This window comes from Salmo salar, chromosome ssa12 (genome assembly GCF_905237065.1).
Source record: "Salmo salar chromosome ssa12, Ssal_v3.1, whole genome shotgun sequence".
In the NCBI taxonomy this organism is placed as follows: Eukaryota; Metazoa; Chordata; class Actinopteri; order Salmoniformes; family Salmonidae; genus Salmo; species Salmo salar.
Genome location: NC_059453.1, coordinates 3,042,876 through 3,187,054, shown reverse-complemented (window position 1 = coordinate 3,187,054; position 144,179 = coordinate 3,042,876). Strand labels below are relative to the sequence as shown.

The following is a 144,179-nucleotide window of genomic DNA, read 5'->3' as shown; positions in this document are numbered from 1 at the left end:
GTAGATTTATTATAATGGAGTTGATAGTGACAACCATCCCAATCCCCCAGTAGATGTATTATAATGGAGTTGATAGTGACAACCATCCCCATCCACCAGTAGATTTATTATAATGGAGTTGATAGTGACAACCATCCCCATCCACCAGTAGATTTATTATAATGGAGTTGATAGTGACAACCATCCACCAGTAGATTTATTATAATGGAGTTGATAGTGACAAACATCCCCATCCACCAGTAGATTTATTATAATGGAGTTGATAGTGACAACCATCCACCAGTAGATTTATTATAATGGAGTTGATAGTGACAACAATCCACCAGTAGATTTATTATAATGGAGTTGATAGTGACAAACATCCCCATCCACCAGTAGATTTATTATAATGGAGTTGATAGTGACAACCATCCCCATCCACCAGTAGATTTATTATAATGGAGTTGATAGTGACAAACATCCACCAGTAGATTTATTATAATGGAGTAGATAGTGACAACCATCCACCAGTAGATTTATTATAATGGAGTTGATAGTGACAAACATCCCCATCCACCAGTAGATTTATTATAATGGTGTTGATAGTGACAACCCCATCCACCAGTAGATTTATTATAATGGAGTTGATAGTGACAACCATCCACCAGTAGATTTATTATAATGGAGTTGATAGTGACAAACATCCCCATCCACCAGTAGATTTATTATAATGGAGTTGATAGTGACAACCATCCACCAGTAGATTTATTATAATGGAGTTGATAGTGACAACCATCCACCAGTAGATTTATTATAATGGAGTTGATAGTGACAAACATCCCCATCCACCAGTAGATTTATTATAATGGAGTTGATAGTGACAACCATCCCCATCCACCAGTAGATTTATTATAATGGAGTTGATAGTGACAACCATCCCCATCCACCAGTAGATTTATTATAATGGAGTTGATAGTGACAACCATCCCCATCCACCAGTAGATTTATTATAATGGAGTTGATAGTGACAACCATCCCCATCCACCAGTAGATTTATTATAATGGAGTTGATAGTGACAACCATCCACCAGTAGATTTATTATAATGGAGTTGATAGTGACAACCATCCACCAGTAGATTTATTATAATGGAGTTGATAGTGACAAACATCCCCATCCACCAGTAGATTTATTATAATGGAGTTGATAGTGACAAACATCCACCAGTAGATTTATTATAATGGAGTTGATAGTGACAACCATCCACCAGTAGATTTATTATAATGGAGTTGATAGTGACAAACATCCCCATCCACCAGTAGATTTATTATAATGGAGTTGATAGTGACAACCATCCCCATCCACCAGTAGATTTATTATAATGGAGTTGATAGTGACAACCATCCACCAGTAGATTTATTATAATGGAGTTGATAGTGACAAACATCCCCATCCACCAGTAGATTTATTATAATGGAGTTGATAGTGACAACATCCCCATCCACCAGTAGATTTATTATAATGGAGTTGATAGTGACAACCATCCACCAGTAGATTTATTATAATGGAGTTGATAGTGACAAACATCCCCATCCACCAGTAGATTTATTATAATGGAGTTGATAGTGACAACCATCCACCAGTAGATTTATTATAATGGAGTTGATAGTGACAACCATCCACCAGTAGATTTATTATAATGGAGTTGATAGTGACAAACATCCCCATCCACCAGTAGATTTATTATAATGGAGTTGATAGTGACAACCATCCCCATCCACCAGTAGATTTATTATAATGGAGTTGATAGTGACAACCATCCACCAGTAGATTTATTATAATGGAGTTGATAGTGACAACCATCCCCATCCACCAGTAGATTTATTATAATGGAGTTGATAGTGACAACCCCATCCACCAGTAGATTTATTATAATGGAGTTGAAAGAGACAACCATCCACCAGTAGATGTATTATAATGGAGTTGATAGTGACAACCATCCACCAGTAGATTTATTATAATGGAGTTGATAGTGACAAACATCCCCATCCACCAGTAGATTTATTATAATGGAGTTGATAGTGACAACCATCCCCATCCACCAGTAGATTTATTATAATGGAGTTGATAGTGACAACCATCCCCATCCACCAGTAGATTTATTATAATGGAGTTGATAGTGACAACCATCCACCAGTAGATTTATTATAATGGAGTTGATAGTGACAACCATCCCCATCCACCAGTAGATTTATTATAATGGAGTTGATAGTGACAACCATCCCCATCCACCAGTAGATTTATTATAATGGAGTTGATAGTGACAAACCATCCACCAGTAGATTTATTATAATGGAGTTGATAGTGACAACCATCCACCAGTAGATTTATTATAATGGAGTTGATAGTGACAAACATCCCCATCCACCAGTAGATTTATTATAATGGAGTTGATAGTGACAAACATCCCCATCCACCAGTAGATTTATTATAATGGTGTTGATAGTGACAACCATCCCCATCCACCAGTAGATTTATTATAATGGATGATAGTGACAACATCCATCCACCAGTAGATTTATTATAATGGAGTTGATAGTGACAACCATCCCCATCCACCAGTAGATTTATTATAATGGAGTTGATAGTGACAACCATCCCCATCCACCAGTAGATTTATTATAATGGAGTTGATAGTGACAACCATCCCCATCCACCAGTAGATTTATTATAATGGAGTTGATAGTGACAACCATCCACCAGTAGATTTATTATAATGGAGTTGATAGTGACAAACATCCCCATCCACCAGTAGATTTATTATAATGGAGTTGATAGTGACAACCATCCCCATCCACCAGTAGATTTATTATAATGGAGTTGATAGTGACAACCATCCACCAGTAGATTTATTATAATGGAGTTGATAGTGACAAACATCCCCATCCACCAGTAGATTTATTATAATGGAGTTGATAGTGACAAACATCCCCATCCACCAGTAGATTTATTATAATGGAGTTGATAGTGACAACCATCCCCATCCACCAGTAGATTTATTATAATGGAGTTGATAGTGACAACCATCCCCATCCACCAGTAGATTTATTATAATGGAGTTGATAGTGACAACCATCCACCAGTAGATTTATTATAATGGAGTTGATAGTGACAAACATCCCCATCCACCAGTAGATTTATTATAATGGAGTTGATAGTGACAAATCCATCCACCAGTAGATTTATTATAATGGAGTTGATAGTGACAACCATCCACCAGTAGATTTATTATAATGGAGTTGATAGTGACAAACATCCCCATCCACCAGTAGATTTATTATAATGGAGTTGATAGTGACAACCATCCCCATCCACCAGTAGATTTATTATAATGGAGTTGATAGTGACAACCATCCCCATCCACCAGTAGATTTATTATAATGGAGTTGATAGTGACAACCATCCCCATCCACCAGTAGATTTATTATAATGGAGTTGATAGTGACAACCATCCACCAGTAGATTTATTATAATGGAGTTGATAGTGACAACCATCCACCAGTAGATTTATTATAATGGAGTTGATAGTGACAACCATCCACCAGTAGATTTATTATAATGGAGTTGATAGTGACAAACATCCCCATCCACCAGTAGATTTATTATAATGGAGTTGATAGTGACAACCATCCCCATCCACCAGTAGATTTATTATAATGGAGTTGATAGTGACAACCATCCACCAGTAGATTTATTATAATGGAGTTGATAGTGACAAACATCCCCATCCACCAGTAGATTTATTATAATGGAGTTGATAGTGACAACCATCCACCAGTAGATTTATTATAATGGAGTTGATAGTGACAACCCATCCACCAGTAGATTTATTATAATGGAGTTGATAGTGACAAACATCCCCATCCACCAGTAGATTTATTATAATGGAGTTGATAGTGACAACCATCCCCATCCACCAGTAGATTTATTATAATGGAGTTGATAGTGACAACCATCCCCATCCACCAGTAGATTTATTATAATGGAGTTGATAGTGACAACCATCCCCATCCACCAGTAGATTTATTATAATGGAGTTGATAGTGACAACCATCCACCAGTAGATTTATTATAATGGAGTTGATAGTGACAACCATCCACCAGTAGATTTATTATAATGGAGTTGATAGTGACAACCATCCACCAGTAGATTTATTATAATGGAGTTGATAGTGACAAACATCCCCATCCACCAGTAGATTTATTATAATGGAGTTGATAGTGACAACCATCCCCATCCACCAGTAGATTTATTATAATGGAGTTGATAGTGACAACCATCCACCAGTAGATTTATTATAATGGAGTTGATAGTGACAACCATCCACCAGTAGATTTATTATAATGGAGTTGATAGTGACAACCATCCACCAGTAGATTTATTATAATGGAGTTGATAGTGACAACCATCCACCAGTAGATTTATTATAATGGAGTTGATAGTGACAAACATCCCCATCCACCAGTAGATTTATTATAATGGAGTTGATAGTGACAACCATCCCCATCCACCAGTAGATTTATTATAATGGAGTTGATAGTGACAACCATCCACCAGTAGATTTATTATAATGGAGTTGATAGTGACAACCATCCACCAGTAGATTTATTATAATGGAGTTGATAGTGACAAACATCCCCATCCACCAGTAGATTTATTATAATGGAGTTGATAGTGACAACCATCCCCATCCACCAGTAGATTTATTATAATGGAGTTGATAGTGACAACCATCCACCAGTAGATTTATTATAATGGAGTTGATAGTGACAACCATCCACCAGTAGATTTATTATAATGGAGTTGATAGTGACAAACATCCCCATCCACCAGTAGATTTATTATAATGGAGTTGATAGTGACAAACATCCCCATCCACCAGTAGATTTATTATAATGGAGTTGATAGTGACAACCATCCCCATCCACCAGTAGATTTATTATAATGGAGTTGATAGTGACAAACATCCCCATCCACCAGTAGATTTATTATAATGGAGTTGATAGTGACAACCATCCCCATCCACCAGTAGATTTATTATAATGGAGTTGATAGTGACAACCATCCCCATCCACCAGTAGATTTATTATAATGGAGTTGATAGTGACAACCCATCCACCAGTAGATTTATTATAATGGAGTTGATAGTGACAACCATCCACCAGTAGATTTATTATAATGGAGTTGATAGTGACAAACATCCCCATCCACCAGTAGATTTATTATAATGGAGTTGATAGTGACAACCATCCCCATCCACCAGTAGATTTATTATAATGGAGTTGATAGTGACAACCATCCACCAGTAGATTTATTATAATGGAGTTGATAGTGACAACCATCCCCATCCACCAGTAGATTTATTATAATGGAGTTGATAGTGACAACCATCCACCAGTAGATTTATTATAATGGAGTTGAAAGAGACAACCATCCACCAGTAGATTTATTATAATGGAGTTGATAGTGACAACCATCCACCAGTAGATTTATTATAATGGAGTTGATAGTGACAAACATCCCCATCCACCAGTAGATTTATTATAATGGAGTTGATAGTGACAACCATCCCCATCCACCAGTAGATTTATTATAATGGAGTTGATAGTGACAACCATCCCCATCCACCAGTAGATTTATTATAATGGAGTTGATAGTGACAAACCCATCCACCAGTAGATTTATTATAATGGAGTTGATAGTGACAACCATCCCCATCCACCAGTAGATTTATTATAATGGAGTTGATAGTGACAACCATCCCCATCCACCAGTAGATTTATTATAATGGAGTTGATAGTGACAAACCATCCACCAGTAGATTTATTATAATGGAGTTGATAGTGACAACCATCCACCAGTAGATTTATTATAATGGAGTTGATAGTGACAAACATCCCCATCCACCAGTAGATTTATTATAATGGAGTTGATAGTGACAAACATCCCCATCCACCAGTAGATTTATTATAATGGAGTTGATAGTGACAACCATCCCCATCCACCAGTAGATTTATTATAATGGAGTTGATAGTGACAACCCCATCCACCAGTAGATTTATTATAATGGAGTTGATAGTGACAACCATCCCCATCCACCAGTAGATTTATTATAATGGAGTTGATAGTGACAACCATCCCCATCCACCAGTAGATTTATTATAATGGAGTTGATAGTGACAACACATCCACCAGTAGATTTATTATAATGGAGTTGATAGTGACAACCATCCACCAGTAGATTTATTATAATGGAGTTGATAGTGACAAACATCCCCATCCACCAGTAGATTTATTATAATGGAGTTGATAGTGACAACCATCCCCATCCACCAGTAGATTTATTATAATGGAGTTGATAGTGACAACCATCCACCAGTAGATTTATTATAATGGAGTTGATAGTGACAAACATCCCCATCCACCAGTAGATTTATTATAATGGAGTTGATAGTGACAACCATCCCCATCCACCAGTAGATTTATTATAATGGAGTTGATAGTGACAACCATCCCCATCCACCAGTAGATTTATTATAATGGAGTTGATAGTGACAACCATCCACCAGTAGATTTATTATAATGGAGTTGATAGTGACAACCATCCCCATCCACCAGTAGATTTATTATAATGGAGTTGATAGTGACAACCATCCACCAGTAGATTTATTATAATGGAGTTGAAAGAGACAACCATCCACCAGTAGATGTATTATAATGGAGTTGATAGTGACAACCATCCACCAGTAGATTTATTATAATGGAGTTGATAGTGACAAACATCCCCATCCACCAGTAGATTTATTATAATGGAGTTGATAGTGACAACCATCCCCATCCACCAGTAGATTTATTATAATGGAGTTGATAGTGACAACCATCCCCATCCACCAGTAGATTTATTATAATGGAGTTGATAGTGACAACCATCCACCAGTAGATTTATTATAATGGAGTTGATAGTGACAAACATCCCCATCCACCAGTAGATTTATTATAATGGAGTTGATAGTGACAACCATCCCCATCCACCAGTAGATTTATTATAATGGAGTTGATAGTGACAACCATCCACCAGTAGATTTATTATAATGGAGTTGATAGTGACAACCATCCACCAGTAGATTTATTATAATGGAGTTGATAGTGACAAACATCCCCATCCACCAGTAGATTTATTATAATGGAGTTGATAGTGACAAACATCCCCATCCACCAGTAGATTTATTATAATGGAGTTGATAGTGACAACCATCCCCATCCACCAGTAGATTTATTATAATGGAGTTGATAGTGACAAACATCCACCAGTAGATTTATTATAATGGAGTTGATAGTGACAACCATCCACCAGTAGATTTATTATAATGGAGTTGATAGTGACAAACATCCCCATCCACCAGTAGATTTATTATAATGGAGTTGATAGTGACAAACATCCCCATCCACCAGTAGATTTATTATAATGGAGTTGATAGTGACAACATCCCCATCCACCAGTAGATTTATTATAATGGAGTTGATAGTGACAACCATCCACCAGTAGATTTATTATAATGGAGTTGATAGTGACAAACATCCCCATCCACCAGTAGATTTATTATAATGGAGTTGATAGTGACAACCATCCCCATCCACCAGTAGATTTATTATAATGGAGTTGATAGTGACAACCATCCACCAGTAGATTTATTATAATGGAGTTGATAGTGACAAACATCCCCATCCACCAGTAGATTTATTATAATGGAGTTGATAGTGACAACCATCCCCATCCACCAGTAGATTTATTATAATGGAGTTGATAGTGACAACCATCCACCAGTAGATTTATTATAATGGGGTTGATAGTGACAACCATCCACCAGTAGATTTATTATAATAGAGTTGATATTGACAAACATCCCCATCCACCAGTAGATTTATTATAATGGAGTTGATAGTGACAACCATCCCCATCCACCAGTAGATTTATTATAATGGAGTTGATAGTGACAATCATCCCCATCCACCAGTAGATTTATTATAATGGAGTTGATAGTGACAACCATCCCCATCCACCAGTAGATTTATTATAATGGAGTTGATAGTGACAACCCATCCACCAGTAGATTTATTATAATGGAGTTGATAGTGACAACCATCCCCATCCACCAGTAGATTTATTATAATGGAGTTGATAGTGACAACCATCCACCAGTAGATTTATTATAATGGAGTTGATAGAGACAACCATCCACCAGTAGATTTATTATAATGGAGTTGATAGTGACAACCATCCACCAGTAGATTTATTATAATGGAGTTGATAGTGACAAACATCCCCATCCACCAGTAGATTTATTATAATGGAGTTGATAGTGACAACCATCCCCATCCACCAGTAGATTTATTATAATGGAGTTGATAGTGACAACCATCCCCATCCCCCAGTAGATGTATTATAATGGAGTTGATAGTGACAACCATCCACCAGTAGATTTATTATAATGGAGTTGATAGTGACAACCATCCCCATCCACCAGTAGATTTATTATAATGGAGTTGATAGTGACAACCATCCCCATCCACCAGTAGATTTATTATAATGGAGTTGATAGTGACAACACATCCACCAGTAGATTTATTATAATGGAGTTGATAGTGACAACCATCCACCAGTAGATTTATTATAATGGAGTTGATAGTGACAAACATCCCCATCCACCAGTAGATTTATTATAATGGAGTTGATAGTGACAAACATCCCCATCCACCAGTAGATTTATTATAATGGAGTTGATAGTGACAACCATCCCCATCCACCAGTAGATTTATTATAATGGAGTTGATAGTGACAACCATCCACCAGTAGATTTATTATAATGGAGTTGATAGTGACAACCATCCCCATCCACCAGTAGATTTATTATAATGGAGTTGATAGTGACAACCATCCCCATCCACCAGTAGATTTATTATAATGGAGTTGATAGTGACAACCATCCACCAGTAGATTTATTATAATGGAGTTGATAGTGACAACCATCCACCAGTAGATTTATTATAATGGAGTTGATAGTGACAAACATCCCCATCCACCAGTAGATTTATTATAATGGAGTTGATAGTGACAACCATCCCCATCCACCAGTAGATTTATTATAATGGAGTTGATAGTGACAAACATCCCCATCCACCAGTAGATTTATTATAATGGAGTTGATAGTGACAAACATCCCCATCCACCAGTAGATTTATTATAATGGAGTTGATAGTGACAACCATCCACCAGTAGATTTATTATAATGGAGTTGATAGTGACAAACATCCCCATCCACCAGTAGATTTATTATAATGGAGTTGATAGTGACAACCCCATCCACCAGTAGATTTATTATAATGGAGTTGATAGAGACAACCATCCACCAGTAGATGTATTATAATGGAGTTGATAGTGACAACCATCCACCAGTAGATTTATTATAATGGAGTTGATAGTGACAAACATCCCCATCCACCAGTAGATGTATTATAATGGAGTTGATAGTGACAAACATCCCCATCCACCAGTATATTTATTATAATGGAGTTGATAGTGACAACCATCCCCATCCACCAGTAGATTTATTATAATGGAGTTGATAGTGACAACCATCCACCAGTAGATTTATTATAATGGAGTTGATAGTGACAAACATCCCCATCCACCAGTAGATTTATTATAATGGAGTTGATAGTGACAACCATCCCCATCCACCAGTAGATTTATTATAATGGAGTTGATAGTGACAACCATCCACCAGTAGATTTATTATAATGGAGTTGATAGTGACAACCATCCACCAGTAGATTTATTATAATGGAGTTGATAGTGACAAACATCCCCATCCACCAGTAGATTTATTATAATGGAGTTGATAGTGACAAACATCCCCATCCACCAGTAGATTTATTATAATGGAGTTGATAGTGACAACCATCCCCATCCACCAGTAGATTTATTATAATGGAGTTGATAGTGACAACCATCCACCAGTAGATTTATTATAATGGAGTTGATAGTGACAACCATCCCCATCCACCAGTAGATTTATTATAATGGAGTTGATAGTGACAACCATCCCCATCCACCAGTAGATTTATTATAATGGAGTTGATAGTGACAAACATCCACCAGTAGATTTATTATAATGGAGTAGATAGTGACAACCCATCCACCAGTAGATTTATTATAATGGAGTTGATAGTGACAAACATCCCCATCCACCAGTAGATTTATTATAATGGAGTTGATAGTGACAACCATCCCCATCCACCAGTAGATTTATTATAATGGAGTTGATAGTGACAACCATCCACCAGTAGATTTATTATAATGGAGTTGATAGTGACAAACATCCCCATCCACCAGTATATTTATTATAATGGAGTTGATAGTGACAACCATCCCCATCCCCCAGTAGATGTATTATAATGGAGTTGATAGTGACAACCATCCCCATCCACCAGTAGATTTATTATAATGGAGTTGATAGTGACAACCATCCACCAGTAGATTTATTATAATGGAGTTGATAGTGACAACCATCCCCATCCACCAGTAGATTTATTATAATGGAGTTGATAGTGACAACCATCCACCAGTAGATTTATTATAATGGAGTTGATAGTGACAACCATCCACCAGTAGATTTATTATAATGGAGTTGATAGTGACAACCATCCACCAGTAGATTTATTATAATGGAGTTGATAGTGACAAACATCCCCATCCACCAGTAGATTTATTATAATGGAGTTGATAGTGACAAACATCCCCATCCACCAGTAGATTTATTATAATGGAGTTGATAGTGACAACCATCCCCATCCACCAGTAGATTTATTATAATGGAGTTGATAGTGACAACCATCCACCAGTAGATTTATTATAATGGAGTTGATAGTGACAAACATCCCCATCCACCAGTAGATTTATTATAATGGAGTTGATAGTGACAACCATCCCCATCCACCAGTAGATTTATTATAATGGAGTTGATAGTGACAACCATCCACCAGTAGATTTATTATAATGGAGTTGATAGTGACAACCATCCACCAGTAGATTTATTATAATGGAGTTGATAGTGACAAACATCCCCATCCACCAGTAGATTTATTATAATGGAGTTGATAGTGACAAACATCCCCATCCACCAGTAGATTTATTATAATGGAGTTGATAGTGACAACCATCCCCATCCACCAGTAGATTTATTATAATGGAGTTGATAGTGACAAACATCCACCAGTAGATTTATTATAATGGAGTTGATAGTGACAACCATCCACCAGTAGATTTATTATAATGGAGTTGATAGTGACAAACATCCCCATCCACCAGTAGATTTATTATAATGGAGTTGATAGTGACAAACATCCCCATCCACCAGTAGATTTATTATAATGGAGTTGATAGTGACAACCATCCCCATCCACCAGTAGATTTATTATAATGGAGTTGATAGTGACAACCATCCACCAGTAGATTTATTATAATGGAGTTGATAGTGACAAACATCCCCATCCACCAGTAGATTTATTATAATGGAGTTGATAGTGACAACCATCCCCATCCACCAGTAGATTTATTATAATGGAGTTGATAGTGACAAACCATCCACCAGTAGATTTATTATAATGGAGTTGATAGTGACAAACATCCCCATCCACCAGTAGATTTATTATAATGGAGTTGATAGTGACAACCATCCCCATCCACCAGTAGATTTATTATAATGGAGTTGATAGTGACAACCATCCACCAGTAGATTTATTATAATGGAGTTGATAGTGACAACCATCCACCAGTAGATTTATTATAATGGAGTTGATAGTGACAAACATCCCCATCCACCAGTAGATTTATTATAATGGAGTTGATAGTGACAACCATCCCCATCCACCAGTAGATTTATTATAATGGAGTTGATAGTGACAACCATCCCCATCCACCAGTAGATTTATTATAATGGAGTTGATAGTGACAACCATCCCCATCCACCAGTAGATTTATTATAATGGAGTTGATAGTGACAACCATCCACCAGTAGATTTATTATAATGGAGTTGATAGTGACAACCATCCCCATCCACCAGTAGATTTATTATAATGGAGTTGATAGTGACAACCATCCACCAGTAGATTTATTATAATGGAGTTGATAGAGACAACCATCCACCAGTAGATTTATTATAATGGAGTTGATAGTGACAACCATCCACCAGTAGATTTATTATAATGGAGTTGATAGTGACAAACATCCCCATCCACCAGTAGATGTATTATAATGGAGTTGATAGTGACAACCATCCCCATCCACCAGTAGATTTATTATAATGGAGTTGATAGTGACAACCATCCCCATCCACCAGTAGATTTATTATAATGGAGTTGATAGTGACAACCATCCACCAGTAGATTTATTATAATGGAGTTGATAGTGACAAACATCCCCATCCACCAGTAGATTTATTATAATGGAGTTGATAGTGACAACCATCCCCATCCACCAGTAGATTTATTATAATGGAGTTGATAGTGACAAACCATCCACCAGTAGATTTATTATAATGGAGTTGATAGTGACAACCATCCACCAGTAGATTTATTATAATGGAGTTGATAGTGACAAACATCCCCATCCACCAGTAGATTTATTATAATGGAGTTGATAGTGACAAACATCCCCATCCACCAGTAGATTTATTATAATGGAGTTGATAGTGACAACCATCCCCATCCACCAGTAGATTTATTATAATGGAGTTGATAGTGACAACCATCCACCAGTAGATTTATTATAATGGAGTTGATAGTGACAAACATCCCCATCCACCAGTAGATTTATTATAATGGAGTTGATAGTGACAACCATCCCCATCCACCAGTAGATTTATTATAATGGAGTTGATAGTGACAACCATCCACCAGTAGATTTATTATAATGGAGTTGATAGTGACAACCATCCCCATCCACCAGTAGATTTATTATAATGGAGTTGATAGTGACAAACATCCCCATCCACCAGTAGATTTATTATAATGGAGTTGATAGTGACAACCACCCCATCCACCAGTAGATTTATTATAATGGAGTTGATAGTGACAACCATCCACCAGTAGATTTATTATAATGGAGTTGATAGTGACAAACATCCCCATCCACCAGTAGATTTATTATAATGGAGTTGATAGTGACAAACATCCCCATCCACCAGTAGATTTATTATAATGGAGTTGATAGTGACAAACATCCCCATCCACCAGTAGATTTATTATAATGGAGTTGATAGTGACAACCCATCCACCAGTAGATTTATTATAATGGAGTTGATAGTGACAAACATCCCCATCCACCAGTAGATTTATTATAATGGAGTTGATAGTGACAACCATCCACCAGTAGATTTATTATAATGGAGTTGATAGTGACAAACATCCCCATCCACCAGTAGATTTATTATAATGGAGTTGATAGTGACAACCATCCCCATCCACCAGTAGATTTATTATAATGGAGTTGATAGTGACAACCATCCACCAGTAGATTTATTATAATGGAGTTGATAGTGACAACCATCCACCAGTAGATTTATTATAATGGAGTTGATAGTGACAAACATCCCCATCCACCAGTAGATTTATTATAATGGAGTTGATAGTGACAAACATCCCCATCCACCAGTAGATTTATTATAATGGAGTTGATAGTGACAACCATCCACCAGTAGATTTATTATAATGGAGTTGATAGTGACAAACATCCCCATCCACCAGTAGATTTATTATAATGGAGTTGATAGTGACAACCATCCCCATCCACCAGTAGATTTATTATAATGGAGTTGATAGTGACAACCATCCCCATCCACCAGTAGATTTATTATAATGGAGTTGATAGTGACAACCATCCCCATCCACCAGTAGATTTATTATAATGGAGTTGATAGTGACAACCATCCACCAGTAGATTTATTATAATGGAGTTGATAGTGACAACCCATCCACCAGTAGATTTATTATAATGGAGTTGATAGTGACAACCCCCATCCACCAGTAGATTTATTATAATGGAGTTGATAGTGACAAACATCCCCATCCACCAGTAGATTTATTATAATGGAGTTGATAGTGACAACCATCCCCATCCACCAGTAGATTTATTATAATGGAGTTGATAGTGACAACACCCCATCCACCAGTAGATTTATTATAATGGAGTTGATAGTGACAAACATCCCCATCCACCAGTAGATTTATTATAATGGAGTTGATAGTGACAACCATCCCCATCCACCAGTAGATTTATTATAATGGAGTTGATAGTGACAACCATCCCCATCCACCAGTAGATTTATTATAATGGAGTTGATAGTGACAACCCCATCCACCAGTAGATTTATTATAATGGAGTTGATAGTGACAACCATCCCCATCCACCAGTAGATTTATTATAATGGAGTTGATAGTGACAACCATCCACCAGTAGATTTATTATAATGGAGTTGATAGTGACAAACATCCACCAGTAGATTTATTATAATGGAGTTGATAGTGACAAACATCCCCATCCACCAGTAGATTTATTATAATGGAGTTGATAGTGACAACCATCCCCATCCACCAGTAGATTTATTATAATGGAGTTGATAGTGACAACCATCCACCAGTAGATTTATTATAATGGAGTAGATAGTGACAACCATCCACCAGTAGATTTATTATAATAGAGTTGATATTGACAAACATCCCCATCCACCAGTAGATTTATTATAATGGAGTTGATAGTGACAAACATCCCCATCCACCAGTAGATTTATTATAATGGAGTTGATAGTGACAACCATCCCCATCCACCAGTAGATTTATTATAATGGAGTTGATAGTGACAACCCATCCACCAGTAGATTTATTATAATGGAGTTGATAGTGACAAACATCCCCATCCACCAGTAGATTTATTATAATGGAGTTGATAGTGACAACCATCCACCAGTAGATTTATTATAATGGAGTTGATAGTGACAACACCCCATCCACCAGTAGATTTATTATAATGGAGTTGATAGTGACAACCATCCCCATCCACCAGTAGATTTATTATAATGGAGTTGATAGTGACAACATCCCCATCCACCAGTAGATTTATTATAATGGAGTTGATAGTGACAACACCCATCCACCAGTAGATTTATTATAATGGAGTTGATAGTGACAACACCCATCCACCAGTAGATTTATTATAATGGAGTTGATAGTGACAAACATCCCCATCCACCAGTAGATTTATTATAATGGAGTTGATAGTGACAACCATCCCCATCCACCAGTAGATTTATTATAATGGAGTTGATAGTGACAAACATCCCCATCCACCAGTAGATTTATTATAATGGAGTTGATAGTGACAACCATCCCCATCCACCAGTAGATTTATTATAATGGAGTTGATAGTGACAACCATCCACCAGTAGATTTATTATAATGGAGTTGATAGTGACAACCATCCACCAGTAGATTTATTATAATGGGGTTGATAGTGACAACCATCCACCAGTTGATTTATTATAATGGAGTTGATAGTGACAAACATCCCCATCCACCAGTATATTTATTATAATGGAGTTGATAGTGACAACCATCCCCATCCACCTGTAGATTTATTATAATGGAGTTGATAGTGACAACCATCCACCAGTAGATTTATTATAATGGAGTTGATAGTGACAAACATTCACCAGTAGATTTATTATAATGGAGTTGATAGTGACAACCATCCCAATCCCCCAGTAGATGTATTATAATGGAGTTGATAGTGACAACCATCCCCATCCACCAGTAGATTTATTATAATGGAGTTGATAGTGACAAACATCCACCAGTAGATTTATTATAATGGAGTTGATAGTGACAACCATCCACCAGTAGATTTATTATAATGGAGTTGATAGTGACAAACATCCCCATCCACCAGTAGATTTATTATAATGGAGTTGATAGTGACAAACATCCCCATCCACCAGTAGATTTATTATAATGGAGTTGATAGTGACAACCATCCCCATCCACCAGTAGATGTATTATAATGGAGTTGATAGTGACAAACACCCCATCCACCAGTAGATTTATTATAATGGAGTTGATAGTGACAAACATCCCCATCCACCAGTAGATTTATTATAATGGAGTTGATAGTGACAACCATCCCCATCCACCAGTAGATTTATTATAATGGAGTTGATAGTGACAACCATCCACCAGTAGATTTATTATAATGGAGTTGATAGTGACAAACATCCCCATCCACCAGTAGATTTATTATAATGGAGTTGATAGTGACAACCATCCACCAGTAGATTTATTATAATGGAGTTGATAGTGACAACCATCCACCAGTAGATTTATTATAATGGAGTTGATAGTGACAAACATCCCCATCCACCAGTAGATTTATTATAATGGAGTTGATAGTGACAACCATCCCCATCCACCAGTAGATTTATTATAATGGAGTTGATAGTGACAACCATCCACCAGTAGATTTATTATAATGGAGTTGATAGTGACAACCATCCACCAGTAGATTTATTATAATGGAGTTGATAGTGACAAACATCCCCATCCACCAGTAGATTTATTATAATGGAGTTGATAGTGACAACCATCCCCATCCACCAGTAGATTTATTATAATGGAGTTGATAGTGACAACCATCCACCAGTAGATTTATTATAATGGAGTTGATAGTGACAAACATCCCCATCCACCAGTAGATTTATTATAATGGAGTTGATAGTGACAAACCATCCACCAGTAGATTTATTATAATGGAGTTGATAGTGACAACCATCCACCAGTAGATTTATTATAATGGAGTTGATAGTGACAAACATCCCCATCCACCAGTAGATTTATTATAATGGAGTTGATAGTGACAACCATCCCCATCCACCAGTAGATTTATTATAATGGAGTTGATAGTGACAACCATCCCCATCCACCAGTAGATTTATTATAATGGAGTTGATAGTGACAACCATCCCCATCCACCAGTAGATTTATTATAATGGAGTTGATAGTGACAACCATCCACCAGTAGATTTATTATAATGGAGTTGATAGTGACAACCATCCACCAGTAGATTTATTATAATGGAGTTGATAGTGACAACCATCCACCAGTAGATTTATTATAATGGAGTTGATAGTGACAAACATCCCCATCCACCAGTAGATTTATTATAATGGAGTTGATAGTGACAAACATCCCCATCCACCAGTAGATTTATTATAATGGAGTTGATAGTGACAACCATCCCCATCCACCAGTAGATTTATTATAATGGAGTTGATAGTGACAACCATCCCCATCCACCAGTAGATTTATTATAATGGAGTTGATAGTGACAACCATCCCCATCCACCAGTAGATTTATTATAATGGAGTTGATAGTGACAACCATCCACCAGTAGATTTATTATAATGGAGTTGATAGTGACAACCATCCACCAGTAGATTTATTATAATGGAGTTGATAGTGACAACCATCCACCAGTAGATTTATTATAATGGAGTTGATAGTGACAAACATCCCCATCCACCAGTAGATTTATTATAATGGAGTTGATAGTGACAACCATCCCCATCCACCAGTAGATTTATTATAATGGAGTTGATAGTGACAACCATCCACCAGTAGATTTATTATAATGGGGTTGATAGTGACAAACATCCACCAGTAGATTTATTATAATGGTGTTGATAGTGACAACCATCCCCATCCACCAGTAGATTTATTATAATGGAGTTGATAGTGACAACCATCCCCATCCACCAGTAGATTTATTATAATGGAGTTGATAGTGACAAACATCCACCAGTAGATTTATTATAATGGAGTAGATAGTGACAACCATCCACCAGTAGATTTATTATAATAGAGTTGATATTGACAAACATCCCCATCCACCAGTAGATTTATTATAATGGAGTTGATAGTGACAACCATCCCCATCCACCAGTAGATTTATTATAATGGAGTTGATAGTGACAACCATCCACCAGTAGATGTATTATAATGGAGTTGATAGTGACAAACATCCCCATCCACCAGTAGATTTATTATAATGGAGTTGATAGTGACAACCATCCCCATCCACCAGTAGATTTATTATAATGGAGTTGATAGTGACAACCATCCCCATCCACCAGTAGATTTATTATAATGGAGTTGATAGTGACAAACATCCCCATCCACCAGTAGATTTATTATAATGGAGTTGATAGTGACAACCATCCCCATCCACCAGTAGATTTATTATAATGGAGTTGATAGTGACAACCATCCACCAGTAGATTTATTATAATGGAGTTGATAGTGACAACATCCCCATCCACCAGTAGATTTATTATAATGGAGTTGATAGTGACAACCATCCCCATCCACCAGTAGATTTATTATAATGGAGTTGATAGTGACAACCATCCCCCAGTAGATGTATTATAATGGAGTTGATAGTGACAAACATCCCCATCCACCAGTAGATTTATTATAATGGAGTTGATAGTGACAAACATCCCCATCCACCAGTAGATTTATTATAATGGAGTTGATAGTGACAACCATCCCCATCCACCAGTAGATGTATTATAATGGAGTTGATAGTGACAACCATCCCCATCCACCAGTAGATTTATTATAATGGAGTTGATAGTGACAACCATCCCCATCCACCAGTAGATTTATTATAATGGAGTTGATAGTGACAACCATCCACCAGTAGATTTATTATAATGGAGTTGATAGTGACAACCATCCACCAGTAGATTTATTATAATGGAGTTGATAGTGACAAACATCCCCATCCACCAGTAGATTTATTATAATGGAGTTGATAGTGACAAACATCCCCATCCACCAGTAGATTTATTATAATGGAGTTGATAGTGACAACCATCCACCAGTAGATTTATTATAATGGAGTTGATAGTGACAAACATCCCCATCCACCAGTAGATTTATTATAATGGAGTTGATAGTGACAAACATCCCCATCCACCAGTAGATTTATTATAATGGAGTTGATAGTGACAACCATCCCCATCCACCAGTAGATTTATTATAATGGAGTTGATAGTGACAACCATCCCCATCCACCAGTAGATTTATTATAATGGAGTTGATAGTGACAACCATCCCCATCCACCAGTAGATTTATTATAATGGAGTTGATAGTGACAACCATCCACCAGTAGATTTATTATAATGGAGTTGATAGTGACAACCATCCACCAGTAGATTTATTATAATGGAGTTGATAGTGACAAACATCCCCATCCACCAGTAGATTTATTATAATGGAGTTGATAGTGACAACCATCCCCATCCACCAGTAGATTTATTATAATGGAGTTGATAGTGACAACCATCCACCAGTAGATTTATTATAATGGAGTTGATAGTGACAAACATCCCCATCCACCAGTAGATTTATTATAATGGAGTTGATAGTGACAACCATCCCCATCCACCAGTAGATTTATTATAATGGAGTTGATAGTGACAACCATCCCCATCCACCAGTAGATTTATTATAATGGAGTTGATAGTGACAACCATCCACCAGTAGATTTATTATAATGGAGTTGATAGTGACAAACATCCCCATCCACCAGTAGATTTATTATAATGGAGTTGATAGTGACAACCATCCACCAGTAGATTTATTATAATGGAGTTGATAGTGACAAACACCCATCCACCAGTAGATTTATTATAATGGAGTTGATAGTGACAACCACCCCATCCACCAGTAGATTTATTATAATGGAGTTGATAGTGACAACCATCCCCATCCACCAGTAGATTTATTATAATGGAGTTGATAGTGACAAACCCCATCCACCAGTAGATTTATTATAATGGAGTTGATAGTGACAACCATCCACCAGTAGATTTATTATAATGGAGTTGATAGTGACAAACATCCCCATCCACCAGTAGATTTATTATAATGGAGTTGATAGTGACAACCATCCCCATCCACCAGTAGATTTATTATAATGGAGTTGATAGTGACAACCATCCCCATCCACCAGTAGATTTATTATAATGGAGTTGATAGTGACAACCATCCACCAGTAGATTTATTATAATGGAGTTGATAGTGACAACCATCCCCATCCACCAGTAGATTTATTATAATGGAGTTGATAGTGACAACCATCCACCAGTAGATTTATTATAATGGAGTTGATAGTGACAACAATCCACCAGTAGATTTATTATAATGGAGTTGATAGTGACAACCATCCCCATCCACCAGTAGATTTATTATAATGGAGTTGATAGTGACAACCCATCCACCAGTAGATTTATTATAATGGAGTTGATAGTGACAAACATCCACCAGTAGATTTATTATAATGGAGTTGATAGTGACAAACCATCCACCAGTAGATTTATTATAATGGAGTTGATAGTGACAAACATCCCCATCCACCAGTAGATTTATTATAATGGAGTTGATAGTGACAACCATCCCCATCCACCAGTAGATTTATTATAATGGAGTTGATAGTGACAACCATCCCCATCCACCAGTAGATTTATTATAATGGAGTTGATAGTGACAACCATCCCCATCCACCAGTAGATTTATTATAATGGAGTTGATAGTGACAACCATCCACCAGTAGATTTATTATAATGGAGTTGATAGTGACAACCATCCACCAGTAGATTTATTATAATGGAGTTGATAGTGACAAACCCATCCACCAGTAGATTTATTATAATGGAGTTGATAGTGACAAACATCCCCATCCACCAGTAGATTTATTATAATGGAGTTGATAGTGACAACCATCCCCATCCACCAGTAGATTTATTATAATGGGGTTGATAGTGACAACCATCCCATCCACCAGTAGATTTATTATAATGGAGTTGATAGTGACAAACCATCCACCAGTAGATTTATTATAATGGAGTTGATAGTGACAACCATCCCCATCCACCAGTAGATTTATTATAATGGAGTTGATAGTGACAACCATCCCCATCCACCAGTAGATTTATTATAATGGAGTTGATAGTGACAAACATCCACCAGTAGATTTATTATAATGGAGTAGATAGTGACAACCATCCACCAGTAGATTTATTATAATGGAGTTGATAGTGACAAACATCCCCATCCACCAGTAGATTTATTATAATGGAGTTGATAGTGACAACCATCCCCATCCACCAGTAGATTTATTATAATGGAGTTGATAGTGACAACCATCCCCCAGTAGATGTATTATAATGGAGTTGATAGTGACAAACATCCCCATCCACCAGTAGATTTATTATAATGGAGTTGATAGTGACAACCATCCCCATCCACCAGTAGATTTATTATAATGGAGTTGATAGTGACAACCATCCCCATCCCCCAGTAGATGTATTATAATGGAGTTGATAGTGACAACCATCCACCAGTAGATTTATTATAATGGAGTTGATAGTGACAACCATCCCCATCCACCAGTAGATTTATTATAATGGAGTTGATAGTGACAACCATCCACCAGTAGATTTATTATAATGGAGTTGATAGTGACAACCATCCACCAGTAGATTTATTATAATGGAGTTGATAGTGACAAACATCCCCATCCACCAGTAGATTTATTATAATGGAGTTGATAGTGACAAACATCCCCATCCACCAGTAGATTTATTATAATGGAGTTGATAGTGACAACCATCCACCAGTAGATTTATTATAATGGAGTTGATAGTGACAACCATCCACCAGTAGATTTATTATAATGGAGTTGATAGTGACAAACATCCCCATCCACCAGTAGATTTATTATAATGGAGTTGATAGTGACAAACATCCCCATCCACCAGTAGATTTATTATAATGGAGTTGATAGTGACAACCATCCCCATCCACCAGTAGATTTATTATAATGGAGTTGATAGTGACAACCATCCACCAGTAGATTTATTATAATGGAGTTGATAGTGACAAACATCCCCATCCACCAGTAGATTTATTATAATGGAGTTGATAGTGACAAACACCCATCCACCAGTAGATTTATTATAATGGAGTTGATAGTGACAACCCCATCCACCAGTAGATTTATTATAATGGAGTTGATAGTGACAAACATCCCCATCCACCAGTAGATTTATTATAATGGAGTTGATAGTGACAAACATCCCATCCACCAGTAGATTTATTATAATGGAGTTGATAGTGACAAACATCCCCATCCACCAGTAGATTTATTATAATGGAGTTGATAGTGACAAACATCCCCATCCACCAGTAGATTTATTATAATGGAGTTGATAGTGACAACCATCCCCATCCACCAGTAGATTTATTATAATGGAGTTGATAGTGACAACCATCCACCAGTAGATTTATTATAATGGAGTTGATAGTGACAACCATCCCCATCCACCAGTAGATTTATTATAATGGAGTTGATAGTGACAACCATCCACCAGTAGATTTATTATAATGGAGTTGATAGTGACAACCATCCACCAGTAGATTTATTATAATGGAGTTGATAGTGACAAACATCCCCATCCACCAGTAGATTTATTATAATGGAGTTGATAGTGACAACCATCCCCATCCACCAGTAGATTTATTATAATGGAGTTGATAGTGACAACCATCCACCAGTAGATGTATTATAATGGAGTTGATAGTGACAAACATCCCCATCCACCAGTAGATTTATTATAATGGAGTTGATAGTGACAACCATCCCCATCCACCAGTAGATTTATTATAATGGAGTTGATAGTGACAACCATCCCCATCCACCAGTAGATTTATTATAATGGAGTTGATAGTGACAACCACCCATCCACCAGTAGATTTATTATAATGGAGTTGATAGTGACAACCATCCACCAGTAGATTTATTATAATGGAGTTGATAGTGACAACCATCCACCAGTAGATTTATTATAATGGAGTTGATAGTGACAACCCCATCCACCAGTAGATTTATTATAATGGAGTTGATAGTGACAAACATCCCCATCCACCAGTAGATTTATTATAATGGAGTTGATAGTGACAACCATCCCCATCCACCAGTAGATTTATTATAATGGAGTTGATAGTGACAACCATCCCCATCCCCCAGTAGATGTATTATAATGGAGTTGATAGTGACAAACATCCCCATCCACCAGTAGATTTATTATAATGGAGTTGATAGTGACAACCATCCCCATCCACCAGTAGATTTATTATAATGGAGTTGATAGTGACAACCATCCCCATCCACCAGTAGATTTATTATAATGGAGTTGATAGTGACAACCATCCACCAGTAGATTTATTATAATGGAGTTGATAGTGACAACCATCCCCATCCACCAGTAGATTTATTATAATGGAGTTGATAGTGACAACCATCCACCAGTAGATTTATTATAATGGAGTTGATAGTGACAACCATCCACCAGTAGATTTATTATAATGGAGTTGATAGTGACAAACATCCCCATCCACCAGTAGATTTATTATAATGGAGTTGATAGTGACAACCATCCCCATCCACCAGTAGATTTATTATAATGGAGTTGATAGTGACAACCATCCACCAGTAGATTTATTATAATGGAGTTGATAGTGACAACCATCCACCAGTAGATTTATTATAATGGAGTTGATAGTGACAAACATCCCCATCCACCAGTAGATTTATTATAATGGAGTTGATAGTGACAAACATCCCCATCCACCAGTAGATTTATTATAATGGAGTTGATAGTGACAACCATCCCCATCCACCAGTAGATTTATTATAATGGAGTTGATAGTGACAAACCCATCCACCAGTAGATTTATTATAATGGAGTTGATAGTGACAAACATCCCCATCCACCAGTAGATTTATTATAATGGAGTTGATAGTGACAACCATCCACCAGTAGATTTATTATAATGGAGTTGATAGTGACAACCATCCACCAGTAGATTTATTATAATGGAGTTGATAGTGACAACACCCATCCACCAGTAGATTTATTATAATGGAGTTGATAGTGACAAACCATCCACCAGTAGATTTATTATAATGGAGTTGATAGTGACAAACCCCATCCACCAGTAGATTTATTATAATGGAGTTGATAGTGACAACACCATCCACCAGTAGATTTATTATAATGGAGTTGATAGTGACAAACATCCCCATCCACCAGTAGATTTATTATAATGGAGTTGATAGTGACAACCATCCCCATCCACCAGTAGATTTAGTATAATGGAGTTGATAGTGACAACAATCCCCATCCACCAGTTGATTTATTATAATGGAGTTGATAGTGACAACCATCCCCATCCACCAGTAGATTTATTATAATGGAGTTGATAGTGACAACCATCCACCAGTAGATTTATTATAATGGAGTTGATAGTGACAAACTCCATCCACCAGTAGATTTAGTATAATGGAGTTGATAGTGACAACCATCCCCATCCACCAGTTGATTTATTATAATGGAGTTGATAGTGACAAACATCCCCATCCACCAGTATATTTATTATAATGGAGTTGATAGTGACAACCATCCCCATCCACCAGTAGATTTATTATAATGGAGTTGATAGTGACAAATCCCCATCCACCAGTAGATTTATTATAATGGAGTTGATAGTGACAAATCCCCATCCACCAGTATATTTATTATAATGGAGTTGATAGTGACAACCATCCCCATCCACCAGTAGATTTATTATAATGGGGTTGATAGTGACAACCATCCCATCCACCAGTAGATTTATTATAATGGAGTTGATAGTGACAACCATCCACCAGTAGATTTATTATAATGGAGTTGATAGTGACAACAATCCACCAGTAGATTTATTATAATGGAGTTGATAGTGACAAACATCCCCATCCACCAGTAGATTTATTATAATGGAGTTGATAGTGACAACCATCCCCATCCACCAGTAGATTTATTATAATGGAGTTGATAGTGACAACCATCCCCCCAGTAGATGTATTATAATGGAGTTGATAGTGACAACATCCCCATCCACCAGTAGATTTATTATAATGGAGTTGATAGTGACAACCATCCCCATCCACCAGTAGATTTATTATAATGGAGTTGATAGTGACAACCATCCCCATCCACCAGTAGATTTATTATAATGGAGTTGATAGTGACAACCATCCATCCACCAGTAGATTTATTATAATGGAGTTGATAGTGACAACATCCCCATCCACCAGTAGATTTATTATAATGGAGTTGATAGTGACAACCATCCACCAGTAGATTTATTATAATGGGGTTGATAGTGACAAACATCCACCAGTAGATTTATTATAATGGAGTTGATAGTGACAACCATCCCCATCCACCAGTAGATTTATTATAATGGAGTTGATAGTGACAACCATCCCCATCCACCAGTAGATTTATTATAATGGAGTTGATAGTGACAACCATCCACCAGTAGATTTATTATAATGGAGTTGATAGTGACAACCATCCACCAGTAGATTTATTATAATGGAGTTGATAGTGACAAACATCCCCATCCACCAGTAGATTTATTATAATGGAGTTGATAGTGACAAACATCCCCATCCACCAGTAGATTTATTATAATGGAGTTGATAGTGACAACCATCCCCATCCACCAGTAGATTTATTATAATGGAGTTGATAGTGACAACCATCCCCATCCACCAGTAGATTTATTATAATGGAGTTGATAGTGACAACCATCCACCAGTAGATTTATTATAATGGAGTTGATAGTGACAACCATCCACCAGTAGATTTATTATAATGGAGTTGATAGTGACAAACCCCCATCCACCAGTAGATTTATTATAATGGAGTTGATAGTGACAAACATCCCCATCCACCAGTAGATTTATTATAATGGAGTTGATAGTGACAACCATCCACCAGTAGATTTATTATAATGGAGTTGATAGTGACAAACATCCCCATCCACCAGTAGATTTATTATAATGGAGTTGATAGTGACAACCATCCCCATCCACCAGTAGATTTATTATAATGGAGTTGATAGTGACAACCATCCCCATCCACCAGTAGATTTATTATAATGGAGTTGATAGTGACAACCATCCCCATCCACCAGTAGATTTATTATAATGGAGTTGATAGTGACAACCATCCCCATCCACCAGTAGATTTATTATAATGGAGTTGATAGTGACAACCATCCACCAGTAGATTTATTATAATGGAGTTGATAGTGACAACCACCCCATCCACCAGTAGATTTATTATAATGGAGTTGATAGTGACAAACATCCCCATCCACCAGTAGATTTATTATAATGGAGTTGATAGTGACAAACATCCCCATCCACCAGTAGATTTATTATAATGGAGTTGATAGTGACAACCATCCACCAGTAGATTTATTATAATGGAGTTGATAGTGACAACCATCCACCAGTAGATTTATTATAATGGAGTTGATAGTGACAAACATCCCCATCCACCAGTAGATTTATTATAATGGAGTTGATAGTGACAAACATCCCCATCCACCAGTAGATTTATTATAATGGAGTTGATAGTGACAACATCCCCATCCACCAGTAGATTTATTATAATGGAGTTGATAGTGACAACCATCCCCATCCACCAGTAGATTTATTATAATGGAGTTGATAGTGACAAACCCATCCACCAGTAGATTTATTATAATGGAGTTGATAGTGACAACATCCCCATCCACCAGTAGATTTATTATAATGGAGTTGATAGTGACAACCATCCACCAGTAGATTTATTATAATGGAGTTGATAGTGACAAACATCCCCATCCACCAGTAGATTTATTATAATGGAGTTGATAGTGACAACCATCCCCATCCACCAGTAGATTTATTATAATGGAGTTGATAGTGACAACCATCCACCAGTAGATTTATTATAATGGAGTTGATAGTGACAACCATCCACCAGTAGATTTATTATAATGGAGTTGATAGTGACAAACATCCCCATCCACCAGTAGATTTATTATAATGGAGTTGATAGTGACAACCATCCCCATCCACCAGTAGATTTATTATAATGGAGTTGATAGTGACAACCATCCACCAGTAGATTTATTATAATGGAGTTGATAGTGACAACCATCCACCAGTAGATTTATTATAATGGAGTTGATAGTGACAAACATCCCCATCCACCAGTAGATTTATTATAATGGAGTTGATAGTGACAACCATCCCCATCCACCAGTAGATTTATTATAATGGAGTTGATAGTGACAACCATCCACCAGTAGATTTATTATAATGGAGTTGATAGTGACAAACATCCCCATCCACCAGTAGATTTATTATAATGGAGTTGATAGTGACAACCATCCCCATCCACCAGTAGATTTATTATAATGGAGTTGATAGTGACAACCATCCCCATCCCCCAGTAGATGTATTATAATGGAGTTGATAGTAACAACCAACCACCAGTAGATTTATTATAATGGAGTTGATAGTGACAACCATCCCCATCCACCAGTAGATTTTTTATAATGGAGTTGATAGTGACAACCATCCACCAGTAGATTTATTATAATGGAGTTGATAGTGACAACCATCCACCAGTAGATTTATTATAATGGAGTTGATAGTGACAAACATCCCCATCCACCAGTAGATTTATTATAATGGAGTTGATAGTGACAACCATCCCCATCCACCAGTAGATTTATTATAATGGAGTTGATAGTGACAAACATCCACCAGTAGATTTATTATAATGGAGTTGATAGTGACAAACATCCCCATCCACCAGTAGATTTATTATAATGGAGTTGATAGTGACAACCATCCCCATCCACCAGTAGATTTATTATAATGGAGTTGATAGTGACAACACCCCATCCACCAGTAGATTTATTATAATGGAGTTGATAGTGACAACCCCATCCACCAGTAGATTTATTATAATGGAGTTGATAGTGACAAACATCCCCATCCACCAGTAGATTTATTATAATGGAGTTGATAGTGACAACCATCCCCATCCCAGTAGATTTATTATAATGGAGTTGATAGTGACAAACATCCCCATCCACCAGTAGATTTATTATAATGGAGTTGATAGTGACAACCATCCCCATCCACCAGTAGATTTATTATAATGGAGTTGATAGTGACAAACATCCCCATCCACCAGTAGATTTATTATAATGGAGTTGATAGTGACAACCATCCCCATCCACCAGTAGATTTATTATAATGGAGTTGATAGTGACAACCATCCCCATCCACCAGTAGATTTATTATAATGGAGTTGATAGTGACAAATCCCCATCCACCAGTAGATTTATTATAATGGGGTTGATAGTGACAACACCCCATCCACCAGTAGATTTATTATAATGGAGTTGATAGTGACAAACATCCCCATCCACCAGTAGATTTATTATAATGGAGTTGATAGTGACAACCATCCCCATCCACCAGTAGATTTATTATAATGGAGTTGATAGTGACAAATCCCCATCCACCAGTAGATTTATTATAATGGAGTTGATAGTGACAACCATCCACCAGTAGATTTATTATAATGGAGTTGATAGTGACAAACATCCCCATCCACCAGTAGATTTATTATAATGGAGTTGATAGTGACAACCATCCCCATCCACCAGTAGATTTATTATAATGGAGTTGATAGTGACAACCATCCACCAGTAGATTTATTATAATGGAGTTGATAGTGACAAACATCCCCATCCACCAGTAGATTTATTATAATGGAGTTGATAGTGACAACCATCCCCATCCACCAGTAGATTTATTATAATGGAGTTGATAGTGACAACCATCCACCAGTAGATTTATTATAATGGAGTTGATAGTGACAACCATCCCCATCCACCAGTAGATTTATTATAATGGAGTTGATAGTGACAACCCATCCACCAGTAGATTTATTATAATGGAGTTGATAGTGACAACCATCCACCAGTAGATTTATTATAATGGAGTTGATAGTGACAACCATCCACCAGTAGATTTATTATAATGGAGTTGATAGTGACAAACATCCCCATCCACCAGTAGATTTATTATAATGGAGTTGATAGTGACAAACATCCCCATCCACCAGTAGATTTATTATAATGGAGTTGATAGTGACAAACATCCCCATCCACCAGTAGATTTATTATAATGGAGTTGATAGTGACAACCATCCCCATCCACCAGTAGATTTATTATAATGGAGTTGATAGTGACAACATCCCCATCCACCAGTAGATTTATTATAATGGAGTTGATAGTGACAAACATCCCCATCCACCAGTAGATTTATTATAATGGAGTTGATAGTGACAACCATCCCCATCCACCAGTAGATTTATTATAATGGAGTTGATAGTGACAACCATCCCCATCCACCAGTAGATTTATTATAATGGAGTTGATAGTGACAACATCCCCATCCACCAGTAGATGTATTATAATGGAGTTGATAGTGACAACCATCCCCATCCACCAGTAGATTTATTATAATGGAGTTGATAGTGACAACCATCCACCAGTAGATTTATTATAATGGAGTTGATAGTGACAACCATCCACCAGTAGATTTATTATAATGGAGTTGATAGTGACAAACCATCCACCAGTAGATTTATTATAATGGAGTTGATAGTGACAAACATCCCCATCCACCAGTAGATTTATTATAATGGAGTTGATAGTGACAACCATCCACCAGTAGATGTATTATAATGGAGTTGATAGTGACAACCCCATCCACCAGTAGATTTATTATAATGGAGTTGATAGTGACAAACATCCCCATCCACCAGTAGATTTATTATAATGGAGTTGATAGTGACAACCATCCCCATCCACCAGTAGATTTATTATAATGGAGTTGATAGTGACAATCCCATCCACCAGTAGATGTATTATAATGGAGTTGATAGTGACAAACATCCCCATCCACCAGTAGATTTATTATAATGGAGTTGATAGTGACAACCATCCACCAGTAGATTTATTATAATGGAGTTGATAGTGACAACCATCCACCAGTAGATTTATTATAATGGAGTTGATAGTGACAAACATCCCCATCCACCAGTAGATTTATTATAATGGAGTTGATAGTGACAACCATCCCCATCCACCAGTAGATTTATTATAATGGAGTTGATAGTGACAACCATCCACCAGTAGATTTATTATAATGGAGTTGATAGTGACAACCATCCACCAGTAGATTTATTATAATGGAGTTGATAGTGACAAACATCCCCATCCACCAGTAGATTTATTATAATGGAGTTGATAGTGACAACCATCCCCATCCACCAGTAGATGTATTATAATGGAGTTGATAGTGACAACCATCCACCAGTAGATTTATTATAATGGAGTTGATAGTGACAAACACCCCATCCACCAGTAGATTTATTATAATGGAGTTGATAGTGACAACCATCCCCATCCACCAGTAGATTTATTATAATGGAGTTGATAGTGACAACCATCCACCAGTAGATTTATTATAATGGAGTTGATAGTGACAACCATCCCCATCCACCAGTAGATTTATTATAATGGAGTTGATAGTGACAACCATCCACCAGTAGATTTATTATAATGGAGTTGATAGTGACAACCATCCACCAGTAGATTTATTATAATGGAGTTGATAGTGACAAAATCCATCCACCAGTAGATTTATTATAATGGAGTTGATAGTGACAACCATCCCCATCCACCAGTAGATTTATTATAATGGAGTTGATAGTGACAACCATCCCCATCCACCAGTAGATTTATTATAATGGAGTTGATAGTGACAACCATCCCCATCCACCAGTAGATTTATTATAATGGAGTTGATAGTGACAAACATCCCCATCCACCAGTAGATTTATTATAATGGAGTTGATAGTGACAACCATCCCCATCCACCAGTAGATTTATTATAATGGAGTTGATAGTGACAACCATCCCCATCCACCAGTAGATGTATTATAATGGAGTTGATAGTGACAACCCCATCCACCAGTAGATTTATTATAATGGAGTTGATAGTGACAAACATCCCCATCCACCAGTAGATTTATTATAATGGAGTTGATAGTGACAAACCCCATCCACCAGTAGATTTATTATAATGGAGTTGATAGTGACAACCCATCCACCAGTAGATTTATTATAATGGAGTTGATAGTGACAACCATCCACCAGTAGATTTATTATAATGGAGTTGATAGTGACAAACATCCCCATCCACCAGTAGATTTATTATAATGGAGTTGATAGTGACAACCATCCCCATCCACCAGTAGATTTATTATAATGGAGTTGATAGTGACAAACCCATCCACCAGTAGATTTATTATAATGGAGTTGATAGTGACAACCATCCACCAGTAGATTTATTATAATGGAGTTGATAGTGACAAATCCCATCCACCAGTAGATTTATTATAATGGAGTTGATAGTGACAAACATCCCCATCCACCAGTAGATTTATTATAATGGAGTTGATAGTGACAACATCCCCATCCACCAGTAGATGTATTATAATGGAGTTGATAGTGACAACCATCCCCATCCACCAGTAGATTTATTATAATGGAGTTGATAGTGACAACCATCCACCAGTAGATTTATTATAATGGAGTTGTTAGTGACAAATCCCCATCCACCAGTAGATTTATTATAATGGAGTTGATAGTGACAACCATCCCCATCCACCAGTAGATTTATTATAATGGAGTTGATAGTGACAACCATCCCCATCCACCAGTAGATTTATTATAATGGAGTTGATAGTGACAACCATCCACCAGTAGATTTATTATAATGGAGTTGATAGTGACAACCATCCACCAGTAGATTTATTATAATGGAGTTGATAGTGACAAACATCCCCATCCACCAGTAGATTTATTATAATGGAGTTGATAGTGACAACCATCCCCATCCACCAGTAGATTTATTATAATGGAGTTGATAGTGACAACCATCCACCAGTAGATGTATTATAATGGAGTTGATAGTGACAAACATCCCCATCCACCAGTAGATTTATTATAATGGAGTTGATAGTGACAACCATCCCCATCCACCAGTAGATTTATTATAATGGAGTTGATAGTGACAACCATCCACCAGTAGATTTATTATAATGGAGTTGATAGTGACAAACATCCCCATCCACCAGTAGATTTATTATAATGGAGTTGATAGTGACAACCATCCACCAGTAGATTTATTATAATGGAGTTGATAGTGACAACCATCCACCAGTAGATTTATTATAATGGAGTTGATAGTGACAAAACCCCATCCACCAGTAGATTTATTATAATGGAGTTGATAGTGACAAACATCCCCATCCACCAGTAGATTTATTATAATGGAGTTGATAGTGACAACCATCCACCAGTAGATTTATTATAATGGAGTTGATAGTGACAAACCCATCCACCAGTAGATTTATTATAATGGAGTTGATAGTGACAACCATCCCCATCCACCAGTAGATTTATTATAATGGAGTTGATAGTGACAACCACCCCATCCACCAGTAGATTTATTATAATGGAGTTGATAGTGACAACATCCCCATCCACCAGTAGATTTATTATAATGGAGTTGATAGTGACAACCATCCCCATCCACCAGTAGATTTATTATAATGGAGTAGATAGTGACAACCATCCACCAGTAGATTTATTATAATAGAGTTGATAGTGACAAACATCCCCATCCACCAGTAGATTTATTATAATGGAGTTGATAGTGACAACCATCCCCATCCACCAGTAGATTTATTATAATGGAGTTGATAGTGACAACCATCCCCATCCCCCAGTAGATGTATTATAATGGAGTTGATAGTGACAACCATCCACCAGTAGATTTATTATAATGAAGTTGATAGTGACAAACACCCCATCCACCAGTAGATTTATTATAATGGAGTTGATAGTGACAACCATCCCCATCCACCAGTAGATTTATTATAATGGAGTTGATAGTGACAACCATCCACCAGTAGATTTATTATAATGGAGTTGATAGTGACAACCATCCACCAGTAGATTTATTATAATGGAGTTGATAGTGACAAACATCCCCATCCACCAGTAGATTTATTATAATGGAGTTGATAGTGACAACCATCCCCATCCACCAGTAGATTTATTATAATGGAGTTGATAGTGACAAACCCCATCCACCAGTAGATGTATTATAATGGAGTTGATAGTGACAAACATCCCATCCACCAGTAGATTTATTATAATGGAGTTGATAGTGACAAACCCCATCCACCAGTAGATTTATTATAATGGAGTTGATAGTGACAACCATCCACCAGTAGATGTATTATAATGGAGTTGATAGTGACAACATCCCCATCCACCAGTAGATTTATTATAATGGAGTTGATAGTGACAACCATCCACCAGTAGATTTATTATAATGGAGTTGATAGTGACAAACATCCCCATCCACCAGTAGATTTATTATAATGGAGTTGATAGTGACAACCATCCACCAGTAGATTTATTATAATGGAGTTGATAGTGACAACCATCCACCAGTAGATGTATTATAATGGAGTTGATAGTGACAACCATCCACCAGTAGATTTATTATAATGGAGTTGATAGTGACAAACATCCCCATCCACCAGTAGATGTATTATAATGGAGTTGATAGTGACAACCATCCCCATCCACCAGTAGATTTATTATAATGGAGTTGATAGTGACAACCATCCACCCCAGTAGATGTATTATAATGGAGTTGATAGTGACAACCATCCACCAGTAGATTTATTATAATGGAGTTGATAGTGACAAACATCCCCATCCACCAGTAGATTTATTATAATGGAGTTGATAGTGACAACCATCCCCATCCACCAGTAGATTTATTATAATGGAGTTGATAGTGACAACCATCCACCAGTAGATTTATTATAATGGAGTTGATAGTGACAACCATCTCCACCAGTAGATTTATTATAATGGAGTAGATAGTGACAACCATCCACCAGTAGATTTATTATAATGGAGTTGATAGTGACAAACATCCATCCACCAGTAGATTTATTATAATGGAGTTGATAGTGACAAACCATCCACCAGTAGATTTATTATAATGGAGTTGATATTGACAAACATCCCCATCCACCAGTAGATTTATTATAATGGAGTTGATAGTGACAACCATCCCCATCCACCAGTAGATTTATTATAATGGAGTTGATAGTGACAACCATCCCCATCCACCAGTAGATTTATTATAATGGAGTTGATAGTGACAACCATCCACCAGTAGATTTATTATAATGGGGTTGATAGTGACAACCATCCACCAGTAGATTTATTATAATGGGGTTGATAGTGACAACCATCCACCAGTAGATTTATTATAATGTGGTTGATAGTGACAACCATCCACCAGTAGATTTATTATAATGGAGTTGATAGTGACAACCATCCACCAGTAGATTTATTATAATGGAGTTGATAGTGACAACCATCCCCATCCACCAGTAGATTTATTATAATGGAGTTGATAGTGACAACCATCCCCCAGTAGATGTATTATAATGGAGTTGATTGTGACAAACATCCCCATCCACCAGTATATTTATTATAATGGAGTTGATAGTGACAACCATCCCCATCCACCAGTAGATTTATTATAATGGGGTTGATAGTGACAACCATCCCCATCCCCCAGTAGATGTATTATAATGGAGTTGATAGTGACAACCATCCACCATTAGATTTATTATAATGGAGTTGATAGTGACAACCATCCCCATCCACCAGTAGATTTATTATAATGGAGTTGATAGTGACAACCATCCACCAGTAGATGTATTATAATGGAGTTGATAGTGACAACCATCCACCAGTAGATGTATTATAATAGGGTTGATAGTGACAACCATCCACCAGTAGATTTATTATAATGGAGTTGATAGTGACAAACATCCCCATCCACCAGTAGATGTATTATAATGGAGTTGATAGTGACAACCATCCCCATCCACCAGTAGATGTATTATAATGGAGTTGATAGTGACAACCATCCCCATCCACCAGTAGATGTATTATAATGGAGTTGATAGTGACAACCATCCCCATCCACCAGTAGATGTATTATAATGGAGTTGATAGTGACAACCATCCCCATCCACCAGTAGATTTATTATAATGGAGTTGATAGTGACAACCATCCACCAGTAGATTTATTATAATGGAGTTGATAGTGACAACCATCCACCAGTAGATTTATTATAATGGAGTTGATAGTGACAACCATCCACCAGTAGATTTATTATAATGGAGTTGATAGTGACAACCCCATCCACCAGTAGATTTATTATAATGGAGTTGATAGTGACAACCATCCACCAGTAGATTTATTATAATGGGGTTGATAGTGACAACCATCCACCAGTTGATTTATTATAATGGAGTTGATAGTGACAAACATCCCCATCCACCAGTATATTTATTATAATGGAGTTGATAGTGACAACCATCCCCATCCACCTGTAGATTTATTATAATGGAGTTGATAGTGACAACCATCCACCAGTAGATTTATTATAATGGAGTTGATAGTGACAAACATCCACCAGTAGATTTATTATAATGGAGTTGATAGTGACAACCATCCCCATCCACCAGTAGATTTATTATAATGGAGTTGATAGTGACAACCATCCCCATCCACCAGTAGATTTATTATAATGGAGTTGATAGTGACAACCATCCCCATCCACCAGTAGATTTATTATAATGGAGTTGATAGTGACAACCATCCACCAGTAGATTTATTATAATGGAGTTGATAGTGACAACCATCCACCAGTAGATTTATTATAATGGAGTTGATAGTGACAAACATCCACCAGTAGATTTATTATAATGGAGTTGATAGTGACAACCATCCCCATCCACCAGTAGATTTATTATAATGGAGTTGATAGTGACAAACATCCCCATCCACCAGTAGATTTATTATAATGGAGTTGATAGTGACAACCATCCCCATCCACCAGTAGATTTATTATAATGGAGTTGATAGTGACAACCATCCACCAGTAGATTTATTATAATGGAGTTGATAGTGACAACCATCCACCAGTAGATTTATTATAATGGAGTTGATAGTGACAACCATCCACGAGTTGATTTATTATAATGGAGTTGATAGTGACAAACATCCCCATCCACCAGTAGATTTATTATAATGGAGTTGATAGTGACAACCATCCCCATCCACCAGTAGATTTATTATAATGGAGTTTATAGTGACAACCATCCACCAGTAGATGTATTATAATGGAGTTGATAGTGACAACCATCGCCCTAAATGTTATAGTTGCCATTCTAAATGTTACAGCTTCTAGGATCTCCAACACTTGATATTTATTGTCTGATTTGATCATGTGACATTAGAGCTTAATGGGGAAACAAGTTGAACCATCTATCCAGCAACATCAACAGTTATCACAAAGAGATCATTCCACACTCTGTGTTCTACTACCCAGGTCTGGTGTTGGAGATCATTCTACACTCTGTGTTCTACTACCCAGGTCTGGTGTTGGAGATCATTCCACACTCTATGGATCTCCTGCATGTATTTTCTGATGTTTAATCAGGTATCTTGAATCAGAGTATCTTTTTTCACACTGATCACAGCCATAAGGTTTCTCTCCTGTGTGTGTTCTCTGGTGTGATATCAAGTTGCCTGATGTAGTAAAACCTTTCCCACATACAGCACAGCCATAAGGTTTCTCTCCTGTGTGGATTCGCTTGTGGCGTATTAAAGTCCCAATAAAAGTGAAACTCTTCCCACAGTCGGAGCAGTGGTGAGGCCTCTCTCGAGTGTGTGTTAGCTTGTGTATAGTCAGGCTTCCTGACTGAGTGAATTTCTTCCCACATTGATCACAGCTATAAGGTTTCTCTCCAGTGTGAGTTCTCTGGTGTGAAGCCAGAGTACCGATTTGAGTGAATTTCTTCCCACACTGATCACAGACATACGGCTTGGCACGCGTGTGCGTTCTCTGGTGTGATTTTAAATGTTCTGACCTAACAAAACATTTGCCACAGTCAGAGCAGAGGAAAGGTCTTTCTCCAGTGTGGATACGCCGGTGTACAGTCAGAGATGCTGACGTAACACAATAATTCCCACACACGTCACAGTTATAAGGCTTCTCTCCTGAACATTTTCTCTGGTGTTGTTTTAGACTGCTCGATGAAACAAATCTCTTCCCACGGTTGGAGCAGTGGTATGGCTCTCTGGAATGCGTGTGGTTGTGTGTTCTCTGGTGTAAAATCAGTTCACTCGAGGTGGTGAAGGTCATTCCACATGCATCACAGCAATAGATTCTCTCTCCAGTGTGAATTCCTTGCTGATATTGTAATGACTGTGATGTTGAAAAACTCTTCCCACAGTCAGAAAAGAGGTGAGGTTTATTTCCTGTGTTTACTCGCTGGTGTATTTTAAGTTCCGATAAAGATTTGCAAAGTTTCCCACAATCAGAGCAGCAGTGAGATTTCTTTCCTGTGGGTCTCTGCTGGTGTTTCTGGAGGTTTCCTGATGTGGAGAGACTCTTCTCTGCCTCGTCAGCATCACGATGTTGTTGAGGCTCTCCGGAGGATCCAAGATAGTCACGTCTCTCTCCTGTGTGAACGACAAAGTCAGACAGTCGCTGTAATTTGTCATTGTCATGAATGTTTAAAACGCTTTTAACAAAAATGTCTTCTAACATTAATAAGAAGGTGAAGTGAACAACAGTCGTTTTTTTTGTCTTCATTTTTCATGCATTAGTAATGTCGATGATTTTATTCTTACAATAAAGTTATTATTATTATATAGAGGGAGAGAGGGGACTGTATTATTATTATATAGAGGGAGAGAGGGGACTGTATTATTATTATATAGAGGGAGAGAGGGGACTGTATTATTATTATATAGAGGGAGAGAGGGGACTGTATTATTATTATTATATAGAGGGAGAGAGGGGACTGTATTATTATTATATAGAGGGAGAGAGGGGACTGTATTATTATTATTATATAGAGGGAGAGAGGGGACTGTATTATTATTATATAGAGGGAGAGAGGGGACTGTATTATTATTATTATATAGAGGGAGAGAGGGGACTGTATTATTATTATATAGAGGGAGAGAGGGGACTGTATTATTATTATATAGAGGGAGAGAGGGGACTGTATTATTATTATTATATAGAGGGAGAGAGGGGACTGTATTATTATTATATAGAGGGAGAGAGGGGACTGTATTATTATTATTATTATATAGAGGGAGAGAGGGGACTGTATTATTATTATTATATAGAGGGAGAGAGGGGACTGTATTATTATATAGAGGGAGAGAGGGGACTGTATTATTATTATATAGAGGGAGAGAGGGGACTGTATTATTATTATATAGAGGGAGAGAGGGGACTGTATTATTATTATACAGAGGGAGAGAGGGGACTGTATTATTATATAGAGGGAGAGATGGGACTGTATTATTATATAGAGGGAGAGAGGGGACTGTATTATTATATAGAGGGGACTGTATTATAATACAACAGACAGAAACACTGTAAATACGAATCAATAAATCATCACATAATTAAAGGGCCAATCCAGGATTGGGACAAAAAAAAAAAATTTTGAAATGAATACTATACAGTGCATTCGGAAAAGTATTCAGACTTTTCCCACCTTTTGTTACGTTACAGCCTTTTTTCTAAAATGGATTAAATTGGAATTTTACCACAGGTGGACTCCAATCAAGTTGTAGAAACATCAAGGATGATCAATGGAAACAGGATGCACCTGAGCTCAATTTCAAGTCTCATAGCAAAGGGACTGAATACTTACGTAAATAAATGTAAATAAGGTATGTTTTCTTTCTGAAAACCTGGTTTTGCTTTGTCATTATGGGGTATTGTGACGTCATTATGGGGTATTTAGTGTAGATTGATGATTTATCAATTTTAGAATAAGGCTGAAACGTAACTAAACGTTGGATCAGAATACTTTCCGAATGCCAATGTATATACTGTAGGTCTGTCTATTAAACCTCTAGGCGCTAGGGGGCAGTATTTTCACGGCCGGATGAAAAACTTACCCAATTTAAACAGGTTACTACTCCGGCCCAGAAAATAGAATATGCATATTATTAGTAGATTTGGATAGAAAACACTCTGAAGTTTCTAAAACTGTTTGAATGGTGTCTCTAAATATAACAGAACTCATATGGCAGGCAAAAACCTGAGAAAAAATACAAGCAGGAAATGAAAATTTTGTGGCTGTACTATTTTCAAGTCATTGGTAATAAATTACACAGTGACAAAGGATTCATTTTGCACTTCCTATGTCTTCCACTAGATGTCAACAATCTTTATAAAGTCGTTTGAAGCGTCTATGATGAACAGAGACCGAATGAGAATGAAGGGAAGTTGACGTCCCTGGGAGGTCGTCACTTCATTATTGCGCGCACATGCGCGTTCATGTGAGGCGAGACATTTTTCAAAACTTGTTTCAAGACACAGGAGAGGTCGGGTTGAAATATTACTGATGTTTCACGTTAAAAATGTACCAAAAGATTGATGGTAAACAACGTTTGACATGTTTGAACGAACGTAAATAGATTTTTTTTTTTACTTTTCGTCATGACTTTTCCCTCCCATTTTGAGTAGCCCACCGAATGCGCTAACAACACGGAACAGCATGGAGTTATTTGGACATAAATTATGAACTTTGTCGAAAGAAACAACATTTGTTGTGGACCTGGGATTCCTGAAAGTGCCTTCTGATGAAGATTATTAAAAGTAAGGAAATATTGCTAATGTTATTCATGGTTTTAGATGATTCCAACATAGCGGCTAGCTGTATAGCCTAGTGTATTTTTCTGACCAGAGTACTCAGATTATTGCAAAGTATGCTTTCCCAGTAAAGTTATTTTGAAATCTGTCAATTCTTTGAATAACAGTTTAATACTTTAACCACGTTTTATAATGAGTATTTTTTTTGTAAATTCACTGGCAGTTTTGGGGGAGACACATTTTCTCAAAGACACACGCCGATGTAGAATGCTGTTTTTGGATATAAATATGAACTTGATAGAACAAAAATGCATGTATTGTCTAACATAATGTCCTAGGAGTGTCATCTGATGAAGATTGTCAAAGGTTAGTGCATAATTTTAGCTGTTTTTCTGCTTTTGGTGACGCCTGTCCTTGAATTGAAAATGGATGTGTGTACTTTTTTGGCTATGTACTCTCCTAACATAATCTAACTTTATGCTTTCGCCGTAAAGCCTCTTTGAAAATCGGACAATGTGGTTCTATTAAGGAGATGTTTATCTTTTAAATGGTGTAAAATAGTTGATTGTTTGAGAAATTGAAATTATTAGATTTTTGATGTTTTGAATTTCCCGCCTTGCTAGCAATCCCGTCAGTGGGATTAGGTTACCCTCGATCCCCAACAGGTTATTAATAAAAGGGACCAATGAGAGACACTGGGATCAACATTTCAGTCTGTCTATTAATAAAGGGACTAATGAGAGACACTGGGATCTACATTTCAGTCCGTCTATTAACCAAGGGACCAATGAGAGACACTGGGATCTACATTTCAGTCCGTCTATTAATAATAAAGGGACCAATGAGAGACACTGGGATCAACGTTTCAGTCTGTCTATTAATAAAGGGACCAATGAGAGACACTGGGATCAACGTTTCAGTCTGTCTATTAATAAAGGGACCAATGAGTTTGAAACCAAAAACTATTTTATGCAGTTAGGAACAAGATGAAGGAAAAAGGAAAACTGCACACCGCTCTTGATAGTATCACTGATCTTTAATAAGCTTTACGTATCGGCCTCACGGACTCATCAGAGCTTTACGTATCGGCCTCACGGCCTTCGTCAGAGCTTTACCTATCGGCCTCACGGCCTTCGTCGGAGCTTTACGTATCGGCCTCACGGCCTTCGTCAGAGCTTTACCTATCGGCCTCACGGCCTTCATCAAAGATCGGCTATGAAAAAGCCAACTGACACTCTTGTGTTACTGACTTGTTGCACCCTCGACAACTACTATGATTATTATAATTTGACAAATCTGGTGATTTATGAACATTTGAACATCTAGGCCATGTGCTGTTATAATCTCCACCCGGCACAGCCAGAAGAGGACTGGCCACCCCTCATAGCCTGGTTCCTCTCTAGGTTTCTTCCTAGGTTTTGGCCTTTGTAGGGAGTTTTTCCTAGCCACCGTGCTTCTACACCTGCATTGCTTGCTGTTTGGGGTTTTAGGCTGGGTTTCTGTACAGCACTTTGAGATATCAGCTGATGTAAGAAGGGCTATATAAATAAATTAGATTTGATTTAAATAAGACATATTACAGAACTTACTTTGATGTGTCAAATCTCCCTCTTCCTCCTCTTCTCCTCCTCCTCCTCTTCCTCTTGTAGTTCCACTCAGCCTCAGTGTTTTCCTGCAGTCCACCAGCCTCACAGACACCCTCTTCAGACCCAGCAGTAAGGTGATACCAGAAAAGGTACGACCCGGGGACTCTGAGAGGGTGGAGGGGGGCATGCTAGCGTTGTCCTGGTAACCATAAAGAGGGAAACACAGACACATATCACTACGGATTCTATCATTCACTGTCCTTAAGAACTTTACAGAAACCCGGCCTAGAGAGACCACGCTGTATGCTAGACCAGACACTCACTGTTGTTCTTAAGAACCGCTGTACCAACTAGACCAGGCCAAGCTGTACCAATTAGACCAGACCGAGCTGGACCAATTAGACCAGACCGAGCTGGACAAATTAGACCAGACCGAGCTGTACCAACTAGACCAGACCGAGCTGTACCAACTAGACCAGACCGAGCTGGACCATCTAGACCAGACCGAGCTGTACCAACTAGACCAGACCCGAGCTGTACCAACTAGACCAGACCGAGCTGTACCAACTAGACCAGACCGAGCTGTACCAACTAGACTAGACCGAGCTGGACCATCTAGACCAGACCGAGCTGTACCAACTAGACCAGACCGAGCGGTACCAACTAGACCAGACCGAGCTGTACCAACTAGACCAGACCGAGCTGTACCAACTAGACCAGACCGAGCTGTACCAACTAGACCCGAGCTGGACCAACTAGACCAGACCGAGCTGTACATACTAGACCAGACCGAGCTGTACCAACTACACCAGGCCGAGCTGGAACAACTAGACCAAGCTGTAGCAACTAGACCAGACCGAGCTGTACCAACTAGAACAGCCCGAGCTGTACCAACTAGACCAGACCGAGCTGTAGCAACTAGACCAGACCGAGCTGCACCAACTAGACCAGACCGAGCTGTACCAACTAGACCAGACCGAGCTGTAGCAACCAGACCAGACCGAGCTGTACCAACTAGACCAGCCCGAGCTGTACCAACTAGACCAGCCCGAGCTGTACCAACTAGACCAGACCGAGCTGCACCAACTAGACCAGACCGAGCTGTAGCAACTAGACCAGACCGAGCTGTACCAACTAGACCAGACCGAGCTGTACCAACTAGACCAGACCGAGCTGAACCAACTAGACCAGACCCGAGCTGGACCAACTAGACCCAGACCGAGCTGAACCAACTAGACCAGAACCGAGCAACTAGACCAGACCGAGCTGTACCAACTAGACCACACCGAGCTGTACCAACTAGACCAGACCGAGCTGTACCAACTAGACCAGACCGAGCTGTAGCAACTAGACCAGACCCGAGCTGGACCAACTAGACCCAGACCGAGCTGAACCAACTAGACCAGACCCGAGCAACTAGACCAGACCGAGCTGTACCAACTAGACCAGACCGAGCTGTACCAACTAGACCAGACCGAGCTGTACCAACTAGACCAGACCGAGCTGTACCAACTAGACCAGACCAAGCTGTAGCAACTAGACCAGACCGAGCTGAACCAACTAGACCGAGCTGTAGCAACTAGACCAGACCGAGCTGAACCAACTAGACCAGACCGAGCTGTACCAACTAGACCAGACCGAGCTGTACCAACTAGACCAGACCCGAGCTGTACCAACTAGACCAGACCGAGCTGTACCAACTAGACCAGACCGAGCTGTAGCAACTAGACCAGACCGAGCTGGACCAACTAGACCAGCCCGAGCTGAACCAACTAGACCGAGCTGTAGCAACTAGACCAGACCGAGCTGCACCAACTAGACCAGCCCGAGCTGGACCAACTAGACCAGACCGAGCTGTAGCAACTAGACCAGACCGAGCTGTACCAACTAGACCAGACAGAGCTGTAGCAACTAGACCAGACAGAGCTGTAGCAACTAGACCAGACCGAGCTGTAGCAACTAGACCAGACCGAGCTGTAGCAACTAGACCAGACCGAGCTGTACCAACTAGACCAGACCGAGCTGTACCAACTAGACCAAGCTGTAGCAACTAGACCAGACCGAGCTGTACCAACTAGACCAGACCGAGCTGTAGCAACTAGACCAGACCGAGCTGTACCAACTAGACCAGACCGAGCTGTAGCAACTAGACCGAGCTGTACCAACTAGACCAGACCGAGCTGTAGCAACTAGACCAGACCGAGCTGTAGCAACTAGACCAGACCGAGCTGTAGCAACTAGACCAGACCGAGCTGTAGCAACTAGACCAGACCGAGCTGCACCAACTAGACCAGACCGAGCTGTACCAACTAGACCAGACCGAGCTGTAGCAACCAGACCAGACCGAGCTGTAGCAACTAGACCAGACCGAGCTGTAGCAACTAGACCAGACCGAGCTGGACCAACTAGACCAGACCGAGCTGTACCAACTAGACCAGCCCGAGCTGTACCAACTAGACCAGCCCGAGCTGTACCAACTAGACCAGCCCGAGCTGTAGCAACTAGACCAGACCGAGCTGTAGCAACTAGACCAGACCGAGCTGTAGCAACTAGACCAGACCGAGCTGTAGCGACTAGACCAGACCGAGCTGTAGCAACTAGACCAGACCAAGCTGTACCAAGTAGACCCAGACCGAGCTGAACCAACTAGACTAGACCCGAGCAACTAGACCAGACCGAGCTGTACCAACTAGACCAGACCGAGCTGTACCAACTAGACCAGACCGAGCTGTACCAACTAGACCAGACCGAGCTGTAGCAACTAGACCAGACCCGAGCTGGACCAACTAGACCCAGACCGAGCTGAACCAACTAGACCAGACCCGAGCAACTAGACCAGACCGAGCTGTACCAACTAGACCAGACCGAGCTGTACCAACTAGACCAGACCGACCTGTAGCAACTAGACCAGACCGAGCTGTAGCAACGAGACCAGAACGAGCTGAACCAACTAGACCGAGCTGTAGCAACTAGACCAGACCAAGCTGAACCAACTAGACCAGACCGAGCTGTACCAACTAGACCAGACCGAGGTGTACCAACTAGACCAGACCGAGCTGTAGCAACTAGACCAGACCGAGCTGAACCAACTAGACCAGACCGAGCTGTACCAACTAGACCAGACCGAGCTGTACCAACTAGACCAGACAGAGCTGTACCAACTAGACCAGACCGAGCTGTACCAACTAGACCAGACCGAGCTGTACCAACTAGACCAGACCGAGCTGTAGCAACTAGACCAGACCGAGCTGGACCAACTAGACCAGCCCGAGCTGAACCAACTAGACCGAGCTGTAGCAACTAGACCAGACTGAGCTGCACCAACTAGACCAGCCCGAGCTGTAGCAACTAGACCAGACCGAGCTGTACTAACTAGACCAGACAGAGCTGTACCAACTAGACCAGACAGAGCTGTACCAACTAGACCAGACCGAGCTGTAGCAACTAGACCAGACCGTGCTGTAGCAACTAGACCAGACCGAGCTGTACCAACTAGACCAGACCGAGCTGTACCAACTAGACCAAGCTGTAGCAACTAGACCAGACCGAGCTGTACCAACTAGACCAGACCGAGCTGTACCAACTAGACCAGACCGAGCTGTAGCAACTAGACCGACCTGTACCAACTAGACCAGACCGAGCTGTAGCAACTAGACCAGACCGAGCTGTAGCAACTAGACCAGACCGAGCTGAACCAACTAGACCAGACCGAGCTGTACCAACTAGACCAGACCGAGCTGTAGCAACTAGACCAGACCGAGCTGAAGCAACTAGACCAGACCGAGCTGTAGCAACTAGACCAGACCGAGCTGTACCAACTAGACCAGACCGAGCTGTTGCAACTAGACCAGACCGAGCTGTAGCAACTAGACCAGACCGAGCTGAACCAACTAGACCAGACCGAGCTGTACCAACTAGACCAGACCGAGCTGTAGCAACTAGACCAGACCGAGCTGCACCAACTAGACCAGACCGAGCTGCAGCAACTAGACCAGACCGAGCTGTACCAACTAGACCAGACCGAGCTGCACCAACTAGACCAGACCGAGCTGTAGCAACTAGACCAGACCGAGCTGTACCAACTAGACCAGACCGAGCTGGACCAACTAGACCAGACCGAGCTGCACCAACTAGACCAGAACGAGCTGTACCAACTAGACCGAGCTGGACCAACTAGACCAAGCTGTAGCAACTAGACCGAGCTGTAGCAGCTAGACCAGACCGAGCTGTAGCAAATAGACCAGACCGAGCTGTACCAACTAGACCAGACCGAGCTGAACCAACTAGACCAAGCTGTAGCTACTAGACCAGACCGAGCTGGACCAACTAGACCCAGACCGAGCTGAACCAACTAGACCAGAACCGAGCAACTAGACCAGACCGAGCTGTACCAACTAGAACACACCGAGCTGTACCAACTAGACCAGACCGAGCTGTACCAACTAGACCAGACCGAGCTGTAGCAACTAGACCAGACCCGAGCTGGACCAACTAGACCCAGACCGAGCTGAACCAACTAGACCAGACCCGAGCAACTAGACCAGACCGAGCTGTACCAACTAGACCAGACCGAGCTGTACCAACTAGACCAGACCGAGCTGTACCAACTAGACCAGACCGAGCTGTACCAACTAGACCAGACCAAGCTGTAGCAACTAGACCAGACCGAGCTGAACCAACTAGACCGAGCTGTAGCAACTAGACCAGACCGAGCTGAACCAACTAGACCAGACCGAGCTGTACCAACTAGACCAGACCGAGCTGTACCAACTAGACCAGACCCGAGCTGTACCAACTAGACCAGACCGAGCTGTACCAACTAGACCAGACCGAGCTGTAGCAACTAGACCAGACCGAGCTGGACCAACTAGACCAGCCCGAGCTGAACCAACTAGACCGAGCTGTAGCAACTAGACCAGACCGAGCTGCACCAACTAGACCAGCCCGAGCTGTACCAACTAGACCAGACCGAGCTGTACCAACTAGACCAGACCGAGCTGTACCAACTAGACCAGACCGAGCTGTACCAACTAGACCAAGCTGTAGCAACTAGACCAGACCGAGCTGTACCAACTAGACCAGACCAAGCTGTAGCAACTAGACCAGACCGAGCTGTACCAACTAGACCAGACCGAGCTGTAGCAACTAGACCGAGCTGTACCAACTAGACCAGACCGAGCTGTAGCAACTAGACCAGACCGAGCTGTAGCAACTAGACCAGACCGAGCTGTAGCAACTAGACCAGACCGAGCTGTAGCAACTAGACCAGACCGAGCTGCACCAACTAGACCAGACCGAGCTGTACCAACTAGACCAGACCGAGCTGTAGCAACCAGGCCAGACCGAGCTGTAGCAACTAGACCAGACCGAGCTGTAGCAACTAGACCAGACCGAGCTGTAGCAACTAGACCAGACCGAGCTGTACCAACTAGACCAGCCCGAGCTGTACCAACTAGACCAGCCCGAGCTGTACCAACTAGACCAGCCCGAGCTGTAGCAACTAGACCAGACCGAGCTGTAGCAACTAGACCAGACCGAGCTGTAGCAACTAGACCAGACCGAGCTGTAGCGACTAGACCAGACCGAGCTGTAGCAACTAGACCAGACCGAGCTGTACCAAGTAGACCCAGACCGAGCTGAACCAACTAGACTAGACCCGAGCAACTAGACCAGAACGAGCTGTACCAACTAGACCAGACCGAGCTGTACCAACTAGACCAGACCGAGCTGTACCAACTAGACCAGACCGAGCTGTAGCAACTAGACCAGACCCGAGCTGGACCAACTAGACCCAGACCGAGCTGAACCAACTAGACCAGACCCGAGCAACTAGACCAGACCGAGCTGTACCAACTAGACCAGACCGAGCTGTACCAACTAGACCAGACCGAGCTGTACCAACTAGACCAGACCGAGCTGTAGCAACTAGACCAGACCGAGCTGTAGCAACGAGACCAGAACGAGCTGAACCAACTAGACCGAGCTGTAGCAACTAGACCAGACCGAGCTGAACCAACTAGACCAGACCGAGCTGTACCAACTAGACCAGACCGAGCTGTACCAACTAGACCAGACCGAGCTGTAGCAACTAGACCGACCTGTACCAACTAGACCAGACCGAGCTGTACCAACTAGACCAGACCGAGCTGTAGCAACTAGACCAGACCGAGCTGTAGCAACTAGACCAGACCGAGCTGTAGCAACTAGACCAGACCGAGCTGAACCAACTAGACCAGACCGAGCTGTACCAACTAGACCAGACCGAGCTGTAGCAACTAGACCAGACCGAGCTGTAGCAACTAGACCAGACCGAGCTGTAGCAACTAGACCAGACCGAGCTGTTGCAACTAGACCAGACCGAGCTGTAGCAACTAGACCAGACCGAGCTGAACCAACTAGACCAGACCGAGCTGTACCAACTAGACCAGACCGAGCTGTAGCAACTAGACCAGACCGAGCTGCACCAACTAGACCAGACCGAGCTGCAGCAACTAGACCAGACCGAGCTGTACCAACTAGACCAGACCGAGCTGCACCAACTAGACCAGACCGAGCTGTAGCAACTAGACCAGACCGAGCTGTACCAACTAGACCAGACCGAGCTGGACCAACTAGACCAGACCGAGCTGCACCAACTAGACCAGAACGAGCTGTACCAACTAGACCGAGCTGGACCAACTAGACCAAGCTGTAGCAACTAGACCGAGCTGTAGCAGCTAGACCAGACCGAGCTGTAGCAACTAGACCAGACCGAGCTGTACCAACTAGACCAGACCGAGCTGAACCAACTAGACCAAGCTGTAGCTACTAGACCAGACCGAGCTGTACCAACTAGACCAGACCGAGCTGTACCAACTAGACCAGACCGAGCTGTACCAACTAGACCAAGCTGTAGCTACTAGACCAGACCGAGCTGTACCAACTAGACCAGACCGAGCTGTAGCAACGAGACCAGACCGAGCTGTAGCAACTAGACCAGACCCGAGCTGGACCAACTAGACCCAGACCGAGCTGAACCAACTAGACCAGACCCGAGCTGTAGCAACTAGACCAGACCGAGGTGTAGCAACTAGACCAGAGCGAGCTGTACCAACTAGACCAGACCGAGCTGTACCAACTAGACCAGACCGAGCTGAACCAACTAGACCAGGCCGAGCTGGACCAACTAGACCAAGCTGTAGCAACTAGACCAGACCGAGCTGTACCAACTAGACCAGACCGAGCTGGACCAACTAGACCAGCCCGAGCTGAACCAACTAGACCGAGCTGTAGCAACTAGACCAGACCGAGCTGCACCAACTAGACCAGCCCGAGCTGTAGCAACTAGACCAGACCGAGCTGTACCAACTAGACCAGACAGAGCTGTACCAACTAGACCAGACCGAGCTGTAGCAACTAGACCAGACCAAGCTGTAGCAACTAGACCAGACCGAGCTGTACCAACTAGACCAGACCGAGCTGTACCAACTAGACCAGACCGAGCTGTACCAACTAGACCAAGCTGTAGCAACTAGACCAGACCGAGCTGTAGCAACTAGACCAGACCGAGCTGTAGCAACTAGACCAGACCGAGCTGTACCAACTAGACCAGACCGAGCTGTAGCAACTAGACCGAGCTGTACCAACTAGACCAGACCGAGCTGTAGCAACTAGACCAGACCGAGCTGTAGCAACTAGACCAGACCGAGCTGCACCAACTAGACCAGACAGAGCTGTACCAACTAGACCAGGCGCGAGCTGGACCAACTAGACCAAGCTGTAGCAACTACACCAGACCGAGCTGTACCAACTAGACCAGACCGAGCTGCACCAACTAGACCAGACCGAGCTGTACCAACTAGACCAGACCGAGCTGTAGCAACCAGACCAGACCGAGCTGTACCAACTAGACCAGACCGAGCTGTAGCAACTAGACCAGACCGAGCTGGACCAACTAGACCAGACCGAGCTGTACCAACTAGACCAGCCCGAGCTGTACCAACTAGACCAGACCGAGCTGCACCAACTAGACCAGACCGAGCTGTAGCAACTAGACCAGACCGAGCTGTAGCTACTAGACCAGACCGAGCTGTAGCAAGTAGACCAGACCGAGCTGTAGCAACTAGACCAGACCGAGCTGTAGCAACTAGACCAGACCGAGCTGTACCAAGTAGACCAGACCGAGCTGTACCAACTAGACCAGACCGAGCTGAACCAACTAGACCAGACCCGAGCAACTAGACCAGACCGAGCTGTACCAACTAGACCAGACCGAGCTGTACCAACTAGACCAGACCGAGCTGTACCAACTAGACCAGACCGAGCTGTAGCAACTAGACCAGACCCGAGCTGGACCAACTAGACCCAGACCGAGCTGAACCAACTAGACCAGACCCGAGCAACTAGACCAGACCGAGCTGTACCAACTAGACCAGACCGAGCTGTACCAACTAGACCAGACCGAGCTGTACCAACTAGACCAGACCGACCTGTAGCAAATAGACCAGACCGAGCTGTAGCAACGAGACCAGACTGAGCTGAACCAACTAGACCGAGCTGTAGCAACTAGACCAGACCGAGCTGTACCAACTAGACCAGACCGAGCTGTACCAACTAGACCAGACCGAGCTGTACCAACTAGACCAGACCAAGCTGTAGCAACTAGACCAGACCGAGCTGGACCAACTAGACCAGCCCGAGCTGAACCAACTAGACCGAGCTGTAGCAACTAGACCAGACCGAGCTGCACCAACTAGCCCAGCCCGAGCTGTAGCAACTAGACCAGACCGAGCTGTACCAACTAGACCAGACAGAGCTGTACCAACGAGACCAGACCGAGCTGTAGCAACTAGACCAGACCGAGCTGTACCAACTAGACCAGACCGAGCTGTACCAACTAGACCAAGCTGTAGCAACTAGACCAGACCGAGCTGGACCAACTAGACCAGACCGAGCTGTAGCAACTAGACCAGACCGAGCTGTACCAACTAGACCAGACCGAGCTGTAGCAACTAGACCGACCTGTACCAACTAGACCAGACCGAGCTGTAGCAACTAGACCAGACCGAGCTGTAGCAACTAGACCAGACCGAGCTGTACCAACTAGACCAGACCGAGCTGTAGCAACTAGACCAGACCGAGCTGTAGCAACTAGACCAGACCGAGCTGTACCAACTAGACCAGACCGAGCTGTACCAACTAGACCAGCCCGAGCTGTAGCAACTAGACCAGACCGAGCTGGACCAACTAGACCAGCCCGAGCTGTACCAACTAGACCAGCCCGAGCTGTACCAACTAGACCAGACCGAGCTGCACCAACTAGACCAGACCGAGCTGTAGCAACTAGACCAGACCGAGCTGCAGCAACTAGACCAGACCGAGCTGTAGCAACTAGACCAGACCGAGCTGGACCAACTAGACCCAGACCGAGCTGAACCAACTAGACCAGACCCGAGCAACTAGACCAGACCGAGCTGTACCAACTAGACCAGACCGAGCTGTACCAACTAGACCAGACCGAGCTGTACCAACTAGACCAGACCGAGCTGTAGCAACTAGACCAGACCCGAGCTGGACCAACTAGACCCAGACCGAGCTGAACCAACTAGACCAGACCCGAGCAACTAGACCAGACCGAGCTGTACCAACTAGACCAGACCGAGCTGTACCAACTAGACCAGACCGAGCTGTACCAACTAGACCAGACCGACCTGTAGCAACTAGACCAGACCGAGCTGTAGCAACGAGACCAGACCGAGCTGAACCAACTAGACCGAGCTGTAGCAACTAGACCAGACCGAGCTGAACCAACTAGACCAGACCGAGCTGTACCAACTAGACCAGACCGAGCTGTACCAACTAGACCAGACCGAGCTGTACCAACTAGACCAGACCGAGCTGTACCAACTAGACCAGACCGAGCTGTAGCAACTAGACCAGACCGAGCTGGACCAACTAGACCAGCCCGAGCTGAACCAACTAGACCGAGCTGCACCAACTAGACCAGCCCGAGCTGTAGCAACTAGACCAGACCGAGCTGTACCAACTAGACCAGACAGAGCTGTACCAACTAGACCAGACCGAGCTGTAGCAACTAGACCAGACCGAGCTGTAGCAACTAGACCAGACCGAGCTGTACCAACTAGACCAGACCGAGCTGTACCAACTAGACCAGACCGAGCTGTACCAACTAGACCAAGCTGTAGCAACTAGACCAGATCGAGCTGTACCAACTAGACCGAGATGTAGCAACTAGACCAGACCGAGCTGTACCAACTAGACCAGACCGAGATGTAGCAACTAGACCAGACCGAGCTGTACCAACTAGACCAGACCGAGCTGTAGCAACTAGACCGACCTGTACCAACTAGACCAGACCGAGCTGTACCAACTAGACCAGACCGAGCTGTAGCAACTAGACCAGACCGAGCTGTAGCAACTAGACCAGACCGAGCTGAACCAACTAGACCAGACCGAGCTGAACCAACTAGACCAGACCGAGCTGTACCAACTAGACCAGACCGAGCTGTACCAACTAGACCAGCCCGAGCTGTAGCAACTAGACCAGACCGAGCTGCACCAACTAGACCAGCCCGAGCTGTAGCAACTAGACCAGACCGAGCTGTACCAACTAGACCAGACCGAGCTGTAGCAGCTAGACCAGACCGAGCTGTAGCAACTAGACCAGACCGAGCTGAACCAACTAGACCAGACCGAGCTGTACCAACTAGACCAGACCGAGCTGTACCAACTAGACCAGACCGAGCTGCACCAACTAGACCAGACCGAGCTGTACCAACTAGACCAGACCGAGCTGTACCAACTAGACCAGACCGAGCTGTACCAACTAGACCAAGCTGTAGCAACTAGACCAGACCGAGCTGTACCAACTAGACCAGACCGAGCTGTAGCAACTAGACCAGACCGAGCTGTACCAACTAGACCAGACCGAGCTGTAGCAACTAGACCGAGCTGTACCAACTAGACCAGACCGAGCTGTAGCAACTAGACCAGACCGAGCTGTAGCAACTAGACCAGACCGAGCTGTAGCAACTAGACCAGACCGAGCTGTAGCAACTAGACCAGACCGAGCTGCACCAACTAGACCAGACCGAGCTGTACCAACTAGACCAGACCGAGCTGTAGCAACCAGGCCAGACCGAGCTGCAGCAACTAGACCAGACCGAGCTGTAGCAACTAGACCAGACCGAGCTGGACCAACTAGACCAGACCGAGCTGTACCAACTAGACCAGCCCGAGCTGTACCAACTAGACCAGCCCGAGCTGTACCAACTAGACCAGCCCGAGCTGTAGCAACTAGACCAGACCGAGCTGTAGCAACTAGACCAGACCGAGCTGTAGCAACTAGACCAGACCGAGCTGTAGCGACTAGACCAGACCGAGCTGTAGCAACTAGACCAGACCGAGCTGTACCAAGTAGACCCAGACCGAGCTGAACCAACTAGACTAGACCCGAGCAACTAGACCAGAACGAGCTCTACCAACTAGACCAGACCGAGCTGTACCAACTAGACCAGACCGAGCTGTACCAACTAGACCAGACCGAGCTGTAGCAACTAGACCAGACCCGAGCTGGACCAACTAGACCCAGACCGAGCTGAACCAACTAGACCAGACCCGAGCAACTAGACCAGACCGAGCTGTACCAACTAGACCAGACCGAGCTGTACCAACTAGACCAGACCGAGCTGTACCAACTAGACCAGACCGACCTGTAGCAACTAGACCAGACCGAGCTGTAGCAACGAGACCAGAACGAGCTGAACCAACTAGACCGAGCTGTAGCAACTAGACCAGACCGAGCTGAACCAACTAGACCAGACCGAGCTGTACCAACTAGACCAGACCGAGCTGTACCAACTAGACCAGACCGAGCTGTAGCAACTAGACCGACCTGTACCAACTAGACCAGACCGAGCTGTACCAACTAGACCAGACCGAGCTGTAGCAACTAGACCAGACCGAGCTGTAGCAACTAGACCAGACCGAGCTGTAGCAACTAGACCAGACCGAGCTGAACCAACTAGACCAGACCGAGCTGTACCAACTAGACCAGACCGAGCTGTAGCAACTAGACCAGACCGAGCTGTAGCAACTAGACCAGACCGAGCTGTACCAACTAGACCAGACCGAGCTGTACCAACTAGACCAGACCGAGCTGTAGCAACTAGACCAGACCGAGCTGTAGCAACGAGACCAGAACGAGCTGAACCAACTAGACCGAGCTGTAGCAACTAGACCAGACCGAGCTGAACCAACTAGACCAGACCGAGCTGTACCAACTAGACCAGACCGAGCTGTACCAACTAGACCAGACCGAGCTGTACCAACTAGACCAGACCGAGCTGTAGCAACTAGACCGACCTGTACCAACTAGACCAGACCGAGCTGTACCAACTAGACCAGACCGAGCTGTAGCAACTAGACCAGACCGAGCTGTAGCAACTAGACCAGACCGAGCTGTAGCAACTAGACCAGACCGAGCTGAACCAACTAGACCAGACCGAGCTGTACCAACTAGACCAGACCGAGCTGTAGCAACTAGACCAGACCGAGCTGTAGCAACTAGACCAGACCGAGCTGTAGCAACTAGACCAGACCGAGCTGTTGCAACTAGACCAGACCGAGCTGTAGCAACTAGACCAGACCGAGCTGAACCAACTAGACCAGACCGAGCTGTACCAACTAGACCAGACCGAGCTGTAGCAACTAGACCAGACCGAGCTGCACCAACTAGACCAGACCGAGCTGCAGCAACTAGACCAGACCGAGCTGTACCAACTAGACCAGACCGAGCTGCACCAACTAGACCAGACCGAGCTGTAGCAACTAGACCAGACCGAGCTGTACCAACTAGACCAGACCGAGCTGGACCAACTAGACCAGACCGAGCTGCACCAACTAGACCAGAACGAGCTGTACCAACTAGACCGAGCTGGACCAACTAGACCAAGCTGTAGCAACTAGACCGAGCTGTAGCAGCTAGACCAGACCGAGCTGTAGCAACTAGACCAGACCGAGCTGTACCAACTAGACCAGACCGAGCTGAACCAACTAGACCAAGCTGTAGCTACTAGACCAGACCGAGCTGTACCAACTAGACCAGACCGAGCTGTACCAACTAGACCAGACCGAGCTGTACCAACTAGACCAAGCTGTAGCTACTAGACCAGACCGAGCTGTACCAACTAGACCAGACCGAGCTGTAGCAACGAGACCAGACCGAGCTGTAGCAACTAGACCAGACCCGAGCTGGACCAACTAGACCCAGACCGAGCTGAACCAACTAGACCAGACCCGAGCTGTAGCAACTAGACCAGACCGAGGTGTAGCAACTAGACCAGAGCGAGCTATACCAACTAGACCAGACCGAGCTGTACCAACTAGACCAGACCGAGCTGAACCAACTAGACCAGGCCGAGCTGGACCAACTAGACCAAGCTGTAGCAACTAGACCAGACCGAACTGTACCAACTAGACCAGACCGAGCTGGACCAACTAGACCAGCCCGAGCTGAACCAACTAGACCTAGCTGTAGCAACTAGACCAGACCGAGCTGCACCAACTAGACCAGCCCGAGCTGTAGCAACTAGACCAGACCGAGCTGTACCAACTAGACCAGACAGAGCTGTACCAACTAGACCAGACCGAGCTGTAGCAACTAGACCAGACCAAGCTGTAGCAACTAGACCAGACCGAGCTGTACCAACTAGACCAGACCGAGCTGTACCAACTAGACCAGACCGAGCTGTACCAACTAGACCAAGCTGTAGCAACTAGACCAGACCGAGCTGTAGCAACTAGACCAGACCGAGCTGTAGCAACTAGACCAGACCGAGCTGTACCAACTAGACCAGACCGAGCTGTAGCAACTAGACCGAGCTGTACCAACTAGACCAGACCGAGCTGTAGCAACTAGACCAGACCGAGCTGTAGCAACTAGACCAGACCGAGCTGCACCAACTAGACCAGACAGAGCTGTACCAACTAGACCAGGCGCGAGCTGGACCAACTAGACCAAGCTGTAGCAACTACACCAGACCGAGCTGTACCAACTAGACCAGACCGAGCTGCACCAACTAGACCAGACCGAGCTGTACCAACTAGACCAGACCGAGCTGTAGCAACCAGACCAGACCGAGCTGTACCAACTAGACCAGACCGAGCTGTAGCAACTAGACCAGACCGAGCTGGACCAACTAGACCAGACCGAGCTGTACCAACTAGACCAGCCCGAGCTGTACCAACTAGACCAGACCGAGCTGCACCAACTAGACCAGACCGAGCTGTAGCAACTAGACCAGACCGAGCTGTAGCTACTAGACCAGACCGAGCTGTAGCAACTAGACCAGACCGAGCTGTACCAACTAGACCAGACCGAGCTGTACCAACTAGACCAGCCCGAGCTGTAGCAACTAGACCAGACCGAGCTGGACCAACTAGACCAGCCCGAGCTGTACCAACTAGACCAGCCCGAGCTGTACCAACTAGACCAGACCGAGCTGCACCAACTAGACCAGACCGAGCTGTAGCAACTAGACCAGACCGAGCTGTAGCAACTAGACCAGACCGAGCTGTAGCAACTAGACCAGACCGAGCTGGACCAACTAGACCCAGACCGAGCTGAACCAACTAGACCAGACCCGAGCAACTAGACCAGACCGAGCTGTACCAACTAGACCAGACCGAGCTGTACCAACTAGACCAGACCGAGCTGTACCAACTAGACCAGACCGAGCTGTAGCAACTAGACCAGACCCGAGCTGGACCAACTAGACCCAGACCGAGCTGAACCAACTAGACCAGACCCGAGCAACTAGACCAGACCGAGCTGTACCAACTAGACCAGACCGAGCTGTACCAACTAGACCAGACCGAGCTGTACCAACTAGACCAGACCGACCTGTAGCAACTAGACCAGACCGAGCTGTAGCAACGAGACCAGACCGAGCTGAACCAACTAGACCGAGCTGTAGCAACTAGACCAGACCGAGCTGAACCAACTAGACCAGACCGAGCTGTACCAACTAGACCAGACCGAGCTGTACCAACTAGACCAGACCGAGCTGTACCAACTAGACCAGACCGAGCTGTAGCAACTAGACCAGACCGAGCTGTAGCAACTAGACCAGACCGAGCTGGACCAACTAGACCAGCCCGAGCTGAACCAACTAGACCGAGCTGCACCAACTAGACCAGCCCGAGCTGTAGCAACTAGACCAGACCGAGCTGTACCAACTAGACCAGACAGAGCTGTACCAACTAGACCAGACCGAGCTGTAGCAACTAGACCAGACCGAGCTGTAGCAACTAGACCAGACCGAGCTGTACCAACTAGACCAGACCGAGCTGTACCAACTAGACCAGACCGAGCTGTACCAACTAGACCAAGCTGCAGCAACTAGACCAGATCGAGCTGTACCAACTAGACCGAGATGTAGCAACTAGACCAGACCGAGCTGTACCAACTAGACCAGACCGAGATGTAGCAACTAGACCAGACCGAGCTGTACCAACTAGACCAGACCGAGCTGTAGCAACTAGACCGACCTGTACCAACTAGACCAGACCGAGCTGTACCAACTAGACCAGACCGAGCTGTAGCAACTAGACCAGACCGAGCTGTAGCAACTAGACCAGACCGAGCTGAACCAACTAGACCAGACCGAGCTGAACCAACTAGACCAGACCGAGCTGTACCAACTAGACCAGACCGAGCTGTACCAACTAGACCAGCCCGAGCTGTAGCAACTAGACCAGACCGAGCTGCACCAACTAGACCAGCCCGAGCTGTAGCAACTAGACCAGACCGAGCTGTACCAACTAGACCAGACCGAGCTGTAGCAGCTAGACCAGACCGAGCTGTAGCAACTAGACCAGACCGAGCTGAACCAACTAGACCAGACCGAGCTGTACCAACTAGACCAGACCGAGCTGTACCAACTAGACCAGACCGAGCTGCACCAACTAGACCAGACCGAGCTGTACCAACTAGACCAGACCGAGCTGTACCAACTAGACCAGACCGAGCTGTACCAACTAGACCAAGCTGTAGCAACTAGACCAGACCGAGCTGTACCAACTAGACCAGACCGAGCTGTAGCAACTAGACCAGACCGAGCTGTACCAACTAGACCAGACCGAGCTGTAGCAACTAGACCGAGCTGTACCAACTAGACCAGACCGAGCTGTAGCAACTAGACCAGACCGAGCTGTAGCAACTAGACCAGACCGAGCTGTAGCAACTAGACCAGACCGAGCTGTAGCAACTAGACCAGACCGAGCTGCACCAACTAGACCAGACCGAGCTGTACCAACTAGACCAGACCGAGCTGTAGCAACCAGGCCAGACCGAGCTGTAGCAACTAGACCAGACCGAGCTGTAGCAACTAGACCAGACCGAGCTGGACCAACTAGACCAGACCGAGCTGTACCAACTAGACCAGCCCGAGCTGTACCAACTAGACCAGCCCGAGCTGTACCAACTAGACCAGCCCGAGCTGTAGCAACTAGACCAGACCGAGCTGTAGCAACTAGACCAGACCGAGCTGTAGCAACTAGACCAGACCGAGCTGTAGCGACTAGACCAGACCGAGCTGTAGCAACTAGACCAGACCGAGCTGTACCAAGTAGACCCAGACCGAGCTGAACCAACTAGACTAGACCCGAGCAACTAGACCAGAACGAGCTGTACCAACTAGACCAGACCGAGCTGTACCAACTAGACCAGACCGAGCTGTACCAACTAGACCAGACCGAGCTGTAGCAACTAGACCAGACCCGAGCTGGACCAACTAGACCCAGACCGAGCTGAACCAACTAGACCAGACCCGAGCAACTAGACCAGACCGAGCTGTACCAACTAGACCAGACCGAGCTGTACCAACTAGACCAGACCGAGCTGTACCAACTAGACCAGACCGACCTGTAGCAACTAGACCAGACCGAGCTGTAGCAACGAGACCAGAACGAGCTGAACCAACTAGACCGAGCTGTAGCAACTAGACCAGACCGAGCTGAACCAACTAGACCAGACCGAGCTGTACCAACTAGACCAGACCGAGCTGTACCAACTAGACCAGACCGAGCTGTAGCAACTAGACCGACCTGTACCAACTAGACCAGACCGAGCTGTACCAACTAGACCAGACCGAGCTGTAGCAACTAGACCAGACCGAGCTGTAGCAACTAGACCAGACCGAGCTGTAGCAACTAGACCAGACCGAGCTGAACCAACTAGACCAGACCGAGCTGTACCAACTAGACCAGACCGAGCTGTAGCAACTAGACCAGACCGAGCTGTAGCAACTAGACCAGACCGAGCTGTACCAACTAGACCAGACCGAGCTGTACCAACTAGACCAGACCGAGCTGTAGCAACTAGACCAGACCGAGCTGTAGCAACGAGACCAGAACGAGCTGAACCAACTAGACCGAGCTGTAGCAACTAGACCAGACCGAGCTGAACCAACTAGACCAGACCGAGCTGTACCAACTAGACCAGACCGAGCTGTACCAACTAGACCAGACCGAGCTGTAGCAACTAGACCGACCTGTACCAACTAGACCAGACCGAGCTGTAGCAACTAGACCAGACCGAGCTGTAGCAACTAGACCAGACCGAGCTGTAGCAACTAGACCAGACCGAGCTGTAGCAACTAGACCAGACCGAGCTGAACCAACTAGACCAGACCGAGCTGTACCAACTAGACCAGACCGAGCTGTAGCAACTAGACCAGACCGAGCTGTAGCAACTAGACCAGACCGAGCTGTAGCAACTAGACCAGAACGAGCTGTTGCAACTAGACCAGACCGAGCTGTAGCAACTAGACCAGACCGAGCTGAACCAACTAGACCAGACCGAGCTGTACCAACTAGACCAGACCGAGCTGTAGCAACTAGACCAGACCGAGCTGCACCAACTAGACCAGACCGAGCTGCAGCAACTAGACCAGACCGAGCTGTACCAACTAGACCAGACCGAGCTGCACCAACTAGACCAGACCGAGCTGTAGCAACTAGACCAGACCGAGCTGTACCAACTAGACCAGACCGAGCTGGACCAACTAGACCAGACCGAGCTGCACCAACTAGACCAGAACGAGCTGTACCAACTAGACCGAGCTGGACCAACTAGACCAAGCTGTAGCAACTAGACCGAGCTGTAGCAGCTAGACCAGACCGAGCTGTAGCAACTAGACCAGACCGAGCTGTACCAACTAGACCAGACCGAGCTGAACCAACTAGACCAAGCTGTAGCTACTAGACCAGACCGAGCTGTACCAACTAGACCAGACCGAGCTGTACCAACTAGACCAGACCGAGCTGTACCAACTAGACCAAGCTGTAGCAACTAGACCAGACCGAGCTGTACCAACTAGACCAGACCGAGCTGTAGCAACGAGACCAGACCGAGCTGTAGCAACTAGACCAGACCCGAGCTGGACCAACTAGACCCAGACCGAGCTGAACCAACTAGACCAGACCCGAGCTGTAGCAACTAGACCAGACCGAGGTGTAGCAACTAGACCAGAGCGAGCTATACCAACTAGACCAGACCGAGCTGTACCAACTAGACCAGACCGAGCTGAACCAACTAGACCAGGCCGAGCTGGACCAACTAGACCAAGCTGTAGCAACTAGACCAGACCGAACTGTACCAACTAGACCAGACCGAGCTGGACCAACTAGACCAGCCCGAGCTGAACCAACTAGACCGAGCTGTAGCAACTAGACCAGACCGAGCTGCACCAACTAGACCAGCCCGAGCTGTAGCAACTAGACCAGACCGAGCTGTACCAACTAGACCAGACAGAGCTGTACCAACTAGACCAGACCGAGCTGTAGCAACTAGACCAGACCAAGCTGTAGCAACTAGACCAGACCGAGCTGTACCAACTAGACCAGACCGAGCTGTACCAACTAGACCAGACCGAGCTGTACCAACTAGACCAAGCTGTAGCAACTAGACCAGACCGAGCTGTAGCAACTAGACCAGACCGAGCTGTAGCAACTAGACCAGACCGAGCTGTACCAACTAGACCAGACCGAGCTGTAGCAACTAGACCGAGCTGTACCAACTAGACCAGACCGAGCTGTAGCAACTAGACCAGACCGAGCTGTAGCAACTAGACCAGACCGAGCTGCACCAACTAGACCAGACAGAGCTGTACCAACTAGACCAGGCGCGAGCTGGACCAACTAGACCAAGCTGTAGCAACTACACCAGACCGAGCTGTACCAACTAGACCAGACCGAGCTGCACCAACTAGACCAGACCGAGCTGTACCAACTAGACCAGACCGAGCTGTAGCAACCAGACCAGACCGAGCTGTACCAACTAGACCAGACCGAGCTGTAGCAACTAGACCAGACCGAGCTGGACCAACTAGACCAGACCGAGCTGTACCAACTAGACCAGCCCGAGCTGTACCAACTAGACCAGACCGAGCTGCACCAACTAGACCAGACCGAGCTGTAGCAACTAGACCAGACCGAGCTGTAGCTACTAGACCAGACCGAGCTGTAGCAAGTAGACCAGACCGAGCTGTAGCAACTAGACCAGACCGAGCTGTAGCAACTAGACCAGACCGAGCTGTACCAAGTAGACCAGACCGAGCTGTACCAACTAGACCAGACCGAGCTGAACCAACTAGACCAGACCCGAGCAACTAGACCAGACCGAGCTGTACCAACTAGACCAGACCGAGCTGTACCAACTAGACCAGACCGAGCTGTACCAACTAGACCAGACCGAGCTGTAGCAACTAGACCAGACCCGAGCTGGACCAACTAGACCCAGACCGAGCTGAACCAACTAGACCAGACCCGAGCAACTAGACCAGACCGAGCTGTACCAACTAGACCAGACCGAGCTGTACCAACTAGACCAGACCGAGCTGTACCAACTAGACCAGACCGACCTGTAGCAAATAGACCAGACCGAGCTGTAGCAACGAGACCAGACTGAGCTGAACCAACTAGACCGAGCTGTAGCAACTAGACCAGACCGAGCTGTACCAACTAGACCAGACCGAGCTGTACCAACTAGACCAGACCGAGCTGTACCAACTAGACCAGACCAAGCTGTAGCAACTAGACCAGACCGAGCTGGACCAACTAGACCAGCCCGAGCTGAACCAACTAGACCGAGCTGTAGCAACTAGACCAGACCGAGCTGCACCAACTAGCCCAGCCCGAGCTGTAGCAACTAGACCAGACCGAGCTGTACCAACTAGACCAGACAGAGCTGTACCAACGAGACCAGACCGAGCTGTAGCAACTAGACCAGACCGAGCTGTACCAACTAGACCAGACCGAGCTGTACCAACTAGACCAAGCTGTAGCAACTAGACCAGACCGAGCTGGACCAACTAGACCAGACAGAGAATTAGCAACTAGACCAGACCGAGCTGTACCAACTAGACCAGACCGAGCTGTAGCAACTAGACCGACCTGTACCAACTAGACCAGACCGAGCTGTAGCAACTAGACCAGACCGAGCTGTAGCAACTAGACCAGACCGAGCTGTACCAACTAGACCAGACCGAGCTGTAGCAACTAGACCAGACCGAGCTGTAGCAACTAGACCAGACCGAGCTGTACCAACTAGACCAGACCGAGCTGTACCAACTAGACCAGCCCGAGCTGTAGCAACTAGACCAGACCGAGCTGGACCAACTAGACCAGCCCGAGCTGTACCAACTAGACCAGCCCGAGCTGTACCAACTAGACCAGACCGAGCTGCACCAACTAGACCAGACCGAGCTGTAGCAACTAGACCAGACCGAGCTGTAGCAACTAGACCAGACCGAGCTGTAGCAACTAGACCAGACCGAGCTGGACCAACTAGACCCAGACCGAGCTGAACCAACTAGACCAGACCCGAGCAACTAGACCAGACCGAGCTGTACCAACTAGACCAGACCGAGCTGTACCAACTAGACCAGACCGAGCTGTACCAACTAGACCAGACCGAGCTGTAGCAACTAGACCAGACCCGAGCTGGACCAACTAGACCCAGACCGAGCTGAACCAACTAGACCAGACCCGAGCAACTAGACCAGACCGAGCTGTACCAACTAGACCAGACCGAGCTGTACCAACTAGACCAGACCGAGCTGTACCAACTAGACCAGACCGACCTGTAGCAACTAGACCAGACCGAGCTGTAGCAACGAGACCAGACCGAGCTGAACCAACTAGACCGAGCTGTAGCAACTAGACCAGACCGAGCTGAACCAACTAGACCAGACCGAGCTGTACCAACTAGACCAGACCGAGCTGTACCAACTAGACCAGACCGAGCTGTACCAACTAGACCAGACCGAGCTGTACCAACTAGACCAGACCGAGCTGTAGCAACTAGACCAGACCGAGCTGGACCAACTAGACCAGCCCGAGCTGAACCAACTAGACCGAGCTGCACCAACTAGACCAGCCCGAGCTGTAGCAACTAGACCAGACCGAGCTGTACCAACTAGACCAGACAGAGCTGTACCAACTAGACCAGACCGAGCTGTAGCAACTAGACCAGACCGAGCTGTAGCAACTAGACCAGACCGAGCTGTACCAACTAGACCAGACCGAGCTGTACCAACTAGACCAGACCGAGCTGTACCAACTAGACCAAGCTGTAGCAACTAGACCAGATCGAGCTGTACCAACTAGACCGAGATGTAGCAACTAGACCAGACCGAGCTGTACCAACTAGACCAGACCGAGATGTAGCAACTAGACCAGACCGAGCTGTACCAACTAGACCAGACCGAGCTGTAGCAACTAGACCGACCTGTACCAACTAGACCAGACCGAGCTGTACCAACTAGACCAGACCGAGCTGTAGCAACTAGACCAGACCGAGCTGTAGCAACTAGACCAGACCGAGCTGAACCAACTAGACCAGACCGAGCTGAACCAACTAGACCAGACCGAGCTGTACCAACTAGACCAGACCGAGCTGTACCAACTAGACCAGCCCGAGCTGTAGCAACTAGACCAGACCGAGCTGCACCAACTAGACCAGCCCGAGCTGTAGCAACTAGACCAGACCGAGCTGTACCAACTAGACCAGACCGAGCTGTAGCAGCTAGACCAGACCGAGCTGTAGCAACTAGACCAGACCGAGCTGAACCAACTAGACCAGACCGAGCTGTACCAACTAGACCAGACCGAGCTGTACCAACTAGACCAGACCGAGCTGCACCAACTAGACCAGACCGAGCTGCACCAACTAGACCAGACCGAGCTGCAGCAACTAGACCAGACCGAGCTGTACCAACTAGACCAGACCGAGCTGCACCAACTAGACCAGACCGAGCTGTAGCAACTAGACCAGACCGAGCTGAACCAACTAGACCAGACCGAGCTGAACCAACTAGACCAGACCGAGCTGTAGCAACTAGACCAGACCGAGCTGTAGCAACTAGACCAGACCAAGCTGTAGCTACTAGACCAGACCGAGCTGTACCAACTAGACCAGACCGAGCTGTACCAACTAGACCAAGCTGTAGCTACTAGACCAGACCGAGCTGTACCAACTAGACCAGACCGAGCTGTAGCAACGAGACCAGACCGAGCTGTAGCAACTAGACCAGACCCGAGCTGGACCAACTAGACCCAGACCAAGCTGAACCAACTAGACCAGACCCGAGCTGTACCAACCAGACACGAGCTGGACCAACTAGACCAGACCCGAGCTGGACCAACTAGACCAGACCGAGCTGTACCAACTAGACCAGACCGAGCTGCACCAACTAGACCAGACCGAGCTGGACCAACTAGACCAAGCTGTACCAACTAGACCAGACCGAGCTGGACCAACTAGATCAGACCCGAGCTGTAGCAACTAGACCAGACCGAGCTGTACCAACTAGACCAGACCGAGCAGTAGCAACTAGACCAAGCTGTGACAACAAGACCAGACCCGAGCTGTAGCAACTAGACCAGACCGAGCTGTACCAACTAGACCAGACCGAGCTGCACCAACTAGACCAGACCGAGCTGAACCAACTAGACCAGACCGAGCTGTAGCAACTAGACCAGACCGAGCTGTACCAACTAGACCAGACCGAGCTGAACCAACTAGACCAGACCGAGCTGTACCAACTAGACCAGACCGAGCTGTACCAACTAGACCAGACCGAGCTGTAGCAACTAGACCAGACCGAGCTGGACCAACTAGACCAGACCGAGCTGGACCAACTAGACCAGACCGAGCTGCACCAACTAGACCAAGCTGTACCAACTAGACCAGACCCGAGCTGGACCAACTAGACCAGACCCGAGCTGGACCAACTAGACCAGACTGAGCTGGACCAACTAGACCAGACCGAGCTGGACCAACTAGACCAGACCGAGCTGGACCAACTAGATCAGACCCGAGCTGTAGCAACTAGACCAGACCAACTGTAGCAACTAGACCAGACCGAGCTGTAGCAACTAGACCAAGCTGTACCAACTAGACCAGACCCGAGCTGGACCAACTAGACCAGACCGAGTTGGACCAACTAGACCAGACCGAGCTGCACCAACTAGACCAGACCGAGCTGTACCAACTAGACCAGACCGAGCTGTACCAACTAGACCAGACCGAGCTGTACCAACTAGACCAGACTGAGCTGTACCAACTAGACCACACCCGAGCTGGACCAACTAGACCAGACCCGAGCTGGACCAACTAGACCAGACCCGAGCTGGACCAACTAGACCAGACTGAGGTGCACCAACTAGACCAGACCGAGCTGTACCAACTAGACCAAGCTGGACCAACTAGACCAAGCTGTAGCAACTAGACCAGACCGAGCTGTAGCAACTAGAACGAGCTGGACCAACTAGACCAAGCTGTAGCAACTAGACCAGACCGAGCTGTACCAACTAGACCAAGCTGTACCAACTAGACCAGACCGAGCTGTAGCAACTAGACCAGACCGAGCTGTACCAACTAGACCAGACCGAGCTGTACCAACTAGACCAGACCGAGCTGTACCAACTAGACCAGACCGAGCTGTACCAACTAGACCAGACCGAGCTGTACCAACTAGACCAGACCGAGCTGGACCAACTAGACCAGACCGAGCTGTAGCAACTAGACCAGACCGAGCTGTACCAACCAGACCGAGCTGTACCAACTAGACCAGACCCGAGCTGTAGCAAGTAGACCAGACCGAGCTGTAGCAACCAGACCAGACCGAGCTGTAGCAACCAGACCAGACCGAGCTGTAGCAACTAGACCAGACCGAGCTGAACCAACTAGACCAGACCGAGCTGTACCAACTAGACCAGCCCGAGCTGTACCAACGAGACCGAGCTGTAGCAACGAGACCAGACCGAGCTGTACCAACTAGACCAGACCGAGCTGTACCAACTAGACCAGACCGAGCTGTACCAACTAGACCAGACCGAGCTGTACCAACTAGACCAGACCGAGCTGTACCAACTAGACCAGACCGAGCTGTAGCAACCAGACCAGACCGAGCTGTAGCAACCAGACCAGACCGAGCTGTAGCAACTAGACCAGACCGAGCTGAACCAAACTAGACCAGACCGAGCTGTACCAACTAGACCAGCCCGAGCTGTACCAACGAGACCGAGCTGTAGCAACGAGACCAGACCGAGCTGTACCAACTAGACCAGACCGAGCTGTACCAACTAGACCAGACCGAGCTGTACCAACTAGACCAGACCGAGCTGTACCAACTAGACCAGACCAAGCTGTAGCAACCAGACCAGACCGAGCTGTACCAACTAGACCAGACCGAGCTGAACCAACTAGACCAGACCGAGCTGTACCAACTAGACCAGACCGAGCTGGACCAACTAGACCAGACCGAGCTGTACCAACTAGACCAGACCCGAGCTGAACCAACTAGACCAGACCCGAGCTGTACCAACCAGACACGAGCTGGACCAACTAGACCAGACCCGAGCTGGACCAACTAGACCAGACCCGAGCTGGACCAACTAGACCAGACCGAGCTGGACCAACTAGACCAGACCGAGCTGCACCAACTAGACCAGACCGAGCTGTAGCAACTAGACCAGACCGAGCTGTAGCAACTAGACCAGACCGAGCTGTACCAACTAGACCAGACCGAGCTGCACCAACTAGACCAGACCGAGCTGGACCAACTAGACCAAGCTGTACCAACTAGACCAGACCGAGCTGTACAAACTAGACCAGACCGAGCTGTACCAACTAGACCAGACCCGAGCTGTAGCAACTAGACCAGACCGAGCTGTACCAACTAGAACAGACCGAGCTGTACCAACTAGACCAGACCGAGCTGTACCAACTAGACCAGACCCGAGCTGTAGCAACTAGACCAGACCGAGCTGTACCAACTAGACCAGACCGAGCTGCACCAACTAGACCAGACCGAGCTGTACCAACTAGACCAGACCGAGCTGTACCAACTAGACCAGACCGAGCTGGACCAACTAGATCAGACCAGAGCTGGACCAACTAGACCAGACCGAGCTGTACCAACTAGACCAGACCAAGCTGTACCAACTAGACCAGACCGAGCTGCACCAACCAGACCAAGCTGTACCAACTAGACCAGACCCGAGCTGGACCAACTAGACCAGACTGAGCCTGACCAACTAGACCAGACCGAGGTGTACCAACTAGACCAGACCGAGCTGGACCAACTAGATCAGACCCGAGCTGTAGCAACTAGACCAGATCGAGCTGTACCAACTAGACCAGACCGAGCTGTAGCAACTAGACCAAGCTGTACCAACTAGACCAGACCCGAGCTGGACCAACTAGACCAGACCCGAGCTGGACCAACTAGACCAGACCGAGCTGGACCAACTAGACCAGACCGAGCTGCACCAACTAGACCAGACCGAGCTGCACCAACTAGACCAAGCTGTACCAACTAGACCAGACCCGAGCTGGACCAACTAGACCAGACCTGAGCTGGACCAACTAGACCAGACCCGAGCTGGACCAACTAGACCAGACCCGAGCTGGACCAACTAGACCAGACCGAGCTGGACCAACTAGACCAGACCGAGCTGTACCAACTAGACCAGACCGAGCTGGACCAACTAGACCAGACCGAGCTGGACCAACTAGACCAGACCGAGCTGTACCAACTAGACCAGACCGAGCTGTACCAACTAGACCAGACCGAGCTGTAGCAACTAGACCAGACCGAGCTGTACCAACTAGACCAGACCGAGCTGCAGCAACTAGACCAGACCGAGCTGCACCAACTAGACAAGACCGAGCTGCACCAACTAGACCAGACCCGAGCTGCACCAACTAGACCAGAACGAGCTGTACCAACTAGACCAAGCTGTACCAACTAGACCGAGCTGTAGCAACTAGACCAGACCCGAGCTGTAGCAACTAGACCGAGCTGGACCAACTAGACCAAGGTGTAGCAACTAGACCAGACCGAGCTGTACCAACTAGACCAAGCTGTACCAACTAGACCAGACCCGAGCTGTAGCAACTAGACCAGACCGAGCTGTACCAACTAGACCAGACCGAGCTGTACCAACTAGACCGAGCTGTACCAACTAGACCAGACCGAGCTGTAGCAACTAGACCAGACCGAGCTGTACCAACTAGACCAGACCGAGCTGCACCAACTAGACCAGACCGAGCTGCACCAACTAGACCAGACCGAGCTGCACCAACTAGACCAAGCTGTAGCAACTAGACCAGACCCGAGCTGGACCAACTAGACCAGACCGAGCTGCACCAACTAGACCAGACCGAGCTGTACCAACTAGACCAGACCGAGCTGTACCAACTAGACCAGACCGAGCTGTACCAACTAGACCAGACCGAGCTGTACCAACTAGACCAGACCGAGCTGCACCAACTAGACCAGACCGAGCTGCACCAACTAGACCAAGCTGTACCAACTAGACCAGACCGAGCTGGACCAACTAGATCAGACCCGAGCTGTAGCAACTAGACCAGACCGAGCTGTACCAACTAGACCAGACCGAGCAGTAGCAACTAGACCAAGCTGTGACAACAAGACCAGACCCGAGCTGTAGCAACTAGACCAGACCGAGCTGTACCAACTAGACCAGACCGAGCTGCACCAACTAGACCAGACCGAGCTGAACCAACTAGACCAGACCGAGCTGTAGCAACTAGACCAGACAGAGCTGTACCAACTAGACCAGACCGAGCTGAACCAACTAGACCAGACCGAGCTGTACCAACTAGACCAGACCGAGCTGTACCAACTAGACCAGACCGAGCTGTAGCAACTAGACCAGACCGAGCTGGACCAACTAGACCAGACCGAGCTGGACCAACTAGACCAGACCGAGCTGCACCAACTAGACCAAGCTGTACCAACTAGACCAGACCCGAGCTGGACCAACTAGACCAGACCCGAGCTGGACCAACTAGACCAGACTGAGCTGGACCAACTAGACCAGACCGAGCTGGACCAACTAGATCAGACCCGAGCTGTAGCAACTAGACCAGACCAACTGTAGCAACTAGACCAGACCGAGCTGTAGCAACTAGACCAAGCTGTACCAACTAGACCAGACCCGAGCTGGACCAACTAGACCAGACCGAGTTGGACCAACTAGACCAGACCGAGCTGCACCAACTAGACCAGACCGAGCTGTACCAACTAGACCAGACCGAGCTGTACCAACTAGACCAGACCGAGCTGTACCAACTAGACCAGACTGAGCTGTACCAACTAGACCACACCCGAGCTGGACCAACTAGACCAGACCCGAGCTGGACCAACTAGACCAGACCCGAGCTGGACCAACTAGACCAGACTGAGGTGCACCAACTAGACCAGACCGAGCTTTACCAACTAGACCAAGCTGTACCAACTAGACCAAGCTGTAGCAACTAGACCAGACCCGAGCTGTAGCAACTAGAACGAGCTGGACCAACTAGACCAAGCTGTAGCAACTAGACCAGACCGAGCTGTACCAACTAGACCAAGCTGTACCAACTAGACCAGACCGAGCTGTAGCAACTAGACCAGACCGAGCTGTACCAACTAGACCAGACCGAGCTGTACCAACTAGACCAGACCGAGCTGTACCAACTAGACCAGACCGAGCTGTACCAACTAGACCAGACCGAGCTGTACCAACTAGACCAGACCGAGCTGGACCAACTAGACCAGACCGAGCTGTAGCAACTAGACCAGACCGAGCTGTACCAACCAGACCGAGCTGTACCAACTAGACCAGACCCGAGCTGTAGCAAGTAGACCAGACCGAGCTGTAGCAACCAGACCAGACCGAGCTGTAGCAACCAGACCAGACCGAGCTGTAGCAACTAGACCAGACCGAGCTGAACCAACTAGACCAGACCGAGCTGTACCAACTAGACCAGCCCGAGCTGTACCAACGAGACCGAGCTGTAGCAACGAGACCAGACCGAGCTGTACCAACTAGACCAGACCGAGCTGTACCAACTAGACCAGACCGAGCTGTACCAACTAGACCAGACCGAGCTGTACCAACTAGACCAGACCGAGCTGTACCAACTAGACCAGACCGAGCTGTAGCAACCAGACCAGACCGAGCTGTAGCAACCAGACCAGACCGAGCTGTAGCAACTAGACCAGACCGAGCTGAACCAAACTAGACCAGACCGAGCTGTACCAACTAGACCAGCCCGAGCTGTACCAACGAGACCGAGCTGTAGCAACGAGACCAGACCGAGCTGTACCAACTAGACCAGACCGAGCTGTACCAACTAGACCAGACCGAGCTGTACCAACTAGACCAGACCGAGCTGTACCAACTAGACCAGACCAAGCTGTAGCAACCAGACCAGACCGAGCTGTACCAACTAGACCAGACCGAGCTGAACCAACTAGACCAGACCGAGCTGTACCAACTAGACCAGACCGAGCTGGACCAACTAGACCAGACCGAGCTGTACCAACTAGACCAGACCCGAGCTGAACCAACTAGACCAGACCCGAGCTGTACCAACCAGACACGAGCTGGACCAACTAGACCAGACCCGAGCTGGACCAACTAGACCAGACCCGAGCTGGACCAACTAGACCAGACCGAGCTGGACCAACTAGACCAGACCGAGCTGCACCAACTAGACCAGACCGAGCTGTAGCAACTAGACCAGACCGAGCTGTAGCAACTAGACCAGACCGAGCTGTACCAACTAGACCAGACCGAGCTGCACCAACTAGACCAGACCGAGCTGGACCAACTAGACCAAGCTGTACCAACTAGACCAGACCGAGCTGTACAAACTAGACCAGACCGAGCTGGACCAACTAGATCAGACCAGAGCTGTACCAACTAGACCAGACCGAGCTGAACCAACTAGACCAGACCGAGCTGGACCAACTAGACCAGACCGAGCTGTACCAACTAGACCAGACCCGAGCTGTAGCAACTAGACCAGACCGAGCTGTACCAACTAGACCAGACCGAGCTGCACCAACTAGACCAGACCGAGCTGTACCAACTAGACCAGACCGAGCTGTACCAACTAGACCAGACCGAGCTGGACCAACTAGACCAGACCGAGCTGAACCAACTAGACCAGACCGAGCTGTACCAACTAGACCAGACCAAGCTGTACCAACTAGACCAGACCGAGCTGCACCAACCAGACCAAGCTGTACCAACTAGACCAGACCCGAGCTGGACCAACTAGACCAGACTGAGCCTGACCAACTAGACCAGACCGAGGTGTACCAACTAGACCAGACCGAGCTGGACCAACTAGATCAGACCCGAGCTGTAGCAACTAGACCAGATCGAGCTGTACCAACTAGACCAGACCGAGCTGTAGCAACTAGACCAAGCTGTACCAACTAGACCAGACCCGAGCTGGACCAACTAGACCAGACCGAGCTGGACCAACTAGACCAGACCGAGCTGGACCAACTAGACCAGACCGAGCTGCACCAACTAGACCAGACCGAGCTGCACCAACTAGACCAAGCTGTACCAACTAGACCAGACCCGAGCTGGACCAACTAGACCAGACCTGAGCTGGACCAACTAGACCAGACCCGAGCTGGACCAACTAGACCAGACCCGAGCTGGACCAACTAGACCAGACCGAGCTGGACCAACTAGACCAGACCGAGCTGTACCAACTAGACCAGACCGAGCTGGACCAACTAGACCAGACCGAGCTGGACCAACTAGACCAGACCGAGCTGTACCAACTAGACCAGACCGAGCTGTAGCAACTAGACCAGACCGAGCTGTAGCAACTAGACCAGACCGAGCTGTACCAACTAGACCAGACCGAGCTGCAGCAACTAGACCAGACCGAGCTGCACCAACTAGACCGAGCTGTAGCAACTAGACCAGACCCGAGCTGCACCAACTAGACCAGAACGAGCTGTACCAACTAGACCAAGCTGTACCAACTAGACCGAGCTGTAGCAACTAGACCAGACCCGAGCTGTAGCAACTAGACCGAGCTGGACCAACTAGACCAAGGTGTAGCAACTAGACCAGACCGAGCTGTACCAACTAGACCAAGCTGTACCAACTAGACCAGACCCGAGCTGTAGCAACTAGACCAGACCGAGCTGTACCAACTAGACCAGACCGAGCTGTACCAACTAGACCGAGCTGTACCAACTAGACCAGACCGAGCTGTAGCAACTAGACCAGACCGAGCTGTACCAACTAGACCAGACCGAGCTGCACCAACTAGACCAGACCGAGCTGCACCAACTAGACCAGACCGAGCTGCACCAACTAGACCAAGCTGTAGCAACTAGACCAGACCCGAGCTGGACCAACTAGACCAGACCGAGCTGCACCAACTAGACCAGACCGAGCTGTACCAACTAGACCAGACCGAGCTGTACCAACTAGACCAGACCGAGCTGTACCAACTAGACCAGACCGAGCTGTACCAACTAGACCAGACCGAGCTGCACCAACTAGACCAGACCGAGCTGCACCAACTAGACCAAGCTGTACCAACTAGACCAGAACCGAGCTGGACCAACTAGACCAGAACCGAGCTGTACCAACTAGACCAGCCCAAGCTGTACCAACGAGACCATCCCGAGCTGTACCAACTAGACCAGACCGAGCTGTACCAACTAGACCAGACCGAGCTGTACCAACTAGACCAGACCGAGCTGTACCAACTAGACCAGACCGAGCTGCACCAACTAGACCAGACTTAGCTATACCAACTAGACCAGACCGAGCAGTAGCAACTAGACCAGACCGAGCTGAACCAACTAGACCGAGCTGTAGCAGCTAGACCAGACCGAGCTGTACCAACTAGACCGAGCTGTACCAACTAGACCAGACCGAGCTGTACCAACTAGACCAGACCCGAGCTGTACCAACTAGACCAGACCCGAGCTGTACCAACTAGAACAGACCGAGCTGTACCAACTAGACCAGACCGAGCTGTACCAACTAGACCAAGCTGTAGCTACTAGACCAGACCGAGCTGTACCAACTAGACCAGACCGAGCTGCACCAACTAGACCAGACCGAGCTGTAGCAACGAGACCAGACCGAGCTGTAGCAACGAGACCAGACCGAGCTGCACCAACTAGACCAGACCCGAGCTGCACCAACTAGACCAGACCCGAGCTGTACCAACTAGACCAGACAGTTGTGATGTTAGGTTAGTACCATGTGGTGTTCTGATCCGGATAAACTCTTCTCGGCCTCGTCAGCATCATGTTGTTGTTGAGGATCCCCACAGGATCCACGATATTCACGTCTCTCTCCTGTGTGAATAAGAAAGTCACACAGATTGCCATGTAAAAATGTTATTGCCACAGTAAAAATCAACCATTTTGTCCATCTGGTGTCTGTGACAGCTATTACAAAATCCTACAGGGACTGACTAAACAACTAGTCTTGTGAATCAAGTTAAGTTGACTATTTTGGTTAGAAGCATTCGTAATTTTTTTGCAAAGTTTTCATAAATTTTTTATAAGAAATGAGAAAACCCAACAAACAAAAAACCTTTAAACGGATGACAACTGATCTTGTCTCATCCTATCAAGCTTCAGAGATCATCTGCACAAAGGGAATACTTCTTTTCTAAATTCAAATTCAAGATTTTCTTCATCTCTAAATCCAGAATACTTCCTGATTTCTTTACAAAACATTTTTTATCAAAAAAACATAAAATCTCTCAAATCATCATATAAAATGTACAATAAAATGTTCAGATGCAGTTTATTCTCTACCTCCTCTGAAATCACAGACCGTACATAGACGAATTAAGAGGGGGGACTATGCCATCGAACCGACCTCTTTCTATTACCAGGGGCAGTATCCCGGGTTCTCAACAAGGTCACACAAGGACCTTCTGTTTCAGGTTAGGTGAGAGGTGACAAGGTTCTGGAACGTGGCGGGTTTCGATCTGGTTCTGAGTTGAGAGTTCTGAGAGTTCTGAGAGTTTTGAGAGTTTTGAGAGTTCTGAGAGTTGAGAGTTCTGAGAGTTGAGAGTTCTGAGTGACCGTGTGACCAATAAAATTTGATCACTAACTGTTACTCAAAAAGAGTTCTGACATTCTTGACGAGGTCACGAGGGTTTCGGTTAAGGTTGCTACAATAGCTTTCTCTATGAATTTGAGAGAGTGGTTACATTTCTCCAGCCACCACCAACCTCAGTTGTTTACCAAAACTTGTGACAGGGCGGCCATTTTGTTTCTGTTCTAATCCCAGGTTGCCCCTTTAAAAAAAGCCACAATCAATCAATCAATCAATCAATCAATCAGAGGTTCAAACAATAAAGCAGTCAACCTGCCACTGTAGTAGTGCAATGGATTTAGACTGTGGTTTTCTACTGTAAAATGTTGTTTTCTACTGTAAAATGTATAACCAAACAAAAAAACATTCATTTACACTGAGACTGTGGTTTTGTACTGTAAAATGTACAACCAAACAAAAAAACATTCATTTACACTGAGACTGTGGTTTTCTACTGTAAAATGTATAACCAAACAAAAAAAACATTGATTTACACTGAGACTGTGGTTTTCTACTGTAAAATGTATAACCAAACAAAAAAACATTGATTTACACTGAGACTGTAGTTTTCTACTGTAAAATGTATAACCAAACAAAAAAAACATTGATTTACACTGAGACTGTGGTTTTCTACTGTAAAATGTATAACCAAACAAAAAAACATTGATTTATTCAAACTCTAATTTTGATGTAAAAGTTTAACAAACCATACAACTCTGAACAGTAAGTACATAAAAAAAAACTAAAGAACATTTACTGTAAAAACTGCAGACGAAGTTTGTTAACAGAACTACGGTAAAAGTCTCCCTTTGTCTTCCCTGTGGCTCAGTTGGTAGAGCATGGTGTTTGCAACGCCAGCATGGTGTGTGCAACGCCAGGGTTGTGGGTTCGATTCCCATGGGGGGGCCAGTACAAAAAAAATAATAAAAAAAATTTTTTTAAAAAAAAAATGCATGAAATGTATGCATTCACTACTGTAAGTTGCTCTGGATAAGAGCGTCTGCTAAATGACTAAAATGTAAAAATGTAAATGTAGTTCTGTTAACAAACGTTGTATCTGCACAGTTCCTTCCTGTAAATGTGTTTTTTTGTTCAAACGAGTCCTTATAGTTTAAAATAGCAACAACAACAAAAATTTGGGTGAGGGGGGGTTACTTTACCATGGAATTATCCATTCGTAATAACCTGACAGATGGGGCTGGAGAAATGTATCCACTCCAAATGCATAGACAAACCTATGGATGCAAGGACAGACCATCCACGACATCATTATAGTAAAGTAATATAATATAATATAATACAGTAATAACATTTATAGTGTTTCCCCATGTTGAGCCAATACAGCGTTTGGGATACGACAGTTGAACTAAGGAATGTGCTATATCCTTCAAGTATCAATGACTATATAAGTCCAAATGTGGATGCAACAACTGCAGATCGCCCCTTTAATACCCCACACATCAGTTCAACAACAGCAGATCGCCCCTTTAAAACCCCACACACACACACACACACATCAGTTCAACAACTGCAGAGCACCCCTTTAAAACCACACACACACATCAGTTCAACAACTGCAGATCGCCCCTTTAAAACCCCACACACACATCAGTTCAACAACTGCAGACCGCCCCTTTAAAACCCCACACATCAGTTCAACAACTGCAGATCACCCCTTTAAAACCCCACACATCAGTTCAACAACTGCAGATCTCCCCTTTAAAACCCCCCCCACACACACATCAGTTCAACAACTGCAGAGCACCCCTTTAATACCCCACACATCAGTTCAACAACTGCAGATTGCCCCTTTAAAACCACACACACACATCAGTTCAACAACTGCAGATCACCCCTTTAAAACCCCCACACACATCAGTTCAACAACTGCAGATCGCCTGTCGTGGACGAATCAGAATTAGTTGGGTAACATAGATAATTAAGATGTTTTATTAGTATAATATGCTTATTTGAGATACTTGTCATTAGAAAGTGTCCATTGGACTCTGGTGTCTTTTCTGTTGCACATCTACCTTAGCTGTGGCTCAGACACTTGGGGCCCAAAGAGGGGAGAGGTCAGATTTGTCTTCATATGTGAATGTGTCTTTACTTATTCTTAAACCATGTGAAGGGATGGCGCGATTAATGGGGAACCAATGACTTGTCTCCACAATGTCTGTGAGCAAGTCACTCCCTCCTTTTCTTTCTTGTGGGGAGGATGATGGCAGTAAATGGACCCTTGTATGTCCTCTCTTAGATCTCGCACTTATCCTGTGATAATATATGGCCTAGAGGCTCACTCCCCAGTGAGCCTGTCCAGGAGTAGGGTCAAGAGGGGGTTTGCTTGAGATGGGAGTATCTAGAGTTGACAATTGATATATGCCATTGGATGAAATGGTGTTTTCGTTCTATACCGTACCAGGGAGGGACAGTTCTAAGGGGACCAGATACTGGGCTTTACCACTAATCCTGTTGACATAGCAGTTACTGTCTGATGTGTTTTATTGATATCTGTCATACAAAACTTAACCTTTGTGAACTGTTACTCAGTATCTGTGGTTTGTCAATGTACGTTGAAGGGGGTGTATCGTTGCTATAAAAGATCCCTGTAGCCATTCTGTAATCACCTTGTTCAATGGTTCATTCGAGAGAGTGCATTATTGGGTGTAAAGTGCTTTTGCAAAAGTATCTTAATTAAGTATTAAAGATGTAGTTTTAACTCGGACTGGTGTGTTTGTAACTCCTCATTTGGTAATGCAGAAATTAGCCACCACACGCCCCTTTAAAACCCCACACATCAGTTCAACAACTGCAGATCGCCCCTTTAAAACCACACACACATCAGTTCAACAACTGCAGATCGCCCCTTTAAAACCCCACACGAACATCAGTTCAACAACTGCAGATCGCCCCTTTAAAACCCCACACACACATCAGTTCAACAACTGCAGATCGCCCCTTTAAAACCCCACACGAACATCAGTTCAACAACTGCAGATCGCCCCTTTAAAACCCCACACATCAGTTCAACAACTGCAGAATGCCCCTTTAATACCCCCACATCAGTTCAACAACTGCAGATCGCCCCTTTAACACCCCCACATCAGTTCAACAACTGCAGATCGCCCCTTTAAAACCCCACACATCAGTTCAACAACTGCAGATCGCCCCTTTAAAACCCCACACACACATTTACATTTACATTTAAGTCATTTAGCAGACGCTCTTATCCAGAGCGACTTACAAATTGGTGCATTCACCTTATAATATCCAGTGGAACAACCACTTTACAATAGTGCATCTAAATCTTTTAAGGGGGGGTTAGAAGGATTACTTTATCCTATCCCAGGTATTCCTTAAAGAGGTGGGGTTTCAGGTGTCTCCGGAAGGTGGTGATTGACTCCGCTGTCCTGGCGTCGTGAGGGAGCTTGTTCCACCATTGGGGTGCCAGAGCAGCGAACAGTTTTGACTGGGCTGAGCGGGAACTGTGCTTCCTCAGAGGTAGGGAGGCGAGCAGGCCAGAGGTGGATGAACGGAGTGCCCTTGTTTGGGTGTAGGGCGTGATCAGAGCCTGAAGGTACGGAGGTGCCGTTCCCCTCACAGCTCCGTAGGCAAGCACCATGGTCTTGTAGCGGATGCGAGCTTCGACTGGAAGCCAGTGGAGAGAGCGGAGGAGCGGGGTGACGTGAGAGAACTTGGGAAGGTTGAACACCAGACGGGCTGCGGCGTTCTGGATGAGTTGTAGGGGTTTAATGGCACAGGCAGGGAGCCCAGCCAACAGCGAGTTGCAATAATCCAGACGGGAGATGACAAGTGCCTGATTTAGGACCTGCGCCACTTCCTGTGTGAGGCAGGGTCGTACTCTGCGAATGTTGTAGAGCATGAACCTACAGGATCGGGTCACCGCCTTGATGTTGGTGGAGAACGACAGGGTGTTGTCCAGGGTCACGCCAAGGCTCTTAGCACTCTGGGAGGAGGACACAAGGGAGTTGTCAACCGTGATGGCGAGATCATGGAACGGGCAGTTCTTCCCCGGGAAGAAGAGCAGCTCCGTCTTGCCGAGGTTCAGCTTGAGGTGGTGATCCGTCATCCACACTGATATGTCTGCCAGACATGCAGAGATGCGATTCGCCACCTGGTTGTCAGAAGGGGGAAAGGAGAAGATTAATTGTGTGTCATCTGCATAGCAATGATATGAGAGACCATGTGAGGATATGACAGAGCCAAGTGACTTGGTGTATAACGAGAATAGGAGTGGGCCACATCAGGAGTGGGCCACATCAGTTCAACAACTGCAGATCGCCCCTTTAATACCCCCACATCAGTTCAACAACTGCAGATCGCCCCTTTAATACCCCCACATCAGTTCAACAACTGCAGATCGCCCCTTTAAAACCCCCACATCAGTTCAACAACTGCAGATCGCCCCTTTAAAACCCCACACACACATCAGTTCAACAACTGCAGATCGCCCCTTTAAAACCCCACACATCAGTTCAACAACAGCAGATCGCCCCTTTAATACCCCCACATCAGTTCAACAACTGCAGATCGCCCCTTTAATACCCCCACATCAGTTCAACAACTGCAGATCGCCCCTTTAAAACCCCCACATCAGTTCAACAACTGCAGATCGCCCCTTTAAAACCCCACACACACACATCAGTTCAACAACTGCAGATCGCCCCTTTAAAACCCCCACATCAGTTCAACAACTACTGATCGCCCTTTTAAAACCCCACACACACATCAGTTCAACAACTGCAGATCGCCACTTTAAAACCCCACACATACACATCAGTTCAACAACTGCAGATCGCCCCTTTAAAACCCCCACATCAGTTCAACAACTGCAGATCGCCCATTTAAAACCCCACACACACATCAGTTCAACAACTGCAGATCGCCCCTTTAATACCCACACATCAGTTCAACAACTGCAGATCGCCCCTTTAAAACCCCACACACACATCAGTTCAACAACTGTAGATCGCCCCTTTAAAAACCCCCCACCCACACACATCAGTTCAACAACTGCAGATCGCCCCTTTAAAACCACACACACATCAGTTCAACAACTGCAGATCGCCCCTTTAAAACCCCACACACACACATCAGTTCAACAACTGCAGATCGCCCCTTTAAAACCCCACACATCAGTTTATCAACTGCAGATCGCCCCTTTAAAACCCACACACACACACACACACACACACACACACATACAACAAACACACCAGTTCAACAACTGCAGATCGCCCCTTTAAAACCCCCACACACACACACACACACACACACACACACACACACACACACACACACACACACCAGTTCAACAACTGCAGATCGCCCCTTTAAAATCCCTACATCAGTTCAACAAATGCAGATCGCCCCTTTAAAACCACACACACATCAGTTCAACAACTGCAGATCGCCCCTTTAAAACCCCACACACACACACACAACCAGTTCAACAACTGCAGATCGCCCCTTTAAAACCCCACATCAGTTCAACAACTGCAGACGCCCCTTTAAAACCACACACACATCAGTTCAACAACTGCAGATCGCCCCTTTAAAACCCCACCCCCACACACACCAGTTTAACAACTGCAGATCGCCCATTTAATACCCCCACATCAGTTCAACAACTGCAGATCGCCCCTTTAAAACCCCACACACACACATCAGTTCAACAACTGTAGATCGCCCCTTTAAAACCCCCCCCACACACACACACATCAGTTCAACAATTGCAGAGCACCCCTTTAAAACCCCACACACACATCAGTTCAACAACTGCAGACCGCCCCTTTAAAACCCCACACACACACATCAGTTCAACAACTGCAGATCGCCCCTTTAAAACCCCCACATCAGTTCAACAACTACTGATCGCCCTTTTAAAACCCCACACACACATCAGTTCAACAACTGCAGATCGCCACTTTAAAACCCCACACATACACATCAGTTCAACAACTGCAGATCGCCCTTTAAAACCCCACACACACATCAGTTCAACAACTGCAGATCGCCCTTTTAAAACCCCACACACACATCAGTTCAACAACTGCAGATCGCCCCTTTAAAACCCCACAGGAACATCAGTTAAACAACTGCAGATCGCCCCTTTAAAACCCCCCACACACATCAGTTCAACAACAGCAGATCGCCCCTTTAATACCCCCACATCAGTTCAACAACTGCAGATCGCCCCTTTAACACCCCCACATCAGTTCAACAACTGCAGATCGCCCCTTTAAAACCCCACACACACATTTACATTTACATTTAAGTCATTTAGCAGACGCTCTTATCCAGAGCGACTTACAAATTGGTGCATTCACCTTATAATTTCCAGTGGAACAACCACTTTACAATAGTGCATCTAAATCTTTTAAGGGGGGGTTAGAAGGATTACTTTATCCTATCCCAGGTATTCCTTAAAGAGGTGGGGTTTCAGGTGTCTCCGGAAGGTGGTGATTGACTCCGCTGTCCTGGCGTCGTGAGGGAGCTTGTTCCACCATTGGGGTGCCAGAGCAGCGAACAGTTTTGACTGGGCTGAGCGGGAACTGTGCTTCCTCAGAGGTAGGGGGGCCAGCAGGCCAGAGGTGGATGAACGGAGTTCCCTTGTTTGGGTGTAGGGCGTGATCAGAGCCTGAAGGTACGGAGGTGCCGTTCCCCTCACAGCTCCGTAGGCAAGCACCATGGTCTTGTAGCGGATGCGAGCTTCGACTGGAAGCCAGTGGAGAGAGCGGAGGAGCGGGGTGACGTGAGAGAACTTGGGAAGGTTGAACACCAGACGGGCTGCGGCGTTCTGGATGAGTTGTAGGGGTTTAATGGCACAGGCAGGGAGCCCAGCCAACAGCGAGTTGCAATAATCCAGACGGGAGATGACAAGTGCCTGATTTAGGACCTGCGCCACTTCCTGTGTGAGGCAGGGTCGTACTCTGCGAATGTTGTAGAGCATGAACCTACAGGATCGGGTCACCGCCTTGATGTTGGTGGAGAACGACAGGGTGTTGTCCAGGGTCACGCCAAGGCTCTTAGCACTCTGGGAGGAGGACACAAGGGAGTTGTCAACCGTGATGGCGAGATCATGGAACGGGCAGTTCTTCCCCGGGAAGAAGAGCAGCTCCGTCTTGCCGAGGTTCAGCTTGAGGTGGTGATCCGTCATCCACACTGATATGTCTGCCAGACATGCAGAGATGCGATTCGCCACCTGGTTGTCAGAAGGGGGAAAGGAGAAGATTAATTGTGTGTCATCTGCATAGCAATGATATGAGAGACCATGTGAGGATATGACAGAGCCAAGTGACTTGGTGTATAACGAGAATAGGAGTGGGCCACATCAGGAGTGGGCCACATCAGTTCAACAACTGCAGATCGCCCCTTTAAAACCCCACATCAGTTCAACAACTGCAGATCGCCCCTTTAAAACCCCCCACACACACACACACATCAGTTCAACAACAGCAGATCGCCCCTTTAATACCCCCACATCAGTTCAACAACTGCAGATCGCCCCTTTAATACCCCCACATCAGTTCAACAACTGCAGATCGCCCCTTTAAAACCCCACATCAGTTCAACAACTGCAGATCGCCCCTTTAAAACCCCACACACACATCATTTCAACAACTGCAGATCGACCCTTTAATACCCCCACATCAGTTCAACAACTGCAGATCGCCCCTTTAATACCCCCACATCAGTTCAACAACTGCAGATCGCCCCTTTAAAACCCCCACATCAGTTCAACAACTGCAGATCGCCCCTTTAAAACCACACACACACACATCAGTTCAACAACTGCAGATCGCCCCTTTAAAACCCCCACATCAGTTCAACAACTGCAGATCGCCCCTTTAATACCCCCACATCAGTTCAACAACTGCAGATCGCCCCTTTAAAACCCCACACACACATCAGTTCAACAACTGCAGATCGCCCCTTTAAAACCCCACACATCAGTTCAACAACTGCAGATCGCCCCTTTAAAGCCACACACACACACACACACACACACACACACACACACACACACACAGTTCAACAACTGCAGAATGCCCCTTTAAAACCCCACACACGCATCAGTTCAACAACTGCAGATCGCCCCTTTAAAACCACACACACACACACACACACACAATACACACACACCAGTTCAACAACTGCAGATCGCCCCTTTAAAACCCCACACACACACATCAGTTCAACAACTGCAGATCGCCCCTTTAAAACCCCCACACATCAGTTCAACAACTGCAGATCGCCCCTTTAAAACCCCACACACACATCAGTTCAACAACTGCAGATCGCCCCTTTAAAACCCCCACATCAGTTCAACAACTGCAGATCGCCCCTTTAAAACCCCACACACATCAGTTCAACAACTGTAGATCGCCCCTTTAAAACCCCACACATCAGTTCAACAACAGTAGATCGCCCCTTTAAAAACCCCACACACATCAGTTCAACAACTGCAGATCGCCCCTTTAAAACCACACACACATCAGTTCAACAACTGCAGATCGCCCCTTTAAAACCCCACACCTCAGTTCAACAACTGCAGATCGCCCCTTTAAAACCACACACACACACACACACACACACACATCAGTTCAACAACTGCAGAATGCCCCTTTAAAACCCCACACACACATCAGTTCAACAACTGCAGATCTCCCCTTTAAAACCACACACACACACACACACACACACACACACACACACACACACACACACCAGTTCAACAACTGCAGATCACCCCTTTAAAACCCCACACACACATCAGTTCAACAACTACTGATCGCCCTTTTAAAACCCAACACACACACATCAGTTCAACAACTGCAGATCACCTCTTTAAACGCCCACAAACACACACATCAGTTCAACAACTGCAGATCACCCCTTTAAAACCCCACACACACACATCAGTTCAACAACTGCAGATAACCCCTTTAAAACCCCCCACACACACACATCAGTTCAACAACTGCAGAATGCCCCTTTAAAACCCCACACACACATCAGTTCAACAACTGCAGACCACCCCTTTAAAACCCCCCCACACACACACCAGTTCAACAACTGCAGAATGCCCCTTTAAAACCCCACACACACATCAGTTCAACAACTGCAGACCACCCCTTTAAAACCCCCCACACACACACACCAGTTCAACAACTGCAGATCGCCCCTTTAAAACCCCACACACACATCAGTTCAACAACTGTAGATCGCCCCTTTAAAACCCCACAAACACATCAGTTCAACAACTGCAGATCGCCCCTTTAAAACCCCACATATCAGTTCAACAACTGTAGATCGCCCCTTTAAAACCCCACAAACACATCAGTTCAACAACTGTAGATCGCCCCTTTAAAACCCCACACACACACATCAGTTCAACAACTGCAGATTGCCCCTTTAAAAACCCACACATCAGTTCAACAACTGCAGATCGCCCCTTTAAAACCACACACACACACACACACACACCAGTTCAACAACTGCAGATCGCCCCTTTAAAACCCCCACATCAGTTCAACAACTGCAGATCGCCTCTTTAAAACCCCACACACACATCAGTTCAACAACTGCAGATCGCCCCTTTAAAACCCCACACACACATCAGTTCAACAACTGCAGATCACCCCTTTAAAACCCCACACATCAGTTCAACAACTGCAGAATGCCCCTTTAAAACCCCACACATCAGTTCAACAACTGCAGATCGCACCTTTAAAACCCCACACACACATCAGTTCAACAACTGCAGATCGCCCCTTTAAAACCCCACACACACATCAGTTCAACAACTGCAGATCGCCCCTTTAAAACCCCACACACACATCAGTTCAACAACTGCAGATCGCCACTTTAAAACCCCACACACACATCAGTTCAACAACTGTAGATCGCCCCTTTAAAACCACACACACACATCAGTTCAACAACTGCAGATCACCCCTTTAAAACCCTACACACACACATCAGTTCAACAACTGCAGATCGCCCCTTTAAATCCCCCCCCCACACACAAGTTCAACAACTGCAGATCGCCCCTTTAATACCCCCACATCAGTTCAACAACTGCAGATCACCCCTTTAATACCCCCACATCAGTTCAACAACTGCAGATCGCCCCTTTAAAACCCCCACATCAGTTCAACAACTGCAGATCGCCCCTTTAAAATTCCACACACACACATCAGTTCAACAACTGCAGATCGCCCCTTTAAAACCCCACACATCAGTTCAACAACTGCAGATCGCCCCTTTAAAACCCCCACATCAGTTCAACAACTGCAGATCGCCCCTTTAAAACCCCACACACACATCAGTTCAACAACTGCAGATCGCCCCTTTAATACCCCCACATCAGTTCAACAACTGCAGATCGCCCCTTTAATACCCCCACATCAGTTCAACAACTGCAGATCGCCCCTTTAAAACTCCACACACACATCAGTTCAACAACTGCAGATCGCCCCTTTAATACCCCCACATCAGTTCAACAACTGCAGATCGCCCCTTTAAAACCCCCCACATCAGTTCAACAACTGCAGATCGCCCCTTTAAAACCCACACACATCAGTTCAACAACTGCAGATCGCCCCTTTAAAACCCCACACACACATCAGTTCAACAAATGCAGATCGCCCCTTTAAAACCCCCCACACACACATCAGTTCAACAACTGCAGATCGCCCCTTTAAAACCCCACACGAACATCAGTTCAACAACTGCAGATCGCCCCTTTAATACCCCCACATCAGTTCAACAACTGCAGATCGCCCCTTTAATACCCATACATCAGTTCAACAACTGCAGATCGCCCCTTTAAAACCCAACACACACACATCAGTTCAACAACTGCAGATCGCCCCTTTAAAACCCCACACATCAGTTCAACAACTGCAGATCGCCCCTTTAAAACCCCACACATCAGTTCAACAACAGCAGATCGCACCTTTAATACCCCCACATCAGTTCAACAACTGCAGATCGCCTCTTTAAAACCCCCACATCAGTTCAACAACTGCAGATCGCCCCTTTAAAACCCCACACATCAGTTCAACAACTGCAGACCTCCCCTTTAATACCCACACATCAGTTCAACAACTGCAGATCGCCCCTTTAAAACCCCACACGAACATCAGTTCAACAACTACATATCGCCCCTTTAATACCCACACATCAGTTCAACAACTGCAGATCGCCCCTTTAAAACCCCACACACACACATCAGTTCAACAACTGCAGATCGCCCCATTAAAACCCCACACATCAGTTCAACAACTGCAGATCTCCCCTTTAATACCCACACATCAGTTCAACAACTGCAGATCGCCCCTTTAAAACCCCACACATCAGTTCAACATCAGCAGATCGCCCCTTTAATACCCCCACATCAGTTCAACAACTGCAGATCACCCTTTTAAAACCCCACACACACATCAGTTCAACAACTGCAGATCGCCCCTTTAAAACCCCACACACACATCAGTTCAACAACTGCAGATCGCCACTTTAAAACCCCCACAAAGGCTTTAAAACCCCCCACACACATCAGTTCAACAACTGCAGATCGCCCTTTAAAACCCCCACACATCAGTTCAACAACTGCAGATCGCCCCTTTAATACCCCCCACATCAGTTCAACAACTGCAGATCGCCCCTTTAATACCCCCACATCAGTTCAACAACTGCAGATCGCCCCTTTAAAACTCCACACACACATCAGTTCAACAACTGCAGATCGCCCCTTTAAAACCCAACACACACACATCAGTTCAACAACTGCAGATCGCCCCTTTAAAACCCCACACATCAGGTCAACAACTGCAGATCGCCCCTTTAAAACCCCACACATCAGTTCAACAACAGCAGATCGCACCTTTAATACCCCCACATCAGTTCAACAACTGCAGATCGCCCCTTTAAAACCCCCACATCAGTTCAACAACTGCAGATCGCCCCTTTAAAACCCCACACATCAGTTCAACAACTGCAGATCTCCCCTTTAATACCCACACATCAGTTCAACAAATGCAGATCGCCCCTTTAAAACCCCACACGAACATCAGTTCAACAACTACATATCGCCCCTTTAAAACCCCACACACACATCAGTTCAACAACTGCAGATCGCCCCTTTAAAACCCCACACACACATCAGTTCAACAACTGCAGATCACCCTTTTAAAACCCCACACACACATCAGTTCAACAACTGCAGATCGCCCCTTTAAAACCCCACACACACATCAGTTCAACAACTGCAGATCGCCCCTTTAAAACCCCACCCACATCAGTTCAACAACTGCAGATCGCCCCTTTAAAACCCACACACATCAGTTCAACAACTGCAGATCGCCCCTTTAAAACCCCACACACACATCAGTTCAACAACTGCAGATCGCCCCTTTAAAACCCCACACACACACATCAGTTCAACAACTGCAGATCGCCCCTTTAAAACCCCACACGAACATCAGTTCAACAACTGCAGATCGCCCCTTTAATACCCCCACATCAGTTCAACAACTGCAGATCGCCCCTTTAATACCCCCACATCAGTTCAACAACTGCAGATCGCCCCTTTAAAACTCCACACACACATCAGTTCAACAACTGCAGATCGCCCCTTTAAAACCCCACACATCAGTTCAACAACTGCAGATCGCCCCTTTAAAACCCCACACATCAGTTCAACAACAGCAGATCGCACCTTTAATACCCCCACATCAGTTCAACAACTGCAGATCGCCCCTTTAAAACCCCACACATCAGTTCAACAACTGCAGATCTCCCCTTTAATACCCACACATCAGTTCAACAACTGCAGATCGCCCCTTTAAAACCCCACACGAACATCAGTTCAACAACTACATATCGCCCCTTTAATACCCACACATCAGTTCAACAACTGCAGATCGCCCCTTTAAAACCCCACACACACACATCAGTTCAACAACTGCAGATCGCCCCCATTAAAACCCCACACATCAGTTCAACAACTGCAGATCGCCCCCTTTAATACCCCACACATCAGTTCAACAACTGCAGATCGCCCCTTTAAAACCCCACACATCAGTTCAACATCAGCAGATCGCCCCTTTAATACCCCCACATCAGTTCAACAACTGCAGATCGCCCCTTTAAAACCCCCACATCAGTTCAACAACTGCAGATCGCCCCTTTAAAACCCCACACACACATCAGTTCAACAACTGCAGATCACCCTTTTAAAACCCCACACACACATCAGTTCAACAACTGCAGATCGCCCCTTTAAAACCCCACACACACATCAGTTCAACAACTGCAGATCGCAACTTTAAAACCCCACACATCAGTTCAACAACTGCAGATCGCCCCTTTAATACCCCAAATCAGTTCAACAACTGCAGATCGCCCATTTAAAACCCCCACACATCAGTTCAACAACTGCAGATCGCCCCTTTAATACCCCCACATCAGTTCAACAACTGCAGATCGCCCCTTTTAAAACCCACACACACATCAGTTCAACAACTGCAGATCGCCCATTTAAAACCCCACACATCAGTTCAACAACTGCAGATCGCCCCTTTAAAACCCCCACATCAGTTCAACAACTGCAGATCGCCCATTTTAAAACTCCACACACACATCAGTTCAACAACTGCAGATCGCCCATTTAAAACCCCACACACACATCAGTTCAACAACTGCAGATCGCCCCTTTAAAACCCCACACACACATCAGTTCAACAACTGCAGATCGCCCCTTTAAAACCCCCACACACACATCAGTTCAACAACTGCAGATCGCCCCTTTAAAACCCCACACGACATCAGTTCAACAACTGCAGATCGCCCCTTTAATACCCCCCACATCAGTTCAACAACTGCAGATCGCCCCTTTAATACCCCCCACATCAGTTCAACAACTGCAGATCGCCCCTTTAAAACCCACACACACACATCAGTTCAACAACTGCAGATCGCCCCTTTAAAACCCCACACATCAGTTCAACAACTGCAGATCGCCCCTTTAAAACCCCACACGAACATCAGTTCAACAACTACAGATCGCCCCTTTAAAACCCCACACATCAGTTCAACAACAGCAGATCTCCCTTTAATACCCCCACATCAGTTCAACAACTGCAGATCGCCCCTTTAATACCCCCCACATCAGTTCAACAACTGCAGATCGCCCCTTTAAAACCCCACACACACATCAGTTCAACAACTGCAGATCGCCGCTTTAAAACCCCACACACACATCAGATAAACAACTGCAGATCGCCCCTTTAAAACCCCACACATCAGTTCAACAACTGCAGATCGCCCCTTTAATACCCCCACATCAGTTCAACAACTGCAGATCGCCCCTTTAAAACCCCACACACACATCAGTTCAACAACTGCAGATCGCCCCTTTAAAACACCACACATGAGTTCAACAACTGCAGATCGCCCCTTTAAAACCCCACACATCAGTTCAACAACTGCAGATTGCCCCTTTAAAACCCCACACATCAGTTCAACAACTGCAGATCGCCCCTTTAAAACCCCACACGAACATCAGTTCAACAACTGCAGATCGCCCCTTTAAAACCCCACACACACATCAGTTCAACAACTGCAGATCGCCCCTTTAAAACCCCACACACACATCAGTTCAACAACAGCAGATCGCTCCTTTAATACCCCCACATCAGTTCAACAACTGCAGATCGCCCCTTTAAAACCCCCACATCAGTTCAACAACTGCAGATCGCCCCTTTAAAACTCCACACACACATCAGTTCAACAACTGCAGATCTCCCCTTTAATACCCACACATCAGTTCAACAACTGCAGATCGCCCCTTTAAAACCCCACACACACATCAGTTCAACAACTGCAGATCGCCCCTTTAAAACCCCACACATCAGTTCAACAACTGCAGATCTCCCCTTTAATACACACACATCAGTTCAACAACTGCAGATCGCTCCTTTAAAACCCCACACATCAGTTCAACAACAGCAGATCGCCCCTTTAATACCCCCACATCAGTTCAACAACTGCAGATCGCCCCTTTAATACCCCCAAATCAGTTCAACAACTGCAGATCGCCCCTTTAAAACCCCACACACATCAGTTCAACAACTGCAGATCGCCGCTTTAAAACCCCACACACACATCAGTTCAACAACTGCAGATCGCCCCTTTAAAACCCCACACACATCAGTTCAACAACTGCAGATCGCCCCTTTAATACCCCCCACACCAGTTCAACAACTGCAGATCGCCCCTTTAAAACCCCACACACACATCAGTTCAACAACTGCAGATCGCCCCTTTAAAACACCACACATGAGTTCAACAACTGCAGATCGCCCCTTTAAAACCCCACACATCAGTTCAACAACTGCAGATCGCCCCTTTAAAACCCCACACACACATCAGTTCAACAACTGCAGATCGCCCCTTTAAAACCCCACACGAACATCAGTTCAACAACTGCAGATCGCCCCTTTAAAACCCCCACACACATCAGTTCAACAACTGCAGATCGCCCCTTTAAAACCCCACACACACATCAGTTCAACAACAGCAGATCGCTCCTTTAATACCCCCACACACATCAGTTCAACAACTGCAGATCGCCCCTTTAAAACCCAACCCACATCAGTTCAACAACTGCAGATCGCCCCTTTAAAACCCACACACACATCAGTTCAACAACTGCAGATCGCCCCTTTAATACCCACACATCAGTTCAACAACAGCAGATCGCCCCTTTAAAACCCCACACACACATCAGTTCAACAACTGCAGATCGCCCCTTTAAAACCCCCACACATCAGTTCAACAACTGCAGATCGCCCCTTTAAAACACACACATCAGTTCAACAACTGCAGATCGCCCCTTTAAAACCCCCACACATCAGTTCAACAACTGCAGATCGCCCCTTTAAAACCCCACACACATCAGTTCAACAACTGCAGATCGCCCCTTTAATACCCCACACAAATCAGTTCAACAACTGCAGATCGCCCCTTTAAAACCCCCACATCAGTTCAACAACTGCAGATCGCCCCTTTAAAACCCCACACACACATCAGTTCAACAACTGCAGATCGCCCCTTTAAAACCCCACACACACATCAGTTCAACAACTGCAGATCGCCCCTTTAAAACCCCACACACACACCAATTCAACAACTGCAGATCGCCCCTTTAAAACCCCACACACACACATCAGTTCAACAACTGCAGATCGCCCCTTTAAAACCCCCCACACATAAGTTCAACAACTGCAGATCGCCCCTTTAATACCCCACACATCAGTTCAACAACTGCAGATCGCCCCTTTAAAACCCCCACATCAGTTCAACAACTGCAGATCGCCCCTTTAAAACCCCCCACATCAGTTCAACAACTGCAGATCGCCCCTTTAAAACCCCACACACACATCAGTTCAACAACTGCAGATCGCCCCTTTAAAACCCCACACACACACATCAGTTCAACAACTGCAGATCGCCCCTTTAAAACCCCCACATCAGTTCAACAACTGCAGATCGCCCCTTTAAAACCCCACACACATCAGTTCAACAACTGCAGATCGCCCCTTTAAAACCCCACACACACATCAGTTCAACAACTGCAGATCGCCCCTTTAAAACCCCCCACACACACATCAGTTCAACAACTGCAGATCGCCCCTTTAAAACCCAACACACACACATCAGTTCAACAACTGCAGATCGCCCCTTTAAAACCCCACACATCAGTTCAACAACTGCAGATCGCCCCTTTAAAACCCCACACATCAGTTCAACAACAGCAGATCGCACCTTTAATACCCCCACATCAGTTCAACAACTGCAGATCGCCCCTTTAAAACCCCCACATCAGTTCAACAACTGCAGATCGCCCCTTTAAAACCCCACACACACATCAGTTCAACAACTGCAGATCACCCTTTTAAAACCCCACACACATCAGTTCAACAACTGCAGATCGCCCCTTTAAAACCCCAGCACACATCAGTTCAACAACTGCAGATCGCCACTTTAAAACCCCACACACACATCAGTTCAACAACTGCAGATCGCCCCTTTAAAACCCCCCACATCAGTTCAACAACTGCAGATCGCCCCTTTAAAACTCCACACACACATCAGTTCAACAACTGCAGATCGCCCCTTTAAAACCCCACACACACATCAGTTCAACAACTGCAGATCGCCCCTTTAATACCCCCACATCAGTTCAACAACTGCAGATCGCCCCTTTAATACCCCCACATCAGTTCAACAACTGCAGATCGCCCCTTTAATACCCCCACATCAGTTCAACAACTGCAGATCGCCCCTTTAAAACTCCACACACACATCAGTTCAACAACTGCAGATCGCCCCTTTAAAACCCACACACACATCAGTTCAACAACTGCAGATCGCCCCTTTAAAACCCCACACATCAGTTCAACAACTGCAGATCGCCCCTTTAAAACCCCCACACATCAGTTCAACAACAGCAGATCGCCCCTTTAATACCCCCCACATCAGTTCAACAACTGCAGATCGCCCCTTTAAAACCCCCACACATCAGTTCAACAACTGCAGATCGCCCCTTTAATACCCCACACATCAGTTCAACAACTGCAGATCGCTCCCTTTAAAACCCCACACATCAGTTCAACAACAGCAGATCGCCCCTTTAAAACCCCCCACATCAGTTCAACAACTGCAGATCGCCCCTTTAAAACCCCACACACATCAGTTCAACAACTGCAGATCGCCCCTTTAAAACCCCACACACACATCAGTTCAACAACTGCAGATCGCCCCTTTAATACCCCACACACATCAGTTCAACAACTGCAGATCGCCCCTTTAATACCCCCCACATCAGTTCAACAACTGCAGATCGCCCCTTTAATACCCCCACATCAGTTCAACAACTGCAGATCGCCCCTTTAAAACTCACACACACATCAGTTCAACAACTGCAGATCGCCCCTTTAAAACCCCACACACACATCAGTTCAACAACTGCAGATCGCCCCTTTAAAACCCCCACACATCAGTTCAACAACTGCAGATCGCCCCTTTAAAACCCCCACACATCAGTTCAACAACTGCAGATCGCCCCTTTAATACCCCCACGACATCAGTTCAACAACTGCAGATCGCCCCTTTAAAACCCCACACATCAGTTCAACAACTGCAGATCGCCCCTTTAATACCCCACACATCAGTTCAACAACTGCAGATCGCCCCTTTAAAACCCCACCACATCAGTTCAACAACTGCAGATCGCCCCTTTAATACCCACACATCAGTTCAACAACTGCAGATCGCCCCTTTAAAACCCCACACACACACATCAGTTCAACAACTGCAGATCTCCCCTTTAATACCCACACATCAGTTCAACAACTGCAGATCGCCCCTTTAAAACCCCACACATCAGTTCAACATCAGCAGATCGCCCCTTTAATACCCCCACATCAGTTCAACAACTGCAGATCGCCCCTTTAAAACCCCCACATCAGTTCAACAACTGCAGATCGCCCCTTTAAAACCCCACACACACATCAGTTCAACAACTGCAGATCACCCTTTTAAAACCCCACACACACATCAGTTCAACAACTGCAGATCGCCCCTTTAAAACCCCACACACACATCAGTTCAACAACTGCAGATCGCCCCTTTAAAACCCCACACACACATCAGTTCAACAACTGCAGATCGCCCCTTTAAAACCCCACACATCAGTTCATCAACTGCAGATCGCCCCTTTAATACCCTAAATCAGTTCAACAACTGCAGATCGCCTCTTTAAAACTCCACACACACACATCAGTTCAACAACTGCAGATCGCCCATTTAAAACCCCACACATCAGTTCAACAACTGCAGATCGCCCCTTTAAAACCCCCACATCAGTTCAACAACTGCAGATCGCCCATTTTAAAACCCCACACACACATCAGTTCAACAACTGCAGATCGCCCCTTTAATACCCCCACATCAGTTCAACAACTGCAGATCGCCCCTTTAAAACTCCACACACACATCAGTTCAACAACTGCAGATCGCCCATTTAAAACCCCACACACACATCAGTTCAACAACTGCAGATCGCCCCTTTAAAACCCCACACACACATCAGTTCAACAACTGCAGATCGCCCCTTTAAAACCCCCCACACACACATCAGTTCAACAACTGCAGATCGCCCCTTTAAAACCCCACACGAACATCAGTTCAACAACTGCAGATCGCCCCTTTAATACCCCCACATCAGTTCAACAACTGCAGATCGCCCCTTTAATACCCCCACATCAGTTCAACAACTGCAGATCGCCCCTTTAAAACCCAACACACACATCAGTTCAACAACTGCAGATCGCCCCTTTAAAACCCCACACATCAGTTCAACAACTGCAGATCGCCCCTTTAAAACCCCACACATCAGTTCAACAACAGCAGATCGCACCTTTAATACCCCCACATCAGTTCAACAACTGCAGATCGCCCCGTTAATACCCCCACATCAGTTCAACAACTGCAGATTGCCCCTTTAAAACCCCCACATCAGTTCAACAACTGCAGATCGCCCCTTTAAAACTCCACACACACATCAGTTCAACAACTGCAGATCGCCCCTTTAAAACCCCACACACATCAGTTCAACAACTGCAGATCGCCGCTTTAAAACCCCACACACACATCAGATAAACAACTGCAGATCGCCCCTTTAAAACCCCACACAGTTCAACAACTGCAGATCGCCCCTTTAATACCCCCACATCAGTTCAACAACTGCAGATCGCCCCTTTAAAACCCCACACACACATCAGTTCAACAACTGCAGATCGCCCCTTTAAAACACCACACATGAGTTCAACAACTGCAGATCGCCCCTTTAAAACCCCACACATCAGTTCAACAACTGCAGATTGCCCCTTTAAAACCCCACACGAACATCAGTTCAACAACTGCAGATCGCCCCTTTAAAACCCCACACACACATCAGTTCAACAACTGCAGATCGCCCCTTTAAAACCCCACACACACATCAGTTCAACAACAGCAGATCGCCCCTTTAATACCCCCACATCAGTTCAACAACTGCAGATCGCCCCTTTAAAACCCCCACATCAGTTCAACAACTGCAGATCGCCCCTTTAAAACTCCACACACACATCAGTTCAACAACTGCAGATCTCCCCTTTAATACCCACACATCAGTTCAACAACTGCAGATCGCCCCTTTAAAACCCCACACACACACATCAGTTCAACAACTGCAGATCGCCCCTTTAAAACCCCACACACACATCAGTTCAACAACTGCAGATCGCCCCTTTAAAACCCCACACACACATCAGTTCAACAACTGCAGATCACCCCTTTAAAACCCCACACATCAGTTCAACAACTGCAGAATGCCCCTTTAAAACCACACACATCAGTTCAACAACTGCAGATCGCCCCTTTAAAACCCCACACATCAGTTCAACAACTGCAGATCGCCCCTTTAAAACCCCACACACACATCAGTTCAACAACTGCAGATCGCCCCTTTAAAACCCCACACACACACCAATTCAACAACTGCAGATCGCCCCTTTAAAACCCCCACACACATCAGTTCAACAACTGCAGATCGCCCCTTTAAAACCCCACACACACACATCAGTTCAACAACTGTAGATCGCCCCTTTAAAACCACACACACACACATCAGTTCAACAACTGCAGACACCCCTTTAAAACCCTACACACACACCAGTTCAACAACTGCAGATCGCCCCTTTAAATCCCCCCCACACACAAGTTCAACAACTGCAGATCGCCCCTTTAATACCCCCACATCAGTTCAACAACTGCAGATCAACCCCTTTAATACCCCCACATCAGTTCAACAACTGCAGATCGCCCCTTTAAAACCCCCACATCAGTTCAACAACTGCAGATCGCCCCTTTAAAACTCCACACACACACATCAGTTCAACAACTGCAGATCGCCCCTTTAAAACTCCACACACACACATCAGTTCAACAACTGCAGATCGCCCCTTTAAAACCCCCACATCAGTTCAACAACTGCAGATCGCCCCTTTAAAACCCCACACACACATCAGTTCAACAACTGCAGATCGCCCCTTTAAAACCCCACACACATCAGTTCAACAACTGCAGATCGCCCCTTTAAAACCCCCACACACACATCAGTTCAACAACTGCAGATCGCCCCTTTAAAACCCCCACGAACATCAGTTCAACAACTGCAGATCGCCCCTTTAATACCCCCACATCAGTTCAACAACTGCAGATCGCCCCTTTAATACCCCCCACATCAGTTCAACAACTGCAGATCGCCCCTTTAAAACTCCACACACACATCAGTTCAACAACTGCAGATCGCCCCTTTAAAACCCCCCACATCAGTTCAACAACTGCAGATCGCCCCTTTAAAACCCCCACATCAGTTCAACAACTGCAGATCGCCCCTTTAAAACTCCCACACACATCAGTTCAACAACTGCAGATCTCCCCTTTAATACCCCACACATCAGTTCAACAACTGCAGATCGCCCCTTTAAAACCCCCACACACACATCAGTTCAACAACTGCAGATCGCCCCTTTAAAACCCCCACACACATCAGTTCAACAACTGCAGATCGCCCCTTTAAAACCCCACACACACATCAGTTCAACAACTGCAGATCACCCCTTTAAAACCCCACACATCAGTTCAACAACTGCAGAATGCCCCTTTAAAACCCCACACATCAGTTCAACAACTGCAGATCGCCCCTTTAAAACCCCACACATCAGTTCAACAACTGCAGATCGCCCCTTTAAAACCCCACACACATCAGTTCAACAACTGCAGATCGCCCCTTTAAAACCCCACACACACACCAGTTCAACAACTGCAGATCGCCCCTTTAAATACCCACACACACATCAGTTCAACAACTGCAGATCGCCCCTTTAAAACCCCACACACACATCAGTTCAACAACTGCAGATCGCCCCTTTAAAACCCACACACACACACATCAGTTCAACAACTGCAGACGCCCCTTTAAAACCCTACACACACACCAGTTCAACAACTGCAGATCGCCCCTTTAAAACCCCCCACACACATCAGTTCAACAACTGCAGATCGCCCCTTTAATACCCCCACATCAGTTCAACAACTGCAGATCAACCCCTTTAATACCCCCACATCAGTTCAACAACTGCAGATCGCCCCTTTAAAACCCCCACATCAGTTCAACAACTGCAGATCGCCCCTTTAAAACCCCACACACACATCAGTTCAACAACTGCAGATCGCCCCTTTAAAACTCCACACACACACATCAGTTCAACAACTGCAGATCGCCCCTTTAAAACCCCCACATCAGTTCAACAACTGCAGATCGCCCCTTTAAAACCCCACACACACATCAGTTCAACAACTGCAGATCGCCCCTTTAAAACCCCACACACACATCAGTTCAACAACTGCAGATCGCCCCTTTAAAACCCCCCACACACATCAGTTCAACAACTGCAGATCGCCCCTTTAAAACCCCACACGAACATCAGTTCAACAACTGCAGATCGCCCCTTTAATACCCCCACATCAGTTCAACAACTGCAGATCGCCCCTTTAATACCCCCACATCAGTTCAACAACTGCAGATCGCCCCTTTAAAACTCCACACACACATCAGTTCAACAACTGCAGATCGCCCCTTTAAAACCCAACACACACACATCAGTTCAACAACTGCAGATCGCCCCTTTAAAACCCCACACATCAGTTCAACAACTGCAGATCGCCCCTTTAAAACCCCACACATCAGTTCAACAACAGCAGATCGCACCTTTAATACCCCCACATCAGTTCAACAACTGCAGATCGCCCCGTTAATACCCCCACATCAGTTCAACAACTGCAGATTGCCCCTTTAAAACCCCCCACATCAGTTCAACAACTGCAGATCGCCCCTTTAAAACTCCACACACAAATCAGTTCAACAACTGCAGATCGCCCCTTTAAAACCCCACACATCAGTTCAACAACTGCAGATCGCCCCTTTAAAACAACACACATCAGTTCAACAACTGCAGATCGCCCCTTTAAAACCCCACACATCAGTTCAACAACTGCAGATCGCCCTTTAAAACCCCACACGAACATCAGTTCAACAACTACAGATCGCCCCTTTAAAACCCCACACATCAGTTCAACAACAGCAGATCTCCCCTTTAATACCCCCACATCAGTTCAACAACTGCAGATCGCCCCTTTAAAACCCCCACATCAGTTCAACAACTGCAGATCGCCCCTTTAAAACTCCACACACAAATCAGTTCAACAACTGCAGATCGCCCTTTAAAACCCCACACGAACATCAGTTCAACAACTACAGATCGCCCCTTTAAAACCCCCACATCAGTTCAACAACTGCAGATCGCCCCTTTAAAACCCCACACACACATCAGTTCAACAACTGCAGATCGCCCCTTTAAAACCCCACACATCAGTTCAACAACTGCAGATCGCCCCTTTAAAACCCCACACATCAGTTCAACAACTGCAGATCGCCCCTTTAAAAACCCACACATCAGTTCAACAACTGCAGATCGCCCCTTTAAAACCCCACACACACATCAGTTCAACAACTGCAGATCGCCCCTTTAAAACCCCACACATCAGTTCAACAACTGCAGATCGCCCCTTTAAAACCCCACACACACATCAGTTCAACAACTGCAGATCGCCCCTTTAAAACCCCACACACACATCAGTTCAACAACTGCAGATCGCCCCTTTAAAACCCCACACACACATCAGTTCAACAACTGCAGATCGCCCCTTTAAAACCCCACACACACATCAGTTCAACAACTGCAGATCGCCCCTTTAAAACCCCACACACACACATCAGTTCAACAACTGTAGATCGCCCCTTTAACCCCCCCCCCACACACAAGTTCAACAACTGCAGATCGCCCCTTTAATACCCCCACATCAGTTCAACAACTGCAGATCACCCCTTTAATACCCCCACATCAGTTCAACAACTGCAGATCGCCCCTTTAAAACTCCACACACACACATCAGTTCAACAACTGCAGATCGCCCCTTTAAAACCCCACACATCAGTTCAACAACTGCAGATCGCCCCTTTAAAACCCCCACATCAGTTCAACAACTGCAGATCGCCCCTTTAAAACCCCACACACACATCAGTTCAACAACTGCAGATCGCCCCTTTAAAACCCAACACACACACATCAGTTCAACAACTGCAGATCGCCCCTTTAAAACCCCACACATCAGTTCAACAACTGCAGATCGCCCCTTTAAAACCCCACACATCAGTTCAACAACAGCAGATCGCACCTTTAATACCCCCACATCAGTTCAACAACTGCAGATCGCCCCGTTAATACCCCCACATCAGTTCAACAACTGCAGATTGCCCCTTTAAAACCCCCACATCAGTTCAACAACTGCAGATCGCCCCTTTAAAACTCCACACACACATCAGTTCAACAACTGCAGATCGCCCCTTTAAAACCCCACACATCAGTTCAACAACTGCAGATCGCCCCTTTAAAACAACACACATCAGTTCAACAACTGCAGATCGCCCCTTTAAAACCCCACACATCAGTTCAACAACAGCAGATCGCCCTTTAAAACCCCACACGAACATCAGTTCAACAACTACAGATCGCCTCTTTAAAACCCCACACATCAGTTCAACAACAGCAGATCTCCCCTTTAATACCCCCACATCAGTTCAACAACTGCAGATCGCCCCTTTAATACCCCCCACATCAGTTCAACAACTGCAGATCGCCCCTTTAAAACCCCACACACACATCAGTTCAACAACTGCAGATCACCCTTTTAAAACCCCACACACACATCAGTTCAACAACTGCAGATCGCCGCTTTAAAACCCCACACACACATCAGATAAACAACTGCAGATCGCCCCTTTAAAACCCCACACATCAGTTCAACAACTGCAGATTGCCCCTTTAATACCCCCACATCAGTTCAACAACTGCAGATCGCCCCTTTAAAACCCCACACACACATCAGTTCAACAACTGCAGATCGCCCCTTTAAAACTCCACACACACATGAGTTCAACAACTGCAGATCGCCCCTTTAAAACACCACACACACACATCAGTTCAACAACTGCAGATCGCCCCTTTAAAACCCCACACATCAGTTCAACAACTGCAGAATTCCCCTTTAAAACCCCACATACACATCAGTTCAACAACTGCAGATCGCCCCTTTAATACCCCCACATCAGTTCAACAACTGCAGATCGCCCCTTTAAAACTCCACACACACATCAGTTCAACAACTGCAGATCGCCCCTTTAAAACCCAACACACACACATCAGTTCAACAACTGCAGATCGCCCCTTTAAAACCCCACACATCAGTTCAACAACTGCAGATCGCCCCTTTAAAACCCCACACATCAGTTCAACAACAGCAGATCGCACCTTTAATACCCCCACATCAGTTCAACAACTGCAGATCGCCCCGTTAATACCCCCACATCAGTTCAACAACTGCAGATTGCCCCTTTAAAACCCCCACATCAGTTCAACAACTGCAGATCGCCCCTTTAAATCTCCACACACACATCAGTTCAACAACTGCAGATCGCCCCTTTAAAACCCCACACATCAGTTCAACAACTGCAGATCGCCCCTTTAAAACAACACACATCAGTTCAACAACTGCAGATCGCCCCTTTAAAACCCCACACATCAGTTCAACAACTGCAGATCGCCCTTTAAAACCCCACACGAACATCAGTTCAACAACTACAGATCGCCCCTTTAAAACCCCACACATCAGTTCAACAACAGCAGAACTCCCCTTTAATACCCCCACATCAGTTCAACAACTGCAGATCGCCCCTTTAAAACCCCCACATCAGTTCAACAACTGCAGATCGCCCCTTTAAAACCCCACACACACATCAGTTCAACAACTGCAGATCGCCCCTTTAAAACCCCACACACACATCAGTTCAACAACTGCAGATCACCCCTTTAAAACCCCACACATCAGTTCAACAACTGCAGATCGCCCCTTTAAAACCCCACACATCAGTTCAACAACAGCAGATCGCACCTTTAATACCCCCACATCAGTTCAACAACTGCAGATCGCCCCGTTAATACCCCCCACATCAGTTCAACAACTGCAGATTGCCCCTTTAAAACCCCCACATCAGTTCAACAACTGCAGATCGCCCCTTTAAAACTCCACACACAAATCAGTTCAACAACTGCAGATCGCCCCTTTAAAACCCCACACATCAGTTCAACAACTGCAGATCGCCCCTTTAAAACAACACACATCAGTTCAACAACTGCAGATCGCCCCTTTAAAACCCCACACATCAGTTCAACAACTGCAGATCGCCCTTTAAAACCCCACACGAACATCAGTTCAACAACTAGAGATCGCCCCTTTAAAACCCCACACATCAGTTCAACAACAGCAGATGTCCCCTTTAATACCCCCACATCAGTTCAACAACTGCAGATCGCCCCTTTAAAACCCCCACATCAGTTCAACAACTGCAGATCGCCCCTTTAAAACCCCACACACACATCAGTTCAACAACTGCAGATCGCCCCTTTAAAACCCCACACACACATCAGTTCAACAACTGCAGATCACCCCTTTAAAACCCCACACATCAGTTCAACAACTGCAGAATGCCCCTTTAAAACCCCACACATCAGTTCAACAACTGCAGATCGCCCCTTTAAAACCCCACACATCAGTTCAACAACTGCAGATCGCCCCTTTAAAACCCCACACACACATCAGTTCAACAACTGCAGATCGCCCCTTTAAAACCCCACACACACATCAGTTCAACAACTGCAGATCACCCCTTTAAAACCCTACACACACACATCAGTTCAACAACTGCAGATCGCCCCTTTAAATCCCCCCCCACACACAAGTTCAACAACTGCAGATCGCCCCTTTAATACCCCCACATCAGTTCAACAACTGCAGATCACCCCTTTAATACCCCCACATCAGTTCAACAACTGCAGATCGCCCCTTTAAAACCCCCACATCAGTTCAACAACTGCAGATCGCCCCTTTAAAACTCCACACACACACATCAGTTCAACAACTGCAGATCGCCCCTTTAAAACCCCACACATCAGTTCAACAACTGCAGATCGCCCCTTTAAAACCCCACACATCAGTTCAACAACTGCAGATCGCCCCTTTAAAACCCCCACACACACAGTTCAACAACTGCAGATCGCCCCTTTAAAACCCACACACACATCAGTTCAACAACTGCAGATCGCCCCTTTAATACCCCCACATCAGTTCAACAACTGCAGATCGCCCCTTTAATACCCCCACATCAGTTCAACAACTGCAGATCGCCCCTTTAAAACCCACACACATCAGTTCAACAACTGCAGATCGCCCCTTTAAAACCCCACACACACATCAGTTCAACAACTGCAGATCGCCCCTTTAAAACCCCACACATCAGTTCAACAACTGCAGATCGCCCCTTTAAAACCCCACACATCAGTTCAACAACTGCAGATCGCCCCTTTAAAACCCCACACACACATCAGTTCAACAACTGCAGATCGCCCCTTTAATACCCCCACATCAGTTCAACAACTGCAGATCGCCCCTTTAATACCCCCACATCAGTTCAACAACTGCAGATCGCCCCTTTAAAACTCCACACACACATCAGTTCAACAACTGCAGATCGCCCCTTTAATACCCCCACATCAGTTCAACAACTGCAGATCGCCCCTTTAAAACTCCACACACACATCAGTTCAACAACTGCAGATCGCCCCTTTAAAACCCAACACACACACATCAGTTCAACAACTGCAGATCGCCCCTTTAAAACCCCACACATCAGTTCAACAACTGCAGATCGCCCCTTTAAAACCCCACACATCAGTTCAACAACAGCAGATCGCAACTTTAATACCCCCACATCAGTTCAACAACTGCAGATCGCCCGTTAATACCCCCACATCAGTTCAACAACTGCAGATTGCCCCTTTAAAACCCCCACATCAGTTCAACAACTGCAGATTGCCCCTTTAAAACAACACACATCAGTTCAACAACTGCAGATCGCCCCTTTAAAACCCCACACATCAGTTCAACAACTGCAGATCGCCCTTTAAAACCCCACACGAACATCAGTTCAACAACTACAGATCGCCCCTTTAAAACCCCACACATCAGTTCAACAACAGCAGATCTCCCTTTAATACCCCCACATCAGTTCAACAACTGCAGATCGCCCCTTTAATACCCCCCACATCAGTTCAACAACTGCAGATCGCCCCTTTAAAACCCCACACACACATCAGTTCAACAACTGCAGATCACCCTTTTAAAACCCCACACACACATCAGTTCAACAACTGCAGATCGCCGCTTTAAAACCCCACACACACATCAGATAAACAACTGCAGATCGCCCTTTAAAACCCCACACATCAGTTCAACAACTGCAGATAGCCCCTTTAATACCCCCACATCAGTTCAACAACTGCAGATCGCCCCTTTAAAACCCCACACACACATCAGTTCAACAACTGCAGATCGCCCCTTTAAAACTCCACACACACATCAGTTCAACAACTGCAGATCGCCCCTTTAAAACACCACACACACACATCAGTTCAACAACTGCAGATCGCCCCTTTAAAACCCCACACATCAGTTCAACAACTGCAGAATTCCCCTTTAAAACCCCACAACACATCAGTTCAACAACTGCAGATTGCCCCTTTAATACCCCCACATCAGTTCAACAACTGCAGATCGCCCCTTTAAAACTCCACACACACATCAGTTCAACAACTGCAGATTGCCCCTTTAAAACCCAACACACACACATCAGTTCAACAACTGCAGATCGCCCCTTTAAAACCCCACACATCAGTTCAACAACTGCAGATCGCCCCTTTAAAACCCCACACATCAGTTCAACAACAGCAGATCGCACCTTTAATACCCCCACATCAGTTCAACAACTGCAGATCGCCCGTTAATACCCCCACATCAGTTCAACAACTGCAGATTGCCCCTTTAAAACCCCCACATCAGTTCAACAACTGCAGATCGCCCCTTTAAAACTCCACACACACATCAGTTCAACAACTGCAGATCGCCCCTTTAAAACCCCACACATCAGTTCAACAACTGCAGATCGCCCCTTTAAAACAACACACATCAGTTCAACAACTGCAGATCGCCCCTTTAAAACCCCACACATCAGTTCAACAACTGCAGATCGCCCTTTAAAACCCCACACGAACATCAGTTCAACAACTACAGATCGCGCCTTTAAAACCCCACACATCAGTTCAACAACAGCAGATCTCCCCTTTAATACCCCCACATCAGTTCAACAACTGCAGATCGCCCCTTTAATACCCCCCACATCAGTTCAACAACTGCAGATCGCCCCTTTAAAACCCCACACACACATCAGTTCAACAACTGCAGATCACCCTTTTAAAACCCCACACACACATCAGTTCAACAACTGCAGATCGCCGCTTTAAAACCCCACACACACATCAGATAAACAACTGCAGATCGCCCCTTTAAAACCCCACACATCAGTTCAACAACTGCAGATCGCCCCTTTAATACCCCCACATCAGTTCAACAACTGCAGATCGCCCCTTTAAAACCCCCCCACACATCAGTTCAACAACTGCAGATCGCCCCTTTAAAACTCCACACACACATCAGTTCAACAACTGCAGATCGCCCCTTTAAAACACCACACACACACATCAGTTCAACAACTGCAGATCGCCCCTTTAAAACCCCACACATCAGTTCAACAACTGCAGAATTCCCCTTTAAAACCCCACATACACATCAGTTCAACAACTGCAGATCGCCCCTTTAAAACCCCACACATCAGTTCAACAACTGCAGATCGCCCCTTTAATACCCCCACATCAGTTCAACAACTGCAGATCGCCCCTTTAAAACCCCACACACACATCAGTTCAACAACTACTGATCGCCCTTTTAAAACCCCACACACACATCAGTTCAACAACTGCAGATCGCCCCTTTAAAACCCCACACACACATCAGTTCAACAACTGCAGATCGCCCCTTTAAAACCCCACACATCAGTTCAACTGCAGATCGCCCCTTTAAAACCCCACACACACGTCAGTTCAACAACTGCAGATCGCCCCTTTAAAACCCCACACATCAGTTCAACAACTGCAGATCACCCCTTTAAAACCCCACACATCAGTTCAACAACTGCAGATCTCCCCTATAATACCCCCACATCAGTTCAACAACTGCAGATCGCCCCTTTAAAACCCCACACGAACATCAGTTCAACAACTGCAGATCGCCCCTTTAATACCCCCCCACCTCAGTTCAACAACATTTGCAGATCGCCCTTTAAAACCCCCACATCAGTTCACAAGAGACGCCCTTTAAAACCCCACACATCAGTTCAACAACTGCAGATCACCTTAAAAACAGTTCAACAACTGCAGATCGCCCCTTTAAAACCCCACACATCAGTTCAACAACTGCAGAATGCCCCTTTCAAACCCCACACACACATCAGTTCAACAACTGCAGATCTCCCCTTTAATACCCCCACATCAGTTCAACAACTGCAGATCGCCCCTTTAAAACCCCACACGAACATCAGTTCAACAACTACAGATCGCCCCTTTAAAACCCCACACATCAGTTCAACAACAGCAGATCGCCCCTTTAATACCCCCACATCAGTTCAACAACTGCAGATCGCCCCTTTAATACCCCCCACCTCAGTTCAACAACATTTGCAGATCGCCCCTTTAAAACCCCCACATCAGTTCAACAACTGCAGATCGCCCCTTTAAAACCCCACACACACATCAGTTCAACAACTGCAGAATGCCCCTTTCAAACCCCACACACACACATCAGTTCAACAACTGCAGATCGCCCCTTTAAAACCCCACACATCAGTTCAACAACTGCAGATCGCCCCTTTAATACCCCCACATCAGTTCAACAACTGCAGATCGCCCCTTTAAAACCCCACACACACATCAGTTCAACAACTGCAGATCGCCCCTTTAAAACCACACACACACAAGTTCAACAACTGCAGATCGCCCCTTTAAAACCCCCCACACACACATCAGTTCAACAACTACAGATCACCCCTTTAAAACCACACACACACACACACACACACACACACACACACACACACACACACACACACACACACACACACACACACACACACACACACACACACACACACACACACACACACACACACACACACACACACACACACACACACACCGCCCCTTTAAACCCCCCCCCACACACATCAGTTCAACAACTGTAGATCGCCCCTTTAAAACACCACACATCAGTTCAACAACTGCAGATCGCCCCTTTAAAACCCCCGTACTGGTCCCCCGTGGGAATCGAACCCCCAACCCTGGCGTTGCAAACACCATGCTCTACCAACTGAGCCACACGGGAGACTTCAACAACTGCAGTTTGTGCCTCTGTTTTTAAAATTAGTACTTCCTGGTTGTAATAAAGATAATCTAACGTTTTACCTAATGATATATAAGGAGGGCATTTGCACAACATGCTTCACAACAGCACACAACAAAATTCCAGAGACATATTGAGCAACCAACTGATACCAATCACGACCACACCCAGAGACAGATGGCTGACTTAAGCACTCACACAACAGGTAAGACATGAAAGCGCCCTAGCCACACGAACTGACCACTGGTGTAAAAAACAACATTCCATGAATATCGCAACCACCCAGACACGAATTACCAGAAATACACACACACACACACACACACACACACACACACATAGGGGTGTTGGACTCCGAGGACAAAGGACACTGCCAAGGGCCAATGGGAAGTCGACACCACCTGGAGAATGGACCGTCCCTCCACTCATCGACCAGTCAGGAGAGCGGACCTACTAGACTCAACCTACGTCAACACACTGTTATTTCATTGTATAAATTGGATGCACACTATGTTTCGGGGCTCTCTTCTGCTAGTTCCCTATGAGCTAAACGAAGGAGTCCGTGCACGCTTTGCCAAATATCTTTGTCTCATAATAAACTGCCTTACTATAAACTGAATCCACCCGGTCCAGCGTCTTGACTTGGTCTCCTTCTCAAGTAACTGATCATCAACATGGTGTGTTAATCTTACCTCCTGTCTCCTCCTGCTCTTTTTTCGATGTGACAGTTACCTCCCCTTCCTCGGCAAAAACTGCTTCCTCTTCCTCTTCTTTCACTCTGAATGTGTATTTCTCTTCTTCTTTCACTGTAACAGCCTCACCTTCCTCCCCTTCTTGTTTTACTGTAACATCCTCCTCTTCCACGACAACGTTCAGCCCCAGACCTTTCTCCGTCCAGCAGACCTCCTCCTCTTTCTCTTCTTTAGCAGGAGGAGAGTAGCTTAGTGAACTCATGGTCGGGGATGTTAGCTAGCTAGGCTAATGCTAACTTAACCAGCCCGCTAGCTGACCAATAACAACAACACTGTAAATATGAAATTAAATCTGATAACTAACTAGATGACAGAAGTGGGTTTAAAACACAGTGGCTAATATACACTAAAGCGTCTAAAGAGCTTTATTCGTTCGGCTATTTTGTCTACAAGCTACCGAGGTGGCTGAATAACTGTTGCTGATGTTGAAAGAAGAATTCCGTCCACTACATTATACGTCACACCAGCAGTATCAAGCTACCGAGGTGGCTGAATAGCTGGCTAACTTCTTCTTCTCTAGTATAATAGCGCTCAGCAAAACAAACGTTTGAGGTGCATACTGCCACCCGCTGGAGGATACGATCAAATATCACGGTTTGCTTAACTCTACCATTTTTGTAAAAATTAAATAAAACAAATAAATCCCTACTAACTTCTTACATACATCCCCCTTCCCTCCCTCCCTCCCCAAACTACCAACCAAGTTCCCTCTATCATGCTTAGAAATGGTGACCAGAATGAGAGATTATGCTCACAGGACTGCTTTTGCTATCGCTGATTGGAATATGTTTCAAGACTCTGCTGATTAAAAAGAACAGGGCTTCCACACACAGGGCTTCCACACACACAGGGCTTCCACACACAGGGTTACCACACACACAGGGCTTCCACACACAGGATTACCACACACACAGGGCTTCCACACACAGGGCTTCCACACACAGGGCTTTCACACAGGGTTACCACACACACAGGGCTTCCACACACACAGGGCTTCCACACAAAGGGCTACCACACACAGAGCTATCCCAGACAACCCTGAGACTACAACACACAGAGCTATCCCAGACAACCCTGAGGATACCACACACAGAGCTATCCCAGACAACCCTGAGGCTACCACACACAGAGCTATCCCATACAACCCTGAGGATACCACACACAGACCTATCCCATACAACCCTGAGGATACCACACGCAGAGCTATCCCAGACAACCCTGATACTACCACACACAGAGCTATCTCAGACAACCCTGGGGCTACCGGCCGAGGACAGGAAGAAGTTCCAGAAGTCCCCCTATAACCGAAGTCTGAATTTTGTCCTGCTAGGTGACCTAAACTGGGACGTGCATAAACCACCTGACTAAATCCTAAACCAATGGGACTCCCTAAATCTTTCTCAGATTATTACCAATCCCACAAGGTATGACTCCAAAACACCCAGAAAAGGGATACTCTCCTCGATGTTATCCTCACAAATAATCCTGATTAGATATCAGGCCTGGTGTTTTCTGTAATGACTTTGGTGATCACTGCTTTACAGCCTGTGTTCATAATGGCTGCTCAGCGAAACGACCTGTCCTGATTTGTCATAGACGCTCGCTAAAAAACTTTAATGAGTAAGCCTTCCTTCACGAACTGGCCTCTGTAAAATGATATAGAATCAGCTTGATCCCCCTCTGTCGAAGACGCTTAGACCTTATTTTTGTGATATTTTCAGTGGTATTGTTTCACAAACACACCCCCATAAAGAAAATGAGAATTAAAAACGGGTTTAGCCCCTGGTTTGACCGTGATCTTGCAGAGTTACTACCACCTCAAGAATTGCATTTGGTTAAAGGTTCGGCACACGCATACTCAGGCTGACTGGCTCTCGTTCAGGCAAATGAGAAATAAGTGCACTCAGGCTATCCGGAAGGTTAGGGTTGAGGTCAGGGCTCTGTGCAGGCCAGTCAAGTTCTTCCACACCGATCTCAACAAACCATTTCTGTATGGACCTCGCTTTGTGCACGGGGTTGCATTGTCATGCTGAAACATGAAAGGGCCTTTCCCCAAACTGTTGCCACAAAGTTGGAAGCACAGAATCATCTAGAATGTCATTGTATGCTGTAGCGTTAAGATTTCCCTTCACTGGAACGAAGGGGCCCGAACCATGAAAAACAGCCCCAGACCATTATTCCTCCTCCACCAAACTTTACAGTTGGCACTTTCATTGGGGCAGGTAGTTGTCTCCTGGCATCCGCCAAACCCAGATTTGTCGGTCAGACACTAGCGGTTCTGGGGTGGGGGGGGGGCAGGGGGGGCCAGGGCCCCTGTGACAACAATTTTGGACCCCCTTGTGCCCCCCCCTAAATGAGGACTATGAAATAATTTTTACATAACACATTTTTGCTATCGTTCTTTTTTTTTTTACATCCGTTATTAGACAGTGGCAACGATGATGATTATGAACATGGTCTTTTGCCTGCTAATGCAGTGAAGAAAACAATATGACAACAATAACGTCTAATGTAACTGGGCCCCCCCTCTAACAGTACAACTGGCCCCAGCTTGGGGCCCCCAGTTGAAATGGTCTAGAACCGCCACTGACGTCAGACTGCCAGATGGTGAAGCGTGATTAAAAAAAAAAAAAATGTAAATCAATTTATTTATTTTTTTTGTCACATGCGCCGAATACAACAAGTGTAGACTTTACGGTGAAATGCTTCCTTACAAGCCCTTAACCAACAGTGCAGTTCAAAAAGAGAAAATATTTAGCAAATAAGCTAAAGTAAAAAAATAACACAACACAATAAAATAACATTAACGAAGCTATATTACAGGGGGTTACCGAGTCAATGTGGAGGCTATATTACAGTGGGTACAGAGTCAATGTGGAGGCTATATACAGGGGGTACCGGTACAGAGTCAATGTGGAGGCTATATACGGGGGTACCGGTACAGAGTCAATGTGGAGGCTATATACAGGGGGTACCGGTACAGTGTCAATGTGGAGGCTATATACAGCGGGTACCGGTACAAGGTCAATGTGGAGGCTATATACAGGGGGTACCGGTACAGAGTCAATGTGGAGGCTATATACAGGGGGTACCGGTACAGAGTCAATGTGGAGGCTATATACAGGGGGTACCGGTACAGAGTCAATGTGGAGGCTATATACAGGGGGTACCGGTACAGAGTCAATGTGGAGGCTATGTACAGGGGGTACTGGTACAGAGTCAATGTGGAGGCTATATAAAGGGGGTACTGGTACAGAGTCAATGTGGAGGCTATATAAAGGGGGTACCGGTACAGAGTCAATGTGGAGGCTATATACAGGGTGTACCGGTACAGAGTCAATGTGGAGGCTATGTACAGGGGGTACCGGTACAGAGTCAATGTGGAGGCTATGTACAGGGGGTACCGGTACAGAGTCAATATACAGGGGGTACCGAGTCAATGTGTGGGGATGCAGGTTAGTTGAGGTAATATGTACATGTCGGTAGGGGTGAAGTGACTATGCATAGATAATAAACAGAGTAGCAGCAGTTTAAAAACAAAGGGGGGGGGTCTCAATGTAATAGTCCGGTGGCCATTTGATTAATTGTTCAGGAGTCTTATGGCTTGGGGGTAGAAGCTGTTAAGGAGCCTTTTGGACCTAGACTTGGTGCTCCGGTACCGCTTGCCGTGTGGTAGGAGAGAAAACAGTCTATGACTTGGTTGACTGGAGTCTTTGACAATTTTTGGGGCTTTCCTCTGACACCGCCTGGTATAGAGGTCCTGGATGGCAGGAAGCTTGGCCCCAGTGCTGTACTGGGCCGTTCGCATTGCCCTCTGTAGTGCCTTATGGTCAGATGCCGAGCAGTAAGCATACCAGGCGGTGATGCAACCGGTCAGGATGCTCTCGATGGTGCAGCTGTATAACTTTTTGAGGATCTGGGGACCCATGCCAAATCTTTTCAGTCTCCTGAGGGGGGAAAAGATTTGGTCGTGCCCTCTTCGCGACTGTCTTGGTGTGTTTGGACCATTGTAGTTCGTTGGTGTAGTGGACACCATGGAACTTGAAACTCTCGACCCGCTCCACTACAGCACGGTCGATGTTAATGGGGGCCTGTTAATGGGGGCCCCTCCTTTTCCTGTAGTCCACGATCAGCTCCTTTGTCCTGGCACCACACTGCCAGTTCTCTGACCACCTCCCTATTGGATGTCTCATCGTTGATCAGGCCTACCGCTGTTGTGTCATCAGCAAACTTAATGATGATGTTGGAGTCGTGGGTGGCCCCGCAGTCGTGGGTGAACAGGGTGTATAGGAGGGGACTGAGCAAGCACCCCTGAGGGACCCCCTGTGTTGAGGATCAGCGTGGCGAATGTGTTGTTACCTACCCTTACCACCTGGTGGAGGCCCGTCAGGAAGTCCAGGATCCAGTTGCAGAGGGAGGTGTTTAGTCCCAGGGTCCTTAGCTTAGTGATGAGCTTTGTGGGCACTATGGTGTTGAACGCTGAGCTGTAGTCAATGAATAGCATTTTCACGTGGCTGTTCCTTTTGTCCAGGTGGGAAAGGGCAGTGTGGAGTGCGATTGCATCATCTGTGGATCTATTGGGGTGAGGATGGTGTTGATGTGAGCCATGACCAGCCTTCCAAAGCACTTCATGGCTACCGACGTGAATGCTACGGGTCGGTAGTCATTTAGGCAGGTTACCTTCGCTTCCTTGAGCACAGGGACTACGGTGGTCTGCTTGAAACATGTAGGTATTACAGACTCGGTCAGGGAGACGTTGAAAATGTCAGTGAAGACACTTGCCAGTTGGTCAGCGCATCTTGTAAGCAGGAATCAGGAGGGTAGAATTATGGTCAGATTTACCAAATGGAAGGCGAGGGAGAGATTTGTACGCGTCTCTGTGTGTGGAGTAACAGCGGTCCAGAGTTTTTTTTCCCCTCTGGTTGCACATGTGACATGCTGGTAAAAAATGTGGTTAAATTGATTTAAGTTTTCCTGCATTAAAGTCCCCGGGCCACTAGGGAGCGCTGTTTCTGGGTGAGCATTTTCTTCTTTGCTTATGGCCTTATAGAGTTGGTTTGAGTGTGGTCTTAGTGACAGCATCGGTCTGTGGTGGTAAATAGACGGCTACGAATAATATAGATGGGAACTCTCTTGGTAGGTAGTGTGGTCTACAGCTTATCATGAGGTACTCTACCTCAGGCGAGCAAAACAACGAGACTTCTTTAATATTAGACATCGCGCACCAGCTGACCCCCTCTCTCTCTCTCATATAGAGCTCCTTTAACATACTGTATGACCGTTAACCTCTAACCCCCTCTCTCTCTCTCTCTCATATAGAGGTCCTTTAACATACTGTATGACCCTTAACCTCTGACCCCCTCTCTCTCTCTCTCTCTCATATAGAGGTCCTTTAACATACTGTATGACCCTTAACCTCTAACCCCCTCTCTCTCCCTCTACAGTGGGGGGAAAAAAGTATTTGATCCCCTGCTGATTTTGTATGTTTGCCCACTGACAAAGAAATGATCAGTCTATAATTTTAATGGTAGGTTTATTTGAACAGTGAGAGACAGAATTACAAAAAAAAGATCCAGAATAATGCATGTCAAAAATGTTATAAAAGGATTTGCATTTTAATGAGTCTCTCTCTCGATGTACAGGTACACTGCCTAGTGAACGTCTACACCCATTAGTCTTCACATTTTGACGCCTTAAAATTAAATTTAAAAAAGAGATGTTATTTTTTTTTTTTCCTCCTACAGAACTATACAATATGTTATTTATTTATTTTACAAATATGAAACATAATTTGACTTAAGTCTCCACCCTCCTTAGTTAATACTTGGCATCCATTAAACATTATTTTGAATAAGATTCTACCAACCTTGAACAACTCATAAATAATATATATATATATTCATTGTTCTTGTCACAATTTGCTCAAACTTAAAATAACATTTGGTTGGGAATCATTGATGGACAGTAATATTTAAACCTTTTCAGGTAGATTTAAAAGTCAGGACTGAGACTGGACCATTCAGGAACATTCAGCACTTCTTGGAAAAGACATTCTGGTGTTTGGCATTTAAAATGTGTGTCATTGTCCCTACTGGAAAATAAGACTCAATCCCAGGGTTCCAGGGTCAGGGTCCCAGGGTTAGGGTCCCAGGGCCAGGGATCCAGGGTTCCAGGGTCCCAGGGTCAGGGTTCCAGGGTCAGGGTTCCAGGGTCAGGGTCAGGGTCCCAGGGTCATGGTAAAATTTCCATCGTCAACCTGATGAATTGTCTGCTTATCAGCTTTCCAATACAACTTGACCGTCTCGGCGCTTTCTGCAGCAGTTTCCTCCCATTCTATGAGAGGTCGAACGTGTACACAGGGTCAGGGTTCCAGGGTCAGGGTCCCAGGGCCAGGGTTCGGTTTTAAGAAGACTGAGGAGGCTTTTCTTAGCGTAACTCTGTTTCTGAAGAGGGATGGAAAAGGTGGTTTGTTTTGGGAAAATGGCGTATAATCTCAGCCAATCAGCCACAGGTAATCAGCCAATCAGCCAATCAGCCACAGGTAATCACACGGCTCTCATACCTACTTCTCCAACATGAACTTCCTCAGGCTTTAGGAGAGGAACGTCAGCGAAACGTGGAGCCGAGGCTACGTGACATTATAAACTCATTCTTCTGTTTATATACAGCAACATCTGGAATGTGAAAGCTTCTAGGGTCTCCAACTAAATCAAAAACATCACATGTATTGTCCCGATGCTCCTTCTATAACATTTTCTGTAAATGTTCCATCATTTACAAAAATTAAAAATGTGATCATTTGACATTAGAGCTGTCAAAAGTTGTAGGAATTTACAATATTATAAATTATATTATTTTGTATTATTATGAAACAAGTTGAACACAAACACTACGACATCAACAGTTAGATTACAAATAGATCATTACTCTGTGTTCTACTTCCCAGGTCTGGTGCTGGAGATCATTCCACACTCTGTGTTCTACTACCCAGGTCTGGTGTTGGAGATTATTCTACACTCTGTGTTCTACTACCCAGGTCTGGTGTTGGAGAACATTCCACACTCTGTGTTCTACTACCCAGGTCTGGATCTCCTGCATGAATTTTCTTGTGTTTTGCCAGGGAGTCTGATCGAATAAAACTCTTCCCACACTGATCACAGCTATAAGGTTTCTCTCCTGTATGTTTTCTCTGGTGTCTTCTCAGGTCGCTTGAGGAAGTAAAGCTCATTCCACAGTCGGAGCAGTGGTACGGTTTCTCGCCGGTGTGGATTCGTTTGTGTGTAGCCAGGGCTGTCCAGGTGGCAAAACTATCCTCACATACATCACAGCTGTAAGGTTTTTCTCCAGTGTGTGTTCTCTTGTGGACAGTCAAGTTTCCTGGCAAAGCAAAATGTTTCCCACATTGATCACAGCTATAAGGCTGCTCTCCTGTATGGGTTCTCTGGTGTACAGTCAGGTGCGCCGACTGAGTAAATCTCTTCCCACATTCATCACAGCTGTAAGGTTTCTCTCCTGTGTGTGTTCTCTGGTGAACGATCAGATTTGTTGCTGCAGCAAAGTTTTTCCCACATTGATCACAGCTATAAGTCCTCTCTGTGTGTAATCGCTGGTGTATAGTCAGTTTGTCTAATCCAGCAAAACTCATCCCGCAATCTGAGCAGTGGTATACTTTCTCTCCGGTGTGGATCCTCTGGTGTGATATCAGTCCACTTGAGGTGGTAAAACTCATCCCACAGTCTGAACAGTGGTATGGTTTCTCTCCAGTGTAGCTTCTCTGGTGTACAGTCAGAGCAACCGTGTGTTCTCTCTGGTGAACTATCAGGTTCCTTGCGGCAGCAAAGCTCTTCCCACACTGATCTCCTGTGTGTGTTTTCTGGTGCGATATAAGTCCACCCGAGGTAGTAAAACTCATTCCACAGTCAGAGCAGTGGTAAGGTTTCTCACCCGTGTGTGTTCTCTGGTGAATTGTCAGGTTGCCTGACTGAGCAAAACTCTTCCCACATCGATCACAGCTGAAAGGTTTTTCTCCCGTGTGTGTTCTCCGATGAGATATCATCTGGCTTCGTGTAGTAAAACTCCTTGCGCAGTCGGGGCAGCTATAAGGTTTTTCTCCTGTATGGATTCTCTGGTGTATTTTAAGATCTGATGAAGAGGTGAAACTCTTCCCACAGTCAGAGCAGCAGTGAGGTTTCTTTCCTGTGGGTCTCTGCTGGTGTTTATTGAGGTGGTCTGATCTGGAGAGACTCTTCTCTGCCTCGTCAGCATCATGAGGTTGTTGAGGCTCCCCAGAGGATCCACAATAGTCCCGTCTCTCTCCTGTGTGAACGACAAAGTCAGACAGATGGTTAAAGGTCCCACAACAGCGGAAATCCACTGTTCCTTTTAGCTGAAAGGGGATGGTGCTGTATGTCTGTAATGAATGTTTAAATGCTTTTAATTACTTATTTGACAATTGATTTGATTAGACAGTCAAGTGACCAACAATAGCCATATTCTGTCTTATTTTTCCCCCACATTAGTAGTAACATCGATGATTGTAGGCTAGAAATAAGTTATTACAGTTACTGAACCCCTAAGCAGTGTGCCAGACAATTTTTGGTCTCCAATTGAGGCCCCTTTCTGTGTTTGCTAAAATTGCGGCACGAGAGCGATCTGGTTGCAGAAACTCCTCCCTGCTAATGAGGAAACCGATAGTTATGGATGTACTATATCTGCCTGGAGCAAAAATGGTGAGCAAAGATTTTAGTTTTTCACAATGTATTCTGAATTTTACAGCTCAAGATCAGGAGTGCTACTCAAGGAAACTCACATTAAACTCTGTGTCTATTCACTAACTCACCACCGTGGGGGAAAACTCAGGGGAGTTCTCATAGGCTGACAGCTAATATAGCCTCCATTTACAGGTTGCTTATGAGTGCATTTCACATTTTACTTTTGGATTATAATTGTACAGGCTCGTTTGAATGTCCTGCTTATTATAATGTTTGTGTTGTCGCAAATCAACTGCTTTATACTTTAAAAAAACACTTCAACCAGTAAAATGCCCTTTGGCTAGCTTTGCTACCAGCCTATGTCAATAAGCGTTAGCATTCAAGCTAACAGCTTTGCTACCATCCTATGTCAATAAGCGTTAGCATTCTAGCTAACAGCTTTGCTTCCAGCCAATGTCAATAAGCGTTAGCATTCTAGCTAACAGCTTTGCTACCAGCCTATGTCAATAAGCGTTAGCATTCTAGCTAACAGCTTTGCTACCAGCCTATGTCAATAAGCGTTAGCATTCTAGCTAACAGCTTTGCTACCAGCCTATGTCAATAAGCGTTAGCATTCTAGCTAACAGCTTTGCTACCAGCCTAGCTAACAACTGCTGCATCCAAAATAAGTATTTTTTCAACTATCACAACCAAATATAATGATTGATAATCAATCAATAATCATAACATTATAAACCTATAAGAACCTAGCCTGCTTCTTAATGAAACTCACCAAGTCTTGGGTGTTACTGAATATAGGATATGAGATTATCCCAGCCTGCCTCTTAATGCTGAATATAGGATATGAGATTATCCCAGCCTGCCTCTTAATGCTGAATATAGGATATGAGATTACCCTAGCCTGCCTCCTAATGCTGAATATAGGATATGAGATTACCCTAGCCTGCCTCTTAATGCTGAATATATGATATGAGATTACCCCAGCCTGCCTCTTAATGCTGAATATAGGATATGAGATTATTCTAGCCTGCCTCTTAATGCTGAATATAGGATATGAGATTATCCCAGCCTGAATATAGGATATGAGATTATCCTAGCCTGAATATAGGATATGAGATTATCCTAGCCTGAATATAGGATATGAGATTATCCTAGCCTGAATATAGGATATGAGATTATCCTAGCCTGAATATAGGATATGAGATTATCCCAGCCTGCCTCTTAATGCTGAATATAGGATATGAGATTATCCCAGCCTGCCTCTTAATGCTGAATATAGGATATGAGATTATCCAAGCCTGCCTCTTAATGCTGAATATAGGATATGATTATCCAAGCCTGCCTCTTAATGCTGACTATAGGATATGAGATTATCCCACCCTGCCTCTTAATGCTGAATATAGGATATGAGATTATCCCAGCCTGAATATAGGATATGAGATTATCCTAGCCTGAATATAGGATATGAGATTATCCTAGCCTGAATATAGGATATGAGATTATACTAGCCTGCCTCTTAATGCTGAATATAGGATATGAGATTATCCCAGCCTGAATATAGGATATGAGATTATCCTAGACTGAATATAGGATATGAGATTATACTAGACTGCCTCTTAATGCTGAATATAGGATATGAGATTATACTAGCCTGCTTCTTAATGAAACTCACCAAGTCTCGGAAACTTGCTCTTTGCTCAGTATCTTCTTGAATGTCACATGCAGCTGACCTCCACTTTGTCTCTGAGTTTTGGAGATGGTTATTATCATGTTGTATAATGTATTAAATCTCTGTCATCTACATGGATATCTTCCATCACATTAACACAACCCGCTCAGAAACAATGCATAGACAGAGCCTTACCATCTACAACTCTAATGGGTGACCAGTCCAGAGCCTTACCATCTACAACTCTAATGGGTGACCAGTCCAGAGCCTTACCATCTCTAATGGGTGACCAGTCCAGAGCCTTACCATCTCTAATGGGTGACCAGTCCAGAGCCTTACCATCTACAACTCTAATGTGTGACCAGTCCAGAGCCTTACCATCTCTAATGGGTGACCAGTCCAGAGCCTTACCATCTCTAATGGGTGACCAGTCCAGAGCCTTACCATCTACAACTCTAATGTGTGACCAGTCCAGAGCCTTACCATCTCTAATGGGTGACCAGTTCAGAGCCTTACCATCTACAACTCTAATGGGTGACCAGTCCAGAGCCTTACCATATCTAATGGGTGACCAGTCCATATGTAATCAGCTACCTTCCAGGGTCCATATGTAAACAGCTACCTTCCAGGGTCCATATGTAAACAGCTACCTTCCAGGGTCCACATGTAAACAGCTACCTTCCAGGGTCCACATGTAAACAGCTACCTTCCAGGGTCCACATGTAAACAGCTACCTTCCAGGGTCCACATGTAAACAGCTACCTTCCACGGTCCATATGTAAACAGCTACCTTCCAGGGTCCACATGTAAACAGCTACCTTCCAGGGTCCATATGTAAACAGCTACCTTCCAGGGTCCACATGTAAACAGCTACCTTCCAGGGTCCACATGTAAACAGCTACCTTCCAGGGTCCATATGTAAACAGCTACCTTCCAGGGTCCACATGTAAACAGCTACGAACAAGGTCTCTCAGTTTCCCCGCTGGTTCTAAGAGACGTTGTTGGCAGCTGTTTACATATGGACCCAGGAATAGGGTGTTGGGAAGCCAAAGAGGCTCCAAGCTTTGACTACTAATTGCATACTAATTGCGTACTAATTGGTTGATGATGTCATTGGATACACCTTAATATTCCTCTGTCTTTTTGTCACTACAAAACATAGAAACTCACCAATTATACAGGTGTTATAATTACAATTCCCCCTTCCCTCTCAGATGTTCCCCTAACAGGTGATATAATTACAATCCTTCCCTCTCAGATGTTCCCCCTAACAGGTGTTATAATTACAATCCTTCCCTCTCAGATGTTCCCCCTAACAGGTGATATAATTACAATCCTTCCCTCTCAGATGTTTCCCTAACAGGTGATATAATTACAATCCTTCCCTCTCAGATGTTCCCCCTAACAGGTGTTATAATTACAATCCTTCCCTCTCAGATGTTCCCCCTAACAGGTGTTATAATTACAATCCTTCCCTCTCAGATGTTCCCCTAACAGGTGATATAATTACAATCCTTCCCTCTCAGATGTTCCCCCTAACAGGTGTTATAATTACAATCCTTCCCTCTCAGATGTTCCCCCTAACAGGTGTTATAATTACAATCCTTCCCTCTCAGATGTTCCCCTAACAGGTGATATAATTACAATCCTTCCCTCTCAGATGTTCCCCTAACAGGTGATATAATTACAATCCTTCCCTCTCAGATGTTCCCCCTAACAGGTGTTATAATTACAATCCTTCCCTCTCAGATGTTCCCCCAACAGGTGATATAATTACAATCCTTCCCTCTCAGATGTTCCCCCTAACAGGTGATATAATTACAATCCTTCCCTCTCAGATGTTCCCCCTAACAGGTGTTATAATTACAATCCTTCCCTCTCAGATGTTCCCCCTAACAGGTGTTATAATGACAATCCTTCCCTCTCAGATGTTCCCCCTAACAGGTGATATAATTACAATCCTTCCCTCTCAGATGTTCCCCTAACAGGTGATATAATTACAATCCTTCCCTCTCAGATGTTCCCCTAACAGGTGTTATAATTACAATCCTTCCCTCTCAGATGTTCCCCCTAACAGGTGATATAATTACAATCCTTCCCTCTCAGATGTTCCCCTAACAGGTGATATAATTACAATCCTTCCCTCTCAGATGTTCCCCCTAACAGGTGATATAATTACAATCCTTCCCTCTCAGATGTTCCCCCTAACAGGTGTTATAATTACAATCCTTCCCTCTCAGATGTTCCCCTAACAGGTGATATAATTACAATCCTTCCCTCTCAGATGTTTCCCTAACAGGTGATATAATTACAATCCTTCCCTCTCAGATGTTTCCCTAACAGGTGATATAATTACAATCCTTCCCTCTCAGATGTTTCCCTAACAGGTGATATAATTACAATCCTTCCCTCTCAGATGTTCCCCTAACAGGTGTTATAATTACAATCCTTCCCTCTCAGATGTTCCCCCTAACAGGTGATATAATTACAATCCTTCCCTCTCAGATGTTTGCCCTAACAGGTGATATAATTACAATCCTTCCCTCTCAGATGTTCCCCCTAACAGGTGATATAATTACAATCCTTCCCTCTCAGATGTTCCCCCTAACAGGTGTTATAATTACAATCCTTCCCTCTCAGATGTTCCCCCTAACAGGTGATATAATTACAATCCTTCCCTCTCAGATGTTCCCCTAACAGGTGATATAATTACAATCCTTCCCTCTCAGATGTTCCCCCTAACAGGTGTTATAATTACAATCCTTCCCTCTCAGATGTTCCCCTAACAGGTGATATAATTACAATCCTTCCCTCTCAGATGTTTCCCTAACAGGTGATATAATTACAATCCTTCCCTCTCAGATGTTTCCCTAACAGGTGATATAATTACAATCCTTCCCTCTCAGATGTTCCCCTAACAGGTGTTATAATTACAATCCTTCCCTCTCAGATGTTCCCCCTAACAGGTGATATAATTACAATCCTTCCCTCTCAGATGTTGCCCCTAACAGGTGATATAATTACAATCCTTCCCTCTCAGATGTTGGCCCTAACAGGTGATATAATTACAATCCTTCCCTCTCAGATGTTGGCCCTAACAGGTGATATAATTACAATCCTTCCCTCTCAGATGTTCCCCCTAACAGGTGTTGGGATTGTTCATTATATATTATACTATGGTATTATTTAGCTGTTGTAAATAGAGCCTGTTGATCCTTTGTTAATATCAGAGAGGTTGATGAGTGATACAAACAAACATTGTTGCAGTTTCTTCCATAATGTGGTTGATGTTTGTTCAATTCAGGCATTTGTTAAGTCCTTAAAGGTAATATCACTTTCTCAGGTCATAGGATTCGGTTGGAGTTTCATCAAACCCCCATCCCTCCAGTCGTGGTTCTAGACCATTTCAACTGGGGGGGGGCAAGCTGGGCCCAGTTGTACTGTTAGAGGGGGGGGGGACCAGTTACATTAGACGTTATTGTTGTCATATCGTTTTGCATGTGGTACGATACTGTTGTGTTCTGTCTAAAGCCGTCCCTCTAGAAAATGTGTGGGTTAAATTAGTGTTCCGCGTTGCCACTGTCTAATAACGGATGTAAAAAAATAAAAGAATGATAGCAAAAAATGTGTTATGTAAAAATTATTTCATACTCCACATTTAGGGGGGCCACAAGGGGGTCCAAAATTGTTGTCACTGGCTCCCCCCTGGCCACCCTCCCCTGACATTATAAAAACTGGCTCTTGGAAAAATGATCGACCTGCATCCTAGAATCTGAGAAATATGGAATACGAGATACATTGGAATCTCCCACTATAACAAACAGGCTTCTCTATTCTTATTTCCCACTCTTTCTCATTGTGTGTGTGTGTGTGTGTGTCTTTGTGGTGTGTAAATGATTTTAATAACTGCCGGGTGAAAAATTACCCTAAGAAAATCTTTATACCCTTGTGGTGTACAGCTTTCATGGAAATATGAACAAAGGCGATGTTTCACTCTTTTTTCTAATGTTGTGGGTCACCTCTAGGAAAAGTCATCAAATTTCAATTTGAAAACCAATATATATATCATTTAGTTTTTTTTCTCTGTTGTTAAACATAGTGGAGGGTCTTTTTTATTTTTTTATCCATATTAATAAGAAAACACAAGGGTTAAGACAGTACTTACCGATGTTAGTCAGATCTCCTGTCTCATCTTCCAATATGACAGTTATCTCCCTCTCTTTCTCCTCCTTCACTGCAAAAACTGCATCTTCCTCTTTCTCCTCTTCCTCCTCTTCTTTTACTGTGACATCCTCCTCCTCCTCTTTCACTCTGAACGCGTCTTCCTCTTCTTTCACTCTGAATGTGTCTTTCTCTTCTTGTTTCACTGTAACAGCCTCACCTTCCTCCTCTTCTTCTTGTTTTACTGTGACATCCTCCTCCTCTTCCTCCTCTTTCACGACAACGTTCAGCCACAGACCCTCTTCCTCCGTCCAGCAGACCTCCTCCTCTTCTTCTTCAACAGGAGGCGAGTAGCTTGGTGAACTCATGGTCGGGGATGTTAGCTAACAGTTAGCTAGCTAGGCTAATGCTAACTTAACAAGCAGCCAGCTACGTTAGCTAGCTGGGCTAATGCTAACTCAACCAGCCAGCTCCGTTAGCTAGCTGGGCTAATGCTAACTCAACCAGCCCGCTACGTTAGCTAGCTAGCTGACCAATAACAACGTAAATATTAAATTAAATGGGGTAACTAGCTAAACGACAGAAATGTGTTCAAAACACAGTGGCTCATATATCAGAAAACGTTTTAAGCGCTTGAACGTTTCCGCTATGTTGGCTAGCAAGCTACCGAGATGGCTGACCAGCTGTTGTTGTTGTTCTTCTTCTTTTAGTTTCTATTTAACCGACCGAGAGGTGCCAACACCGCCCCCTACTGTACTGGAGTGGGAGACCGGTTACGACCTACCAATACCGCTATATTCTTCTCTTATCTAACCCTGCATTTCTAACTCAATAAAAATAATTCCCTTACAAACTAAACTACTCCCATCACCACCCATCCAATCCCCATTCTCCCAGTCCAAACGTCTCCGACCCTGTCATACAACCTCTCCCTGTCTAAATCAATACATTTCCCCCAAAAAAACATTTAGTCTACCATACAACCATTACCCATTCCAGTGCCCCCCTTGTTTCCCTATCAGTTCCTAAGAGGAATTGAATTCCGTCGGCCCTCATCTCATCCTGGACCATATAACTCCATCCCCTTTTCTGTTACCGTGACACTATTGGGGGCGGCAGGGTAGCCTAGTGGTTAAAGCGTTGGACTAATAACCTTAAAAGTTGCAAGTTCAAATCCCCCTGAGCTGACAAGGTACAAATCTGTTGTTCTGCCCCTATAACAAAGCAGTTAACCCACAGTTCCCCGGTAAGCCATCATTGTAAATAAGAATTTGTTCTTAACTGACTTGACAAGTTAAATAAATGTAAAAAATTACCCATACAGATTTCCTTGTATCACCGGGGGAGGGACGACCAGTACGAAAATAAATGCACTCACTAAGGTTAATGACGCAAATGTAAAAAATAAACATTTCTACTCTTACTACTTTCATCCTGTTATCTCTGCCAACAATCTGACCCATTTCTTCAGAATCAATGTTTTAATTTCCCCTTCTACACAACTCCACCTGTATATCCTTTAATATTAATATCCACTGCTCTTGTTGCTAATTATATCTACGATATAATGTCCGTTAAACTTCTGTATGAGCCAGGAAATCCAACAAAACTGAACATCGATACCATCTCTCTGTAAGCCAATCAACAGCGTCATTATTTCTACCCCATAAATCCTCAAGTTTCTGACTCTCCAGATCTTATTAAAGCACACAAAACTGATGCAGTCCCAACATCATATCACTAGTCTTCCTGGTTGCACCTCCTCTATCCACTACTAAACTGATGCAGTCCCAACATCATATCACTAGTCTTCCTGGTTGCACCCCCTCTATCCACTACTAAACTGATGCAGTCCCAACATCATATCACTAGTCTTCCTGGTTGCACCTCCTCTATCCCCTACAAAACTGATGCAGTCCCAACATCATATCACTAGTCTTCCTGGTTGCACCTCCTCTATCCACTACAAAACTGATGCAGTCCCAACATATTGCTAGTCTTCCTGGTTGCACCTCCTCTATCCACTACAAAACTGATGCAGTCCCATCATATTTACGAGTCTTCCTGGTTGCACCTCGTCTATCCACTACAAAACTGATGCAGTCCCAACATATTTCTATTCTTACTGGGTGCACCTCCTCTATCCACTACTAAACTGATGCAGTCCCCAACATCATATTACTAGTCTTCTTGGTTGCACCTCCTCTATCCACTACTAAACTGATGCAGTACCAACACCATATCACTAGTCTTCCTGGTTGCACCTCCTCTATCCACTACAAAACTGATGCAGTCCCCAACATCATATTACTAGTCTTCCTGGTTGTACCTCCTCTATTAACTACTAAACTGATGCAGTCCCATCATATCACTAGTCTTCCTGGTTGCACCTCCTCTATCCACTACTAAACTGATGCAGTCCCAACATCATATCACTAGTCTTCCTGGTTGCACCTCCTCTATCCACTACTAAAGTGATGCAGTCCCCAACATATCACTAGTCTTCTTGGTTGCACCTCCTCTATCCACTACTAAACTGATGCAGTCCCCAACACCATCTTACTAGTCTTCTTGGTTGCACCTCCTCTATCCACTACTAAACTGATGCAGTACCAACATCATATCACTAGTCTTCCTGGTTGCACCTCCTCTATCCACTACAAAACGGATGCAGTCCCCAACATCATATTACTAGTCTTCCTGGTTGCACCTCCTCTATTAACTACTAAACTGATGCAGTCCCATCATATCACTAGTCTTCCTGGTTGCACCTCCTCTATCCACTACTAAACTGATGCAGACCCGACATCATATTGCTAGTCTTCTTGGTTGCACCTCCTCTATCCACTACTAAACTGATGCAGTCCCAACATCATATCACTTGTCTTCCTGGTTGCACCTCCTCTATCCACTACTAAAGTGATGCAGTCCCCAACATATCACTAGTCTTCTTGGTTGCACCTCCTCTATCCACTACTAAACTGATGCAGTCCCAACATCATATCACTAGTCTTCCTGGTTGCACCTCCTCTATCCACTACAAAACTGATGCAGTCCCAACATATTTCTAGTCTTCCTGGTTGCACCTCCTCTATCCACTACAAAACTGATGCAGTCCCCAACATATGTCTAGTCTTCCTGGTTGCACCTCCTCTATCCATTACTAAACTGATGCAGTCCCAACATATTTCTAGTCTTCCTGGTTGCACCTCCTCTATCCACTACTAAACTGATGCAGTCCCCAGTATCATATAACTAGTCTTCCTGGTTGCACCTCCTCTATCCACTACTAAACTGATGCAGTCCCAACATCATATCACTAGTCTTCTTGGTTGCACCTCTTCTATCCACTACTAAACTGATGCAGTCCCATCATATCACTAGTCTTCCTGGTTGCACCTCCTCTATCCACTACTAAACTGATGCAGTCCCAACATATTTCTAGTCTTCTTGGTTGCACCTCCTCTATCCTCTACAAAACTGATGCAGTTCCAACATATTACTAGTCTTCCTGGTTGCACCTCCTCTATCCACTACTAAACTGATGCAGTCCCCAACATCATATCACTAGTCTTCCTGGTTGCACCTCCTCTATCCACTACAATACTGATGCAGTCCCCAACATCATATTACTAGTCTTACTGGGTGCACCTCCTCTATCCACTACTAAAGTGATGCAGTCCCATCATATCACTAGTCTTCCTGGTTGCACCTCCTCTATCCACTACTAAACTGATGCAGTCCCAACATATTTTCTAGTCTTACTGGGTGCACCTCCTCTATCCACTACTAAAGTGATGCAGTCCCATCATATCACATATCTTCCTGGTTGCACCTCCTCTATCCACTACTAAAGTGATGCAGTCCCATCATATCACTAGTCTTCTTGGTTGCACCTCCTCTATCCACTACTAAACTGATGCAGTCCCAACATCATATCACTAGTCTTCCTGGTTGCAACTCCTCTATCCACTACAAAACTGATGCAGTCCCCAACATATTACTAGTCTTCCTGGTTGCACCTCCTCTATCCACTACAAAACTGATGCAGTCCCAACATCATATCACTAGTCTTCCTGGTTGCACCTCCTCTATCCACTTCTAAACTGATGCAGTCCCAACATCATATCACTAGTCTTCTTGGTTGCACCTCCTCTATCCACTACTAAACTGATGCAGTCCCATCATATCACTAGTCTTCCTGGTTGCACCTCCTCTATCCACTACTAAACTGATGCAGTCCCAACATATTTCTAGTCTTCTTGGTTGCACCTCCTCTATCCTCTACAAAACTGATGCAGTCCCCAACATCATATCACTAGTCTTCCTGGTTGCACCTCCTCTATCCACTACTAAACTGAGGCAGTCCCAACATCATATCACTAGTCTTCCTGGTTGCACCTCCTCTATCCACTACTAAACTGATGCAGTCCCCAATATCATATAACTAGTCTTCCTGGTTGCACCTCCTCTATCCACTACTAAACTGATGCAGTCCCAACATCATATCACTAGTCTTCTTGGTTGCGCCTCCTCTATCCACTACTAAACTGATGCAGTCCCATCATATCACTAGTCTTCCTGGTTGCTCCTCCTCTATCCACTACTAAAGTGATGCAGTCCCATCATATCACTAGTCTTCTTGGTTGCACCTCCTCTATCCACTACTAAACTGATGCAGTCCCAATATATTTTCTAGTCTTCCTGGTTGCACCTCCTCTATCCACTACTAAACTGATGCAGTCCCCAACATCATATCACTAGTCTTCCTGGTTGCACCTCCTCTATCCACTACTAAACTGATGCAGTCCCCAACATCATATCACTAGTCTTCCTGGTTGCACCTCCTCTATCCACTACTAAACTGATGCAGTCCCCAACATCATAATTCTAGTCTTCCTGGTTGCACCTCCTCTATCCACTACTAAACTGAGGCAGTCCCAACATCATATCACTAGTCTTCCTGGTTGCACCTCCTCTATCCACAACTAAACTGATGCAGTCCCCAACATCATATCACTAGTCTTCCTGGTTGCACCTCCTCTATCCACTACTAAACTGATGCAGTCCCCAACATCATATCACTAGTCTTCTTGGGTGCACCTCCTCTATCCACTACTAAACTGATGCAGTACCAACATCATATCACTAGTCTTCCTGGTTGCACCTCCTCTATCCACTACAAAACTGATGCAGTCCCCAACATCATATCACTAGTCTTCTTGGGTGCACCTCCTCTATCCATTGTAATCCAACAATTATCTCAACCATTTCTGTTGAATATAGAGATAAATCAAGTGTTAGTCTCTTATACAGATTAACATGGAACTCAGGAATAAATACACCTGCTTCTGTAAACTCTTTTCATGGGATCCTTGGAACCGTCTGTGTAACTCAGAAATACACCTGCGTCTGTAAACTCTTTTCATGGGATCCTTGGAACCGTCTGTGTAACTCAGAAATACACCTGCTTCTGTAAACTCTTTTCATGGGATCCTTGGAACCGTCCGTGTAACTCAGAAATACACCTGCTTCTGTAAACTCTTTTCATGGGATCCTTGGAACCGTCCGTGTAACTCAGAAATACACCTGCTTCTGTAAACTCTTTTCATGGGATCCTTGGAACCGTCCGTGTAACTCATAAATACACCTGCTTCTGTAAACTCTTTTCATGGGATCCTTGGAACCGTCCGTGTAACTCATAAATACACCTGCTTCTGTAAACTCTTTTCACGGGATCCTTGGAACCGTCCGTGTAACTCATAAATACACCTGCTTCTGTAAACTCTTTTCATGGGATCCTTGGAACCGTCTGTGTAACTCAGAAATACACCTGCTTCTGTAAACTCTTTTCATGGGATCCTTGGAACCGTCTGTGTACACTGCAAGGCAATAATTAAACTTGATTACTAATACAGTACCAATCAAAAGTTTGGACACGCCTACTCATTCAAGGGTTTTTCTTTATTTTTACTATTTTCTACATTTTAAAATTATAGTGAAGAGATCAAAACTGTGAATTAACACATATGGAATCAAATAGGGCTATCTTCTGTATATCACCCTTACCTTGTCACAACACAACTGATTGGGCTCAAACTCATTAAGAAGGAAATAAATTCCACAAATTAACTTTTAACAAGGGCACACCTGTTCATTGAAATGCATTACAGGTGACTACCACATGAAGCTGGTTGAGAGAATGCCAAGAGTGTGCAAAGCTGTCATCAAAGCAAAGGGTGGCTACTTTGAAGAATCTTGTTTAACACTTTTTTTGTTGTTGGTTACTACATGATTCCATGTGTTATTTCATATTTTTTGATGTCTTCACTATTATTATACAATGTAGAAAATAGTACAATATTAAGAAAAACCCTTGAATGAGTAGGTGTGTCCAAACTTTTGACTGGTACTGTATATATTTACAAAAATATATATAAATGGGGGGATTGGAAATGATGCAGACAATTACATGGATGGAAGCTACAATCTATCTGCAATATTAAAGCTGATCTACCCCTTAACAAAATGAATAAGGCTGTACAGTGCAATATGAACATCCAATACACACAATAGACTGACTGGGATGGGGGATTTCCCACAATCCCACAATACGGACATCGCTGAGTAGACTGATTTACATTTAAAAAAAAATTGTCATTTTAGCAGACGCTCTTATCCAGAGCGACTTACAGTAGTGAATACATAGATTTCATTTCATGCATTTTTATTTTATTTTGACTGATACAATTCATACTGTAGGTAAGGCTGTACAGTGACGTAGAAGTATGGCGTCAATTCAATTCTGATGTCTAATATCATCCATAATGCGTTTTCAACTGATAAAAAAAATAAAATAATAATAAATAAAGTCAAATTAACTAATTATTGTATTTTGTTGAATTTATATAACAACATTCCAACCTTGTTTAGCTTTATCTAGTCCAAATATGGCATGATTTCACAATTTGTATCCGTATACATCCCTCCTTTCAGTGAGGGACATTTATTTTGTAAAGCAAACCGCCGATTCCAACCGATGAGTGTAAATATGAACGGCGGGAGACCGACCGACCCCCTCTATATTGAACCACGGAAGTTCAGAGCGCTAAATTCCAGCTAAAATTCGAGACGACAGTTAAGCCTAACTATACTGACCGAAAAATATAAAACGCAACACAATTGCAAAGATTTCTTTTACTGAGTTACAGTTCATAGAAGAAAATCAATCAATTGAAAGCCCTAATCTCCCTAATCTATGGATTTCACATGACTGGGCAGAGGCACAGCCATGGGTGGGAATGGGAGGGCATAGGCCCACCCACTAGGGAGCCAGGCCCAGCCAATCAGAAATTGTTTTCCCCCCCACAAAATAGCTTTATTACATACAGAAATACTCCTCAGCACCTCCCCCCCTCCCCTCCCGCAGGTGAAGACGATGGATGTGGAGGTCCTGGCGCTGGCGTGTTCGGTTGTGAGGCCGGTTGGACGTACATCCATATTCTCAACAAAAAAAAAGACCTTGGAGGCAGCTTATGGTAGAGAAATGAACATTCAACAGCTCTGTTTGACATTCCTGCAGTCAGCATGCCAATTGCACGCTCCCCAAAAAAACTTGAGACATCTGTGGCATTAAAACTGCACATTTTAGAGTGCAGTTTTTAAATGTCCCCCAGCACAAGGTGCACCTGTGTAATGATCATGCTGTTTAAATCAGCTTCTTGATATACCACACCTGGTCAGGTGGTTCAATTATCTTGGCAAACGAGAAATGCTGAACAAAATTTGAGAGGGGGGGGAAAAAGAAGCTTTTTTTGTGATATTTTATTTCAGCTCATGAAACATAGGGACCAACACTGTTGTGTTTACATTTTTTGTTCAGTATACTTACTAAAACATGGAGAGGACAGTTACTTACAGAAAGCTTCTAATGAGAACAACAGCAGTAAATAGAGGTATTAGACTGAAAAGATATGAGGTCATTTCGTCAACCTTGTGAAGATCTACACGCTCAGAAGTTTCTCATTCAACGTATTTGCTGTTACTTCACTCAATCCTGTTTTAAATCTCCCTTCATAACTGTTACATCACTCAATCCAGTTTTAAAATCTCCCTTCCTGTTTTGAATCTCCCTTCCTGTTTTAAAATCTCCCTTCTTGTTTTAAATCTCCCTTCCTGTTTCGAATCTCCCTTCCTGTTTTAAAATCTCCCTTCCTGTTTTAAAATCTCCCTTCCTGTTTTAAAATCTCCCTTCCTGTTTTAAAATCTCCCTTCCTGTTTTAAATCTCCCTTCCTGTTTTAAATCTCCCTTCCTGTTTTGACATTCCCTTCCTGTTTTGACATTCCCTTCCTGTTTTGACATTCCCTTCCTGTTTTGACATTCCCTGAGATATGATCCTATGTTACTTCACTCAACCCTGTTTTAAATTCAACCTCACGGTCTGAAATGAAAACAACACAGTGGAGAACTAGCAACAACATTTTATTGAATAATCTAAACAAGAAATGAAATTAAATGACTTTTAATATTGTGTAAGCTCTCGTTGTTATAATGTCTCCATCAGGAGTCTGAATCAACAACCTGTGTGTGTGTGTGTGTGTGTGTGTGTGTGTGTGTGTGTGTGTGTCTGTGTGTGTGGTGTGTATAAATGTGAGAAAGTCGAACATTCTTCAGAAGACAGCTCCCCTCCTTCCATCTGACTGTCAGAGGTCAAACCCCTCGTCTTTCCTCGTGCACTTCCTCATCCTTCTTTAAAACGGACCTCAGCTGCTTCATACCCTGCAGCGTCATACATCATACGCAGCGCGACAAAGTGGGAGGCGAGCGGCGATGTGTTCTTCCGAGTATCAATCGGTTTGTTCTCGACTGTTAAATGGCGTACAAGTGCATCTTTGTAATCTAAACGCGTCGTCTCTGGATATGTTATTTTACTAGAGGTTTGTCTGGCCGTCCGTTCCGTTCCTGGTCATCCCCGGCGAACGTGTCAGACTCCTGGTACTGCACCTCGATCTCTTCAGGGTTGATGCTTCGTTCCTGGTCCTCCCCGTCGAACGTGTCAGACTCCTGGTACTGCACCTCGATCTCTTCAGGGTTGGTGCTTCGTTCCTGGTCCTCCCCGTCGAACGTGTCGGACTCCTGGTACTGCACCTCGATCTCTTCAGGGTTGGTGCTTCGTTCCTCTCCCTACCCGGCGAACGTGTCAGACTCCTGGTACTGCACCTCGATCTCTTCAGGGTTGGTGCTTCGTTCGGAGACGGAGTCGCCCTCTCTCGTCTTCCTCTTTCTGGAGGTGGAGGGCTGGTTCTCTGCGGCGACAGTGGTGTGGTATCTTCTCCCTTCGACGCCGTCTCAAGGAAGGCGCTGGTTTCACCGGCTTTGGAAGGATTCATCGCGTAACGTTTGTCTTTCACCTGGCTGTCGTGGCACATGAAGTCGGCCAGCATTTCCCTGTCGGCATTCGGGAGAACGTTTTTGACCTGTTAAGACACAAACAAGACAGATAAAAGATGATATTTTAGTCAATGGTTTTCAGACAGCCGTGGCATAGAATATTTTTATTTATATCACCCCCCCATCTGACTGACATGACTGACAATGGAAGTCCGCAGCTCGGTGAAGTTAGGGCTTTCAGGCAGGCCCATCTCCTTCCACGCCTCTTTCAGGTAGACCGGTAGATTCCTGATCTCAGTGTTGGTGGAATTGAAAAAAAAGTGCTGGGCTTTCTTTCCCCCTGGGAGGAAGTGCTTGAATTTCAGGAAGTCTGAAAACCAAGTGTACTCTTCTTTGGTCAGCGACATCTGGATCGTGGTTTCCATTTGTTGTGTGTTTCCCACCTGTTAGGAAATGAAAAAAACCAAAAAAACAAACAGGCATTAACGCTGCGGTGCCTGCAGTCGTTTCCAAAAACCAACCAATCACGTTCAGGTGTACAGTTATAGACTTACGTTGGATCACATAGGTCCCAGACAGGCCCCACTGGGCCACGTTCAGATGTACAGTTATAGACTTACTTTGATCAGAGAGGTCCCAGACAGGCCCCACTGGGCCACGTTCAGATGTACAGTTATAGACTTACGTTGATCAGACAGGTCCCAGACAGGCCCCACTGGGCCTCCTCCACCTCCTTCACCGTCATGTTTCTATACAGGCCCGGGCTGTGGCCGTACATGGAGGTAAAATAGGCACACAGAAATCCGTAAAACCGGTTCTGGTTCCTCTGTGTCCTCGTTTCTTCCAAGATTTCTGTTGGAACATGAGAATAAAAACAGGATAGCTTCCATAATGTCCTGTATACGTCTATAATAATAACAGACAGCTTCCATAATGTCCTGTAAACATCTATAATAACAGACAGCTTCCACAATGTCCTGTAAACATCTATAATAATAACAGACAGCTTCCATGATGTCCTGTAAACATCTATAATAATAACAGACAGCTTCCATAATGTCCTGTAAACATCTATAATAACAGACAGCTTCCATAATGTCCTGTAAACATCTATAATAATAACAGACAGCTTCCATAATGTCCTGTAAACATCTATAATAATAACAGACAGCTTCCATAATGTCCTGTAAACATCTATAATAACAACAGACAGCTTCCATAATGTCCTGTAAACATCTATAATAATAACTGACAGCTTCCATAATGTCCTGTAAACATCTATAATAATAACAGACAGCTTCCATAATGTCCTGTAAACATCTCTGACGTCTATAATAACAACAGACAGCTTCCATAATGTCCTGTAAACATCTATAATAACAGACAGCTTCCATAATGTCCTGTAAACATCTCTGACGTCTATAATAACAACAGACAGCTTCCATAATGTCCTGTAAACATCTCTGACGTCTATAATAACAACAGACAGCTTCCATAATGTCCTGTAAACATCTCTGACGTCTATAATAACAACAGACAGCTTCCACAATGTCCTGTAAACATCTCTGACGTCTATAATAACAACAGACAGCTTCCATAATGTCCTGTAAACATCTATAATAACAACAGACAGCTTCCATAATGTCCTGTAAACATCTATAATAACAACAGACAGCTTCCATAATGTCCTGTAAACATCTATAATAACAACAGACAGCTTCCATAATGTCCTGTAAACATCTATAATAATAACAGACAGCTTCCATAATGTCCTGTAAACATCTATAATAATAACAGACAGCTTCCACAATGTCCTGTAAACATCTATAATAATAACAGACAGCTTCCATGATGTCCTGTAAACATCTATAATAATAACAGACAGCTTCCATAATGTCCTGTAAACATCTATAATAACAGACAGCTTCCATAATGTCCTGTAAACATCTATAATAATAACAGACAGCTTCCATAATGTCCTGTAAACATCTATAATAATAACAGACAGCTTCCATAATGTCCTGTAAACATCTATAATAATAACAGACAGCTTCCATAATGTCCTGTAAACATCTATAATAATAACAGACAGCTTCCACAATGTCCTGTAAACATCTATAATAATAACAGACAGCTTCCATGATGTCCTGTAAACATCTATAATAATAACAGACAGCTTCCATAATGTCCTGTAAACATCTATAATAACAGACAGCTTCCATAATGTCCTGTAAACATCTATAATAATAACAGACAGCTTCCATAATGTCCTGTAAACATCTATAATAATAACAGACAGCATAATGTCCTGTAAACATCTATAATAATAACAGACAGCTTCCATAATGTCCTGTAAACATCTCTGATGTCTATAATAACAACAGACAGCTTCCACAATGTCCTGTAAACATCTCTGGCGTCTATAATAACAACAGACAGCTTCCACAATGTCCTGTAAACATCTATAATAATAACAGACAGCTTCCATAATGTCCTGTAAACATCTATAATAATAACAGACAGCTTCCATGATGTCCTGTAAACATCTATAATAATAACAGACAGCTTCCATAATGTCCTGTAAACATCTATAATAACAACAGACAGCTTCCATAATGTCCTGTAAACATCTATAATAATAACAGACAGCTTCCATAATGTCCTGTAAACATCTATAATAATAACAGACAGCTTCCATAATGTCCTGTAAACATCTATAATAACAACAGACAGCTTCCATAATGTCCTGTAAACATCTATAATAACAGACAGCTTCCATAATGTCCTGTAAACATCTATAATAATAACAGACAGCTTCCATAATGTCCTGTAAACATCTCTGACGTCTATAATAACAACAGACAGCTTCCATAATGTCCTGTAAACATCTCTGACGTCTATAATAACAGACAGCTTCCACAATGTCCTGTAAACATCTCTGACGTCTATAATAACAACAGACAGCTTCCATAATGTCCTGTAAACATCTATAATAACAACAGACAGCTTCCATAATGTCCTGTAAACGTCTATAATAATAACAGACATTAATGTCCTGTAAACATCTATAATAACAACAGACAGCTTCCATAATGTCCTGTAAACATCTCTGACGGCTAGAAGAGTGGAATAACAGATGGTATCACAGATTGAGAGAAAAAAACAACTTACTCAGCACTTGAGGGATCTTGACCTTGGCAAGAGACTGGCATTCCAGCAGGCTCTTTATAGACACCACCTTGCCTTCCTTCCTGGAAACGGGTCGTTTCACGGACTCGTTAATCTCCTTCATTGCCCGGTTGATCTCCTTCCAATGGTTTTTGGTCAGCCGGCAACCAGGCGGAGGCGTCTCCTCGGAGTATTGGAGAAACGCACCGATCGTCGAGGCGTAGTGGTTGACCGTGGCGACGGCCTTGTTCTTCTGAAGAGTCTGAAACCATCTAAACACACACACACACACACACACACACACACACACACACACACACACACACACACACACACACACACACACACACACACACACAATCAATGAGTGTATTGTTAATGAACGCCGATGAGACTAAAGAGATAGACAGATCCTCTGCTCACCTCCTCATGTTGTCGTGGTTCGTCAGGAAAGTGAGAGCGGATGGATAAAACTCATCCTTCGCCATGTACGTCAAAAATTGCTGCACCATCTTGATCTTTGCGGCACAATCTTGCTTCAGTTTATTGTTTGGATTTGGACCTTCACAGGTCTTCCTGAACCCCTCTATAAACACACCTAATCAAAGAAACATAACATTTTGGATTGGGGCCTTCACAGGTCTTCCTGAACCCTTCTATAAACACACCTAATCAAAGAAACATAACATTTTGGATTGGGGCCTTCACAGGTCTTCCTGAACCCTTCTATAAACACACCTAATCAAAGAAACATAACATTTTGGATTGGGGCCTTCACAGGTCTTCCTGAACCCTTCTATAAACACACCTAATCAAAGAAACATAACATTTTGGATTGGGGCCTTCACAGGTCTTCCTGAACCCTTCTATAAACACACCTAATCAAAGAAACATTACATTTAGGACTTTATTAAAACAGATCTCACAAGGCAACATAAATCAGACAGGCTGTTTTTTCCTAATCCGTTTCAAACACAAATAAATTTGAAGGCAGAGAAGCATTTGATTCTATTTAGATTTTAATAGTCCACCTGCACAGTCAGGACAGACAGAACTGTAGGTACGGTGAAATTGTTATGGTCTGTGCTCCAACAGGCTAGACTGAGCGGACGACGGGTGGGTTTCTGGGGAAGAGTGAAGCAGGCCAGATGCAGAGGAGGACGGGTGGGGGTCTGGGGAAAAGTGAAGCAGGCTAGACGCAGCAGAGGACGGGTGGGGGTCTGGGGAAGAGTGAAGCAGGCCAGACACAGAGGAGGACGGGTGGGGGTCTGGGGAAGAGTGAAGCAGGCTAGACGCAGCAGAGGACGGGTGGGGGTCTGGGGAAGAGTGAAGCAGGCCAGACACAGAGGAGGACGGGTGGGGGTCTGGGGAAGAGTGAAGCAGGCTAGACGCAGCGGAGGACCCTAAACTTTACAGGACCTTCAGAAAGTATTCACAGTGCTTGACTTTTTCCACTTATTGTCGTGTCACAGCTTGAATTTAACATTAATTAAAACTTTATATTTTCTTTGTCACTGGTCTTCACACAACACCCCAATAATGTCAAGTTTTTCACATTTTTTTCATGCAAATTAATTAAAAATGAAAAGCTGAAATGTGATGAGTCAATACGTTTTCAAACCCTTATGTTATGTTCAGCCTAGGAGTAAAAATGTCTCTTAACAAGTTTATTTAACCCTTATTTTACCAGGTATAAGATAAGTTGCATGGACTCACTGTGTTTTAAAATTATTTTTTGAATGACTACATCACCTCAAGTCGAGCAGTGAATTTCAAACACAGATTCAACCACAAAGACCAAGGAGGTTTTTTCCCAATGCCTCGCAAAGAAAGGCACCTATTGGTAAATGGGTAAAAACTAAATGTGAGTTACCACTCTCCATATTTTCAAGCATAGTTGTGGCTGCGTCATGTTATGGGTATACTTGTCATTGTTAAGGACTGGAGAGTTTTTCAGGATAAAAAATAAATAAAACAGAACGGAGCTAAGCACAGACAAAAATCCTAGAGGAAAACCTGGTTCAGTCTGCTTTCCACCAGACACTGGGAGATGAATTCCCCTTTCAGAAGGACAATAACCTAAAACACAAGGCCAAATCTACACTGAACTTGCTTACCAAGAAGACAGTGAATGTTTCTGAGTGGGCCGAGTTACAGTTTTGACTTAAATCTGACTTAAATGGTTGTCTAGCAATGATCAACAAACAATTTGACAAAACTTGGCGAATTTTGAAAAAGAATAATGGGTAAAATGTTTCACAATCTAAGTGTGAAAAGCTCTTAGAGATTTACCCAGAAAGACTCACAGCTGTAATCGCTCTTAGAGACTTACCCAGAAAGACTCACAGCTGTAATCGCTGCCAAAAGGTGATTTTAAATGGATTTACTCAGGGGTGTGAATACTTATGTAAATGAAAATATTTCTGTATTTAATTTTCAATAAATTTGCAAACATTACTACTACAAACATGTTTTCATGTTGTCATAATGGGGTCTGTAGATGCGGGGGAGAAAAATCGATTTCATCCATTTTAAATTCAAGATGTAACAAAAACAAAAAATGTGGAATCAGTCAAGGGGTGTGAATACTGTCTGAAGGCTCTGTAACTGTGGATCTCAAACACATTTCTAACAATGTGAACAAAACAACAAACAAAAACAAAAAACAGTTGGCCTTTTAGGCTTTTCCAAATACTTTTCAAAAATAACAACACTATTTAAAGACAGTACTTACTCAGAGCAGAGCCCGGGAAGGGAATTTGGCTGCTCGATCCAGGCGCCGTGTCCTCCTCTGTCTGAGCCCCTGAACCCACGTCTTGGTCCTCCTGCAGCTCCCCTTGTTCTGTGTCTGACGCAAGAGGAGACGGCTCGGTCTGAAACCTGGACCTCGCATTTGCCGTCCTCGCCCCGACACTCGTCTTCTGCCTTTTCAGTAGCTGGTACCTCTTCCTCGCTCTATTCAGTTCAGAGATCAGCTTTAGGTTGTCCTCTCTAACGGATCGGATGGTCTCACTTATCTTGGTCAGGGCTTCATCCCGCTCTTGCAAAGCTTTCCGCAGCCTCAAGATCGGCGCTTGGCAGTGGCAGGAATAAGCTTCGCAGCTCACGTCCTCCTCCTCCTCCTCCTCCCCTTCCAAAGGAGTCAGCAGCGAATCTAAAGAGTCGTCCTCCTCTTCTTGCTTCGCACCACCGTCCGCGATATCCAAACGGGTGGCCAGCGGTACGACAGGGTTGGACGCCCTCAACGTGGCCAGCCGCTCCATGGTCAGCCGTCTCCTAAGTTCCTCTAAAGCTCGTCTCCTCTGCGATCTGTTGAGCTCCGTGTGGGACTCCATGTGTCGATCCAGTCTACTGACGCGTGTGGAACATCCCGTCACTGGACACGTTTCCTTTCTGATATTGACGCGGCCAGACTGCCAATTACAAAGGAGGATCCTCTCCTCCGTGTTCCTTACGTTGTGCGTGTTCCTCAGGTGCTGACTGAAGCCGACCACCACCTTGGGGCAAAGCGGACAGGAACGTACTGCAGAACGCACCGGAAACTTCTCTAGTACGAACAACAACAAAAAGAACAGCAAAAAATAAAAAATAAAAAAACACAACACAATCAGTGATCCAATAAAGTAGAACGATCCAGGGTTGATTGGTTGTTGCTTAGAAACAACACCTGAGACCACACCTTCTCACTCTAGAATCTCTTTAACACCGCCTCCCACTCTTCCTCCTCCTCCTCACTAAAACACTCTTCCTCTGTTGTCATCCTGGAGTCAAATCTATTCTAGTTCCTCTCCTCCTCCTCACTAAAACACTCTTCCTCTGTTGTCATCCTGGAGTCAAATCTATTCCAGGTCTCCTCCTCCTCTCTAAAACACTCTTCCTCTGTTGTCAAATCTATTCCAGGTCTCCTCCTCCTCACTAAAACACTCTTCCTCTGTTGTCAAATCTATTCCAGGTCTCCTCCTCCTCCTCACTAAAACACTCTTCCTCTGTTGTCATCCTGGAGTCAAATCTATTCCAGAACTCACTCTTCCTCCTCCTCCTCCTCCTCCTCCTCACTAAAACACTCTTCCTCCTCCTTCCTGTTTTAAAACAGTACTTACTGGTGTTAATCAGGTCTCCTGTCTCCTCCTCTTCCTCCACCAATGTGTCAGTTCTCTCTCCTTCCTCCTTCAGTCCAAAAACTGCATCCTACAAATAAAATCAAATGTTATTGTTCACGTACACATGTTTAGCAACAGATGTTATTGCGGGCGTAGCGAAACGCTTGTGTTTCTAGCTCCGACAGTCCAGTAATATCTAACAACTTCACAACAAATACACACACATCTAAAGTAGAAGGAATGGAATTAGGAATATATAAATATATGGATAAACAACGTCAGCGCGGCATAGACTGAGATACAGTTTATACATATGAGAAATGATACGTAAACATTATTAAAGGGACATTATTAAAGTGGCCAATGATTTCAAGTCTGTGTATGTAGCCAGCAGCCTCTCTGTGTTAGTGATGTTATTTAACAGTCTGATGGCCTTGAGATAGAAGCTGTTTTTCAGTCTGATGGCCTTGAGATAGAAGCTGTTTTTCAGTCTCTCTGTGCTAGTGATGGCTGTTTAACAGTCTGATGGCCTTGAGATAGAAGCTGTTTTTCTGTCTCTCGGTCCCAGCTTTGATGCAGCTGTACTGACCTCGCCTTCTGGATGGTAGCGGGCTGAACTGGCAGCGTCTCGGGTGGCTGTTGTCCTTGGTGATATTTTGATCCTTCCTGTGGCATCGGGTGGTGTAGGTGTCCTGGAGGGCAGGTCGTTTGCCCCCGGTGATACGTTGGGCAGATCGCACCACCCTCTGGAGAGCCCTGCGGTTGCGGGCGGTGCAGTTGCCGTACCAGGCGGTGACACAGCCCGACAGGATGCTCTCGATGGTGCATCCACTTTCTCTTCCTCCTCAGTCACTCTGAACGCGTCTTCCTCTTCTGTCACTGTCACTTCCATCTCCTCTTCTTTTACTGTAACATCCTCCTCCTCTTTCACTCTGAACGCGTTTTCCTCTTCTTTCACTGAAACGTCTTTCTCTTCTTCTTTCACGGTAACAGCCTCACCCTCTACTTGTTTTTGTATTGTAACAGCCTCCTCTTCCTCTTTGACGAGACCCTCTTTCTCCGTCCAGCAGACCTCCTCCTCCTCTTTAACAGGAGGAGAGTAGTTTTGTGAACTCATGGTCGGGGGACGTTAGCTATGTTAGCTAACTAGCTGGTGAAATAAATAAAACAGCTAGTTAACATGTGAGACTAGCCCAGTTGCTAAGCTATTTGAGCTATTCAGCTTGCTGATTTAGTAACGTACATATGAAATTAAACGAGGGAGGTAACTATCTATACGACAGAAATATGTTTTAAAACACAGTGAATTATATACACTGACAGCGTCTCAACATCTATAATGTTTCGGTTTTGTTGGTTAGAAAACTCCCCGAGGTGTCTGACTGACTGTTGTTGATGACGTCGAGGAAACACCCCGTCCACTACATTATACGTCAAAGACTCATATCCCGCCATCTAGCTGACTGGAGTGTGTGTGTGTGTGTGTGTGTGTGTGTGTGTGTGGGGGGGGATATATATGAAATGTCACTTTTTGGTCGAAACAACTAAAATTCACATAGAAATATGTGTTAATAGATCTGTCATTCTCATTGTTAAGCAAGTCTTAAGAAGCGGTAGATTTGTTTATATTTCTATGTTGGTGGCATCGGCCTCTGGTTCCAAATGGTTCCATATTTTTAAATACAGAAATATAAAGTTGTTTTTTCCCACAAGTATTTCACTACACCCGCAATAATAACATTGTCACCAGTGCTGTTTTTTTTTATCGTGATGGTAACACAGTCAACCTTAAACGTGACGTGTTCGTTATAAATACATTGTGATTTAGTTTCGGTACCAGACTCTTTTTTTCTTATGATTTTGTCTGCAGAGCATACAGGCTGGCAGTTTATCCGGAGAAGGAGGTGTACGGCGTGTCGTCTCTTCCATAAAGCGCTCATACCCAGAATCAAAAGGCATTTAACATTGGGTTTGAGTTTGAATAAAAACCACTTCATTTAGTAAATCTAGCCTGCTGTTATTTTTTTTTTTACAAGACATAGACCTAATACCTGCGCCTTATGTAATTAAAAAAAAAAATAAGTATTTGTTAGCTTGCCCGCTATAAAAACAGGTTCAAGCGTAACCAGATAAACTTGTCTTTGAAGACTAAACTACTTTGAACGCGCACTAATCCCGTGTCCCCCTGTCGCCAGACTAGTGACTTCAACTATAACTTTGGCTGACATCTATTGGAAATGAATGGTAACTACACTGGGCATCTAGTTGGCAGAGTCAAAGGAGAATTTATAAATAATATATACCATTCAGCAGACACTTTAATCCAAAGTGAACTGGCTACATGGTAGTGGAAACAGATCATAGAAACAGGATTACAATGTTGATATATCATGGATGGTCAGGACTTGTCTCTATAGCTCTGTCTATGAATTTAAAAGTGGTTACATTTTTCCTCCAGACCCAAAATCTCTCAGCTTTTTTACCAAAAGAGGAGCAAGGAGACACTTTATTGTTTCTACTGCCGATTGCCACGTAAGAAGTTAAAGACACATATTAAATACACACCAAAATACGTTACAGATACTATAAACATGTCCCGTCACTCAGACAGTTAGTGTAAACACACAGCGTCCTGCACAGCAATCAATCAATCACTCAGTTAGTAAACACACAGTATCCAGCACAGCAAACAATCAATCACTCAGTTAGTGAATACACAGTATCCAGCACAGCAAACAATCAATCACTCAGTTAGTAAACACACAGTATCCAGCACAGCAATCAATCAATCACTCAGTTAGTAAACACACAGCGTCCTGCACAGCAAACAATCAATCACTCAGTTAGTAAACACACAGTATCCAGCACAGCAAAAATCAATCACTCAGTTAGTGAATACACAGTATCCAGCACAGCAAACAATCAATCACTCAGTTAGTAAACACACAGTATCCAGCACAGCAATCAATCAATCACTCAGTTAGTAAACACACAGCGTCCTGCACAGCAAACAATCAATCACTCAGTTAGTGAACACACAGTATCCAGCGCAGCAAACAATCAATCACTCAGTTAGTAAACACACAGTATCCAGCACAGCAAAAATCAATCACTCAGTTAGTAAACACACAGTATCCAGCACAGCAAACAATCAATCACTCAGTTAGTAAACACACAGTATCCAGCACAGCAAACAATCAATCACTCAGCTGCACAGCAATCAATCAATCACTCAGTTAGTAAACACACAGCATCAACAACAGTCAATCCCCAGCCTGCTCCTTCTCCATATTCAGAACACCAGCCTGCTCCTTCTCCATATTCAGAACACCAGCCTGCTCCTTCTCCATATCCAGAACACCAGCCTGCTCCTTCTCCATATTCAGAACACCAGCCTGCTCCTTCTCCATATTCAGAACACCAGCCTGCTCCTTCTCCATATTCAGAACACCAGCTTGCTCCTTCTCCATATTCAGAACACCAGCCTGCTTCCCTCCAAAGTGATCGATAGTATATCTTGGCTCGTACTGTGATGATTGTGATTCTGAGCTCTCAGGTTCATACAGCGAGTTATGGTCTTCACTGCGTCTTCGCTGCGTCTCGCTGCGTCTCACTGATCTCACTGCGTCTCGCTGCGTCTTCACTGCGTCTCACTGCATCTCACTGAGTCTCACTGCGTCTTCACTGCGTCTCACTGCGTCTTCGCTGCGTCTCACTGCGTCTCGCTGAGTCTCACTGCGTCTCGCTGCGTCTTCACTGCGTCTCTGCGTCTCGCTGCGTCTTACTGCGTCTCGCTGCATCTCGCTGCGTCTTCACTGCGTCTCGCTGCGTCTCGCTGCGTCTTCACTGCGTCTCGCTGCGTCTCGCTGCGTCTTCACTGCGTCTCGCTGCGTCTCGCTGCGTCTTCACTGCGTCTCGCTGCGTTTCACTGCGTCTCGCTGCGTTTCACTGTGTCTCGCTGCGTCTCACTGATCTCGCTGCGTCTCGCTGCGTCAGCTCCGTCAGCGGCGTATTGGGTCAGAACTCGGTTGTAATACGGATGGTAGTGAGCTCTTTAGTGACGGTTCCCGGTCCGGTTCGCCTCCTCCGTTCTGTCGCTTTTATCCTCGACTCTGAAGACAGTGATGTTGATCGGTCCGTAACCCCCCCTTTTACACCATTAACCCCTCCGACGTTTTAAATGGAGGCGGCAGCAAAGGGCTTCAACGTAAGGCCCTGTGACTCCTTTCCATCCGGAAATGTCGTGGAATATTGCTTCAAAAATATAACACTCTTACAAGAACCTTTGAATTCAATATAGACTTTAATACAGAGTAGCAAAGCCGAGTCCTTCCATGAAAAATACTAAATTCTCATATTACAGAGTCCCATCTTTATAGGATTCTGTCTTTGCATAACGTATAGAGGAGTCCCCTCCTCTATATGAAAATAGCTTCCCTTGACCGTTCTTTACCATTATCTCTCCATCTCAGTTCTTGCTTGTTAACGGCCCACATCTGACAGCTGTATAGGTTATAATGGTAGCAGGACCTGGTCCTATATGTTCCATTCCTTATATAGCCATTCTGTCTCAGCTCTTCAAACAGCCTAAATGCTGCTAATAATGGAAATGGAATCAGAGTCATGAGTTTTGCTCCCACAGAAACCCTTCGGTGTAACGCCCTGGCCATAGAGAGGGTTTTTTTGTTCTTTATTTTGGTTAGGCCAGGGTGTTACATGGGTGGGCGTTCTATGTTTTTGTATTTCTTTGTGTTGGGCCGTGTGTGTGTGTGTGTGTGTGTGTGGCTCCCAATCAGGCACAGCTGTAATTGATTGTTGCTGATTGGGAGTCACACATAAGGAGCATGTTTTTCCTTTGGGTTTTGTGGGTAATTGTTTCTGTTAGTGTTTTGCACCTGACAGGACTGTTTGGCTGTCAGTTTTCTTGTATAGTGCTCTCTTTGTTTGTATTAAATTCTAATGATGAACACTAACTCCGCTGCACCTTGGTCTTCTTCCGACGACAGCCGTTACATTCGGTTGCCGCATCGAAAGTTCCCCATCGTCGCAAAGTCTTCCTCCACGAAGTGCTGTCGCCAGATCCTACTAAGTTGAACTGGCACTTCCTTTCTCTTCAGAACATGAGGAGCCACTTCTTCAAAATACTGTGGGTCCTTGGAGGCAGTTGATGATGGGGGATTTTTGTTTGGAGCCAATTCATACAGCCTGGCGCTATACAGTTTGATATACTACTTGTTGTTTGCCATCTTTCGTTGTCCGCCACCTAACCCCACTCTCTCTTTAATTCACTCTCGGTGTGAAAACTCAACACCACAGACAATCTGCTGATTTCCTGCCAGTTGTTACTAATTTAACACAGCGCTGACCATAGGTCAAATAAACCTTGTCGACGATCAAAATACTAAATATAGAGATTTAAAAAAAAATGTAATGTTAAATGCACTTTTTTAAAAATTATTAGTAGATTGAATATATCTCTTTTCTTATATTTAATACCTAAAGTGTTTGCGTTCCCATTTAAGGCAATATCTTATTCAGTCCAACAAACATAATATACAAATTAGCAGCTTGGTCTATACTGCTTCTATACAGCGCAACAATACATAGATGTACCTTCCAGCCATCCCACTCAGACCTGTCCTGATGTTCTGACTGACACGTTGTGTTATGTACCTTCCAGCCATCCATTCACCCACTCAGACCTGCTCTGACTGACACGTTGTGTTATGTACCTTCCAGCCATCCCATTCACCCACTCAGACCTGTTCTGACTGACACGTTGTGTCATGTACCTTCCAGACAGCCATTCATCCACTCAGACCTGTTCTGACTGACACGTTGTGTTATGTACCTTCCAGCCATCCATTCACCCAATCAGACCTGTTCTGATACGTTGTGTCATGTACCTTCCAGACATCCATTCATCCACTCAGACCTGTTCTGACTGACACGTTGTGTTATGTACCTTCCAGCCATCCATTCACCCACTCAGACCTGTTCTGATACGTTGTGTCATGTACCTTCCAGACATCCATTCACCCACTCAGACCTCTCCTGACATCCATTCACCCAATCAGAAGACCTCTTCAGCCACCCATTCACCCAATCAGAAGACCTCTCCTGACATCCATTCGCCCAATCAGAAGACCTCTCCTGACATCCATTCACCCACTCAGACCTGTCCTGATACGTTGTGTTATGTACCTTCCAGCCATCGGATTCAGAATAACACATTTCTATAAGTACATAGATGTAGATGTATATAATGAATGTCCACTAGTGGCAAACACAGTTCAAAAATATTCATTTCATCTTTATTCAGATACAAAAAATGTTGCATTAATCAATGATTTTTTTTTTACAAATCAGCATCTGTGTTTTTTCCGACTTGGCGGAATAATACTGATGGGAACATTCATGAAATAGCTAGGAAATGTTTTAATAATACCGATGGGAACATTCATGAAGTAGCTAGGAAATGTTTTAATAATACCGATGGGAACATTCATGAAGTAGCTAAGAAATGTTTTAATAATA

The 144,179-nt window shown here is 44.7% G+C and overlaps 3 protein-coding genes across 5 annotated transcripts; all 3 read right to left on the bottom strand.

Annotated features, from left to right (window-relative positions):
- Positions 1-36,377: 36,377 nt before the first annotated feature.
- Positions 36,378-41,766, bottom strand: LOC123725371 (zinc finger protein 664-like). Its single transcript, XM_045690494.1, has 2 exons — positions 41,572-41,766; positions 36,378-37,821 (listed from the first exon to the last, which is right to left on the bottom strand). The coding sequence occupies exons 1-2, from the start codon at positions 41,753-41,755 to the stop codon at positions 36,758-36,760; spliced, it is 1,248 nt and encodes a 415-aa protein (XP_045546450.1). The 5' UTR covers positions 41,756-41,766; the 3' UTR covers positions 36,378-36,757.
- Positions 41,767-73,121: 31,355 nt separating this feature from the next.
- Positions 73,122-121,802, bottom strand: LOC106591155 (zinc finger protein OZF). 2 transcript variants are annotated; one of them, XM_014182345.2, is made up of 2 exons: positions 120,988-121,802; positions 73,122-73,277 (listed from the first exon to the last, which is right to left on the bottom strand). In XM_014182345.2, exons 1-2 carry the CDS (start codon positions 121,349-121,351, stop codon positions 73,168-73,170), a joined length of 474 nt encoding a protein of 157 aa, XP_014037820.2. In that variant the 5' UTR covers positions 121,352-121,802; the 3' UTR covers positions 73,122-73,167. The 2 variants fall into 2 exon arrangements, with proteins under 2 accessions (XP_014037820.2, XP_045546448.1); XM_045690492.1 differs by lacking the exon at positions 73,122-73,277 and adding an exon at positions 112,178-114,758 and having other exon boundaries at positions 120,988-121,792.
- Positions 121,803-128,790: 6,988 nt separating this feature from the next.
- On the bottom strand, positions 128,791-139,042 carry LOC106563979 (uncharacterized). Of its 2 annotated transcripts, none has more exons than XM_014129935.2 (8): positions 138,232-139,042; positions 137,643-137,730; positions 136,277-137,089; positions 133,966-134,140; positions 133,546-133,814; positions 131,060-131,226; positions 130,578-130,817; positions 128,791-130,460 (listed from the first exon to the last, which is right to left on the bottom strand). In XM_014129935.2, the coding sequence occupies exons 1-8, from the start codon at positions 138,757-138,759 to the stop codon at positions 129,915-129,917; spliced, it is 2,826 nt and encodes a 941-aa protein (XP_013985410.2). In that variant the 5' UTR covers positions 138,760-139,042; the 3' UTR covers positions 128,791-129,914. The 2 variants fall into 2 exon arrangements, with proteins under 2 accessions (XP_013985410.2, XP_045546443.1); XM_045690487.1 differs by having other exon boundaries at positions 128,796-130,460; positions 130,569-130,817.
- Positions 139,043-144,179: the final 5,137 nt, after the last annotated feature.

Coding starts and splice junctions, on each gene's coding strand:
- LOC123725371 (XM_045690494.1), bottom strand. CDS start 41,755: ATGCCCCCCTCCACCCTCTCAGAGTCCCCGGGTCGTACCTTTTCTGGT. Junction 37,822..41,571: donor GGGAGATTTGACACATCAAA/GTAAGTTCTGTA, acceptor TCGTTCACACAG/GAGAGAGACGTGACTATCTT.
- LOC106591155 (XM_045690492.1), bottom strand. CDS start 121,351: ATGAGTTCACCAAGCTACTCGCCTCCTGTTGAAGAAGAAGAGGAGGAG. Junction 114,759..120,987: donor AGGAGATCTGACTAACATCG/GTAAGTACTGTC, acceptor TCGTTCACACAG/GAGAGAGACGGGACTATTGT.
- LOC106563979 (XM_045690487.1), bottom strand. CDS start 138,759: ATGAGTTCACAAAACTACTCTCCTCCTGTTAAAGAGGAGGAGGAGGTC. Junction 134,141..136,276: donor CTTCCCGGGCTCTGCTCTGA/GTAAGTACTGTC, acceptor TTCTTTGATTAG/GTGTGTTTATAGAGGGGTTC. Junction 133,815..133,965: donor AACCACGACAACATGAGGAG/GTGAGCAGAGGA, acceptor GTGTGTGTTTAG/ATGGTTTCAGACTCTTCAGA.